This window comes from Myotis daubentonii, chromosome 1 (genome assembly GCF_963259705.1).
Source record: "Myotis daubentonii chromosome 1, mMyoDau2.1, whole genome shotgun sequence".
In the NCBI taxonomy this organism is placed as follows: Eukaryota; Metazoa; Chordata; class Mammalia; order Chiroptera; family Vespertilionidae; genus Myotis; species Myotis daubentonii.
In genome coordinates this window covers 98,657,147-98,801,325 of record NC_081840.1, presented here as the reverse complement: position 1 = coordinate 98,801,325, position 144,179 = coordinate 98,657,147, and the positions used below count along the sequence as shown (strand labels likewise).

At 42.3% G+C, this 144,179-nt stretch overlaps 1 protein-coding gene and 1 pseudogene across 5 annotated transcripts; one reads left to right on the top strand and one right to left on the bottom strand.

Annotated features, from left to right (window-relative positions):
* Nucleotides 1–38,826: 38,826 nt before the first annotated feature.
* On the top strand, nucleotides 38,827–39,321 carry LOC132226058 (60S ribosome subunit biogenesis protein NIP7 homolog; annotated as a pseudogene).
* Nucleotides 39,322–42,715: 3,394 nt separating this feature from the next.
* Nucleotides 42,716–95,046, bottom strand: JCAD (junctional cadherin 5 associated). Of its 5 annotated transcripts, XR_009454708.1 has the most exons (6): nucleotides 94,929–94,998; nucleotides 84,102–84,197; nucleotides 74,429–74,755; nucleotides 55,442–59,163; nucleotides 44,941–47,158; nucleotides 42,716–44,883 (listed from the first exon to the last, which is right to left on the bottom strand). XR_009454708.1 is itself a non-coding variant. In XM_059711893.1 (5 exons), exons 3-5 carry the CDS (start codon nucleotides 74,695–74,697, stop codon nucleotides 47,124–47,126), a joined length of 4,026 nt encoding a protein of 1,341 aa, XP_059567876.1. In that variant the 5' UTR covers nucleotides 74,698–74,755; nucleotides 84,102–84,197; nucleotides 94,929–94,998; the 3' UTR covers nucleotides 42,716–47,123. The 5 variants fall into 5 exon arrangements, 4 of the variants coding, with proteins under 4 accessions (XP_059567876.1, XP_059567899.1, XP_059567884.1 ...); XM_059711893.1 differs by having other exon boundaries at nucleotides 42,716–47,158; XM_059711916.1 differs by having other exon boundaries at nucleotides 42,716–47,158; nucleotides 55,454–59,163; nucleotides 94,929–94,997.
* Nucleotides 95,047–144,179: the final 49,133 nt, after the last annotated feature.

Sequence of the window (144,179 nt, the reverse complement as noted above, 5' to 3'; positions counted from 1 at the left end):
TCTCTAATGCAGTTACTTTTATGGTCGTCTTTGGGGAATGCCTTCAGTATTAGGTTACACTTTCCAATCCCCAAGATTTCCAGGAAATTCCAGCATTATAGGAGTAAATGCATTTTCAGGACAACACTTATTTGATTGTACTGGTTAATAATTTTATTTTTAAAATCAGTTTGCTCTTCTAGTGCAGTATTCAATCAATATTTTCCTGATTAGAGGTAGAAAGAAGTAAAAAAGAAATATTTGTTCTTTATGAGCAAAAAAATATTAGATAATGAAGTAAGTGTACAGAAAGGGAAAACACTGAAAAAATTTAATACTTTGAGATATTTCCCTAAAAAGTGCTTTCTAAGTAGAAATGTCATAAATTCCTACAATATATCCATATAAGTAAGAACTATTATCATTCCCACTAGGGTCTAGAGTTAAAACCACATCTCCAGATATCTCAGAGAGAATCAAGATAGAATCCAGGCCTCACTTCCAAATCCCACGGCTTTGGGATTTACAACCAGGAGTTTGATATATTAGCATAGATAGTTGGAACAGGCTCTGGTTGCAGTAGAGGACATAGCTCTAATGGAGAGGGGTGGAGGGGAACTACACATGGAAGCTTGTTTTATACCCTCATGAGAAAGAGACCCCCACTGCGGCTCTCTGCTGATCCACAATTACTGGGTCTTTTTTTGGGGAGTGGGGTTGAGGTTGGGGATAAATTTTCTCTTTTACTCATGAAAAAAGGTAAACAATCCTGGAGAACAAATATGCAACTTACCAGTTGTATAGAATTCAGTATGGGTGAGTGTTAGAAACTTACTGCAGGGGCTTCTTAGAGGGAAAGGAGAGGGAGTTCCTTGTGGAGGGCATGAGACAGAGGGAAAGACTGCAGGAAGAGGAGGCGAGGGAGGGAGGGGGCAGAGCTCCTACTTTGGAATTGTGCCAGCCCTTCACTCTGCACGGGTGACTCTGTACGGACTGTCCTACGCTTTTTCCTGATCACAGACCAGCTGGAATTGGGGCTCTGGCAGTGGAGCTGGGGTGCAGTGAAGAAGCCCGTGTCTACAGAAATGTAAGAGACCTTGTGGTCCAGGCGACTGTATCCCAGAGCCAGGCTGACCGCCCTGGAAGCTACGTTTTTACTTCATACTGCAGGGTGACTGCGAGAAAGAGGTCTTCTAAAACACACCATTGAAAATATTACATTAGTAACATATATATATATATATAATAAATATTATATAGCTTCCCTTTAAGTGTATCCACATGTATTTGTGGGGATACATATACATTTTCTATTATCTTGATTTTTTTGTAAGTGGGATCATTCTGTACTTATAGTACCAGCTAATATTTTGGGGTGTTTGTTCAGCACCAGTACTGCTGTAAATCCTTAACATGTAATAACTGGTTCTTGTATCACAGAAACATTATTAGGCACTATTTTTATCCCCATTATACAGATAGGAAACTAAGGAACACAGAAGTTAAAAGGCCTGCCCAAGGTCATATAACTGGGAAGTGGCAGAGATAAGGTTGAGCTCCAGTCCTCTGATTGTGGAACCCTTGCTCGTGACCAAGTCAGATGATCTCTCCCAGTGGTTCCTTAACTTCTTAATTTTTCATTTAAAGAATATCTTTTGTAGCTATATTTTCATGCCAGCTCACTTCATCCTTTCATCCTTTATAATGGCTGCATAATGCATAAAATTTCATTTGGTGCCTGCTCTGTATTTAATCACTCATCTCTTATTGACATTTAGATTGTTGCTTTTTTCCCTCTTATAATTTTCAATAAACATCATTGATTCTTATAAAGAACCTGTGTATGCACATGCATAGACCCCTAGGATTGTAATTGCTAGATCAAAAAGTATTCAACTTAAAAGCTGTGATAGGTAACCACTAAACTGCCCTCCAATTTATATTCTTACCAGCTGTGCATGAGAGTGTCAATTTTCCCCAGAAAATAACTCTGGATATGATCAATTGTAGAATTTTTGGTTAGCAGAACAGTTTTAAATCATCACCGGCCTTTTCCCCTTCTCTCAAGGAGGTAGTAGAGAGGGTGGTTGCATGTATAGTTTAAAAAAGACCAGACGCTTTAACTTCTAGATTCATACTATCACCCCCAACTTTACACCCCTGCACCCCACATACCACTTGCATAAAGAACAAATTGGTGGAGCTTTTTTTAACCCTATGAACTTACTTACTTAATAGAGGAATTCTTTACATTGAGGAACTACATGCTTATAGTTAAATATGTAAAATGTCTGTGCTTAAGAGCACAACTCGGCATGTTTACTTATGTAATTGCTCTGTAACCATTGCCAGATCTGGACACAGGACATTGCCAGCACCCTGAAGCCCTCCACATTGAACAGCCCTCTCCCCAAAGTAGCCACCATCTTGACTTCCATCACTATAGATTAACTTTTCCTTCTTGATTTTTATTAACCTGAATTAACTTTGCCTATTTTTTAACTTTATGTAAATGGAATTATAAAATATGCCCTCTTTGTGTTTGGTTTTTATTAGATAACTAGTGGCCCGGTGCATGAAATTCGTGCATGGGGGAGGGGGTGTTCCTCAGCCCAGCCTGCACCCTCTCCAATCTGGGACCCCTTGACGGATGTCCTACTGCTGGTTTACAGGGATCGGGCCTAAACCGGCAGTTGGACATCCCTCTCGCAATCCGGGACTGCTAGCTCCTAACCACTCACCTGCCTGCCTGCCTCCCTGATTGCTCCTAACCACTCTGCCTGCCGGCCTGCTTGCCCCCAAATGACCCCCCCCCCGCCAGCCTGATTATCCCCAACTGCCCCCCGTGCCAGTGTCTTCTCCCCTAACTGCCTCCCCCGCCAGCCTGCTCACCCCCAACTGCCCCCCTGCTGGCCTTCTCACCCCAAACTGCCCCCCCACTGTCCTGATCACCTTCAACTGACCCCCACTGATGGCCTGCTTGCCCCCAACTGGCCCCCCTGCTGGTCTGCTTACTCCCAACCAGCCTGATCACCCACAACTGCCCTCCCCTCTTGGCCTCTAACCACCTCTACCTCGGCCCCGCCACCATGGCTTTGTCCAGAAGAATGTCCAGAAGGTCTTCTGGAAGGTCTCCCAGTCTAATTAGCATATTACCCTTTTATTAGTATAGATATAGGCCTGGTGCACAGGTGAGGGCTGGCTGGTTTGCCCTGAAGGGTGTCCTGGATCAGGGTGGGGGTTCCCTTGGGGCGTGGGGCAGCCTGGGTGAGGGGCTGAGAGCTGTTTGCAGGCTGGCCACACCCCCTTCAGGGTGGGGGTCCCTCCTGGGGGGCATGGCCAGCCTTGGTAAGGGGCTTATGGCTCTTTGCAGGATGGCCATGGCCCCGGGCAACCCAGGCTCCCAGACCCTCCTTGAGCAGTGGCCACGCTGGCTGGAAGCAGGTATCTGGGATTTATTTTTCTTTTATAATTGAAACTTTGTAGCCTTGAGCAGAGCCCACAGCTGGCCAGGGCAGGCGGGGAGCTTGGCTTCCTCCATCGCCAGGGGCAACCCAAGTCTCCTGTTCACTCCAGCTTCGTGGCCACCGCCATCTTTGTTGGGTTTATTTGTATACTTGCTCCTGATTGGCTGGTGGGAGTGGCTGGTGGGTGTGGCTTGTGAGTGTAGTGGAGGTATGGTCAATTTGCATGTTTCTCTTTTATTAGGTAAGATATTGTTTGTGAAATTTTCTTGTGTTGTCGTAGGCCATAGATGCTTGATCATTTTCATTGCTGTGTATATTTCATTGCATGGATATACCATAATTTAATTATTCACTTGCATTTTTTCTAATTTGGGGCTATTCTTATGCATGTTTTTTGATGACTATATTGAATAAAGACTGAAGAATAGAATTCTTGACCATAAGTTCATGTATGCTCAGTTTTAATAGGTACTTGCAGCCAGTGTTCCAAAGTGATTTCACGAATTTCCATTACCACAAGAAGTGGAGGCAGTTCCATTGCTCCTCATCTTACCAATGCTTTATATTGTTAGTTTTCTAAAAAAAAAACCTTGAACCACTCTGGGGTGTGTGTACAGATACTTCATTGTGGTTTTAATTTCTATTTCCTTGATGACTGAGATTGAATATCTTTTCATATGTTGATGGCCATTTGAATATTTTTCTCTACTACATTTTCAAGACTTTTATAAGACTTCTGTGCTATATGCCTTTTTCTTATTGATCTGTAGGAGTTCTTAACATATTTTAGATCTGAGTCTTTTATTGGGATATGTGTATTGCAAATATCTTTTCCCATATTGTGGCTTGCCTTTTCATTTTCTTAGTGCTATCTCTTAATCAGCAGAAATTCTTGATTTTAATGTAGACCAATTTGTTTATTTTTAAGTCCGTTTTTATGTGTGCTTAAAAACACTTGGCTGACCAAAATCATGAAGATATTCTCCTATGTTAGCCAGTTGAACATTATAATTTACCTGTCACAGTTAAATCTAAAATCCAACTGAAACTGACTTTGTTAACAGTGCAGGGAGGGATAGGATTCACCTTTCTCTCACATGGATATCCAGTATCCCGGGCACCACTGATTGTAAAGAACATCTTTTCTCACTGCACTGTCACAAATCAAGTGACCATTTATGTGGTGATCAGTTTCTGTGCTTCCCATTTCTTTCCTGTTCTATTTTTACTTCTTGGCCCAATACCACATTTTAAAAATTGTGTAGCATTGCAATAAAGTTGCTATTTCATAGAGTGTATCTTCCAGCTTTGTTATTCCTCAAGACTATCTTTGCTATTATTGTCCCTTTGCACTTCCATATGGAATTTATTTATATAAAAATGGTTGATGTTTTAATGGAATTATATTGATTCTATAGATTTAATTTGGGGAGAATTTGGGAGATAATTAAAATCTTAATGATATTTAATCTTCAAAAACATGAACATGAGCTATGTTTCCGTTTATTTAGGTTTTCTTAAATTTCTGTAGATATTTTGTAGTTCTTGATATAGAATACTGAGTACCTTTAGTTCCTAGACATTTGACTTTTTAATGCTGTTGTAAATGACATTTTAATTTTAATCTTTGAATTATTTGTTGCTCTAAAAATATTACGTTTTAAAAAAATTGATCTTGAATCCAATGACCTTGAGAAATTCACTAATAGTTTAATCTCTAGGTTCAAAATCATAGCACCTGGCAATAATGACAGTATAATTCTTATATATTTTATTATTTATTTACCTATTACTTTTTCTTGCTTTATTGCACTAGCTAGGACCACTTCTACCAGAATGAATTGAAGTTTCTTTCCTTCCTAATCTCAGAGGGAAAGCCTTCAATATTTGATCATTGAGTGGGATGTTTACTAGAGGAATTTTAGAGTTACCCTTTAATATAATAAGAAAGTTCTCTCCTATTATTAATTTTTAATTATCACAAAAATTTTTATTTATCACAGGTGGGTGTTGAATTACAGTACTATATATTTTATTTATTTGGTTTGTCTATTTCCTTCACTAGAACACATCCCCTCTGAGAGCAGGGACTTTGACCTGCTTTGTTCCCTGTCCTTTCCCCAGTGCTTGGAATAGATAGATAGGGTAAGACTCATGAGGAGGTGGGGTTTAATGAGATAATGTAAATAAAGCAGCAGGCACAGTACCCTAAGCACAAGAGGATCTCAGGAATGGCAGCTGTTTTGCCATCATTGTTCTGACCGTGTAATGGTGGCAGGTGACTTGTCTGTGGCTCACATACTGTGCAGGGGTATGCCTGGAGTATTCCACTATCAAGACACCCACAGAACTGTAAAATGATGTGCCCATTTTAGCTTTTCAGGCACTAAAGTTCTCTGAAGCCTCACTTCTTGCACTTACATCTGCCGCTGCCCTTTACCCTCCAAGAACAGGTCCAGGAAAATGCCTCCAGATCAACCAGGCACTATCCATTCGCCTCTTTCCCAGGATGGTACAGGCTCACTGGAGGGGTCCAGAGAAGAACTTCAACTGAGAGGCCATGTCACAGGCGAGGCTGGAGGGAAGATCGTTGAGAGCAGAAGTTGCCACCGGGAGAGTAAGTTTAATGTGGTATCATAATGCTGGTGCAAGATGGCTATTTCTTAAAACACTCAAAGATAAAACTAAGAGAAGTTTTGAGGTTATTATAGAGTATCCTTGACAAAAAGCGACAGGCCAGCAGAACTTTTATTCAACACAAGAGTAGGAAACTATATCTCTTAGAAAGCAAAAAATTAGAGATGATAAAGCACTGTTGATTATTATTGATGAAAATTCCTAGCCCTTAATTGACCCAAATAGTACATCTTTGGTCTCTAGGACACCAGAATGTTGAGGAATTGCCAAGGATCCATGATCTTGCTGTCTTTATCCTGTTTGGTTCCAAGGAGCAACAAGAGTAGTATATGAAACTATCTCGAACTGAAATGAAAATAAACTTGTGCAAGTCAGGGAAAGAGCTGGGGAGAGTTCTGGAAGGTGCATGTACAACAGCTTGCCCTGCCATTCCTTTCAATAAGCCAATGCCTTAGTGCAGGGTTTTGCAACCTCAGAAGTATTCACATTTGGGGCCAGATAATTCTGTTAGGGCTGTCCTGTGCAATGCAGGATATTTAGTGGCTTTTCTGCCTCTACTCACCAGATGCTCATAACATAGTAACACCCGTCCCCAGTATTAACAGCCACAGAGTCTCCAGACATTTCCCATGTCACCCTGGTGGGCAGGGAACATTCATCTCTGGTTAAGAATCAGTACCCTAAAGTGAGCTGAGCATATGATAGTACTCTGCTCAATCCATCTCAAAACCCAAGCCTTTCTCATGTCATGAGCATCTTGCCAGGCTGAACATGATTCAAATGCATGTCTTAAGGAAACAGTGACTCTAAAGGGCACACTGTATCAGATGGATTTAATTGACATTCATAGACCATTTCACCCCAAAGCTGTAGAATATACATTCTTTCCAAGTGCACATGGGTCATTACAAAGATAGACTACATGTTAGGACACAAAACAAGTCTCTACAAGTTCAAGAAGATTGAAATCATATCAAGAATCCTCTCAGATCATGGTGGATTGAAAATAGAAATCAACTACAATAAAAGCACAACAAAACATTCAAACTCATGGAAGCTAAATAGCATATTATTAAACAATGAATTAGGTAATCAATGAGATCAAGAAAGAAATATAAAGCTTCCTGGAAATAAATAAAAATGAACACACAACAACCCAAATCTCTGAGACACAGCAAAAGCAGTTCTGAGAGGGAAGTTCATAGCACTACAGGCCTACCTCAGAAAAACAAGAAAAAATAATAATAAACTATTTAACTCTACAACTTAAATAATTAGAAAAAGAACAATAAGAAAGTAAGTAGAAGGATGGAAATAATAAAGATTAGAGCAGAAATAAATAAAATAGACTACAAAAACAATACCAAAAAAATCAATGAAACCAAGAACTTATTCTTTGAAAGGATAAACAAGATTGATGAACCATTAGCCAGACTCATCAAGAAACAAAGAGAGAGGACCCAAATAAATAAAATCAGAAATGAAGTTGGAGAAGTAACCACTAAAACCACAGAAATACAATGGATTGTAAGAAAATACTATGGACAACTATATGTCAACAAACTGGACAATGTGAATGAAATGGACAAATTCTTAAAAAAATATAATCTCCCAAAACTGAACCAGGAATAATCAGAAAACCTGAATAGTTCAATAAAAACTGATGAAATAGAAGCAGTAATAAAAAAAACTCCCAGCAAACAAAAGCCCAAGTCCAGATGGCTTCACAGAGGAGTTTTACCAAACATTCAAAGAAGAACTAACACCTATCCTCCTCAAACTATTAAAAAACATCCAAGGTGTAGGAATATTTCCAAGCTCCTTTTATGAGGCCAGCATTATCCTAATTCCAAAACCAGACAAGGAGACTACAAAGAAAGAGAATTACACACCAATATCTCTAATGAACATAGATGCTAAAATCCTCAACTAAATATTAGCAAATCAGATCTAGCAATATATTAAAAAGATCATACACCATGACCAACTGGGACTTATTCCAGGGATGCAAGGATGGTACAATATTCGCAAGTCAATAAATGTGATATATCACATAAACAATTGAAAGACAAAAATCAGGAGGAGAAACCAAGATGGCGGCATAGGTAAACACCGGAGTTTGCTGCCTCGAACAACCACTTCAAAAATACAACTAAAAGACGGAACAGACATCATCCAGAACCACAGGAAGGCTGGCTGAGTGGAAGTTCTACAACTAGGAGGAAAGAGAAAATCATACCGAGACTCAGAGGAGGCGCAGTGCTGAAGTAAAATACTAAGGTTCGGAGTGCATGCAGAGCGGGCTCGTGGCTGAGGGCGTGGTTGTCGTTTTCAATTGGGAGGGAGTCTCAGGCTCTGAGCTCCAGTTCCGGGTGAGTCTCTAGGGACCCAGACTCATATGGGAGAAGCGGGACTGTCTGGCATAGCTCAGAACCCTAGGGCAGCTTTCTCTCCATGGGGCTTGCACAGATTACTGGAACACTGAGAAGCAGAGCCTCTGAGGGCAAGACTGAGAGCAGCCATAATTGCTAACCCCGCCCTGTTGATCCCGTGGGACCCACCCTGCCCAAGCCCTGCAGGGAGACTTTTGCTGGATAGCCTCAGGCAAAGGCTAGATTAGCACCTCCCTAGAGATCCAGGAGCCAGGAAGCCCAGAAGTCAGAATGGGACCATCCAGTTTGCAGCTCCGTGGAACCATAAAAGACACACTGAGCACCAAAGCCCCATTGAAGCAAGTCTAGCCCCAGAGGGGTGTCTCCAGCACAGAAGTTCTCTCACTGCAGACACAGCTGATTCTCACAGCCAATTGGCCTGGAGGGCAATTCCTCACAGTGATAACTACAACAATCAAGGCTTAATTACAACAAGACTGTGCACAAAGCCCACAAGGGGGTGCACCAAGAGCGTCTACCTCAGGTAATTGGGACACTTAGCACAGAAAGGCACTCTATCGACACAGCGAAGCATAAAAAATGCCGAGACAAAGAAACAGGACACAAACAACAGAATTGGAGGAAAGCAAACTGCTGGATATAGAGTTCAAAACCACACTTTTAAGGTCTTTAAAGAACTGTCTAGAATACGCCGATAAATTTAATCAGACCCTCAAAAAGACTGGTGAGACCGCCGATAAATGTAGTGAGATCCTCAAGAAGACTGGTGAAACCCTCGATGTTGTGATAAAGAACCAACTAGAAATTAAGCATACATTGACTGAAATAAAAAATATTATACAGACTCCCAACAGCAGACCAAAGGATCACAAGAATCAAGTCAAAGATTTGAAATACGAAGAAGCAAAAAACACCCAACCGGAAAAGCAAAATGGAAAAAGAATCCAAAAATACGAAGATAGTGTAAGGAGCCTCTGGGACAGCTTCAAGAGTACCAACATCTGAATTATAGGGGTGCCAGAAGAAGAGAGAGAGAAAGATATTGAAAACCTATTTGAAGAAATAATGACAGAAAACTTCCCCTACCTGGTGAAAGAAATAGACTTACAAGTCCAGGAAGCGCAGAGAACCCCAAACAAAAGGCATCCAAAGAGGACCACACCAAGACACATCATAATTAAAATGCCAAGAGCAAAAGACAAAGAGAGAATCTTAAAAGCAGCAAGAGAAAGAAACTCAGTTACCTACAAGGGAGTACCCATAAGGCTGTCAGCTGATTTCTCATCAGAAACTTTGCAGGTCAGAAGGGAGTGGCAAGAAATATTCAAAGTGATGAGTGCCAAGAACCTACAACCAAGACTACTTTATTAAGCAAAGCTATCATTCAGAATTGAAGGCCAGATAAAGAGCTTCACAGATAAGAAAAAGCTAAAGGAGTTCATCACCACCAAACCAGTATTATATGAAATGCTGAAAGGTATCCTTTACGAAGAGGAAGAAGAAGAAAAAGGTAAAGATACAAATTATGAACAACAAATACACATCTATCAACAAGTGAATCTAAAAATCAAGTGAATAAATAATCTGATGAACAGTATGAACTGGTGATTGTAATAGAATCAGGGACATAGAAAGGGAATGGACTGATTATTCTTGGGGGGGGGGAAGGGGTGTAAGGGTGAGGGAAGAGATTGGACAATAATCGTGCACCTATGGATGAGGATAGTGGGTGGGGAGTTAGGGTGGAGGGTGGGGTGGGAACTGGGTGGGGGGGGAGTTATGGTGGGAAAAAAGAGTAACTAATGTAATAATCTGAACAATAAAGATTTAATTAAAAAAAAGACAAAAATCACATGATCATATCAATAGATGCAGAAAAAGCATTTCGCAAAACCAACACCTATTTTTGATAAAAACTCTTAGTAAAGTGGGAATGGAGAGAGCATATCTCAACATGATAAAGGCCATACATGACAAACCTACAGTGAACGTCATACTCAATGGGCAAAAACGAAAACCATTTCCCCTAAGAACAGGAACAAGATAAGGATGTCCACTTTCACCAATCTTATTTAAGACATATGAAAAGATCTGTGCACCAGTGGGGTCCCTTGGCTTGAACCCTCTCACAATCTGGGACCCCTCAGGGGACGTTGGAGGCCCGGTGCACAGTTTTGGCCTGATCCCCACAGGCCAGGTGGAGGGACCCCATGGGTGCATGAATCCATGCACTGGGCCTCTAGTATGCATATAATATCTTTGGTTAATCTCATCCCACCCTTCCCGCTACCCCCTTCCCTCTGAGATTCATCAGTCTGTTCCATATTTCCATGCCTGTGCATTGAGCACCTGCCCCCTGGTGGTCAGTGTGCATCATAGCTACCAGTTGAACAGTCAAAAGGTCAAACAGTTGAATGGTCAAATGGTTGCTTAGGTTTATATATATATATATATATATATATATATATATATATATATATATATATATATATATATATGGAGAGAGAGAGAGAGAGACCCGGTGCATGAAATTTTTGCAGGGGTGGGGGGTTTCCCTCAGCCCAGCCTGCACCTTCTTCAATCTGGGACTCCTTGAATGATGTCCGACTGCTAGACATCCCTCTCACAATCCAGGTTTGCTGGCTCCTAACCACTCGCCTGCCTGCCTGCCTGATTGCCCCCAACTGCCCTCCCCTGCTGGCCTGTTCGCCCACAACTGCCCTCCCCTGCTGGCCATCTTGTGGCAGCCATCTTGTGACAACATGAGGGTGACCATCTTGTGGCAGCCATCTGTGGTGGCCATCTTGTGACAACATCGCACGTATGCCATCTAGGCTTTTATTATATAGGATAGTACTGGAAGTCCTAGCCACACCAATTAGATAAGAAGAAGAAATAAAAGGCATCCAAATTAGAAAGGAGGAAGTAAAACTCTCATTATTCACAGGTGACATGATATTGTACATAGAAAATCCTGAAGACTCCACCAAAAAACTACTAGATTTAATAAATGAATTTGGCAATGTAGCAGGATACAAAACCAACACCCAAAAATTGATGGCTTTTTTATATACCAATAATGAATTCTCAGAAAGAGAAACTAAAAAAAAAATATTCTATTTAACATTGCAACAAAAAAGTTAAGATACTTAGGAATAAACTTAACCAAGGAGGTAAACAACTTGTACTTGGAAAACTACAGGACATTGAAAAAAGAGAGGAAGATATAAACAAGTGGAAGAATATACCATGTTCATGGGCTGGTAGAATTAACATTAAAATGTCCATAATACCTAAAGCAATCTACAGATTTAATGCAACCCCTATCAAAATACCAACAGCATATTTCACAGATCTAGAACAAATGCTCCAAAATTTTATCTGCAGCCAAAAAAGACCCTGAATAGCTGCAGCAATCTTGAGAAGGAAGAACAAAACTAGAGGAATCACAATACCAGATATCAAGTTATACTACAAAGCCACCATAATCAAAACAGCCTGGTACTGGCACAAGAACAGGCATATAGACCAATGGAACAGAACAGAGAACCCAGAAATAGACCCAAGCCATTACATTCAATTCATATTTGACAAAGGAGGCAAGAGCATACAATGGAGTCAAGACAGTCTCTTCAATAACCGGTGCTGGGGAAAATGGACAGATACATGCAAAAAAATGAAACTAGACCACCAATTTACACCATACACAAGAATAAACTCAAAATGGACAAAGGACTTAAATGTAAGGCGGGAAACCATAAAAATCCTAGAAGAAACCACAGGCAGCAAAATATCATACATCTCTGGTAGCAATATGTTTATGGATATATCTCTTAGGGCAAAGGAAACTAAGAAAAAAAATAAACAAATGGGACTATATCAAAATAAAAAGCTTCTGCACAGCAAAAGAAACTATCAACAAAATGAAAAGGGAGCCCACTATATGGGAGAACATAGTTGGCAATGATTCATCTGATAAAAGGTTAATATCCAAAATATATAAGGAACTTATACAACTTAACAAAAGGAAGACAAACAATCCAATTAAAAAATGGACAAAGGAACTAAATAGACACTTCTCCAAAGTGGACATACAGATAGCCAAGAGACATATGAAAGATGCTTGAAGTCACTGATCATCAGAGAGACACAAATTACAAGATGTACTGGTTAATAATGCAGATTTTGTAATCAAAGAAAACACGATAATTTCAAGAGAAACATCAAAAGAGCTTTATTCAAAGTAATGTCTATCGCTAGCTACACATTTCCCTCATCTTTCGGGTAATTTATGAATACCGTCCCAATAGAACTTTTCTTATTTTGAGGCAAACCATTCAGAGTCCCAATTTTCCACTTCTTCATACGTTTTGAAGTGCTGTTTAGAAAGTGTGTGTGCCATCGATCGAAACAAGTGGTAAACTGAAGGAGCAAAGTCTGGTGAATACAGCGGGTGGGTTAATTACTCCCAGGCAAGATCTTTTAACGTGTCTTTAACTGGTTTTGAAGTGTGTGTTGATGCGTATCATAACGCAAAATTACTTTGCTGCGTCTTCTGGCCCATTCTAGTCGTTTCACAGTCAAAGCGTGGTTTAAATTGATTATTTGTTGTCGGTAATTTTAGAAGCTCATAATACACCACACCTTCCGGATCCCACCAAATGCAGAGCATTGTCTTCGTTACGAAGCAATTTGGCCTTGTAGTCGATGTTGATGGTTGAAGTTAATTCAATACATTGGAACCCCCGTTCTTGAACTTAATTCATTCCGGAAGGCTGTTTGAAAACTAAATCATTTTTTCCCATTAGTTATAATGCAAATTGGCCCTAGCCAGTTTTGCTCCATGGGTAGAGCATCAGCCTGTGGACCAAAGGGTCCCAGGTTCGATTCCAATCAAGGACACGTACCTTGGTTGTAGGGTCCTCCCTGGACCAGGTCCTGGTCATAGCATGTGCAGGAGGCAACCAATCAATGTGTTTCTCTTACATGGATGTTTCTCTCTGTCTTTCCCTCTCTCTTCCACTCTCCCTAAAAAAAAATCAATGGGCCGAAACCGGTTTGGCTCAGTGGATAGAGCGTCGGCCTGCGGACTGAAAGGTCCCAGGTTCGATTCCAGTCAAGGGCATGTACCTGGGTTGCGGGCATATCCCCAGTAGGAGATGTGCAGGAGGCAGCTGATCGATGTTTCTCTCTCATCAATGTTTCTAACTCTCTATCTCTCTCCCTTCCTCTCTGTAAAAAATCAATAAAATATATTTAAAAAAAATCAATGGAAAAATATCCTCGGATGAGGATTAACAACAACAAAAAAGAAAGAATGCAAATTGAATTAATCCATTCCAGAACCTCAAAAGCAAACAAACATGAAAATATTGACAGCATAATTTCCTGAGATGTTAACAACTCAAGGTTTAGCAGTAAACTGACTCATACTTGTGCATTCTCTCTTTTGTCGCCTGAGAGTTGCATAACTGATCATGCAGCTATCAGCATAAAAGGGCTGTTGGGTTGAGAACCGAAGTTTATTTGAGATGGGAGATGTCTTTCAAAAACTGAGGTCTGACTGTAATGTGTATTATTTGCCCCAAAATATTAAAACAGTATTTCAATGTCTAATATAAAAATACAGAACCATTTTACATTCATTTTTTGTATGAAGTCTTCACATCTAGGGTGCATTCTACACTCACAGCAATTCTCAATTTGAACCAGCCACATTCCAGGGGATATTATTAGTGGTCACCACACTGGACATTAGAACTAGGCCTAAATGTGGAATTGTCTCAAAAAATTAGAACTACCATATGATCCACTTCTCATTTATCCAAATAAAACAAACAAACACAAAACCATTACTTCAAAAATATGCACCCCTTCTGTCATTGCAGCATTATTCCCATTAGCCAAGATATGGAAACAACCTAAATGTCTATCAGTAGATGAATGAATAAAGAAAATATTATTCAGCCATAAAAAAGAATGGAATTTGTGACAATATGGATTAATCTTGAGGGCATTGTGCTAAGTGAAATAAATAAGAGAAGGAAAGACAAATAGCATATGATCTCACATATCTGGAAAGGGTTCAAAGGGTATAAATTTGCAGTTATAAAATAAGTCCTAGGGATATAATGTACAGCATGGTGACTATTCTATCTAATAAAAGACAAAAAGGGTAATTAACTGTATCTCCGCTACACTTCCCATTGGCTAATCAGGGCGATATGCAAATTAATTGCTAACAAAGATGGCGGCCAGCAGTCACGCAGCTGAAGCGAACATGAGGCTTGCTTGCTCCAGTGATGGAGGAAGCCAAGGTTCCCCGCCTGCTGCAGCCTGGCTCTGAGCCCAAAGGCAACAATGTTCAATTATAGAAGCTAAACAAACCCCAGATACCTGCTTTCAGCCAGCCACAACCTCAGAGCTGGGAGCACCAGTGATGGCAACAATGTTTCAATTATAGAAGGTAAATAAATCCCAGAATTAAAAAAAAAAGAAAAAAAGGAGAGGCTGGGAGCTTCAGTCGCTGGCCAGCCTGAAAACAGCCCTCAGCTCCTCACCCAGACTGGCCAGGCACCCCAGTGGGGACCCCCACCCTGAAGGGGGTGTGACCAGCTGCAAACAGCCATCATCCCCTCACCCAGGCTGGCCAGGCACCCAAGTGGGACCCCAACCCTGATCCGGGACACCCTTCAAGGCAAACCAGCCGGCCCCCACCCAAACACCAGGCCTCTATCCTATATAGTAAAAGAGTAATATGCAAACTGACCCTAACAGCAGAAAGACTGGGAATGACTGGTCACTATGACACACACTGACCACCAGGGGGCAGACGCTCAATGCAGGAGCTGCCCTCTGGTGGTCAGTGCGCTCTCACATGGAGGAGCTCTGCTCAGCCACAAGCCAGGCTGATGGCTGCCAGTACAGTGGTGGTGGTGAGAGCCTCTCCTGCCTCCTCAGCAGTGCTAAGGATGTCTGACTGCAGTTTAGGTCTGCTCCCTGCTGGCAAGTGGACATCCCCTGAAGGCTGGCAGGCTGCCAGAGGAATGTCTGATTGCCATCTTAGGCCCAATCCCCCGGGGAGCAGGCTTAAGCCAGCAAGTGGTCATCCCCCGAGGGGTCCCAGACTGCTAGAGGGCACAGGCCGGGCTGAGGGACACCCACCCCCTGAGTGCGCAAATTTTTGTGCACCGGGCCTCTAGTATTTAATAATACAGTATTATATATTTGAAAATGACTAAAAAAGTAATTCTTTTAAAAGCTTTTAAATTCTCATCACAAGAAAAAAAATTAACTGTGTGTGGTGTTAGATGTTAACTTGTGGTAATCATTTCACAATATATACAAATAGCAAAACATTTATGCTGTACACCTGAAACCAAGATAATGTTATATGTCAATTATGCCTTAAACAAACAAACATGTAACTCCTAGCTGCCCATCCTGTTTGGGGAAGAGAAGAGAGGTTTGGAGGAAATATTGTCTTTAATCATGTACCACTTATTTTCTGGGTTTAAGGGTCTCTTCCCTGATATTATCTGACCTTGGAAACATCCCTAAACTTCCTCACCTGGAAAATAGGAATGAAAATGCTTGCCGTGCCTGGAGTGGCTTACAGGGTTGTTGTGAAAACTGAATAAGAGCACTTTGGCTGAATCTTGTTCAGAACAGTAAAGGGTCTGAGATTGTCGCCCTCCTTGTAAGCTAATGAGTGAACTGACCTCAGTTTTATAGATGATGGAATAAGACACAGACTCTTGGGTCGGAGATGAAGCACTGTATTACTCCCAGCAAGAGCAGGAGGCAGGGTAGCAGCAGCTACCCACAGAATGATGTGAAGAGGGCCAGCAACACCTGCACACAGGCAGGAGCCCTGTGCTTGGAAATCCAATTGCTTAGAATGGGTAGTAAGCCTGCCCAAGCTTTGCCCCAGTGGGACACATTCTCCCTATTTTACTGGGCACTCAACAGACCTGCCCTGTGCTCTGGAGACAGACACTGTTGCTGTCTTCTGAGGCTGTTCATTCTACAAACATCCTTGAAAAGCTGGTCCTGAACAAAGTCCAGAACAAAAGCAGTCTGTGCCTCTGTGGGCACAATGACATGCGGACACGGGACCCTTGGAGAATTGTCTCCCCACCAAAGCACTATGTAATGTGTAAGTGCTATACGTCCATCAAGTATTCCTGCTTCATCTATTCTGATAATTGTCCTGTGAGAAGGGAGGGGCAAAAAACATCATTATGCTGCTTATATGATCAGGGAGCCTGAGGCAATAAGAGGTTAAGTATTTGCTCAAGCCACCAAGCTACTTGGTGAATCAACACTGAGAAATCTAGACTCCAGGCCACTGGGAAAATGATCTCTAACGTCATTCAAGCCTCATTCATCCCCACTGCCATCTACAAATTGAAACCCAGGAGCACACAGCAGTCACTGACTCTAGAAACTTCTGAAGCTCCCATGGCCAAGCTCATTTGCAAACAGGTGGTGTGGTGTGTGCCCTAAACAACAGGGCTTTGTTCAGAGTTGTCATAGTGCTTCCAGGAGCTGCTCCCACCTGCCAACTTGGGCATCAGAGGGAGCTCACAGACACCCAGGAGTAATCGGGCCCCACAGCGGGTCTGCTGCTGCTGAAAGCTTCCTGAGCAGGGAGACCCAGAGTTGCCTAGGAGGAGGGGTGAGCAGGACTGCAGGCAGAGGGGTTGGTGGTCAGCCAGCAGCCCTCACACAGGATCTGTCTGTTGTTGCTCTGCCTTCCCCTGGATCCATACATGAGGCTTCTTTCTGTTCAATGAAGGTGTGTGGCCTGGGGACTGAGGGCTCTCTTGGTATTTCAACAAATGTCAGTGAGGGTCCCTCTCCCTGGAGGCACATCTGGGTCCTTGCGGGGAGGGTGGGTTGTACAAGAGCCCCAGTGCCTGCACTGTGTCCTCACCGGGCCTCTTTTCCAGTCCCCCGGTATGACTGAATTATCATGACTGCACAGGCACTTTGCTAAGCTCTTCACAGGCATTATCTTATTTAATTCTCACAAGAACCCTTTCTATGGTGACACACTTGTGTTCACAGTGACAAAACCTCAATTCATCAACAGCCCAACTGGCTCTAAGGCCCATATGTGCTTGTTAGTTATCTGCACATTTTCACAAATAAAATAAGGGTCCAGGAACTGAATCCCTTAAAAGTCTTTCTTTCGTGCCAGCGCTCTTGCTGCAAAGTACCTCAAACCAGATCTTTGGATAATGAGGACTGTGTGTTCTGTCTGCAGGAAAAACTGCATGCCATTGATTGCCACAGCCCAGAGGGACTGTGGTGCATTGGAGCGGCTCCTCCCTGGCATGAGCGTGCGCCGCCCTCTAGTGTTCAAACATCAGCAGGACACTCTACTCGGGATGAAAGGGTGTCTTCCCTGAGGGCTGAGCAGAGAGCCCTGACTTTGAATTTCACACTCTGAAGAATGGGCCATTTCCCGGCGCCCTCTCCCACTCAGACTGCAAGAGTCTCTGAGTGAAAATCCCTGTGTGGAGCTCCCGGTAAACTCGCAGGCTTCAACCTATGAGAGGGTTTGTGTGTTGTTTTTTTCTCTAACAGGGACATTTGTACATCATTAACTAGTCTTCATCCATGAGGGCATTTATTCCAATGGCCAGTGGCAAGTGCTGATTCAACTTGATTTTCAACTTGGATTCCAGAAATCTCAAATATATTTCCTGTTCTCTCCCATGTCACTATCCCTTTAGAAACCAATCATATTTCCAAAGAAACAAATCTATACACTAAGGAACACAGTCACTCCTCATGTCAGGATTTTAGAAAAATGTTCAAATGTACAAAAACAAAGGAGCCCTCCAATGATTTTTAGCTCTTGAAGAAGAAGCCTAAGAGGAAAAGTCCAAGTTCAACTTGACCCTCAGGCATAAATGGGGTTGGGTGAGCAGAGAGGCTTCCCAGGGCAAGGTCAAAGGGCAGGGACACTCTTGAGCACACACCTTCTTCAGGAGACTCGATCTTCCTGAAGGTTCTAACCTGAGGTATTTGCAAGTCAACAATTCGTAAATGTTTTGAGAGTGCACAATTCTCCTCCCAAGTGCAGTAGCAGATAAATAAAACTGTTAAGCCCATGTTGCAGTCAGCAGCTACTCTCACTGTGATACCCAGCAACCACAACATTTCAGGGACCTAGAACAATAGCATTTGTTAGGGTAACTGGAGTCGCTCACCTCTGTGTGTCTACTATTTTTCCGGAATAATGGGAATGCTTGGGCATAGCCTCATGGTATAGGAGAAGCACAAGAGGAAAAGTACAAGTGAGCACATTTCAAGCCTTTGCTCAGATCATATCTGCTAACATGTTATTATTAGCCATAGCTACCAAAATGAATCCTCCCAGGCCTTAGTCCTATATTTCTTCTTTTTCCAACAGAAATTACAAGATTCCCATTTGCTTTTTAGCTTCCTTTCTCAGTTCAAGGTCAAAAATACTTTTCTATTTCTGCAAAATAAATCACCTCCAAACATAGCAGTTTAGAAGTATAATAAACGTTTATCATTTCACATTGTTTCTGTCAGCATATAGGAGCAGTGAGCGTGACCTAAAAGGTTCACTTCCAAGATGGCTCACTCCAAAGGCTGGCAACCTGGTGCTGGCTGTTGGTGGGAGGCCTCAGCTCCCCACCACGTGGACCTCCACAGGGCTGCTTGAGTGTCCTTCTGACATGGAAGCTGGCTTCCCTCAAGTCAGCAAGTGAAAATCCAGTTTTTTTATGACCTAGTTTCAGAATTAACAAACCATAACTTTTGCAAAATGCTAATCTACTACAAAGCTCAGGCTTATTTAATGTGGGAGGAGACTCCACAAGGATATGAATATCTTAGAGCAAGGATTATGAGTTAATTTTGGAGGCTGGCTACCACACCTCCAGCTCACTTTCAGAGGCCTTTTTAAAATAACCCCCATTCTCCGATTAAAAAGGGAAATAACCTGATATCAAAAATTAGTGATTTCAGAGTAACTTTCAGTCAAGAGTCACATCAAACAGTATTGGATTTTATCTTTAGTTGTAATAAAAGGCATTGTCCCTTGTTGAAAGAATGGTAGGCATGAGCCAACAGGAATGGGGACCTCCAAAGTCACTTTGTGCTGATTTACATAAAGTCAGATTTGAGGGTATAACTGGAGTGGACCTTGTGAGCGTGAATGGGTTAGAAGAGGCTGTGTGTGTTCTGCCGGCTTTCTCCAGTGGTGGTGCCCTTTCTATGATGAGTCCACACAGCTCACGTGTCAAGCCTGTGAGGGCCCAGCTGAGGTTGTGTGAGGGACAAGAGTGTCTCCAGGCCAGAGAACCCCGAGGGTGCATCCTGTTCTCCTCCCTCCCACGCCTGCTCAGGCCCCCTGCCACCTTTCTTGAATGCCGGATGCTGGGCCCTCTCTGCTTTTGGCAACCCTGAGTCTCCCTCCCCATGTGTCCTTTGCCTAGTGGTTCTCAACCTTCCTAATGCCGCGACCCTTTAATACAGTTCCTCATGTTGTGGTGACCCCAATTTCATTGTTACAAATTGAACATAATTAAAGCATAGTGATTAATCACAAAAACAATATGTAATTATATATGTGTTTTCCGATGGTCTTAGGCAACCCCTGTGAAAGGGTTGTTCAACACCCAAAGGGGTCGCAACCCACAGGTTGAGAACCGCTGGCCTAGTAGAACCCCAACTACACCATCTTAACCAATGCAATTCCTACCCCATCCACCATCTCAGGATCCAGTTTAATTCACTGTCCATTTTTTTCCCTTCTCTTTCTCTTTTAACCTTTCTCCTTTTTTCCTGCAATAGCTATTCCTTATGGAAAAATCCAAATAAACAATACATACATACCCATAATCCCAATTCCAGAGAAAATGATTGTTAATACTTTGGTGTAAACACTTCCAGACTTGTAAATTTTTGTTTACTATGGTGTTCATTTCCTGCTCTACCAAAATAAAATAGAGGACCTGGTGGCTCCTACTTCCTTCTTTTGTTTAACATCTGAACGGCTGTGTTCTGGCTTTAAAAAAATGTTTGATAACCTATACTGTCTCTCTATGCCAGACTGTTAGGCCCTGTGGATTCAGGCGATACATAGAATCCAAACCCTCAGGGTGCTATTGCCTAGGAGGAGGGGACAGTGACACTCAACACTTTAAATACACTGCATTACAGTCATAGTGCTGTGCAGGCGAAGACCTTCTCAGAGCTAAAACTAAATGCCTTAGTCTGCTTGGGCTACTATAGCCTGGGTGCATTATAAATCACAGAAATTGATGTCTCAATCCTGGAGGCTCGAAGTCTGAGGTCAGTTGGCAGTATGGGGGGTGAGGGCCCTCTTCCTGGCCGCAGACTTCTCCTGTGTCTTCTGGTTGTGGTGGAAGGGCAACGGACCTCACTGGAGTCTCTCTCTCCCGCCCCCCCCCCCCCCCCCCGCCTTTCTCTTTCTCTTTCTCTCTGCCTAGGTAGTCAGTTTTATTGTTTTATTTATTTTTTCCTGTGTGCCCTCTTCCACCTGCACATATCCCTCTCTACCCCCACAATCACCATACCATTGTCCATGTTCATGAGTTCTCTCTCTCTCTTTTCCCCTTTTTTCTCAATCCCTCTACCCCCCAAACCTCCTCTCCAAGCTGTCTGCCAGCTCTCTGCCTATGAGTCAGTCTCTATTTTGCTTGTTAGTTCAAATTGTTCATTAAATTCCACATATGAGTAAAATCATATGGTTCTTGTCTTTCTCTGACTAGCTTATTTCAATTAGCATAATTTCCAGGTCCATCCATCCCAGGGATTGAGCCCACCACCTGAGCATATGCCCTGACCGGTTTTTGGGTAGCCGCTCAACCACTGAGTAACACTGGCCCGGCCAGTTCTAGTAGTATTTTTGGTGGAATCTTTGGGGTTTTCTTTATACAATATCATATCATCAGCAAATAATGACAGTTTACTTCTTCCTTTCCAATTTGGATGCCTTTTATTTCTTTCTGTCTGATTGCTATGGCTAGGACTTCCAGTACTGTGTTGAATAAGAGTGATAAAAGCAGACATACTGGTCTTATTCTCAATCTTAAAGGGAACACTGTAGATTTTGCCATTGAGTATGATGTTGGCTCTGGATTTGTTATATATGGCCTTTATTATGTTGAGGTATGTTGCCTCCATCCCCACTTTCCTGAATTTTTTTTTATCATAAATGGGTGCTGGATTTCATAAAATGTTTTTATTTTGCCCTAACCGGTTTGGCACAGTGAATAGAGCATCGGCCTGCGGACTCAAGGGTCCCAGGTTCGATTCCGGTAAAGGGCATGTACGTAGGGGGTGTGCAAGAGGCAGCTGATCGATGTTTCTCTCTCATTGATGTTTCTAACTCTCTATCCCTCTCCCTTCCTCTCTGTAAAAAACCAATAAAATATATTTTTAAAAAATGTTTTTATTTTGTTTGTTTGCATCTATTGATATGATCATGTGGTTTTTATCCTTCAATTTGTTTAGGTAGTGTCACATTTATTGTTTTGCAGATAATGTACCATCCTTGTATGCCTGGAATAAATCCCACTTGATCAAGTTTGATCTTTTAAATGCATTGCTGGATTCAGTTTGCCACTATTTTGTTGGGGATTCAAGCATCTATGTTCATCAGGAATATTGGCTTATAATTTTCTTTCTTTGTAATATCTTTAACTGGTTTTGGAATTAGGATAATGCTGGCCTCATAAAATGAGCTTGGAAGTCTTCCCTCCTCCTGAATTTTTTTTTTTTTTTTTTTTTTGGAATAGTTGAGAAAGATAGGCTAGTTCTTTTAATGTTTGATAAAATTTACCTATAAAGCCATCAAGCCCAGGGCTTTTGTTTGTTGGGAGATTTTTTTTATTATTATTATTACTGCTTTAATTTCACTAGTTGTAATCTGTCTATTCAGATTCTCTGATACTTTCTGATTTAGTTTTGGAAGGTTATATGTTTCTAGGAATTTAACCATTTCTCCCAGATTGTCCAATTTGTTGGCGTATAGTTGTTCATAATAGTTTCTTACAATCCTTTGTATTTCTTTGGTATCAGTTGTTATTTCTCCTCTCTCATTTCTGATATTTTTTAATGTGGGTCCTCTCATTTTATCTTGATGAGTCTGTTTAAAGGTTTGTCAATCTTGTTTATCTTTTAAATAATCAGCTCTTTGTTTCATTGATCTTTTGTATTTTTTTTTAGGCTCTATTTCATTTATTTCTGCTCTGATCTATATTATTTCCTTCTTTCTACTTACTCTGGGCTTTGTTTGTTGTTCTATTTCAAGTTCCTTTAAAGTAAAATTAGATTGTTTATTTGACCTTTTGCTTGTTTCTTGAGATGCTAGAATTTCCCTCTTAGGACTGCTTTCCCTGTGTCCCATAGATTTTGGGTTGTTGTGTTCTCATTTTCATTCATTTCAACGTCTCTGATTTCTTCTTTATCTCATTGTTAACCTAGTCATTGTTTAATAATGTTATTTTGCATCCATGTCGTTGTGTGTTTTTTCCGTTTTCTTCTTGTGAATGATTTCAAGTTTTTTAGCATTATGGTCAGAGAAGATGCTTGATATAATTTCAATCCTGTTAAATTTTTTGAGACGTTTTTTATGTCCTAATATGTGGTCTATCCTAAAAAAAAACACTCCAAGTGCACTTGAAAAGAATGTATATTCTGCTGCCTTGGGGTGGAATGCTCTGAATATATCAATTAAATCCATATGATGTAATGTGTCATTTAAGGCTGTCATCTTCTTTTTGGTTTTCTGTCTGGAAGATCTACCCATTGATGTCAATGGGTGTTAAAATCCCCTACTATTACTGTGTTATTGTCCACCTCTCCTCTTATGTCCATCAAGATTTCCTTTACATATTGAGGTACCCCTATGTTGGGTGCATACATGTGTACAAGGGTTATATTCTCTTGTTGGATTGATCCCTTTATCATTATGTAATACTAGAGGCCTGGTGCACAAAATTCATGCACAGGTAGGGTCCCTAGGTCTGGCCAGTGATCAGGGCTGATCTGTGGGGCGCCCGGCAGGGTGATCAGGGGGTTCCTGCTGGTACCTGCCTTGGAGGCAACTGGCAGGGTGATTGTGGGGGGTGGGGCTGGCCTGCTCACCAGCCAGCCCCACCCCTGACCACCACCACTGGTTGCCTCTCTCTGTGGGACGACTGGCGGGGTGATCGGGGGACCCCACTGGTACTCGCCTTGGATGGCCTGGGGCCTGCAGACTTGGGGTAGCTCCTGGATTGAGCGTCTGCCCCCTGGTGGTCAGTGCGCATCATAGCAAATGGTCGTTCCACTGGTCATTCTGCCACTATTTGCATATTAGGCTTTTATTATATAGGTCCTTCTTTGTCTCTTACTATATCCTTGGTTTTAAAGTCTATTTTGTTAGATAAAACTATCGCTGCCCCAGCTTTTTATTTCCTTTCCAGTTGTATAAATATCTTTTCCATCCCTTTGCTTTTAGTCTGTGTGTATCTTTAATCTGAGGTGGGTCTCTCGAAGACAGCATATACATGAGTCCTGTTTTCTTACCCATTCATTTACCTTGTGTCTTTTGATTGGAGTATTAAGCTATTTACATTAAAAGTGATTATTTATAGGTACATATTTATTGCCATTTTATTTTTTTTAACAATGTTTATGTGTGTTGTTTTTCTTTTACTTCTTCTGCTTCTTAAAGCAAGCCCTTTAACATTTCTTTTAATGCTGGTTTGGTGGTAACATACTCCTTTAGCTATTTCTTGTCTGGGAAGCTCTTTATTTCTCCTTCAATTTTAAATGATAGTCTTGCTGGGTAATGTAGCCTTGGTTGTAGGTCCTTGTTTTCATCATTTTGAATATTTCATGCCAATCCCTTCTGGCCTTAATTGTTTCTGTTGAGAAATTAGCTGACAATCTTATGGAAGCTTCCTTGTAGGTAACTGCCTGCCTTTTCTCTTGTGGCTTTTATGATTCTCTCTTTTTCTTTAACTTTTGGCATTTTTTTCTTTTTTCTTTTTAAATCTTTATTGTTGAGAGTATTACAGATATCTCCCCCCATTGTCCCCCTCCACCTGGTTCCCACCCCACCCCAGGCCTTCACCACCCTATTGTCTGTGTCAATAGGTAATGCATATATGCATGTAATATCTTTGTTTAATCTCTTCTTACCCTTTACACCCTTTCCTCTGAGAATCATCAGTCTGTTCCATGTTTCCATGCCTCTGGTTCTATTTTATTCATCAGTTTATTTTGTTCATTAGATTGCTTATTTGTTTACTTTGATTTTTAGATTTAAATGTTTATAGATATGTATTTATTGCCTTCTTCTTCTTCTTCTTCTTCTTCTTCTTCTTCTTCTTCTTCTTCTTCTTCTTCTTCTTCTTCTTCTTCTTCTAATTCTTCTTCTTCTATTTCTTCTTCTTCTTCTTCTTCGTCTTCTTCAAAAATACCCTTCAACATTTCATGTAATAGCTATCTGGTAGTGATAAACTCCTTCAATTTTTTGTTGTCTATGAAGCTTTTTATCTGACCTTCAATTCTAAATGATAGTTTTGATGAGTAAACTTGCTTGTAGGTCCTTGATATTCATCAGTTTGAATATTTCTTGCCACTCCCTTCTATCTTGCAAAGTTTCTGTTGAGAAATCAGCTGATAGTCATATGGGCACTCCCTTGTAGGTAACTAACTGCTTTTCTCTCACTGCTTTTAAGATTCTCTCTTTGTCTTTAACCCTTAGCATTTTAATTATGATGTGTCTTGGTGTGGGATTCTTTGGGTTCCTCTTGTTTGGGGCTCTCTGCACTTCCTAGACTTGTAAGTCTATTTCTTTCACCAAGTAGGGGAAGTTTTCTGTCATTTTTTCAAATAGGTTTTAATCCCTTGCTCTCTCTTTTCTCCTTCTACCTCTATCACATGGATGTTGACACTCATGTTGTCCCAAAGGTCCTTTAAACTGTCCTCATTTCTTTGTACCCTTTGGCTGTTCTGACTGGGTGTTTTTTTCTACTTTATCTTCCAAATCACCGATTCGATCCTCTGCTTTATTGAGCCTATTGTTTATTTCTTTCATTTCATTCTTTATTTTTTAGTGGTCCTTTTTTATGGTTTCTATATCCTTTCTCATGCTGTTGAGCATCCTTATAATCATTATTCTGAACTCTATATCTGATAAATTGATTATCTCCACTTCATTTAATTCTTCTTCTGGAGAATTCCCTTGTTCCTTCATTTGGGGCCTGTTTCTTTGTCTCCCTATCTTGGCTGCCTGTTTGATTTTGTTTCTATATATTAGATAGATTTACTAAACTCCCTGTCTTTGTAGGGTAGCCTTATATAGTAGGTTGCCTGTGGTATCCAGTGGTACAGTCTCCATGATCACCAAAACCGGGTTCTCTAAGAATGACTCTTTTTACATTGTGTGGGCCCTCCTTTTGTAACTGAGTTTTGATTGCTATTGGCCCACTTGTGTGTGGGCTCAACCTTCAGGCTGGCTGATGGTGAGGCTTAACCCCCAGTACAGCATGCAGGCTGCTGTGCAGGTGCTGATCACATGAAACAGAATTCACCTCAGTAGGATGTGGTGCCTGCCAATATCTCCCTGTGGATATGCTGCTTATGAAGCTTATTGGATCCTTCTCTGTTGTTGTCTGAAGCTAGCCACTGGGTTTACTGGTTCTGGGCCTCTTGGAGGGACTCTGGTGCAGGCCATTGTCAGACACTGTCTTTGATTGGCCTTGAGCACCTGTTTGGAGCTATCAGTGATCCACAGCTTGTGGCTTCCTCTGCTGGGCCTGGGTGCATGTGGAAAGAAACAAGCTGTGCACCAAGATCTGATTTTACTAACCCCAGGCCCAGGAGCAGGTCAGGCAAAGACTAAAAACACCCAGGGACCTGCCTCTGCCTGCAAGCTGTCTATTAGCCTCAGCCACTTAATGAACCTCTGGCTATAGTCAGGGCTAAGCTCCACAGGGTTGGGCAAGAAAGAATCCAAAGAGTAAGGCTTTTTGTTTCTCCCAGGCTAATGCTGCATATATGGGAAAGGTCTGCCTGAGAAAGATGGCTTCTGCTGTATGGGAGAATGACTCAGCACAGGGATCCAGGTGACTGTCCTCACAGCTCTTTCCCAAGAGACACCAACCCTATATTCTCCTCACACAGCTCTAGTCTACTCTGCCCTTCCTCTGCTGGGGCCCTAGGTGAGTGGCTGCAAATGAAATTTTATGTGTTGGTCCTTTAAGAGGGTGCCTGCATTTCTAGCCATCTATCCCTAATAGACAAAAACCCTGCTACATTTTGTTATGCCCAGATTTCAGGATCCCCAAAAGACCACACCAGGGAGCCAACTGAGTCCGATGCAAAAGCAGAGAGTCTTTATTCGAACTAGTTTGGCTCCCCGACCACACTCACCGACCCAACTGTAAGCCAAGTGGCAGAGAGGGGGCTAGCCCGGTGGGAAGGAGTTTTATAGGGGGGTGGAGTAAGGGGAGGAGAGGTGACCGTGGGCCCTGCCGATTGGCCAGGCGCAAGTCGGGTCCCGCCACACAGGATGTGGTCATATCCATGGCTCGCACCTCCGTTGACCGTCACTGGCTAGTTCAAAGAAATCCTGGGCGTGGCTAGCAGAGGCCTGGGCTTCCAGGAAGAAGCCCTGCTGAGCACATGGCTATTAGGGTAAGATGGAGGGCGTAGCCCTCGCCCTTTCACTTTTCATAGCCAGATGTTATGTGGGCACCTTTCCCAGTTATAGAGTTGTGGGCTGGGGTTCCAGGTTTGGGGTTTAAACTCCAGACTTTTCAGGGGGACCCCCCCAGATGAGATATCTTTCTGGAATTTCTGCTGCTGCCTGTGGGAGTCTAGCCAGCTCTTTCACATCTCCACACTTTCTTCCAGTCTTGATTTGGCCTCCTCTCTATGTCCTTGGTTATAAGGCTTCTCTCCAACTAGTCTTCAGTTGGTTATTCAGGATGATTTTTCTATATTTTAGTTGGAATTCCAGTTTGGTACCAGAAGAAGGTCAGTGTAGCTTCCACCTAATCTGTCACCATCTTAGACGCTCTGGAGTCTCTTTTATAAGGGTACTAATCCCATTCATTAGGGTTTTACCTTCCTGACCTACTCACCACCCAAAGGCCTACCTCCCAACACTTTCACCTTGGGTGTTACATTTCAACATATAAATTTGGGGGGATCACATTTAGACCTAAGTACCAAGCTCACCTGGTTGGTCAGGGAAGCTGCTGCAAAACCTGAGACTTAAGTGAGCCCTGAAGGATGAATGGATGTTGTCAAAAGAAGAGAAGGCTAAGGCCAGCCAGTGAGAGGCATGAGCATGCAGGGGCACGCTGAGCCAGGAAGGACTGACAGAAGCTCTGGTTTCTGGTCTATTGAGACACTTCTGAAGGCTCCAGAGAATTTCCCTAAGTGTCTATGGGACTGAGTGCATTGAAATCATGTGATGTCCTAGTTAAAAAATAAGTGTTTTAGTTCCCTTGCCAGACATACTAAATCAGCCTCTTTTTCTCTTTTAACAAGTTCCAGGCATTGGAATACACACCCAAGTTTCAAAGCCACAGCCCAAACGTCTCTGCTGCCTGTGCAGATGGTCAGGAACTCCTGGATCACAGGTCATTCCAGAACCAGCCGAGCAGTGCCCCCAAGGGGAGGTGTGCTTGTGGAACCCCAGAGAGTGAGGAATGAAGGTTAGTTACTGTACTTCGCCAGCTGTATGGGCACTTCTCTTTTTCACATCTTAACAGCTCTGAACCCAAGGCAAGAAATAATATAATTAATAGCATTTTCTTCCTTTTAAATAATAAAACAAATAATGACATGTCTTCAAGGTTTGTTGAAATTTAGTAGTTGTCTTTCCCCACTTTCCCAACATCCCCTCCGACTTAGCTTAGCACACCCACCCTTTCAGAAGTGAACTCTTTTGCTCCCTCTCAGAGAGAGATCCACCAGGGGCATAGTATTTTATGCCATGCTAATTTATGGTGCATGAACATGCCCTCCGTGGCAACATTTTCCCCCCTGACATCTTTAAATGTTTTCTTGTGGTTTCTGTTTCATTTTTTACTTTAGTCACAAAGTCTGACAAAAAATTAAAAAGTGTTTCTGGGTTGTATTTTCTTCAACAAAAAATAACTCTACAAATAAAAATCTCAACAAACCAGGAAAGTGAGTTCAGAACTCTTCCACTGCGACTGACATGAAAGAAAATAATTAGAAATGCAAAATATTCAGTGGTAATACCTGCTATCTGAACTGCTCAGAGTTAGTTCTGGTTCTCTTGTGGTAAACTGCAGGGTGGCCAAGGTGAAAAGGGTCTAATCTTAGGCAGGAAGGCAGTGGCACAGCCTTTCCAGTGAGGATGCAGGTACTAGTGCTGCTCCCTCCATTTCTGCAGTTGCTGGTCCTAACACCCTGAGGTTTTCTCCTGAAGATTATTGGGACCCCTGATGTAGACAACCCAGAATCCACATCTCTGCCTCTGAAGAAGGTGCGATGAGTGTCCATAGGAGAACAGACAGGGGTGAACAAAGTCTGCTGTTCCCAGAACCTAGAAACCAGAAACTTGGCATCTACACTTCCGTTTGCCATTCCCCTCACACTGTTTTTGTTTACCATGGCCACCAATGTAGTAAAATCATTTTTTCTGCTGAAGGTGATTCACCCAGGAAAACAAGGGTTTGCAATTGATAGACCCTAAGATTGGTCTGCTGAGGTGGCTCTTCACAGCTGGCCCTTTTGGCCTCGTGGCTGCTCCCTCTTGGGAAAGGAGGCACTGTTAAAAACTCCCCCTATGGAACAACATCCTTAGTCTTTGGTGAGACAAATTCTTCATTGTTACCTGTGAGGCTCCCATCACAAAGCCTTCCACAGAGACATAGGAGGCATTCCTGGTTGGTGAGCATCCATCCCCTCTGAGGCTAATGCCTTGAGGTAGTTTAAGTGTGGCATTGACTGCTGGTTGCCAGTCAATAATGCCGGGGTCCAACCCCAGCAGGTCCAGGGGTTCCCAAAGGCGTAGACGGAGTCGGCGAAGAAGGAAGGACACGGAGACAGTGTTCAGTTGATCAGCAGCCTAGCCAGGATCTCTAGCCCGGATCTCCAGCCAAGTTCTGGTCTGGATCTCCAGAGAGGTTCTGCTGTTTATTGTCTTGTTACATCCGTATTTATACCAGTTGATTTTAATCCTGTCAATTTCTATTACAAAGGTTAGGGCGTTTCTTATCTCCATTCCAGGGAGTAAAGATTATGTAGCTTAAGCATGATTGTTTGTAGTGATTAACTACCCGCCTGGCACTTAGTTAAGGAGTTTCATCCCCTCCCTGACTTCAGGGAAAAATTCCTACCTGGGGAAACAACCTTTCTAGGAGAGGCATCCCCTCCCTGACTTCAGGGAAAAATTCCTACCTGGGGAAACAACCTTTCTCAGAGAGGTGACCTTGGTTAAAACACACAGCGCTAAGGGGAGCAAACATATTAAGAACAGTATGCTATATACGCCAGGTCCCTTGAAACATATGCTGTGCAGATGTTTCTTTCCTGCAGCGACTGTGTCAAGCAGCAAGGATGGACCGGCTTCCGGCAAATTCCCCCTTTTTTATTTTTTAAATGCTCACGCATGCAAATCAGTGGCCACCTCTCAGATTGGGCCATTTAAGTCTCGGAAGAAGAATGGCAAGCAATGATAGTGAGCATAGCTATAAACATAGTGGATGGAGCGCAGAAGGAGCCCCATTCCTGTAGAAGGTTGCCAGCCTCTTCAGTCAAGGGATTTCAGCTGTCCTCAAGTTATTGGTTTGATTGTCTTTGTTGGTCTGGCTAGCGGGCGGCATCACTGGCGACAGGCTTCCCGAAGCATCTGCAAGTTGAAGGACTGCATCAAAGGGTCCATCAGGGCCGTGGTTGATGGTGGTGTCGATGTCCGAGAAGGAGTAAGCTGTGCCTTCTGGATCCAGCTGATATGGAAAATGGAGGGTAGTAGAAAAAGAGAAAGCAAAAGAACTACAAGGCATGGAAGTGTTTAGAAAAAAGAGGGAGAAGAAAGGGAAGAAGGCAGCATCCTGACACAGCCCTTTCCTTCAGCTTCCCCTTTCCCTGTGGTCCCAGGTAGAAATGGGAAACAAGTCCTGTTACAGTGAGAGGGCAGCTGCTGTCAGCCAGTCTCTGTCTTTACCTGGGTCCCGATCTGAGCTGGGCATGGGAAGCAGGAAGCAGCCATGGGGACAGGAGACCTTCCTCAGAAGGGGTGAGTGTTCAAGCCCCTGCACCATTGGGGAGGGGGGTCTGTGCCCCACCTTTGTTGCACCCCAAGTTTTCTCCTACTGGCCCCCGACTGTGCCTGTCTTAGGTTGCCCCACCCTGTGGAGTCTTACCCGTCGTTGACTACCAGCCATCTCTGGGCCAAGTAGGGTGATGTGAGGTTCAGTTTTGTCTCCTAGATAGCCTATGTCCCTCTGGCCTCCATGCCCAGCAACTGCCTTTGGATTCCCTCGCCTGCTGGCGGGGCTCTGGCATTGATCATAGGGAACTCAGGTTTCTTCTCTAGAGAGGGCCCAGCTTACGCCATTGGGCCAGAGACATATCCATGGTACCAGCCACCATGAGGCTTCAACCTCAGCATGAACAGAGAGCTCAGGCAACAGCTATGGGCAATTGGATTGTAAGAAGAGGGTCCCTCTTGGCACAAGGGTAAGAGGCACCAATACAGGACAAAGGAGAGTCCTGGAACAGGGCTTTCTCAGCCCAGGATGTCAGGCTCTTGGCACAAGACAACTCCATGTATGGGGCATATACCAGACACCCCCTAGTCATGGCAGAAAAGGGAGGTGCCCTTCCTGGAACAGTAGGGTAGGGAGATTCTAGAAAAGGCTGTGTTCAGGAAAGAAGGAGAAAGGCCAAAGAACCAGCAAACAAGTAGTTAGATTTTTAAAGGAAAAAGGAAAGGAGATGTGGGGCAAAGCTGAGACATGTGGAAAGACAAAAAGGAGGCACATGTGATCCTCCCAATGGACAGATAGTTCCAGCTCAGGGCTGCACATCTGCTGCAGACGGGCACTGGTCAGGTGTGCTATGATGAGGCAGAGATGGCGGGCGGTGAGACATAAGGTCGGACTAGACGGTCTGGAATCCACACAGGTGAGTCTGCGTCCTGTGGAAATATACAAGCATATCCTCTCCCCTGGGTTAAAAGTACATCAGGTCCCTTCCAGGCTCCTGTAAGCAAGTCTCTCCATTTGACGAGGGCTTTAGGTTTAGATAGATCAGGGTTCCAATGCCTGTACATCGGGGAATTTCCCTCAGAATCTACATTTAGTATATTAATTACAAATTGAGCATGTTGTAGAACATGATGAGGAGAGGAATATTTAAACTCATTTTCTTGTAATTTTTTAATTTGTGTTTTTAAAGTTTGGTGAGCCCTTTCTACTATTGCTTGGCCTTGAGGATTGTAGGGTATTCCTGTAGTATGTGCGATGCCGAATGTAGAGCATAAGTTTTTAAAAGCTCTAGAGGTATAGGCAGGCCCATTGTCAGTTTTAAGTGCCCTTGGTATTCCTAGGTAGGAAAAGCATTGGAATAGATGTTGACTTACATCTTTAAAGGCTTCTCCTGTACGTGCAGAAGCAAGGATAACATGAGAAAAGGTATCAATACAAACATGCACATAGCAAAGTTTGCCAAAAGATGGGACATGAGTAATATCCATCTGCCATAAGTCACAGGGTCTAAGTCCTCTTGGATTAACTCCAGTAGCAGGGCTAGGAAAATGAGTAGGACAATGGCCGCAGTCACGCACAATACTTCGAGCAGCTTCTCTAGATATGCGATAATATAGACGGAGAGCAGAAGCATTTTGATGGTGAATGGCATGAGACCGCCGGGCTTCTTCTAGAGCTGTACAAACTACTGGGCGAGTTAGTAAATCCGCCTGATAATTTCCTTCGCTTAAGGGTCCTGGTAGGCAGGAATGAGCTCTAATATGTCCAATATAGAAAGCCTTTTCTCGTTTGTGAATGCAAGTTTGTAGCTGAGTTAACAAAGAGAAAATGGCTGTTCTTCCTTGTGGGAGAGAGGCGGTCTCAATATGAGGAAATAATTTAACTATATATTGAGAGTCAGTGTACAAGTTAAAGGGAACCTGTTGCAATTGTTCAAAAGCATAAATGACTGCCAAAAGCTCTGTTCTCTGAGCTGACGTCTCTAGAGTTTGTTGAACATGGGTTATTGAGTCAATGATTGTTACTGCCCTACCATTAGAGGAACCATCTGTGAATACTAAGGAGGCAGGAGGTGATAATGGTTCTTTTGAACATTTAATAGGAAATATAAACGGATGTAGGGAGAGAAATTGCAATATAGGTGATCTTGGCAAATGATGTAAAATTTGCCCTGGGAAGTTACCTATAGCTATTTGCCACTCTTCTTCAAATTGTAATAGTGTGTCTAATTGTTCTCTTTTATAAGGTATTATTATCTCAGTAACTTCTCTTCCAAAGAGTTCGATACTGCGTCGTCTACCTTTGATAATGAGAGTGGCCACTAGGGAGGGATAGGGTGGTACAATCTTCCTAGGAGTGACAGGTAAATGTATCCATTCTAATGGTCCTTCCTGCCACAAGCATCCTGTAGGAGTATATTTAGTGGCTAGAATAATTAAGTCCCAAGATTTGGAATAATCTAGATACTGTAGTTGCTGTTTATTGATGGCCTGTTCTATTTTTGCTATAGCCTTTTCTCCTTCTACAGTTAATTGTCGGGGAGACTTAGGGTTAGAATCTCCCTTTAAAATGTCAAATAGAGGTTTTAAGTCAAGAGTGGTTATCTTTAGATATGGCCTGACCCAGTTGATATCACCTAATAGTTTCTGATAATCATTCAATGTGTTTAAATGATCTTTTCTTAATTGTAGAGGCTGATGGGTGATAGTAGAGGTATGTAATATTCTGCCTAAGTATGAAAAAGAAGGTTCAGTCTGAATATTTTCTGGGGCTATTTTTAGACCATGTTCTTCTAAAGCAAGGATGGTCTGAGTAAGAATTTCCTGTAAAGTAGCCCGATCTTTATGAGCTAGTAAAATATCATCCATATAATGAATAAGATATAGATCTGAAAATTTCTTTCTAATAACTTGCAATGCCTGATCTACAAACTTTTGACATAATGTAGGACTATTTTTCATCCCTTGTGGGAGAACCTTCCATTGGTATCTCTGATAAGGCTGTTTAAAGTTTTCTGATGGTATGCTGAATGCGAATCTTTGACAATCAGCTGGGTGAAGAGGTATAGTGAAAAAACAATCCTGTAAGTCAATAACAACAACACAATACTCCTGTGGAATTGCCACAGGGGAGGGCAATTCAGGTTGTAAGGAGCCCATATCTTCCATGGTGGCATTTATGGCTCTTAGATCTTGCAAAAGTCTCCACTTGCCTGATTTCTTTCTTATTACAAATATGGGTGTGTTCCAGGGACTATTTGATGGCTCTATATGTCCCTCTGCTAATTGCTGATCAATTAATTGTCGGGCTGCTGATATTTTCTCAGATGTTAAGGGCCATTGCTCAACCCATACTGGTTGTGACGATTTCCAGACTATGGGATCAGCAGTCCTAAGGGCAATGGCCCCAATTACAGATCCTGTCGAGGAGTGTGAGGTATTACTTTCCTTTCCTAATCCCTTTCCTGGATTAAATCTCGTGTCTAGCATCTGTGATGTTACTCTATCACTGGGGCTATATAATACAACTCCCATTTGAGACAAGATATCTCTTCCCCATAATGTAAAGGGGATAGTCGTAATTACATAGGGACAGAATGTTCCTGAATGTTGATCTTCATCAGCCCAAGTTAGACTCTGAGAACTCTTTTTTACATTAGATGCCTTGCCTAGTCCTACTAGGGAAGTGGAGGTGGTGTGCGTGGGCCATGAAGAGGGCCAATCCTTCCCTGCTATGCAGGAAACATCTGCTCCTGTGTCCAATAGACCTTCAATTGGTTTTCCCTGAATTTGTAAAATTTTTGTAGGTCTAGTAGCATGGATTTCTTGTATCCAAAATGCTGCATCGCTAGATCCAAAGCCTCCGGCCCCTCTAGCTTCCTGGGTAACAGCTGTCCCTATTTTATGTATTGGTAACAGGATTAATTGGGCAATTCTCTGGTTGGGCTGAATCTGTATAGTTGTGGTGGGTGGGGAAAGTAAAATCTGTATTTCTCCTGTGTAGTCTGCATCAACAACTCCTGGGATGACTAAGATCCCCTGTAAGGAGGTGGAGCTCCGCCCTAATATTAAACCTACAGTTCCCTCAGGCAGCGGCCCAGACACTCCTGTAGGAATGGCTGCTACTGGGGAGTCTGGGGTTAGTATTGCGTGGGTGGTTGAGTGGAGGTCCAATCCTGCACTGCCTGGGGTTGCCCTGAAGAGGTCACTGATTGATCGAAATTTGCAAAGGGGTTGAAGGTTGATGCCCCTATTATTGCAGGGGCCTGGGGCTGGCCCCTTCTCAAGTTTCCCAATTGAGGTGATGGGATATAACCTCCTTGGGAGCTATTTGTAGAGTTTAAAGGCTGACCATTTTTATGGTATTTTGATCTACATTCCTTTGCCCAATGGAATCCTTTCTGACATCGGGGACAAACGGTTTTTGGAGGATTAATATTATTCCCTAATCTATTTCCAGGCTGTCGAGGAGCTTGCCATCTGGCCTGAGTATTATTATTATTTTTATTTGGGCATTCTCTGCTAAAGTGCCCAGATAAGCCACAAGAGTAGCAGTTCATATTTCTTTTATTACCTGTATTATTGCTGGCTTGTCCTATAGCCTGTACATATTGAGGGTATGTCTCCCCTTTGAGAGCTGCAGCTATAGCTACACCCTGTATAAATGCTGGACTTACATCAGCACACTGTTTTATAAAATCATTTATAGTTCCTGTTCTGCGAATCGGCCTTAATAAAGCCTGACAGGTATTATTAGCATTTTCAAAAGCCAGTTGTTTGATTAGGATATCGGCTGCCTCTTTGTTATTGATTACTCTCTTGACTGCCTGCATGAGGCGAGAAAGGAAATCCTGATATGGTTCCTCGACCTTCTGTTTAACCTCTGTAAGGGTGGTTGTTTTTCCTGCTGTACAAGGTAGGGATTTCCAGGCACTTACTGCACAACTGGTTACTTTGGTAAGTGCCTCTGTGGGCATATTCATTTGCTCCTCAGCCGTGTTAAAATCACCTTCTCCTAATATCATGTCTAGGGTTATTCCTTTTCTGGTTTTTTCGCTAGTGGCTACAGCTTTCTTAGCAAGATCATCATATTCAGTTTTCCATAATAAGTAATCGCCTCCTGAGAGACAGGATTTACAAACCTGTGACCAATCATAAGGAGTCATCCATTTACTGGCTAGGGTTTCTACCAAGGTTTGTGTGTAAGGAGCTAGAGGTCCATATTCAGAGCAGGCCAATTTTAATTCTTTAAGTACTTTGTAAGGTATAGGCTCCAAGGTGGGGTTTCTATTCCCACCAGACTCATTCTCATATGTAACTGGGAAGCAGAGTGAGAATTCAAGATCTCCATTAGCTTCAGCTTCTCTTATCGCCCTTTGAAATTTAGACATGGAGCTCCTAGGAGCCACAGGACCTGGTTTAGGCTTCCTTTCTAATTTGGGGAGCCTGTTTTGAATGGGAGGGCCACTCTCCTCTCTACTGACTGGAAAGGACCAATGGTCATGTTTATGATATTTATTCTCCTCCCAATCAGTAGGCATAGCTAAATTGCTTTTAGATTGAGCTGAAGACAATGATGATGTATCCTCTCTGGGTGGAGCCGAGGGACTATTTAAATTTTGAGAAAGTTCAACCGTTTTTGCCTCTGGTGCCAAGGTGTCACAGATTGATTCCCAGAGGGAAAAGAAACATGGCAGGACCTCGTCAGATTCATGGTGTTTCTTTAATTGCTTTCCTACTTCAACCCAAGTTTTTAAATTAACAGTTCCATCCTCTGGAAGCCATTGACATACTTCTTCTATAAAACTTTCTGTCTCACTGGGAGTAACCTTAACTCCAATTCTGCTAGTAAGCATATGCGTTAAAAGATTAATACAAAGTCTTTTTTCTTTAGACTCAGTATGACCCATCCTGTCAATCTAAGTTTTGTACTAACTACCCGCTTACCCTACTTATCCTCTATAGGGGGGGTCTGAAGCACCCTACGGTGCAGTCCTATCCGTCCCAAGTACGGGGGGACTTACCTAAGGGAACCCTGTTCGGGCGCCAGATGCTGGGGTCCAACCCCAGCAGGTCCAGGGGTTCCCAAAGGCGTAGACGGAGTCGGCAAAGAAGGAAGGACACGGAGACAGCGTTCAGTTGATCAGCAGCCTAGCCAGGATCTCCAGCCAAGTTCTGGTCTTGATCTCCAGAGAGGTTCTGCTGTTTATTGTCTTGTTACATCCGTATTTATACCAGTTGATTTTAATCCTGTCAATTTCTATTACAAAGGTTAGGGCGTTTCTTATCTCCATTCCAGGGAGTAAAGATTATGTAGCTTAAGCATGATTGTTTGTAGTGATTAACTACCCGCCTGGCACTTAGTTAAGGAGTTTCATCCCCTCCCTGACTTCAGGGAAAAATTCCTACCTGGGGAAACAACCTTTCTAGGAGAGGCATCCCCTCCCTGACTTCAGGGAAAAATTCCTACCTGGGGAAACAACCTTTCTCGGAGAGGTGACCTTGGTTAAAACACACAGCGCTAAGGGGAGCAAACATATTAAGAACAGTATGCTATATACGCCAGGTCCCTTGAAACATATGCTGTGCAGATGTTTCTTTCCTGCAGCGACTGTGTCAAGCAGCAAGGATGGACCGGCTTCCGGCACAATAACTCTCATCACTCTCTTTATTAGTCATAGAATTTTGATTTTTATTCAGACCCACAATGGTGCCCACTTTAAATGACTACATTTTCCAGCCTCCCTTGCAGCTAGTTTGACCATGGGTCAAGTTCCAGCAAATGGAACATAAGCAGAAAAGTATAGAATAGTCCTGGAAGTCTCTTTAAAGGAAGCTAAGGAGAATTCTTCCTCCTTTCTGCTACCTGGAAAGTGTCTAAGATGGTTGGCACTCTAGAAGCTATCTTGGACCATGAGGTTTCCTTGAGGATGGAAGGCACTATGTGAGAATGCTGGAACAGAAAGATACAAGGAGGCCGGCTCCCCAATTGCTATGGCGCTAACACGCTGGACTGCCTGCCTCTGGATTCCTTTGAAGTGTAAGGGAAATAGCTTTCATCATGTTTAAGTCATGATTGTTTCCAATTTTCTGACATAAACAGCTGAACCCAATCTTAACAAATTCATTTAATATTACAGTGGGGCCTTGACTACAAGTTTAATTCGTTCTGAGACCGAGCTCTTTAAGGAGCTCGTTAACTCAAATTACTCTGTCAACTCAATGCAAAAAATCGGTGGAGAGACAGCTGGTATCTCAAAAAACTCGTTAGTTGGGACACTTGTAAGTCAAGGCCCCACTGTATAAGCTGTTACCTTTGACTTTTCTGACTCACTGGAGGATCATTCTCTCATTCTCCTGGGGTACAGTAAGCTAAGATAAATAGCATGGACTTTGGGGCATTGAAATAGGTTTGAATCCCTGCTTTGCTGCTTGTTGCCTCTGTAAGGAATTATTCTTCTCTGTACCCGTTGTCTTTTGTGAAATGATGTGTATTAAATAAATCAATGCATACAACATACCTGGCACATAGGAGGGACCCAACAATATTAATGTCCTTGTTTTCCCCTCATCCCTATGTTTATAACTGGTTTTAAATACCCCAAAGAAACTCTAGATAAATGCACATTTGGGTTTATTTCTCCAGAAGCTGACCCTGCTATCATAATCTTGGAAATGCAGCAGTGTGGTTGAGGAAGGTAAAAACATCCAGTTAATGCAGCAGGAAGCACAGAAGACAGAAAGGCAGCCAGGAGAAGAAACAGTAAATGGAGCCTCTGTGATCAGGTACAAACCTCCCATAGCTCAGAGAAGAGCTGGGTTCTCCAGCTGAATCCACACCAGTGGCTAGTTGGGACTGAAAGGGCTGGTACTTAGCATTCCATGGGGCCGTTGTCCCCAAAATTCTAAGCAGTGGAGTGACCGACAGCATTTCCAGCCTGTGAAATAAATACAAGTTGACAGCCTGGGGGAAGATTTATGTGTGAGGTAGAAGCTTACCTGATGAGACTCAAACATCTCTGAAACTAAGTGCATTTAAAAGGATCCTAAGCAGGATCTGGTTTTCCAACAGTGGGAAAATGGGGCCCATGTCATGTTTGAGAAGATAGCAAAATACATCCAGGAGAATCTTGAGCTGCTGGACAATAGGCCTGATGGCACCTACTGTTTCATGCTGCACTCCTACTGGGTATACTGTGTGAGTGAAAAGATCTTGAAGTTGGCTGCCAACATCTCTTGGTGACAAGCTGATGTTGCTGGGGACCTGCTTGGGAAAGACTCACAAATTCCAGTTGCACATCACAGCTCTGGATTACCTCACACCCTATGCCAAGTACAAAGTGTGGATAAAGCTGAAGCAGAGCAGTCCTTCCGGTATGCGAACCATGTGTTAAAATCTAGATTGAAACACTGAAAATACTTCTCAGTATGGGAAGTGGTGGTGTACTCCATTGCAGACCGCCCTTTGGGTTTTGGGGTGGCAGTAAAGTCTACACAAGACTGCAGGAAAGTAGACCCCATGGTGATTGTGGTATTTCATCAAGCAGACATTGGGGAATATGTGTGACTTGAAGAAACATTAACTTAAAATGAAATCATCCCAAGGACTTATGGCTGTGTGGAAGGGCCAAGCTCTGTTTCCTGTGTCTTTGAAGACTCCACCATCATGTTGAATTTTGTCAACACTGTGATCTCTCCAGGAACTTGTTAGTTTAATATTCTTCCTATTATGGAAAAAATGCAGGCTGGATTCAGAAATGGGTAAAAAAAATGGTGTTTTGGGTATTTGTTACTAAATAGAATATTGTGTTTTATATTTCAATCAGAGAGCTTCTTATTTTCAGTAAAAAGTACTAATTGAGGATAAGAATAGCTTATTATTGTTATTTGTGATAACACTGCTTTCCAAACTCATGGTAAGAATACAACCGGTTTTCCTATTTATTTATTAACTGGAGGTCTAGTGCACGAATTCGTGCATGGGTGGGGTCCCTCGGGCTGGCTTGTGGAGATTGGGCCCCCACTTGCGTCCCCAGCCTCACAGCCCCAGCTCGTGCCCCCAGCCTCGGAGCCCCGCACCACCGCCTGGCACCCCGCCTTGGTCTGGTGCCGCCCCTTCACCTGTTCCACCATCCCGCCCACAGGGCCCCCTGCCCAGCTCTCTCAGTGCCTGGGATCCAAGCAGCAGCCCCGCCCCCCGCGGCTGCCCCTGGTCACCATCTGCAGAGCAATCGGCAGGGCAATTGGGCCCCTGCTCGCACCCACCTTGGCCTGGTGCCACCCACTCACCTGCTCTACCATCCTGCCGTGGTCCCACTCTCGTCAATGCCCATGGGGGCTGGCGGTGCCTCCACTCCTTCCCCCTGCCAGCCCCACGTGGCCAACCCCTGCCATGTTCTGCACCACCCCCTGGTGGTCAGCGCACGTCATAGCGAGTGGTCAAACTCCCAGTCTCCTGGTCGAACTCCTAGTCAAATGACTGCCTGAGGGGGCAATTTGCATATTAGGCTTTTATTATATAGGATATTATGAAAGATAGATATTGCTATATGAGAATACTAGGCCATGAAATGAAAGGTGGATAAAATACTAAGAGCAATTTATTCTGCTACTTTTCCTTATAGTAAGTGTTGTGTGGTGTGGAAGAAAATCTGTCTTCTAAACCTAGTTCAAATACCTACCATCTCTGTGATGCTTTAAATCAGTGGTTCTCAACCTTCTGGTCCTTTAAATACAGTTCCTCATGTTGTGACCCCAACCATAAAATTATTTTTGTTGCTACTTCATAACTGTAATTTTGCTGTTATGAATCGTAATGTAAATATCTGATATGCAGGATGGTCTTAGGCGACCCCTGTGAAAGGGTCCTTCAGCAGCCAAAGGGGTCGCGACCCACAGGTTGAGAACCGCTGCTGTAGATGAATCATTAAACATTATTGAGCTGCATTTTCTTCTGTTTAAAAAAACAGCTTTAACCATCTATTTAAGAACAGTTTTTAGAATTAGGATTCATGATTGTAAAGTATCTAACAGTACCTGGCAAATGACAGGTGTTGAATAAATGGTAAGCATTTTTTAAAAAGGACCCCAAGCAGCCAAAATTGTGAGCCTTGGGCTGATGTCCAGGCTCATAAACACCTCAGTGCCCTGCTCTAACCTAAGAGTAATATGTTGGGAGAATTCAGGATTGTCAGACTCTTGGCTGCTCCATAGCTGTGGCGTGGAGGAGAGAGCATGATAAATTAGTGGAATGGGGAAGTAGAACGCCCTGGTAAAAAAAAAAAAAAAAAAAAGTAATGGCAGGGCTTCCTGCCCTGGCCATGACCCGGTCTGCAGTCATGTGCAGCTGTAGTTTTGAAATCATTTTAGTTCTGGAGTTTTCAGGCAGGGCAAAAGACCCTATGGGACTTCCAATTTTTCCAAGAAATAGTTATATAATCTTTTAAAAAATACATATTTATTGATTTCAGAGAGGAAGGAAGAGGGAAAGATAGAGAAATCAATGATGAGAGAATAATTGATCAACTGCCTTTTGCATGCCCCACACTGGGGATCAAGACAGCAACCTAAGCATGTGCCCTGACCAGGAATCGAACTGTGACCTCCTGGTTCATAGGTTGACACTCAACCACTGAGCTATGCCAGCCAGGGCAGTTATATAATCTCAAAGTTGGAAAAAACCAGTTAGCTCAATCTCTCTTCTCTACTTCCAAAGAGTAGGAGAGGTGGTGGGTCATAGCTAGTTAACACAGAGCCAGGCCCAGGATTGGGTTCTCTGATGCGTAGGTTTGGTCAAGATCTTTTTCAGTTAAATTTTAATATATGGATTCCATTATCAACCAACTTGGAATAGCTCTTATTTTAAAACCCACATCTCAACATGATCTGAAATTTCAGACTACTGCGAGGGCCCTGGTACACTCAAGTGTTGAGACCCACAGACTCAGAGCCAAGGAAGGAACAAGGACAACAGTCTACAAACCTAATGGGACAGACAAGGAGCTTAAATTCGAAAGAAGGACCAAACTCAGAAACAACAGCTTATATGTTTATTGAGCTACTAGAAACCAATCTAAAGCATGTGCTTCTGCTTCTAGAATCCCAATACTAGAAATGAGATGGATCTTTGAACGAAGACCAAGGCCGGCCTGGATTTAAAACCTACAAGCTGCCAGACACACATTTATTTACTCTGTTCCCCATAAAGTACATGTCTGCATTCACTTTCCATGCATGGAATGCCACAGTGTGCCAGGGGCTTTTCTGCTGGAAGCAAATTCCAGCAGGTGATAATTATGCAAGAAGTTCATCAGAAGGCTGATGAACCTTGGGGCTTCAGCAGGGCTGAAGATCTGCATATATTATTGCCTGCTGCCAGACAGTTGAGGGCAGTTCCCCCAACGTGATAATACTTTAACTTTGATATGTATATCTGCTTTGCTATAGGGCAAAATGTGGGAATAAAAAGCCAGGGGTCTGGAGATTCAGAGAGCTTAGTCACTAGAACTAAGTTTCCCTCTGGCACCCCAAAATGCCTTCCAAATTCATATTTCTTCTCTAGTCTTGCCATTCATTTATGCACAGCCCTTCTCCAGATTCCTGAACCCTTGTAGATGCGGAAAAGACCCCGGCACTTTTCTATGTATTTTATTCTTATAGTCAAGGAGTAAGAGAGGTTAGATTGGAAAACAGAATTTGGGGTAGAGAAGGGTGCAAGGCCACATGGTTAGTGATGGACTCGAAATGAAAACCAAGTCCCCACATCAGCAAGCCTTTGTGAAAAACGTGAAGAGGAGCTTCAACACCCAGGAAATACTAGTATTTGGTGGAGACTAAAGGTGCTCGGACATCTTGGGCCACCTGTCCCTTTGCTACCTACACCATCTGAGCCATGCTCGGTGCACCTTGCTGCCCTCTGGGGACCAGGCTTTAAGGCTTACAGGGCAGCTCTGGCACCCACAGCCAAAGACAATGAACATAGGTACTTTCATGCAAAATCTTTATTTGGAACATGTGTGTCACTGAGCAGGTCAGTCATCCTGAAATAACAAGTCTTTACATTATGCAGAGAAATACAAGAGCTCCTTGAAGACATTCAGCTGCCCCTCTGGCTTCCACAGGGGAAAGGGACTAGTTGGGGGAGCGCTCCTCCTCACCCCAAACGAAGGCATTGGGACAAATAGCCAGACTTGCCTTTGGGTTAAAGTTTCAGTCAGAGGCCACAGCACAAGGTCCTTCTTGTCCCCTGTACTAAACACAGCTTTGACAGGGGCTCTCAAAAGTCAAAGCCAGGAATGTGCGCACACGCGCACTCTGCCCACCTCGCTGCACTGCCCATCTCGTGGCACTGCTGATGAACTTAAGGATTGTTTCCACGGGCAGTTTGCTAGACCATACAGATCTTTCCAAAGGACTTTAATCTGAGTTGCAGTCTTAATCACTCCTTAATATGCAGGCTGGGGACCATTCTTTCTTTAATGTTATTTTATCATCTTCCCTGGGTGAGTCCCACAGTGGACCAACCCAGAGTTTGGGAAAAGGACCTCCCACCATGCAGATTCTTAAAGGTCACTTGGACTGTGTCTCTTAAATCCTGTCCCGAGTAGCAGCTCTCCTCCCACAAACAGATGTACAGAATCTGCAATGAAAAGCATAACAGAAAATGCATCTCCCCCCTAAGCCTACTCTAACAGCTTCAGTTCAAGAAACATACTCCCATCCCTCACACTTCATGCCTCCCGCAGATGATCTAGCAGAACAATGGCCCAAACACAAAAGTAACTGCCTACAAAAACTTAGAAAACTGGAAATGTTTCTCTAAGCTCAGATATTTAGAGAGAATTCTGCTGCACTGGTCACTTTGCAAGATGCTAACCTGATACTTAACTGTGTATTATTTAACCATTTTAAACAAAACAAAACAACAAAATAGCCAAAACACATAAATATAATCCTTGGGGACCAGATGAAATGTGGGTTAATCTTATCTTCCATTGGTCTCTTCTGCTCAGAGCTGGGAAGTAGTTGTGTCAGTCGTGGATAGGGCTCAGCATTTCCGCTCAGAAGCCCTTAAACCAAACTTCTATCAGAGTAAGTCCTTTAACTGTCACAAAAAATGGTCAGGGTCTAGTTTTACAATCATTGGAGTTTATGCACTTGAACTTTCATTAACACCAACCCTTCACCAACAGTCAGAACTTTTGAGTAGCAAAAGTTCTACTTAGATTTTCCAAATGAATCAAAACCTCAACCTATGTTTCTAGTATGGACACCAGGATCTCAGAGTAGACACATTTTAAAGTGACTTTTAAAAAAGAAACCCAAATAGTTAGAAACAACACGGAAAAGGATTCTGAACCTGCAGTCAGGGGCTGCACTTCTTCTAAGAAATTTTCTGGGGTTTGCAGAAACAAAAGATTGAAAATGTTAATAAAGATATTTTGTTTTCAATCATTCAGAAATTTTCTTTAAAGAAGTAATTAGAGCTATATACCAATATTTCCCCTACTTTTACCATTAAGAAATACAAATACATTTCATACATAATTCCTCATATAATTTTTAGTTCAAATGGTCAAAATTAGAACTTTTAATTTAATTTTATAAGCCCTAAATTATTAAACACCAAAAGTTAGTCAAACATATGAGAAAAACAATGACAAACTCAAAATACATTAGTTATTCAGCCACAACTAATAACAAAGAGGTATATAGGTATGAGCAATAGAAGTAATAAAGAATAACTATCATTAAATTCAAAACCTCTGGGAAAGCTATTTCTGATTAGACTGTATTATTTATCTTAGAATACACAAGTTTAAAAGTCAAATTTTCGAAGTTACTATATTCAAGCTGGAATCCAGAAATTAAAGTTAGAAGTATAAATATTGATAATTTCAACTAAATTCAGAATGGTTTCAGAAAACTATAATAATTTAGAAAACAAAATAAAAGTATCAAACATAAGGTACATTAATTTTTTTTCTCTTTAGTATTCTTCTCTTTCTTGTGAGGAATAAACTAAAATTTAATTATTTTCATTAAAAGAAGTCTTTATATGGGATCAACAAAATTTAGAAGGAAGTCAGAACACAGTTCAAATATATGTATGTATATATGTATGTGTCTATATGTATATGTACATATATATCTGCATATGTTTATATATATGTATATATATAAACATATGCAGATATATGCATTTCACTTGCATTTAAAGAGGGAAACATGTAACCGCCCTCATTTAGTTCTACCAGATTACTTAAGTGATTCACTGACCATGACAGAGTAATAAACCTCTTACTCACTAAATTTTTCCTGGGAAAAACAATCTAAGCTATGCCTAGCAGACACTCGGCCCTTCTCTTTGTGTTGTGAAAACAAGAGCCTACTACAACTTTTCACAAAAGCCAAAAATCAGGAAAGAAGTGGCTATGAGTAATAGGTAGGAACCAAGACTACAGATAAGTGTATTCGAAATGATTTTTCAGAATTATTTAGATCCTGTATTGTTTATTACAGTCCAAATACATGAAGGTCTTACGAAATAAAATCATATGTTACAGATAAAAACAGGCCAGGAAAGCCCAGTCAGAATTGTTTTAGGGCCAAATTGCAGACCACCCAACAATTCACATTTTAGGAATCTGAAATGTCTAAAAATAGATCAGGTGGTTTCTCAAAAAAAAAAAAAAAGAGGGGGGGGGGAAGGAAAGAAGGAAAAAAAGCCCCATGCCCCTGACTGGTATGGCTTAACGGTTGAGCATCAAACCAGGAACTAAGAGACTGCTGGGTCACCAGTTCCATTCAGGTCAGGGCACATTCCCAGGTTGTGGCCTTGATCCCCAGTAGGGGGTGTGCAGGAGGCAGCTGATTGATGATGTTTCTCTCTCATTGATGTTTCTCCATCTCTCTCTCTCTCTCTCTCTCTCTCTCTCTCGATATTTAAAAAGAAAAAGAAAAAGAAGGAAGGGAAGAAAAGGGAGGGAGGGAGAAAGGGAAGAAGAGAGGAGACAAGAACCCATTCAGGAAATGTTAGCTAACAAGAATACCTTACTTAGAAAGAAGGGACAAATGCATAAAAATGCATAAACTTTGTGCAGGATAATGCAATAGTAAACACAGTAGAATACATAGGCCTCATAATACTTTTGTAATGGCATATATATGTCTCTAGCACATTTTTAAAATATGCAGAGATTAAGTAAGGATCATTCTAGATAAAAATACATATTTTTAAAGGGTGGGGGGAGAAAAGCATGGTATCAGGGCAGACCCCCATAGATATACAAAAATGAAACTACACTTTTTGGTAATTCTAGTGGATATGGCAGCAAAAATTGTGGACATTGGCTGGTTTTGAGAGGATTATTTTCACATATAACCTTATAGTTATATTTGTAAAAAGAAAACTTCTGTGAAAAGTTTATTTAATCCTGTAAAATGTCTATATTGAGATCTCTTTCTAAGATAAAATAAAAATAGCCAAGTTGTGAGTGGGTAAGGGATATGTGCTTTAAAGCAGATGTGAACCCTCTGTGGGTCTCTCTTACACAAAGGGATACAGATTCTTAAATAAAATAAAACTCCCTTAAAAATCTGCCACCTAACAACTGTTTACATCATAGAAAAATAGCATTTTTGTAAAAAGAAATATAGTTTCTTTGTTAAAATGGTCTATTTTAAACCAGCAATTTTTTTTTTCATATAAAGAATTTCTAAACGTCCATACAGAAAATAAAAATAGATAATACTGAGTGCAAAGCAGACATGGCATGTTTGCAAACGAGCAAAATATTTCATTACAAGATAAATAATATTCTTAGTACGTTATAGTAAGTTTTAATCTTTTAGGAACTTAAAAAGATATTGCTTTTAGTCTCTGATGGCAAGTTACTTATAAGTGTAGTTACTTCCAGCAGCAGAAGGCCAAATTGATTAGAAATGGATCAGATATAGTCATTCACATTTCCCCTAAACTCAAAGTGCAGAAACGCTGTCCCAAATTCCTTTACATGAGCATGGACCATAGGCCCTGGAGATGTGAAAGGGAATTTATGACATTCACAGTCATTTCAAAAATCATTCACTCTATTGTCCATGTTCAAATTGTCACAGAAGCAGATTAACACCAAACATTTTACCAGTTTGGCTAAATCCATCATGCAGGAGAGTCCATGTTACTCTTCTAAACACAGGTATTAACTCTTCATTTGTAAAAACAGAGTTTCAATGGACTACTTCTTTACTTCCACAAAGAGATTCTGAAGGCATGACGAGTCTCCTGGTAGCAGGGGTAGTGATACCACAGAGCACTAGCAGCCAGCAGTTTCCAGCTGATACAGAACACTCAATTCGCAACTATGGTGGATGCACTTCACTGGCATCTCGTCACACCCGCTCCACTCTGCTAGGGTCATACGAATCTGTAAAAAAAAAAAAAAAAAAAAAAAAGATAGAAAAGAAAATTAGTGGAATATTCAACTGGTCTGTTTCCTGTTTGATCCTCAGACCACAGATAAATATGTTTAGGGAGCAAAATCTATTTCAACAATCTTGTTTTCACTGAGTGAAAAACTATCATCATAAAGCTGTTTTAAAAGGACATGTATGATCACCAAAGGAAAAATGTGAGTTGCTTAATATTTTGATGGTCTCTTCCTGCTGTTCATAATGAAATATAACTAACCTTAAATGTGATGCCTGTTAACCAGCAGTGGTGTGCTTGGCTGATACCAAGGATTATATAAATTTTTTGGTAAATTACAATTCTAATGAAAGTTTGCTTTGCTGTGTGCATCTTCATGACCGAATGCTGTCACCAGAAAGGTTGAGGACCCTGAAATCCTGACTGTTTGGCCTCCTGCCTCTGACTGCCACCAGCCAGCCCAGGGCTGGACACAGGCCTGTTAGCACAAATCTTCTGGGCCTTTCCACACATAGGTATGAATCTGGGCCACCCACGGACCCATTCTGTAGCCCACACTGGAAAATCCCAAACTGGGCCCAGATGTCCTAGATTTCCCAGATGGGACACCACAAAAAAAGAAACAAAACAGCAAGCAGCAGCCCTAACCTGTCCTTAGTGCTGCAGCCGATGATGCTGACTGTGACGACCTGGGAGTCACAGATCTCTGGGTCCAGGCAAACCTGAAGCTCACACATCTGCCTCCTATGGTCAGAAATTCCTGCCACAGCAGCTCAAAGGTTTTCTAACTTTTTAGGAGAGAATACATAAGAAATCTGGAAGGATGGTACAATTTGATAGTTATAAGAAATATTACAATCACTTCTCAAGTCATCTGGAGAACTGTATTATGAGCCCACACAGATTCCAGTGTCTCCAGCAGCACCTCTTCCTCACACCTGCTCAACTACAACATATTTACTGCAAGAAGCCAACACTGTGACAACCGAGACAGCATCCAGAGCGCTCCGACTCTGACACTGTAAACCAATAGGGCAGTCTTTGCATCTGGGAAGGAGTTTGCTGTTCCTCAAACGTGATTCACTGCACTGAGTGCCCATCAGACTAAAGCCAGCAGAGTCCCAAGAGCCAGTGCCTTCTGATTTCTTACCCAGAACACCGTCCAGTGGGACGAGAGGATGTCAACAGCTGAGCGCCACTATTGCGCTGCACCAGCCTCACCGGGAACTGACTCTGATAGGGACCGCCTGTGAGCAAAGAGGTCTTCTTCCCCACTGAGAATGAGGTGGATGGTCACATATGGTGACTCTGGAAAGGGTGCTCTGCAGCTGGTGAGAGGTGGGGAAGAGGCTGAGCATCTGGGAGGCCTCAAATCACATAGGCCTGGGCACTGGCCAGCCCCTCAGGGCCAGGTACTTAGGGACACGTCCACAGAACGTGCCTGCACTCCAGAGCCCCACTGCTGAAGTTAGGGGCCAAAAGACAGAGTGGAAGAGAATTCTGAAGAACATGAGCCCCTTCCTCAGGTCATGAAGCATCTGGGTCCATTAAAAATGAGCCACATAATATTATTTTACATTTTCCAGTAGCCACGTTAAACCAAATAAAAAGAAACAGGGGAAATTAATTTTAATGCTATATTTTATTTCACCAAATAGACCCAAAATATCATTTAAACAGGTAATTGATATAAAAATTGAGAAATTTTAGATTGTTTTTGTACTACGCCTTGAGCTCTGGTGTGTGTTTTGCACATATGGCCCATCCCAGTTGGGATGAGCCACATTCAAGTGCTCAGGACCACATGCGACAGGGCTACCACACTGCCAGCCAGGTCTAGAGAACAGAGAGGTTCTCTGAGGAGCTGGAATCCTGGTTCCTGTGGGCAATGTTTAGCTGAAAAGAAGTCACTAAGCCTGCCCCAGGGGATATTTCACATGTGACCACCCCCTTAAAGATGTGCTAATGTCTAGCCTTCTAATATCATTATGTGGCATCACCAAACCTTCCCAGATTTTCCTTACTGCAGCCCTGAGGCAGTCTTTCCTCCACACGCACATTAAGAGGATATATGGAAGTTAATGGAACACTATCGGTGCCTGGGATTACATTGTGAATTGGAACATAATCCATCTAGTGGACATAGCATTCTGTTCCCTGACTTAGTTCTGAGCTGCTGATTTCTTAGCCAGTGCCCCAAAAGCTCACTGAAAAGATGTTAGCTGAAATGCCCATCTTTAAACTGAGATAAAGACACTTCATGATGATAGGTACTATAATACCACATAGATAAACAGATAATAAAATTCTGGAAGGTTGTGTGGGGGGGAAGCACTTATAGATAAACATGGTATATTCTCATTTTGAAATTCCATAACAAAATCTAAATTTGAGTGGGCTGTGCATTTAGGAGCAGTGAAGTAGTTCTGATACATTGGGGTGATGGAGGCAGGGGTGGGGTGGGGATAGAGATGAGGAGTCTTGCATTCAAAATAAAACTTAGCAAGCCCTGGCCAATGTGGTTCAGTTGGTTGGAGCGTTGACCGATGCACTGAGAGTTTTTGCGTTCAATTCCCAGTCAGGGCACATACCTAGGTTTCAGGTTCAGTCCCAGGCAGGGTATATACCAGAGGCAGCCAATTGATGTTTCTCTCTCACAATGATGTTTCTCTCTTGGTCTTTCTCTCCCCTTCCCTTTCTCTAGAATCAATTAATGAGCATGTCCTCCATTGAGGATTAAAATAAATGAATAATAAAATAAAATTTAGCGAAAGTAAAACAAAGTCCAAGTTTACCAGCAACAAAGCTTTATTCTAATTTGTAAAGCAACACTGAAGAGAAATTTAACATTTGTGAAAAATTTCACTACCTCAGTGATATGATCTCTCCAAAGAACTAATTTGAATACTGAGGCCTGATGGCCATCACATGAAAGGCCGATGGAGTTTCACCTGGGCCACTGCACATGTAAGAAATCTTCCCTAGTAGTGTCCTGCTATGCAATTACTTAAGAATGCCTGGGGTAGCTGTCTGTCATCATAAGTTGCTCTCTGCCTTCAGATTTTTGGTCATTTTATTATACATTAACAAATACATCAGAAGAGAAGAAAAAAATACTTCTACTTGTTAGTAACTATGGTTAAAAAAAAAAAAGAGGCCACAGGGGAGGTGTTTTTAATGGCTGAAATTGGCATTATCTACGTGTTTTCAGATACCTATCCCATCCCATTCACATGTCAAATGGTAAGCTAAAATTGAGGGCGTGCTTTATTGAACTAGAAATGTTATCTTATAAAATACTACCTGTAATATGTGGCCATAGACTGGGACATAGAAATCTTTACAAACAGGTGTTTTACTTTAATAGGATTTGTCTTATTTTAAAGTCCTTATAATTCTCAGGATGAGGTAGGACTGATAAAATCATCCTAATTTTATAGGTAAAGAAACTCACCTTAAAAGCTACAATGTCTTCTTAACTAGCACTTACACATGAGTGGGCATATTTTGGGGGAAACAGGAGAGGAGGAATTATGCTGAAGCCTAATAAATCCCCACACCCCCCAAAATGGGTCATGTAACATTTTCCCACTATAATGGCAAAGGTTCTTGTCCTCAGCAAAGACCAAATTTGTCAAATGAGATGGTCAAAGAAGGCCATGACAAATCAGTTATTTCAATCATGTAGCATTTTGCATAAGGCACAGAGCAACATTGGCTAACACTCCTAAGAATCATACTGCATTTCTGGGAAAATTTAAAAAGTGCCAAGTAGATGTTTTTGTTTGACAAAAATATTTGGATTCTTCTAACTGAAACAAGTGATCTTTTCCATCTACTTTTAAATTCTTGGATTTCATCCTTGCTTATATGGTTAATTATGACAAAGAAGGCAAGGATATACAAGGGGGTAAGGATAGTCTTTTCAATAAGTCATGTTGAGAAAACTGGACAGAGACATGCAAAAATAAGGCTGTATCATTTTCTTACACCATATTAAAAAAGTAAAAATGATTTAAATACTTAAATATAAGATTTGAAATCATAAAACTCTTATAAGAAAACTGGCAGTAAACTATGTGACATTTATCTTAGTAATATTATTTTCTGATTTATCTCCTTGGGCAAGAATAACAAAAGAAAGAGTAAACACATTAAACTATATTAAACTAAAAAGTTTTTGCACAGCAAAGGAAACCATCACCAAGAGGAAAAGGCAACCTACTGAATGGGAGAACATATTCACAAATGATACACTTGACAGGGGGTTAGTATCCAAAATATATAAGGAACTCAGACAACTTAACTAAAAAAAAATAAAAAAATCTAATTAAATAATGTGTAGAGGACCTAACTAGACACTTTTCCAATGAGGACATACAGATAGCCAACAGACATATGAAAAGATGCTCAACATCACTAATCATTAAGGAAATGCAAAATAAAATCACAACAAGATATCATTTCACACCTGTTAGAATGGTTGCCATTAAAAAAAAGATCAACAAACAACAAGTGTTGGCAAGGATGTGGAGAAAGGGGAATGCTTGTGCACTGTTGGTGGAATTGTAAATTGGTGTAGCCACTGTGGAAAACAGTATGGAGGTTCTTAAAAAAATTAAAATTAGAGCTGCCATATCACCCAACAATTCCACTTCTGAGTATTTATCTGAAGAAAACAAAAACACTAATTCAAAAAGATATGTGCAACCCTATGTTTACTGCAGTATTATTTATGGTAGCCAAGATATGGAAGCAACCAATTGATAGATAAATGGATAAAAAAGTTGTGGTACATATATACAATGGAATATTACTCAGCAATAGAAAAGAATAAAATATTGCCATTGTGACAGCATGCATGGACCTAGATGGTATTATGTTAAATGAAATAAATCAGATAGAGAAAGACAAATAACATATTATTTCATTTACATGTGAAATCTAAAAATAACAACAACAAAAACAAATGAATACGCCTCATTTGGGCACCTCCAAACCCCAAACAAGGAAGGGGAATCTGCAGATCTCTTCATAGCTCCTGCTGGGTAGCCTCAGGCAGAGGATAAATTAGCACCTCCTGAGATCCAAGAGCCAGTGTACCCAGTGGTCAGAGTGGGACCATACAATTACAACTCCTCAGATCCCTAAGGGATACACTGAGGGGGCAGACTAGGTGAGCACCAAAGCCCCACTGAAGCAAGTCTTCCTTCAAAAGGGTGTCTTCAGCACAGAAGTTCTCCCACCGTAGACACAGCTGATTCTCACAGCCAATTGGCCTGGAGGTCAATTCCTCACAGTGATACCAACAACAATCAAGGCTTAACTACAAGACTGTGCACAAAGCCCACAAAGGGGTGCACCAAGAGTGTCCACCTCAGGTAATTGGGGAGGCTGAGCCACTGGGCCCTATAGGACACCTATCACACAAAGCCACTCTACCAACACAGGGAAGCATAAAAAATGCAGAGACAAAGAAACAGGTCACAAATGACAGAAATGGAGGAAAGCAAATGACTGCATATAGAGTTAAAAAACACACTTTTAAGGTTTTTCAAGAACTTTCTAGAAACCGCCGATAAATGTAGTGAGACCCTTAAGAAATCTAGTGAGACCCTCGAAGTTATGATAAGGACCAACTAGAAATTAAGCATACACTGACTGAAATAAAGGATATTATGCAGAGTTTCAACAGCAGACTAGAGGATCGCAAGAATCAAGTCAAATATTTGAAATATGAAGAAGCAAAAAGCACCCAACTGGAAAAGCAAAATGAAAAAAGAATCCAAAAATACGAAGATAGTGTAAGGAGCCTCTGGGACAGCTTCAAGCATACCAACATCAGAATTATAGGGGTGCCAGAAGAAGAGAGAGAGAAAGATATTGAAAACCTATTTGAAGAAATAATGACAGAAAACTTCCCCTACCTGGTGAAAGAAATAGACTTACAAGTCCAGGAAGTGCAGAGAACCCCAAACAAAAGGCATCCAAAGAGGACCACACCAAGACACATCATAATTAAAATGCCAAGAGCAAAAGACAAAGAGAGAATCTTAAAAGCAGCAAGAGAAAGAAAGTCAGTTACCTACAAGGGAGTACCCATAGGACTGTCAGCTGATTTCTCAACAGAAACTTTGCAGGCCAGAAGGGAGTGGCAAGAAATATTCAAAGTGATGAATGCCAAGAACCTACAACCAAGATTACTTTATCCAGCAAAGCTATCATTCAGAATTGAAGGTCAGATAAAGAGCTTCACAGATAAGAAAAAGCTAAAGGAGTTCATCACCACCAAACCAGTATTATATGAAATGCTGAAAGGTATCCTTTAAGAAGAGGAAGAAGAAGAAAAAGGCAAAGACACAAATTATGAACAACAAATACACATCTATCAACAAGTGAATCTAAAAATCAAGTGAATAAATAATCTGATGAACAGAATAAACTGGTGAATATAATAGAATCAGGGGCATAGAAAGGGAATGGACTGACTATTCTTGCGGGGGCGGGGGAAGGGGTGTGGGGGATGCGGGAAGAGACTGGACAAAAATTGTGCACCTATGGATGAGGACAGTGGGGGGTGGGGGTGAGGGCGGAGGGTGAGGTGGGAACCGAGTGGAGGAGAGCTATGGGGGGGAAAAAGAGGAACAACTGTAATAATCTGAACAATAAAGATTTAATTAAAAAAAAAAGAAAAATAATACCATAAAAAAACACACACAAAAAACCAAATGAATACCGAAAATAAAACAGAGACAGTCCTACAGATATAGAAAACAAGCTGATGGCTGACAAAGGGGATGGGAGAGTGGGAAAATGGGTAAATTAAACAAATAAGAATCACCACAAGGTTCAAACCTATTTCAAAACAAGAAGAAGCTGAAAGAAATACTGACATTTTGAACTCTGAAAAGGGAGATGTTTAGATGACATCTCTCCTTATGGAAAAGTAAATAAATAAATACACCCTTGGATTTCAAAATAAAAAACAGAGAAGCAGGGTGGGGAACCACCCTGCTGGGGCAAACTGGAAGGAGGAGGGGCCTGGCTCAGGAGGTCAGATTGGGGTCCTAGGGCAGTGGGGTAACACTCATCTCAGGGGGCACAGTTTCAGCTTACTGTGAAAAGGTCTGAATTAATGAGTTAAGGTTCCCCAAGTCTGTGGTTTATGATGCAGACCTTTGGATAACTACCTCAACTCATCTGATCATTTTTAAATACATAATTGATAATCCCCAGGTCCTGAAGAAAGTGTCTGAAACAGAGATGCCAAGGGTTCTCCTGTCCTGTGTGTGTCATAGTTGAGATGATGAAATTGTGTTTGAGGAAAATCACTGTTGCTGTCATTGGGGACCTGCCCTGGCTTTATGAAACAGAGAATGCTCTCAAGATACCTTAAGGTGAAAGGATGGAGAGGCACAAACGCCTGCAGAATGCTGTTGCCCAAACTGAGTCGCCTGGGATTTCAAAATCAGAACTTAGGGGCCTTTAAAGAAACAGAGTTAATGAATGGACTTTTAGGGTGGGTGTTGAGAAAGTGAAAACTGTGAATTTTACTAAAGTTTCATAAATGGTGTGGTAGTGAAAACAGATAAAAATGGGAAGAAGGGCAAGGAATTTGGAAGGTGAAATGTGGGGCAGTAGTTTATTTAATCAACTTGCATATCTTTTCTTTCAAGGTTAATAAAGAGCAATGAGGATTATTTGGGTGAATGCCTATTATATTAGGAGAGAGTATAGAGCACAAATGCTATGGTCTCTTATAAGATTTTTCAAGGTGTCTGCACCAACTTTAGAATAATTTATTGGCTCACCTCATCACAGTAAGGGGCCCAGTATGTTGTTTATATGGATAATTTGATATAGTAGTTTATGTAATTTATATAAAGACAGTCATTTAAAATATACTACAAGATCTTGATTTTTCAGGAAACTTCTAGATAATATTTTGTAAAATCTTCTGGTATAATATTTTGCAGGGTCAATTTGATCTTTTCTGAATATGCAAATTTTCATTATCCATCAACCTAGTATTTTTTCATGCTCCGAGGATTCCAAGTTAACACTGAATGCCTGCCCTGCCTGGGTGGCTCAGTTGGGTGGAACATCAGCCCGTACACCAAAAGGGTTGCGGGTTCCATCTCTGGTCAGGGCATGTGTAGGAGGCAACCAAGTGACACTTCCATCGGTGTTTCTCTCCCACATCAATGTTTCTCTCTCCCTTCCTCTCTCTAAACATATCCTCCTGTGAGAATTAAAAAACAAACAAACACCTGCCACTTGCCTGACTCCTCACCTGGGCACCAGAAGTCCCGATCCAAGTTCTTCTCCCTTCCTGGTTCCAGATGCCCATTTTCTTCCAGTGAGAGTGCGCTCTTGGAGATAGAGAATGTATTTCCCACCTTCCGGGCCAGGTCCCCAGTGGTCAGAGAGACCAGGCCTCTTGGCTGAGCTCCTGGGCCCCTCTCAGCCTTCAGTTCCTCAGCATCCTCCACGGAGTCAGTGCTCCGGGAGCTCAGGAGCCTCATCCGAGACATGGAGCTCACCTCTTTCATCCTCATCAAGCGGTCAGTGTCGGCTCGCCTGGGGGGGGAAGCCAGTTTCTCTTGTAAACTTTCAATCACTCTGGAAGTACTTCTGAGCCTCTTTTCTGAGCCTGCCACACTTGGAGCCCTTTCTATAAAATGGAACAAAGTGGACCTGAAAGGTGGTTCTGTCCCCATGCCCTTGTGATTGAAGGACTCCAAGTCACTGGGCTGAGACTCTGGGTCAGTGGCCTTGCTGGGGACGACCCTGTCCACACCAGATAGTTCAGAAGTCCTTGGAGCCTGCAGGGCACTGTCCCTTTCCCCTACGAACAGAGGGCTTTTGGTCCAGCCACACTTTCTCCTGCCATAAAAGGCATCATTGGAAACTGTGGGCTCATCCGGCTGTGCTGGACTAGACACTGGTTCCTCCCTAGGGGACACCAACCTTCGGGCACTGCCATCAGGCTCAGAGGGCTGGTTATGTCCTGTTCTCCTGGCGCCCGGCAACAGGGACTCCATGGCCACCTCGATGCCCAGTATCCTCGCAGCCCTCATTTGAAGGGACTCATTTGGGGGGATTTCTATTGCACTCTTGTCACCTGAAGACCCATCTAACTTACTGGCACTCCACTCTTGTGCTGGAGTCAGCCCCACGGACCTCAAGTCTGGTACCGAGAGTCCAAAAGGTTTGCTGGCAAGAGAGAGGGGGCCCACCATGCTCCTCTCCTCCCCATCACCAGGTGTGGGAGGGGCTGCTTGGCTGGGCTCCACAGACTTTACAGCACTGAGGAGCTCCTGCCCTTCCTGGGGCTCTCTCAGTTCAGCTGAAGCAGATGAGGACACAGTATCACGTGACCTAGAAGATGTTATTCTTTTCACAGGTCTTGGGCTGACTGCTAGCTCTTTTATTCTTGTCCCAACATCTTGGTTTCTCCTCTGTGTAATCAAGCTTCCCCGTGTTGACAGCAACACTTCACCTCTGCTGTCCTCCACCTGCAAGGGGCCCAGGCACTGAGGACGAGCACCCTGGTGGCAGGTGGCAGGCTTCTGCTCCTCACTCCAACTCTCAGACTTACTCTTAACTCTTCCCGACCTAAACACAGGCTCCTCTGGCACCACCCCCCTTGGCGGTTCCTTCCCTCTTCTTTCCTGGCTCTCCCCAGTGAAGCCCAGATTCCTGAGTGTGCAGCCAGCATGGCCTTCTGGCTGCCATCCTGTCTCACTGCTCTCATTACTACTGCTGCTCTGACTGCTCTCTTCCTCTTCCTGAAGCTCCTTATTAAAACTTTCTAACTGACTTATCAAATCCCATGGACGACGGCTAACTGGCTTTAAAAGAAATTGACCAAACAGCTGTTGACTATTGCATGGACCGGTGGTTGCCCCCTTCACCACCTCGCCTCTGGGCACAGGACTGGGTCCACGTCCACGGTCATCCATGCAGGGCTGACTCTGGCCCACTGTTGGCATAGGTGCCTGGTTTCTGAGTAAGGAAGTCCTTGAAAAAGCACTGTAGCTAGAAGGGTTGAGGGACACTTGACCTTTTAGATGATGAACATTTGGCTTCTGGTTCTGGTCACTGGAAGCTAATGTTGTGTGCATCTGAGCTTCGGAGGCAGGAGGGTCCAGAAAATTTGGAGTCAGCACTGCATTAGGTGACCCTCCTGACTTAGCAGGGAGGGGCTGCGGGCTTTTGGATTCTTCCGTGAAAGTGGTTTGTGTTTGCTGATCTTTGTACTGGTGCCCTGGCCACGAGCCAGAATACTGGAGTACTCTGTGTTTCATGGGGTGAATGAATCTGAGGTCATCTGTTTGTTTGTCTTCTTCTGGTCCCCCCAGATCTTGTTTTTGAAACTCTGTTCTCCCAGCCATGCTTCCTGTGAGAGCTTGCAGCTCCAGGTCGGTGGAAGACATGCTCAGCAGACTTTGTTCTTGCAGAGCTGGGCTCTTATCAAGCCCATGCTTCTTATCAGCACTCTGTTTTAAGTCATTGTTGTTCCTATCTATATCTGACAGATGTGATTCTGATTTCACTGGGATAGAAACCAAACAAAATATCGTCTCGTTCATTTTTTTCTTTGAACTTTTCTTGGTCTTAATCCCAGTTTCAAACTTTTTGAGCTTGGTTTGGGTTTCACAGGTACTCTCGCCCTGTGGGTTTGGGGAGGAGACTTGGCTTTCTGCTTGTCCATGTTGGCTGCCTCTCATGTCAGGCCACTGTCCTCTCATAACACAGTGGTCTCTCTGGTCAGGAAAGCCACCATTTTCTCCATCCCTGGGGAGCTGGCCCCACAGCCACGGGGGACTGGGATCGCCAAGGACAGAGCCTCTCTCTCTCTCTGATGCGGGCATGATGCTCTGTGGGTTTAAAACGGCACCATCATGATGCATGCTTCCATGAGCTGGCTCTGGGGCAGAGACTGGACCAGAGCTATACAATTTCTCATCTACCTTTGTTTTGTCACAGAAACCCTGGGGTTGGGCCACTTTAATATGTCGGATCCGTGGATCGTCAAAGGGAATATACTGAACAGAGCCATCGTAAGCAGTGATGGGATGGGGCTGTTTCAGGAACTCATTTCCAGTCCCAGGGGAACCAGAAGGAAGCTGAAAGCTGGCAGCAGCCTCCTCAATTGGATGACGGCGACCATCATACACATGCCTGAGGGCCACATCCTCCGCATAGGGGTTTGTGATGTGCTGGGGTGGTGACCTATACGATGGCGGAGGCACGTACACTGGAGGCTCCAAACCAGAGTCGGGCAGGCAGACCTCCTGCCTGTAGGAAACACTCAGGTCTGCCTGTTGGCTGTCCAGATGGTTGCTGTTTTCCACTCCCGCCCTGGAGTGTTGGTGGGAGTCATAGGAGGGAGGCTTGAGGGGCCTCCCAAATTTTGGCCATGGTAAGGGGATAGAGGAGCCACCCTTCTCAGGGTTCCTTGTGGATTCCAAATTCGGTGCAAAATCTGGAGGGTAAAATGGCATTCTAGAAACATCTGGTAAATACCCATCACTTAACGGAATTTCCATGCAACTCAGGCTCTTAGGGGAGAGAACTCTAGGCAATGACTGGGATTTCCCTTTGCTTTGAGAATTCAACACCTGTTCTCCTCGCATGAATGGGTACAGATCTTGAAACAGTTTCTCCCCATCACCATCAGACATCTGTCTTCCTAATTTCCTTGTCTGGTTCCAGCTTTCCAGGCTTACATTCTGCCACTTGTCAGGGCCCCCCATTCTCAGCTCTTCTTCCCAAACCACCTTCTTCATCACATTCTCTGTCCTTCCTCCAACTTCCCATGAACCCTCTCTCATGTGGATGGGCAGACTGTGGGCTTGGGCCACTTCTCTGACCTCCAGGTCTTCTCGGTCTCTCGGAGCCAGCAAGCCACCGACCTCCTGTCCTCTTCTCCAATAGGCATGGTTGTGACCACTTTGGTGCTGAGAGGACCACGCCAGCCTGGGTTGATGATAAAACCTATAAAATAAGAGGCACGGAAGTTACACCAAGGGAGGAAGCACACACTGCTTCTGTGACTGGTGATCCAAGTCAAATGTGGAACAGTACTTTTGAAAAATAGATTCCCAGCTAGAGTACTTGTCAACTTGAAAGAAAACACATCCCACTAATTATGGCTGGAAGGCAGTCACATGTTTTGCCATCCAAGGGCGTAGGAATGACAGCAACAGACTGCCCACAGACATCAGGACACTGGTTATACTTGAAAGATGTCAAGGCCCTTATAACTTTGAATGTCCAAGGGAATAAGGATAAACCTGAGGGCATTGATTCTCAAGTGTGGTCTTGGGCCACTGGGAGTCCATTCCCAGCTCAGTCCAAACCACTGAGTTCTGGGTGAACAAGTCTGAGAACCTGCTTTTCACAGCCCCACCCTGTTGCAGTGGTTCTTAAACTTCAATGTGTAACAGGAATCCAAGAGGGTTACTAAGACACAAGCTTCTGAGTCCCATCCTCAGTTTCTGATTTAGCAGGCCTGATGAGGTGCCACAAGGTACATTTTTAATTATTATTTAAGTTTCAGGTGTATAACATTATAATTTGACACCTATATACACTACAAAGCTATCACTTCCAAAAGTTTAATCACTATCCATCGCCATATAATTGATTGATCCCCTTCCCACCTTTGGCTCACCCCCAACCCTCTTCTCTTCTGGTAACCACAGACCTGTTCTCTGTATCTATCAGTTGGTTTTTGTTTTCTCTTGTTTGTATATAGAAACATTGGAATACTACTGAGCCATAAAAGAAAAATAAAATGTTTCATTTGGGACAACATGAATGAATCTTGAGCGTATAATGCTAAGTGAAATTAGTTAGAAAAAGGCAGACACCACATGCTCTCCCTCATATGTGGACCATAGTGATCATTTCTAACGGGCCCCAGGTGATGCTGGCACTGTTGGTCCCAGCAGCCCACTCTGAGAATCATCACTGCTTGTGGTTGTCAACCATGACTGTGTGTTAGATTCTGGAGGGACTTCATAGCTTCTGAGGCAGTATCCCAGCTCCACCACGTTAGAATGGTGGAGGCCTGAGGGGGACTAGGCATCAGCTTTTTTCCAGGTCCCCCAGGGATTCCCAGTGCGTGGCTGAGACAGAACCACGGCTCTAGATCAGTTCCCACACTTCCCTCATGTGGGCTCAGTCAGCAAAGACACACATTACCAAGTCTCTCCCCCTGGAAGTCAACAGGTTAGGATTCAGGCGGCGGTGTGTATTTTAAAATCCTTATTGGAGGATATGTTTTCATTGACTTTTAGAGAGAGAAAACAAGGGAGAGCAAAGCATCAATATGAAAAAGAAATATCTATCAGTTGTCTCCTATATGCGCCCTGACCAGGGATTAAATCTGCAACCTAGGCATGTGACCTGAACTGGAATTGAACCCACAACCTTCTGGTGTACAGGATGATGCTTCAACCAAATATTTTTAACAAGCACTCCAGGAGAGCCTTTCCTTCAGACATGTGAGAAATACTTCCAGGGCTGACTCTGAGACTAAGAGGGGGCTCTGTTCATGGGCAGAACTATCTACCAGGCAGGAAATGGTAGCACAGTCTGGCATAAATGCCAGCCTAGCTCCAGGTTGCTGTTCACCACCTGGCTGTACATTAGAATTTCCTTGTGAACCTTTGAAAACTGTCAATGCCCAGGGCCCACTCCCTTATATTTGGATCGAATCAGTTTAGTGAGGAGTCCAAGACTAGTATATTTTACTATCTCCTCAAATGAGTCTACCATGCATCCAAAGTTTAAAAACACTGTTCAGCCCTAGCTGGTTTGGCTCAGTGAATAGAGTGTTGGCCTGCAGACCAAAGGGTCCCGAGTTGGATTCCGGTCAAGGGCACATACCTAGGTTGTAGGCTCCTCTCTGGCCCTGGCCCTTGTCAGGACTTATGCAGGAGGCAACCAATCGATGTGTTTCTCTCACATCGATATTTCTCTCTGTCTTTCCCTCTCTCTTCCATTCTCCCTAAAAATCAATGGGAAAATATCCTTGGGTGAGGATTAAAAAATAAATAAAATAAAATAAGATCACTGTTCAAATGCAGCTGAAGAAAAAATCTGAACACAATTATACTGTACAGAAATATTAAGTGACTGCTTACAAACCACCAGAAATTAGGAATTTAATACAGAAAAACCATTAACTGAAAGGAATTTTGGGGCATTCAATTATTTTGATTAACCATAGGTCAAGCAGAAAAAGTTTCAACTCTAAAACTGTTGTTTGCTTTTTAAATTATAAAAGTAATATGTATTCATTGTTGAAATTTTGGAAAAATATGGGAAAGTAAATTACCAAACACTACTTACAACCTTTCTACCAAGAGACAGTTATTTTGATATCTTCTAGTCTGTGTGTGTGCAAGGCTGTGGATTTTCAAATACCTTAGCATTCTACTAGGCCAGTGGTTGGCAAACTGCAGCTTGCAAGCCACATGCGGCTCTTTGGCCCCTTGAGTGTGGCTCTTCCACAAAATACCACGTGTGGGCACGCACGTACAGTGCAATTGAAACTTCGTGGCCCATGTGCAGAAGTCGGTATTTTGTGAAAGAGCCACACTCAAGGGGCCAAAGAGCCGCATGTGGCTCGCAAGCCTCAGTTTGCCAACCACTGTCTTAGGCATCTGTTTTATGAGAACATTTCTTACCACTTGTAGTACAAACAACTAAACATAGCTGCTACTATGTGCTAGGTTCATACTAAGTGTGTTGTAGACATAAACTCACTTAAGCTTCACCAGCACTCCTCTGAGGTAGGGCTGCCCTCATTCCTATTTTACAAAGGAGGAAACTGTGGCACAAAAGTTAATTTGTCTAACATCGATTGGGCATTCATGCTGTGTCAAGCACTCTGCAAAATATGCCAAATGAATTCTTTCATTAACTCTATAACCACCATTATTTCTCCCTTTTACATATATAAGGAAACTGAGGCACAGAGAGATTAAACAACTCTCCCAAATCACACAGCTTGTAAGTAGAGGGGGGAAAGAATTCAAACCCAAGAAGTGTGATCATAAAGCCCATTCAGTTAGCCACTCTGTTTTACTTCTTCCAATATAATGAAAAATTCCTTAAGATCATAATTTTAATGGATTTGTATTCTATCATATGTCCATGATTTACTTAACCACTGTTGGACATCTATGTAGATTACATTCTAAAGCACTTTGGGAAAATTATTGTTCACAAACACTAAGCATGTGTCAGATTATTACTTAGAATGAATCCTTAGGAAAGGAATGAGTGGCAGAGCAGGGGCATTATGTTATTTCCATTGTCAAATCTGACCTTAGATTAGCCCCTCCCCTTTACCTTCCCTCAGGTGGTGCGGAGGACAGCTGGCCTTGCTGAGCCTTTCCCATCTCTGGTTATTACAATCTTTTCTTTTTTACTATTAAGTACGTGAAAATAACTTCTCATTGGTGTTAATTTGCATTTCTTTGATCATTAGTAAGGCTCATTTTTTGTCATGTGTCTACATGTAATTTGTAGTTTCAAACAATTTCTACAACACAGTCCACTTTTCAGCTGATAGCACGGTAGGTGAAGCTGACAGGGAGTAGGGAGAGACTCCTAGGCCACGAGTTCTGTGCAACAGCAGCACATAGAGGCCCAGGAACGGGGCAGCTGAGGGGAGTGGGCTGGAGTAGGTCTATTCCCAGCATATAAACAGAAGGCTGCTGTTCTGCAGGAGCCTAAATGGTAAATGACTAGTAAAAATCTACTATTGCCCTGACCGGTTTGGCTCAGTGGATAGAGCGTGGACTACCGACTGCAGGGTCCCAGGTTCAATTCTGGTCAAGGACATGTACCTTGGTTGTGGGCACATCCCCAGTAGGGGGCGTGCAGGAGGCAGCTGATTGATGTCTCTCTCTTCAATGTTTCTAATTCTCCATCCCTCTCCTTTCCTCTCTGTAAAAAATCAATAAAATATATTTTAAAAAATCTATTATTATGTATTATTATTATTATTATTATTATTATTATTATTATTTTGGAATTACTTCTTTGCCTTAAAAAGTGAGGGAGTTCTTCAAATCCTATCTCCATTCCCACCCCCGATAATTTGCTAAGCATCCACTTAAAGCAAGGCTGAATTATGGGTTGAAAAAGTAGAAAATATTTAAAATCAACTTGAAAGAAAGCATTTGCCACTGAGCAACCTAAATGCTTCTGCATTTACTGGCATACACAGTGCAAGCTGTCTTAACGCTGGGCCTGGCTAAAGGTCAATTTCTTTGTTGCTTTTGTTGTCATCAAAATCAGGTTTTGAACATTTAGGTTTTGGGGTACTTAGCAGAACACTTAATGGGTCGGGTTCTATAAGGATTAGTCATTGCATCGCAGCAGGGAGAGGGGCTTGCACATTTCTCCCCCCCCCCACACACCCCTCCCCACTCAGGTGAGCCAGCAATCACAGTCCAAAGCTCTGGAAGCCACGGTCCCTTCCCTTAGGAAATCCTCTGTGACTCTCACCCATAGCCTGAGAAACACTGTAGAAGATGAACTATTTAAAAGTCCTCAGCACTTACTGGCTATAGGTTCTTAGACTCCATGCAAGTCCAAAGGCAAGACAAAAACTAGAACTTAGTAAGTTCAATTGTCACAGATCCAAAAAAGAGAGAGTGAAATAAATCATTAGGGAGCATGTGGTTGACGCCCTCCCTCAGAGTCTCCTTTCTGCCTCTGTCCTTCAGCTGGTGGTGAGTGGGCTCTGTGCACCACACAGCTTCAATGAGCACCATTCGTGCTCCTTACGCTCTCACAAACATTTTCCTGTGTTGCACGACTTTATAGAAAAAACCACATTGCGTGGCTTCTGCTCATTTTCTCAGTGGGTATTCTGGTTTCTCAGTAAACACGTGGTGGACCTAAATGCCAAGAGGTGGCTGAAATCCCAAGGTGGTGCTTGTCTATCTATGTGCCGTGAGCATAATCAGAAGACGAAGAGACATAAATAGGACAAGAATATAAACAGACTGAAACTACCAACACAGGTAATGTGACAGTTTTCTTCCCCTCCCCCAATCTTACACTGTCACCTTAACTTTGTCAAAACTATCACATACAACTCATCAAAATGGCTAAGCATCTGGGTTAAACTTTTTCTATTTGCACAATGCACCTAAATCCCAATGTAAGGAAAACATAGGTTATCTGGGAAGTTTTAAATAATCTATTTAAAAAATAGTCCACATGACAAAACTATAAAGCATTTATTTAATAAATATCTATTTTGTACCTAGTATGACCCTGGCTTGGACAGGCACACGAGAATCCCACATGGGGACAGTTCTGATAAATTTCTCCTTCAGACAAGTTACCAAGGGTAGATATTTATTGGCTTTGATATATAATGTCTATTACCAGCTAAAATGTGTGCTACCTCAGATGGCTTCAAAACCAAGAATATTTTTTTCTAATACCTTTGAGGAAATATGATCAAATAAAACTTTTCTTTTTAAAAAAATTAGACTAATAATTTACATTTAAAAATATTAACAATGGCACATTTTACAAAAACACAGTAATACAGGGTGGGAAAAAGATAAGGAAAGCAGAGTGGAATGCGATAGCCCAAATAAATTGTGTTGACAAGTTCAATGAGACAAACAAGGTCTTTATACAGAATTCCTGGGAGAACAGGACAGAGAGAGACAGAAGTTACACTTGCAAACAACTCCGTGCTTTATCACAGAAAAGAGGCATGATACCAACAAAACAACAGATAAAAACGGTTTGGAAAATATGTGAAATATAAACATGTGAAAAACAACATGTCTAAAGGAAAAAAGGTAAACTTAGTCACCTAACATATAAAAGCTAATGATGAAAAAATTAGGAAACATTTCCGTTGGTTTACGTGACTCATTTCCAACCACAATATTGCCTTTCTTTTAAAAGTAAAAGCCTACTTAGAATGGCAATATTTGAATGACTTTAACCATAGTTTCACACACTCCGGGATTACCTTCTCAGTGGACTCCAAGATCCTTAGTTGCTGTACCAACTTGCTACATCTAGTTCTGTGCCCAATTGCCGGTGGGCATGGGATAGATGCCCTCCCTCCTCCATGAACAAAATCCTGAATCCAGTCCCCTTGGGCAGCCCCCAGAGTCTAATCAGCTGTGCTTCCCTGTGAGGTCTGGGTGGAGGGTGGGAGGCCCCACTAAAATGGTCCCAGGCCCAGTGACTTCTTCCAGCTGCAGGTCTGCCACCTAGCAGATGCTGGCGCTGCCATTGCCTTCAAACGCTGGCATCATGTTCTGGACCAGGGTGGGCTGCAGCACTTCATTGCAGTCGTTCCTTCAGAAGGCGCTCCCCTCCAATGGGTCAGTCAGTATTACCCAGATGCACAATCTGAGCAGAAAGGTAGCACGTGCCACCTAAAGAACCTCACACTCAAAGAAGCTCTCTCCCTCTAGACAGGCAGAGGTGTTGAGGCATCTCTTTAGAGTGACTCATATTCACCAGCCCCAGTGTTAAATGTCTGACATGTTTCTGTGATAGGCTCAGCTACCTGTTGCTACAGAACTTGCTCTTAATGCTCTTTGTGCCGGAAGCCTGCTATCTGATTTGTCAGCACGCCTTGGTATATTCAATATACTATAGTGTGTAAATAACCCTCTATATAAAACATCATCTGTGTACCATCATGATGTAAAGGCCTCCTCGAGCCTGTGGAGAGCCTGTGTCAGACCAAGGGCACCGATCAGTGGAGACTACTGGACTTGCATTTCACTGCAGGTAAAACCCAGGTGAAAGTTGGGGCAAATGCCTTTCTTCCCTCCTTCAAGATGTGGGCCTCCTCTTTGAGTGCTTGGTGGCTGCACCTGCATTTACCACAGGCTACTAATCATCTTCTGACAAATCTCCAAGCTTTAGGGAGAAAGGGCTTATAGATAAGAGTGGAATGCAAAGAAGATGCCTGCAGTCAGGCCTGGGAGGTGGGAGGGGGAAACCCAGTGAGCATGTAGCCAATCCTCAAAGCCAGTCAAAGCTTGTGGCACTTGCACAAGGCTATGAGACAATAGGTGACCTCAAGCTTTCAATGCACCAGCAGGGAGCAGTGTGGCAATACTGCCGGGAAAGAGTGGGCATCTGCCCTGGGCGCTGGCCAGACGTCGTGGGCTCAAATGCCAACACACCACGTTCTAACTGTATGCCTTCTGCAACATACTTCACCTCTCTCTGCCTCTGATTCTTCATTTATATTAAAGAGATGTTAATAATTCCTTTCTTTTGAAGTTTGTTGAGATTAATGAAATAATACATTTAAACTGTTTAATAAAGTGTCTAATATAATAAATTCTTGTTTTTAGTTATTATTACTATTGTTAATCCAATGAAAATAAATTCTCAGTGGAGTACATAATTCTGAAACTCTTTTTCTCACATCATCCAAGGAAGAGGGTGAGGGGCACAGAGGAGAGAAGAGAACTGTTTGTCTCAACATGGTGATTATTTTAGATCTGTATTGTCTTTCACTAAGTCGTAATCTATAGGCCTTCACAATCACAGGAAACAATGATATAGCTGACTGTCATAACAGACTCTGTCCCTCCGGTGCTGCCTGGTCTCTAAGGAAGAGCTACACCCGTTTCCATAATGATGATGTAGAACAAACCAATATTTAGTTTATGAAAACAAAGCAGGAAGAGCAAACTACATACGATTCACTGTCTCTCACATATATCCAATAGGTAAGGCAGATTATTTCAGTATTTTCCTATTTTCTCTTTAATAAGGATATATTATATTTTACGAAGTTAAAATATCTTCACTAGTATAGTCCATACACTGTCACCATAGACAATGAAAAAAAATCACATCCTAGTTTCTCACTTCCCTTTCATGTTTCTATCACCACCCCTCCCTTTTATATATTCATTCATTTATTCAATGGACATTTATGGAGTGTTCTCTGTGCCTCTGACCCTCTATTCTTTGGAAGGTAAGCTTAGAGCACTGAAGAGCAGGGGAGGCAGCCGCCAGAGAGGAGTAAACCAGAAAGCCTGAGGGTCTGTAAAGAACCAGTCCACATCCTCTCCCTAGACAGACAAGGACCCTGCACCGCGGGGGCGCTAACCAAAGTCCTGAGGTCCCACAGCTGGTGCATGTCAGTGTGTCAGCTAGACTCGCGTCTAGGCTCTTTGTACTTTGTTAAGAACTCAGAGGGATGCAGTTGACCCTTGAACAACCCAGAGGCTGGGGGTGTCAATCCCTCAGTGCTCAAAAGCCTGAGTATACTTTTGACCTCCAGTCATCCCTTGGTGTCTGCTGGGAATCACTTCCAGGACCCACGTGCATACCAAAATGGTCAAATCCCTTCTATACAATGGAGTAGAATAAGGCATACATTCAAACCTCTGCATCCACAGATCCCCAACTGCTAATCAAAAATACTGTTTTCCATCCACAGTTGGTTGAGCCCGCATTCACATCCATGTTGTTCAATAGTCAGCTGCAGTCGTCTTTGAAAGAAAGTGACTGGAACTGAAGGCCCTCTCGGTTCGTTTTTAGAGCCATGTTTCATATTTTTACTATTCAGTGTCTCTCATTTGGGTATTTCCCAGCTGGCTAACCAATCCAATGTCCCAGCTAAAGAATAAACTCCACACTAATAATTCTCCTCTTGGTGAGGCCACGGCTACCAACAATACAAATGAAGCTCTCGGCTGCACTGCTGAAGTCTTCCCCTTCTAGAAATGCTTCCTCATCAAGGATCTCCCAGGAGTCTCATGTTCCAAGGGCCCGACCTGCTTCCTGCTGGGAAAAACTGATGACTGTAAAGCAACATAAGAGTGTGTGCAGGAGAGAGAACGAGGGTCCCGGCACTTCCGGGGGTTTACACTGCTTATGAACCAAAACAAAGCACCTCAGAAGAGGGCCTACAAAGAGACAATGGGAAAAACAGGAGATCCGAACCTTCATGTGTGCTCATGAGCACAACAGCTCAAACAATTCTGACTTTTCTCTGTGAAGAGGTCAAAATAACAACACCTAACACTTAGGATATGAAGCAAGCAGCTAAAAGACAAGTAATGCTTGTGGAAGTATGGTTTTATAAAGAGAAAGACCTACATAGAAACAGATGTTAAACTTGCAGCATTCCTTTTTTGGAAAACCATTATAAGCAGGATATGATTTGAGAGCAGCTTAAAAAGCCTCTGAAAGTTAACTGTTTACTATATCCAGTAGCACTGGCTAGAATGGATGTTTACTGATCAAATATAAACCTCCCAAGAGGAGACCCCAGGTCACCACCACATCAGAGACTCTCCTAGATTGCTCTGTCTCTAATTAGTTACAACTGCTGCTGATGGCAAGAGATAATTACAAGTCATTCTCATGGTTAACTAACAAAATTTTTTACCAGAATTCCTGGGGCTAAGCAGAGAAGAACCTATTATGGTGTCACTTTTAGATTCAAATCTCTGCTTTGTTACTTTATTTTACAGTTTCCTCTAATTATAATATTTCAAAGGAAACATGACGGAAACCGTGAATGCCTGATAACAGTCTTTTATATAGTTTAATGGTAGTTACAGCTACTTGGATTTTAAGCAGCAGTTTCCTCCACATATAGATAACAGCCAGCTTTTCTCCTTTGTCTCCTCTTTTCCTCCTTAATCTGTGTGTGTGGGGGTGTGTGTGTGTTGGCAAGCAAGCTTTGGAACAAGACAGCATGTGCATAAATAGTTAAACTTAGTGCAAACTGATGGACTAAAAGAATACTTCTCATTATAATCTTTGAACACAGATGTAAAAAGAAGCTTTCAGGAGCATCCTTTTTGTATTGCTGGAGAGAGGACAGAGATGCCACTTATGCACTCAATAAGTATCTGTTGTTGATTGTATGGCAAAAATAGGACATAATAAAACTCTGGCATTAAATGATTTGATCTGTAGAATGCTGACTGGGTGCTGTTTTACAGACACTCCTGGTTTCCCAGCTATGCACGTAGGATTACCATAGTGACCTCCAACATGGCTGTGAGGGTTTTCTGTAGCATGTGAGGGACTTTCTTGCAAAGCCTTCAGGCAGTTTCAGCATCACAACCTGTTCATTGAGAAAACTTAGGAGTGGTTTAGCCTTTAGATGAGCTCTGTGGAGTCAATGATGCAAAGGGGAAATGCCAAGTCTTTAGAGCTCCTAAAAGAATGGTCTGTGAAGAGGGCAGGGTTGAGGGTACATAGTTAGCACCCCCACCCAGCCTGAAAACTGCCCTCATCTATAGCCCCTTCACCCACAACGGATAAAGCTCAGACTCCCCTGCCCAACCTCCTGTCCCCTATCAGTCCCTCCCCTGCTCCCAATGGCTGGCCGCAGCGTCCCCGGGCTGCCCCAAACTACCGATTGTTTCTCTCAAAATTCTAAGAGAAATGGGCAGTGGTCATCAGGGGCTCTGGAGTTAAACCATGATGTAGAAGCAAGAGGAGAACAAAAGTCACTGACTGTGAGCCCAAATTCCTGGGAAGAGTAACTGTCTGTGAAGGGAAGAGGCTGATCAGCAGAGGAGGGAGAATGCAGGGAGGCAGACACAGCAACATTGTGGGACAGAGACCCAAACAGTCCCCCAGGGGACAATTCCAACCCAGAGAGACATCAATGGACCAACCGTGGCTCCCAGCTTCCTCATCCCCACGTGGCATGAGGCCTGTGAGTCTGTTTCCTCCCTGTGGATGGTCCATGAGAGTCCCTACTACATTCTCACAACAACTGCCCCCTGTCCACTCAGGTGGGCTCAGCTTCCTGCACCTGCACATGCCACCAACAAGGGAAACTTTACCACCAGGACTAGTGGGCCTACGGGAGTTTTTCTGAGTCTGTTATTTCCTCATCCCTACTTCCCTGCTCATCTCCCAAGAGTTAGTGGGTCCAAACGAGGCCAGCAGCACTGCTACCTCAACTGTCCAGCACAGGAAGCTGGCATGCCTCCTTTCACAATGGAACCCCCCCAAACTAGCCTCACACAGCTCCTCTCCCTGGCAAAACCTTCTTCACCTCCCATCTCACGTAGCCAGTGGCCTGAAACACTCCGCACTTACACAACTGCCTTGCCATAAAAGGACTAGGTTTCATCCAATGTATTTCTGATAGATGTTTGAGTGTTTGATAAATGCGAAAGTCTTTAACAGGAATTAGCAAAATCAGAGATGAATGAGAATGGTGTCAGCCCTCAGGAAGCTGACAATCCTGTGGACTAGGAGAAAGTGTTGGAAGAACACAGGGGAGGGTAACTTCAACTGGAAGAAGCTGAAAAAGTCAAACTGGTAAGGTGGGTTTCCGGGGAAGATGGGGAGGAGAGGGTTCTGGGGGCTTCTGGGCAGGGCTTAGAGAGTGGGGAGCACATGGTGCCCGTGTGGCTGACACCCTGGAAATGGAAAAGGACATAAGAAAGACACATGTGGCTCAGAGGAGGAGGCCCACAAGGTCTATGAAAGAGCCGGGGGTTGGCAACGCAGGCAATGGGGCCAGGAAGGCGCCTGGGCTGGGAGTTGCACAATCAGGGTCAGAGTCCATCATTTGTGCTTTACATGCTTGTAAAGTTACCAGCCCTGAGACGGCCAGTGCAACACACTGAATGTAGCTTTGGAAAACAATAGTTCTCTAGACTTCAGTTTGGATAAACAACTGTGTAAAATAAGAATAGACTCTTGGTCCTGGCTCCACTGCTTGAGCATAAGAGCTTTTTAGCAAGTTCAGTCAGTCCTTAACCTCTCCTCACAACAGAACTGTCATTCTCGGCCCATGTTGGGTGATCGGCATCACTTGATCTAATGATTGTGGAAGCTCGAAGCACAGCCTCTTCAGCAAGTTAGGAAATACATATTCCGAATGTTTGGAAATCTGGGTAAGGCTCCATGTCTGTCCTCTTTTTTTTTTTAAGTTTTACTTGATATAACCAGCCCTTACATACTTCTGTTCTAAGATGATGTTAAATATCAGGGAGGGGGAACTAAATCCTGACCATTCTCACCGCACCCCAGATTATGGGCAATCCCAACTTCATTTATGTAGTCCTGAGCACCGTACACAGAGAAGCAGGGTGACGTACATGTTTCTAATTGAGGGGTGACAGGACGTATTCCTTACACAGCTCCACACAGGAAAGGGACATAGCTGGGCTCTGAGAGCAGTTTCACATCCATTTGAGCTGTTGGGAGGGCAGAGGACAAGGAAGTGTGAAAGGACAGTCCAGCACTGAGCAACTGTGAAAGGCACGCAGAGGACTGAGTACCCCTTCCAAACAGGGCAGGCCTCACACGGCCCCGTGCTGCTGTAGAGCGGCAGCAAGCAGCCGGCCTGACAGCTCCCCTCCACTGCTCCCAGTGGCCCGTGCCAAGTCACCAACATTCTCTGGGCTTCACGTTCTTTGGCTATAAAATAACAACATTGTCAGCATGCCTACATCACCATCCTGCCAGAATAAAACAAACCGACTCTGTCCAGCCCCTGGGTCTTCCAAATGACTATGATGGCCATCTTCCCCGGGAAGTCAGTGGAGTGCTAAGGAAAGTCAGTGGAGTGCTAAGGACAGCCGCAGTGTGGGGACACACACTAAGGTGGACCTCAACCCACTAGAGAAACTACAGGAAGGAGAGCCCTTGTGACACTTCCTAGTCACCTTGACGGCTTGGAGTTGCACAGGGCCATTCTGGACCTCACCTTCCCCCCACAGACCCAGAGGCCAGCCCAGCAGGGTCCTATGGGACAGGCCAGGCTGCAGGGCCACTGCTGTATTCATCCAGTGACTCAAGGCTGGGACCTGGCCTGCTATCATTTATTTACCCAGATACAGAATTTATGGAAGCCAAAGTATTATTGGTTTAATTTTCCCTTTCCTTGTTTTTAATTTTTAAGCTGTTAACTATTAGCACCTATTTATTTTCTCCCAAAGAACATTTTTTTCTGATGAGAAAACCTTCTGCCCACCTTCCTGTTCATCTCCTGTTTTCAGTTCTCTATTGACTACTTAAAAACAAGCCAACAAACAAAAGACATCATTTCATTACAACCCAACTCAGCTGGTCTCTGAGGCTTTAGGCACCGGCACAGATATCTGTAAGCATGTATTATGCATTTTCTCTTCTCTCTCTCTCTCTCTCTCTCTCTCTCTCTCTCTCTCTCTCTAAATTTATCTTTATTGTTGAAAGTATTACAGACGTCTCCTTTGCTTTTTTCCCATTGACCCCTTCCACCCTGCACCCCCTCCTCCCAGGCCTTCACCACACTATTGTCTGTGTTCATGGACTATGCATATATATGCATATAAGTTCTTCAGTTAATCTCTCCCTATGCATTTTCTCTTTCAACCCTATCAGGCAACCTTCAATCCCAAAGCTAGTATACACCTCCGAAGTTAATCAGTCAACCTCAAGAATAGGGGGAAGAGGCTAGAACTGTCAAGATCTCTGTCATCTGTATGAAGACATCCCAGAGTAATATGAGCCACTCATCTGAGCACTTCACTCATGTCAGAAGGAAAGACTTCTAGCAGATCAGGTGATGCCCAGACACCTAGAGATCCCCAGGAGCCTGCTATCACATAGGGGCTAGAAAGTCCTGAGCAATCTGTGGACAAGTTTGGGAGCCACACTGCCCACACAAAAGTCTAAAGGGGATTCTATCACCTCCCACTCAGGGACCCAACTCTCATCTCTGATCTAGACCTTCAAGACTGGGGGAGACCGCACACAGCCTACATGGCGCATGCATTTCACAGCCATGCATTCCACGGATTCCACAGCCACTGTCAGTACCTCATTAGAAACTGAGCTGTCTGCTTCTCAACGGTTGTTACAATGGTGGGAAGAATGAACTGAATCCATGAGCATACAATAAATGCCTTGTATGCCCAACACTGTAATAAGCTCTTTGGACCCTGAAATACAAGGTAGAACATACATATATGCAAATCTGTGTCGTAGTAACTAAGCTGGCCTAATTCTCAGACAACTCATCCATAAGCACCCTCTTCCTAAGTTCAGGGAACATGGATCAAAAGAGACTTAAGCTCAAGAGAGCAATGGACACAAGTGTGATTTGTGAAGGGCAAGGTTATATGAAAGTAGTTTCAAGTTCTTTTCCATTCTGGGTCCCCCCTGACCTGGTTCCATCAATGATAACTCTTCCCTTCAACCAGAGAAATGGCCTGACTTGTCCACACAAACCTACTTTTACTACCCTGGGCATGAAGAGTGGTGATCACCTTCACTTTTACTTAATGACCAAGGTGTCAGATGCTCTGAATTATAAGAACAAAATTCCTCCCACTTTTTGCCTGAAAGCTATCAACAAACAAAAAAGATCCTTTCTGTAAAAAGGTGGCTTCTAACCATTAAAGGCTACTTCACTCCCCTTTCTGGGTACTTGTTTGTTTCCCTTAAAGACAGGTCCATTTCTTGCCAGTTGCATACAATTTCATAAGATGCTCAATACAGGCAGAGCCCTCCTTCCCTGGTCTGAGCCTGGTCTCAACACAGCGTTAAAGACAAACAGTTTTATGAAGTGATGACAAAGGTTTCCTCTAGGTCCAAATGGCTTGGATGAGATTGCAGGGCTCCTCTCCCATGCTGGCTCTGTGGCAAGCTGCCGAAATTCCCTCTTTTTTAACCCTCTTATTCCCGCAGCCAACCCGGCCTTTCTGCTGGTGTAAGCAAACACCCATAGATGCAGCTATATTGAGATGGGACCCACACTGGGGCCAGTATGTGTGCAAGGGAAACATGGGTCGGGAGCCAGTGGAATTATATGGATACATAAGGAGAAAGGTGTTCTTCTTCACAAACGGAGGGAAACACAAACCTCTTTCAACTCTGTATACCAAATACCGAAACATATTAGTAAGAAAGCCTAAAGTACTAGGAATGTGTGCCTGACATAAACTAGCTTTTACAGAGTTTTTAAGTGATTCCTAGCTGAGGCAATATCAGGAAATTACAAGAGAACAGAGAAGTCGAGTACTGAAATGCAGTGTTTAGTAGGACAGAATTTGTTTCCTCACCACTGCCTATTGAAGGCTTACTATGGCCCAGCCGTGTGCTCAGTGCTCCTGGAACATCCCAGTACCTCAACACACAGCAGTGTTCTTGTCCCTCAGCCCATTCCCCTTGACACCAGCCAATTATAAGGAGTGGAGGATTTTATTACATACCTACTGCCAAACCCCAAGTCGGAAGAACATGGTGGGTGCACACTTACCCCTCCTCAGACATCCTGGCAGCAGAGGCGCTCTGGGGCTCTCCTCGGGCTCTCAGTGCATGGTGCTCATTTTCAGAATCATTCACATGTCTTGTCCCCAGGGACGCCTTACTGTGTGGGAAGGCAGTAGGGGCATCCTCACATCCATTCAGCAAGCCATGACCCACTCTCTCTCTTGCCCTTGCTGGCTGGCGACCCTCATGTGGTGCCGGAAGATCTCTTGACAGCTTGTATCCATGAGAAATCAGGAGGTCTTCTACACTGTACATAATGTACTGGCCTCATCCAAGCTCAGCGACAGGAACAGTCATCATGGCAGAACCCACGCTGAGGGGACAATAGAAAGTGTTCGTGAGGACTCACTAATTCTCCCTGCAGCCGCATCTGATACCACCTCCTCCTTCACCCTGAACTAGACCCTGGTTATGAACGCAGCACAGTTCCTGCACAGAAGGTGTAGGGATGGGGATTGCTGCCTGAAATGATTCTCTGTCTTATTCAAGTGGAGAACGTGGATGAGCAGGGGCTCTGTAGGGTGTGGCGCTTATTCTGGGGACCCGTCGGATGACTGCCTCTTGTAGAGGAGTCCAGAATGGTGTTTGAGCAATGAAATGATTAACAGTGTCCACCATCCCTTGACCCAGTCATCTGAAAACAACAGGCATAACGAGAGAGGACAAAATAAATACAGACTCAGAAGCTGCAATTACTACTTGGTATTTCTAAAAACAGAAACTACTAGTGTCCAGCTCAATCTTATTATACTTCCCTGCTTTCATTCTTTAGACATACCTTTCACTCTAAAAGGGCAGAATGGGACCTTTAATCAACATGGAGCCATGACATACTTGAGCATGATACACTGAGCAAGCGCAGCTGCCCTGGGGAGGTCAACCAGCTGCTGAAAACAGGTCTTAAGTTTTGAGGCTCATAATAAGAAAACACATGACACCCTTATCAAGCATACACACCCAACCCACTGTACCATCCCAAACTTCTCCCCACATTAAACCTTTAAGAATCAAATTTCTCCCCAATAAATCGTGGGGAAACATTCAACATCTCTGGGCCAGTGGTGTCCACATCTGAGTTCTGCCATGGTACACGAATTCACGGCAGCTACTTCCCAGAATAAACTGTCCTCAGGCCACAGTACAAAAAAAAAAATATATGGGCAGGAACCTGCTTGAAAGCATGTGTTTTTTGAAAGCAGATGGGGCTGCCATGTTTCTTTTTACACAAAAGAATCTTCTTTCCTAAGTCTTCTTGTTGTTAATAGGGTGGAAGGTAGTTTGATCACATGAATCTGAATCTGGCTCCGCAGATGTTGTGATGCTGGCCTGGGCAAGAAGCACACCCAGGCCAGGCCTGTAAGAGCTGGCCAGCTCCAGCCCCGCTTCACTGGTGGGCGGAAATAGCACCACAGCAGCCCCTCGAACAATGGCCAGGAAATGCCTGCTGCCCGTGTGCAGGTGAAAGGAGATGCGTGTGCTTCCTGTCGGTGGGGATTCTTAGCGAGCCATGTGATTCTTCTGACTGCGCATGTCCTTCCTCCTCACCACATGCTGGATTCCAGCAGCAGCAAAGGCTCGGTTATCAGCATGGAGCCTATGAGACTTTGGAAAGCTATACTTTCCTATGAGGTTCCTATATGTTATGTGAGGTTGACAAGCTCTGGCAGTTGCTGCACTAGTAGAAAAATCTCCATAGCAATTCTGCCATCCCTGACACTACTGCTGCATGTATTTTAGGGAGTTGTACTACTTGGGTCATTCACTTAGACAGAAATGGAAGAACTGGAGAGGCAAGCACTTGTCCTTTCATTCAATCAAATAAGTCACTGGACTACAGGCTGCAAAGGAAAGAGATTCCATTACAGACAGGACTTATGGGGACATAGAGGCAAGGTTAGAAAGGTCGGGTCTTGGTTTGTTTGATGCTACACCCTCAGAATCTGGCACATAATATGCTCTCAATAAATAATTGTTGAGTGAATTCCCAAATGAGAGATAGGGACATTTGAGGTAGATTTTGAAGAATGATTAGGAGTTCACTAGATAAACGGCATGTGCATGAGTACAAGAGGGTGAACTGATATTTAAACTAGATTTGGGGTACAATTATTTCAATAGTAAAGAACTAACATAACAGAATCCCGGTAGCCTAGACCAAGGTCCCCAGACTCATTGGCTCAATGTCACGATCAAATCAGCACCACAGTTAAAGTTAGAGTTTACTAGTAGGTCTTGTGACACTCACCGTTTCTCTCTCTTGCTATGTCAGGCTCTTTAAAAGCAAACTGCACTACACTTTAACTAACCATCACATAGATTGAGGGACAGGCCAGTATCCACCACAGAGTTGGTTGTTAAGTCCATTGTTGGAGTGGTAAGAAGTGAGTCTCACAAACATGTATGTGACTTATTTTCCTTCTGGGGTTAGGTAAGTTGGGCCATTATGGCTATGTCTGTATGACAATTATATTTAGCAAACCCTTAAATGACAAGACAACCCAGGTCAAGCCATAAACATCTTTTACAGATTCAAACCCTTAAGAGCCATAACTTGACCAATAGGTCTGATAACAAAAGCATATTGATTACTGGAAAGTCCTAACTTTTTCATCTCACAGTGGCCAGAGCTTGTGGGGAGCAGGAGTACAAAGTGTGCCAGCTTCAGCATGCAGGACTTGGAGCCCCCGGGAGAGGAAAAGAGATGAGGGGATGACCCATAGGCCCCATAACCCAAGTAAGTGTTCCCAGTCACCATCCAACCCTTTGCCTCACATTCTTCACTTTCTCAATCCCAACTCAGAGCCTGGGATTCTATCTCATCTTCATGCCTAAACAGCAGACACAGACTGCTGAACAGTCACACTGTCCCTCTAATCCGGCGGTTCGCAACCTGTGGGTCGAAACCCCTTTGGGGATTGAACGACCATTTCATAGGGGTCGCCTAAGATCATCGGAAAACACAAATATAATTACATATTGTTTTTGTGATTAATCACTATGCTTTAATTATGTCCAATTTGTAACAATGAAAATACATCCTGCATATTAGATATTTACATTAAGATTCATAACAGTAACAAAATTACAGTTACGAAGTAGCAATGAAAATAATTTTATGGTTGGGGGTCACCACAACATGAGGAACTATATTAAAGGGTCACGGCATTAGGAAGGTTGAGATCCACTCCTCTAATCTCTGCCATATTCAGCTTACTTTCTTCAGCATCCTTACCTACTTAAGATGAAATGAGCCACCTCACTAACATGTCAATTATAGCGGCCACCAGGAGGGGACATTGGGTGGCTAAGGAAAAGCCAGGTATCCAATGAGTTGCTGGACTAAAAGATGGCCCCTTCTAAAGTTTTTTTTGCCAATCCTGAAATACCAGCACTCTACATCAACAGCATTTAATTTGATCACCCATCCACCACCTCAAAGGGTTCCTGGAAAGACACACTAAAAAGGATAAATATTAGTTATTATAACAGCAGATTTCACAACTTGGCAGGAATATGTACAGCTCAAACAGTACTGTTTTAGGTGTGATCCTTTTGATGCCAGCACCAGCTATGATCCCTTAGCAAGCAAGTCATTAACCACACCAAACCTCAGTTTTCTGGTCTGCAAAATGGTGATGCCACTATCTTCCTGTCTCACCAGATTGTTTTGGGGGCCAAATAAGAATATGTAAAAGTGGAAATCAGCACACAAATATAAGATTGTGGGTTTATTATGTTACAATAGCTCTAGTTTGTCTCTCAAGGATTACTTGCCTTATGGAAATCTTATACATTAGTTATTAACTTTAATCATGTAGTTTGGACCGTCTCCTGATTCCTTTGGTATCCTTTGGATGTCACTCTTGATTTGCAAAGTCATGACTGCTTTCTAGCACCCATCCCTTGTCTTTTATGAACAGACTTCAATTTCCATCCAAGTCACTTAAAACAGTAAAAGCTATTCCATATTGTCCAAAACATTAGCACATAATTCCTGAGTGCCTACAATGCACCAAGCACTAAAAGTATAATAATGAATAAGACATGCTTTTTGCCCTTGAGAATCTTATTGTTTTGCTGTAGAGACCGTTGAAAAATAGGCAAACAAAACATGGCATATGCATTTATTAGTGGCAGAAGCTAGCCACCTCTCCAGTGTCATAGCACTGTGACAGAGATAAGAACAGGATGATGTAGAAGGGACCCTTACCCAGTCTCAAGGGGTCAGGAAGGCTTCTGGAAGATTGCTTCTAGGCTCAAAAAAATCCTCCACCTCAGGGTAGATCTGCACAGTAAGATCACCTGTAAGGGTGATTTTCCAGCCACTTAGTTTAAGACATTTTTCCTTTGCTACTTTTTTGTTGTTGCCTTGTACCAAATACTCATTGTGGAACATCTAGTAAGAGTGGTTAGGGCAGTGAATGCGCCTAGTTACAGTCTCAAGTAAGGAAGGGACTTCTAGCCTTGGCAGGGCCCGGACACAAGGACAGGAGACAATGAGCACACTGTAAATGTCATGTTCATGCTGTGAACATCTGGAGACATTTGATGCAAGAGAAACATTTACCACAAGAACAAGCATGAAGGCACCGCTACCTCTCAAAGTGGGGAGTTCTCAGCTGGGAGGTTCTTAAGCAGAGGTGGAGGGAATGGATTTGGAACCTGTTTTCTTTCAACAACCACCCATTGAAAGCATGTGGCTGCACAGCAATCAAAACATTAAAGAAGTATGCACCCTCACATCTTAACATGTTCTATAACACTTTCTATTCCATTACACTTTTAAAAATTATGGTCACCACCCACAAAATTTCATGGTGCTCTAGTCTGTCATAACCTACAGTGTGAAAAAAACTATTATGAAAATCATTCCTATGTCAGTTGGGGGCTAGAGTAGATGACCTCTGAAATTTCAGCAAGTTCAAAGACCTTATCAACCTATGAGAAATTCCTCTATCTAATAAGTTCATTGCTCTGTTCTCAACAGCAAATACAGCTGTTCTATCATATCAGAAATGTTCTTCCCAAGAAAAAGCATAGCTACTAATTGTAACTACTTTCCTATCCTTAAGAACAGAAAAAGAAAAAGAAATGAATCTCCCTAAGGCAGAGGTTCTCAACCATCCTAATGCCACGACCCTTTAATACAGTTCCTCATGTTGTGGTGACCCCCAATTTCATTGTTTCAAATTGAACATAATTAAAGCATAGTGATTAATCACAAAAACAATATGTAATTATATGTGTGTTTTCCGATGGTCTTAGGCGACCCCTATGAAAGGGTTGTTCGACCCCCAAAGGGGTCGCGACCCACAGGTTGAGAACCGCTGCCCTAAGGGAAAGTACTGTCCTCTGCTGACTCCACCTATGACCTACCAGTAGCTGGACACCTGAGGCCAGGGAACACCTCGTCACTGGCAGAAGAGCAACCAGAACTGCAAAAGCAGAGGGAAGTCACAGGTCCCCGGAAACAAATGGTTATGCAATGCTGCCACCTTTATTCTTCTTTCTTTGGTTTAAAAAAGTCAAGACACAGTTTTTTGTTTCTTTTGATTTCACTTTTGTCCTTTTCATGTTTCCCTACTATAATCTTGTTTATATCCCTAAACTCCATCATTTCAAAGACAAAACTTATAAAGCCGTTTAAAAACTCTAGCACCACAAGAAGAGCTGACAGCCTACTAAAAGGGACACTTATGCTAATGGATCTAGTTCTCTGGGTAGCGTGTGTTCAGCTGTTTCTTCTCATCTCAGTGGAAGGTGATTGCAGACTTTCTCCTACATCAGTGATTTTCAATCTTTTTATGTCATGAAACACATAAACTGATTACTAAAATTCTGCAGCACACCAAAAAATAAATTCTATTTTTTGCCGATCGGATAATAAAAAAGTAGGTATAATTTTGATTCATTCATACCAGATGGCTATTGTTGTGTTGGCTGTTGTCATTTTTTAATTTGACAATCTAAGGGAAAAGAGCCAGGTACTGCATGTTTGAAAATTCCTTGTGGCAGGCACATCAGTGTGCCTGCCATGGTGCATCGGTTAAAAACTGCTGTCCTACACAAATGTAGAGAGGGTGGCAGAGCACAGTAAGAAGAAAAAGCAAGCACTTTGATGTCAAAATGACTTAGGTTTCCATCCTGGCTTTCATTTCATAAGTGGCCTTTGTCAATTTACTTAACTTCCAAGCCTCAGTTTTCTCATGTGTAAAATAGATGGGCTGCCACTTATTCCAAGGAAACCTATGGGGCTTCTAGGAGTTTTAGGATATTAGGATAGTAATCTCTAATGGAATTTGTGGTATTACTTGATTTAACTAGAAATAAATCAGAGTTAGGCCCAGCCAACCACTCAGAAAATGTCTTGCTTGGTTGTACAACTTGGGTTGAGCAAAACAAACATTTGAGTGAAACAAACTTTTTAGGATCATACAGTTGACCCTTGAACAACATGGGTTTGAACTTTGCAGGTCCACTTATATGTGTATTTTTTTCCAATAAGTACTGTAAATATATTTTTATCTTCCTTATGACTTTCTTAATAACATTGTCTTTTTTCTAGATTACTTTATTGTAAGAATACAATATATAATACATACTAGAGGCCCAATGCACGAAATTCATGTAAGGCGCTTGGCCCTCACAGGCCCAACTGCTGCCACCCTCTGTGGGGTGATCAATTGCAGAGCCCCCCCCACCCCCATTGATCGTCCTGCAAAGGGTGGAGGCCCCAGTTGCCTTGCAGCCCTGCCCCCCACCCACTGGTCGTTCCAGAAGGTCGTTCTGCTGTCTGGCCTAATTAGCATATTAGCTCTTTATTATATAGGATAACATACCAACTATGTCTTAATTGACTGTTTATGTTATCAGTAAAGCTTCCAGTAAACAGTAGGCTATTAGTAAAATCTTTGGGGGATACAAAGTTATACCTGGATTTTCTTTTTTTTTCTTTCTTTCTTTCTTTTTTTCTTTTTTTAAAAATATATTTTTATTGATTTCAGAGAGAAAGGGTGAGGGAGAGAGAGATAGAAACATCAATGATGACAGAGAATCATTGATAGGCTGCCTCCTGCACGCCCCCTACTGGGGATCGAGCCTGCAACAGGGCATGTGCCTTTGACCGGAATTGAACCTGGAACCCTTCAGTCCGCAAGCTGATGCTCTATCCACTAAGCCAAACCAGCTAGGGCTTATACCTGGATTTTCAACACCCCTAACACTCCTAACCTCCATAGTTTCAAGGGTCAACTGCTACATAAAGAAGAAACACTGGATTTATAAAAATTCTCTTTTTATGGAAGAAAGATTCTGTGCTGAGTATACAATGCACACACAAAAGGATAAGATAAAAGCAAATACTTTTTTTTCTATTTTGTTATTAAAATGCTACTTACAAGCTTGGAAACTTATAGCATAATTGAAGAAACAGTGAATGAAACAAAAAACAAGTAACACTGAGCTGGCTGGGAAGACAGAGCTCAACCCACAATTCTCTTGTTTAACTCTATGAGACTGGTTTAATTAAATTAAATTCATGAGGTGACACCCAAAGAGAAATGCTTATTACATGCAGCCTCTAATTCTGGTGGTTTGAAGGAGATGTGATGGAGGAATAACAGTGCTAAACAGCCAAGTTTGCCTCCGGTAGATTTTCTGATTGATTTATAACATCAGTAGGTTTATATTCTATTACTTTTGCCCCCCTGAAGATACTTGTGATAGGTGGTAAAATGCTCAAAATACTCTCTGGTCAATGCATAACAAATTCATCAAGAATATCTTCCAATTCATGGTCAATTTATCCTCCCCTGTACCAATAAACTCTCTACATACAAAGCAGAAAGTGACTGCTCTATAAGCTCAAAATAGCAGCACATATGGAAGACAATAACATCAACCATCCATTGAACATCTGCAATGTGCTAGATGCTCTGTTAGTTGCTTGGAACACTTTATTTCATCTTCTACTCCAGCATACTTCTGGATATACCTATGAAAGTCCCATATGTGAGTCCAAGGTTACACCGCTTATAAGTACAAATATAAGATCAAGTAAGGGTCAGCTAGTTTCAGAACCCATGCTACTATTTTAGGCTCATCCTTCTATATAGCAACAAAAGTTCCCACTTTACCAAATAATGCATAAACAAGAAAAGATAGAAAGCATGGTGACATTAAATTGAAAAACTGTATATTTAAAAAGAAAAAAAATCTCCTTTATTCTTTGGGATTAGAATGGCTCTTCTAGATACTTCTTTCCTTATACACCACACACACACACACACACACACACACACACACACACACACACACACGTGTGTGCGCACACATGCACAGGGTCGATGCCTCACTTGACTGTAATGCCTTAATGGCAATACTAGTATTAATTTCTGAATACACGTAATTCACAAATATGCCATGCAATTGCTTCAGGACCTTCAGCAGACCTCTCCCATCATTTGAATTTTCAGGGTCCTTGTCAGTAACATGGAGCCATCATAAAACCTATTATGTGATTCTGAAAAGCCAGACAAATGATATCTCTGCTAAATGGAAGAGGAGTAACTTTCAGAAAATAATGAATTCTAAAAGAAAAAATTATCTATATAGAAATAGCCACTCTTATTTACATCATTAATAGAATTTGGACTTTATTTGAGCAGATAATGGAAAACCACAAAGGGTTTGGGCAAGCAAGGGTAAGGCTGCTCCACAAAGAATGTAGCAAGAAAGTGGACTGAAGTGGCAAGACCAAGAACAGATGTGTAGACAAGAAGTTACAAATCCCTTCTATTGTAATGTGTAGGAGTGGTAGGAGATGGTTAAGGAATAAAGAAATAAGAGTAATTATTAAGGGAAGAAGTAAAATGAATTTGAGTCTTGGTGACTAAGATAACGGTCTTTTCATTAGGAGAAATATAGAAGTTGGAAATAATTATTGGCTGGAGAAGATGACAAGTAATTTGATTTTCATTTAACCAACCAATTCCCAAAAAATTTTCTTTCCCAAAATCATTTTCAAATGGATCTTCATCAAATTACTTGTCCCTTCCAAAGACCTGAATGAGACTATTTAAAGTAATCTTATTGTGATAGATTTCTAAGTTCTTTAAATATTAGCCGTATCATTTATATTCACATAGAAGGGATTTAGGAAAGTGTTAACAATCCATCAGCATTTAAGCATAGAGTTCAGTTGCCCACACACTCACTGTAGGGATAAATTTCTATGTCTCCATGTTGCTCAATACATATCTGTTATTTTGAATTGACCCTGAGACACTTCACAAGAGAAAAGGGAAGGACCTGTTTGAACTTCAGTCTCTTCCCCTGGGGGTGGGGGAGTGGGGGAGGAATAAGAAGGTTGAATGAAAGGTTTTTCAGGGTCCTTCTAGCTCTAGAAATCTGCCCCCTTCTAGCCTGTTCTCCCTTGTGATGAACAGCATGCATTTTTATGTCAGCTGGCCACAGTGAAATGAATACAGATTGTGGCCATGACACAAACAAAGCTAAATAGATCATATGAAGATAGAACCTCTGACCTTGGCCTCGTTAGCTCCCATACAGAGGCCAACCAAGAGAGCAGAGCTAAATGGCCACACACTGAGAACAGGAGATGGGTACTGGGGGATGGAAGGAGGCCAGGGAGTACGCACACCATCTAGCAATTCTCCATCCCAGAAGTTCCAGAGTGCAGTTGTTGCACGCTTATTCTTGTTCCACACTGGGCGTGCCAGTCACTGGGCTCTATACTGGAGAACATAAAAATACATAAGACCCGTCAACACCCTTCCTTGTGGATGTCATGGTCTAGGTTGTGTTATTTCAATTATGGGCATTCTCATCATTAGAGGTTGAGACTTGCAAATGGTACCATTTCTTCCTCCCTTTCCATTTACAAAAGTTAAAATATTTTACTCTCATATTTACAGTTATAAGTCATCCCTGGACAGTGGAATGAAACAAAATACGAATAACCTTATTAAATCAACCAGAATTTGTCTTCCTTTTAAAAATTTGCCTAGATCACGAAATGAAAATTAATAAAGAAACAAATACCCCATTAAAAATATGAAACAAATGTTCATCCTCACCTATAACCAAAGATATGTAAATTAAACAAGAATGTCATTATTCACTAACCAATTATTATTTTTTAAAAAATATATTTCATTGATTTTTTACAGAGAGGAAGGGAGAGGATAGAGAGAAACATCAATGAGAGAGAAACGTCGATCAGCTTCCTCTTGCACACCCCCTCCTGGGGATATGCCCACAACCAAGGTACATGCCCTTGACCGGAATCGAACCCGGGACCCTTCAGTCCACAGGCCGACACTCTATCCACTGAGCCAAACAGGTTAGGGCCAATTATTATTTTTTAAAAACAGTATTGGTTGTTGGTGAGGGCATAGTGAGCTATGAGGTTTCTCCTTCTGTGGGTATATAAATGTGGAGGGTCATATGTAAATGGGAATTTCTTTTCTTAAAAGTGATTAATATGACCAACAGCATATTTCACAGACCTAAAACAAACTCTCCAAAAATTTATATGGAATAAAAAAAGACCCTGAATAGCTGCAGCAATCCTAAGAAAGAAGAAAAAAGTTGGAAGGATCACAATACCAGAGATCATGCTGTATCACAAAGCCACTGTTCTCAAAACTGCCTGGTACTGGCTGGCACAAGAACAGACTTATAGACCAATGGAACAGAACAGAGAACCCAGAAATCAACCAAAGCCATAATGCTCAATTAATATTTGACAAAGGAAGCAAGAGCATAGAATGGAGGCAATACACTCTCTTCAATAAATGGTGTTGGGAAAACCAGACAGCTACTTGCAAAAAAAAAAAAAAAAAATGAAACTACATCACCAACTTACACCATACACAAAAATAAACTCAAAACGGATCAAGGACTTAAATGGTAAGACGGGAAACCATAAAAAATCCTATAAGATTCCATAGGCAGCAAAATAGCAGACATATGTCATAGCAATATCTTTACAGACACAGCTCCTAGGATAAGGGAGACTAAGGAGAAAATAAACAAATGGGATTACATTAAAATAAAAGGCTTCTGCACAGCAAAAGAAACCATCAACAAAACAACAAGAAAGTCCACTACCTGTGAGAACATATTTGCCAATGCTATTTCAGATAAGGGTTTAATCTCCAAAATTTACAGAGAATTCATACAACTTAACAAAAGGAACATAAATGATACAATCAAAAAATGGGCAAAGGATCTAAATAGACACTTTTCGAAAGAGGACTTAGAGAAGGCCCAGAGACATATGAAAACATGCTCAAAGTCACTAATCATCCAAGAGATGCAAATCAAAACAACAATGAGATACCATCTCACACCTGTTAGAAGGGCTATCATCAACAAATCAACAAAAGACAAGTGCTGGTGAGGATGTGGAGGAAAAGGAACCCTCCTGCACTGCTGGTGGGAATGCAGACTGGTATAGCCACTGTGGAAGACAGTATGGAGTTTCCTCAAAAAGTTGAGAATGGAACTCCCACTTGACCCAGTAATCCCACTTCTAGGAATATATCCCAAGAAACCAAAAACACCTATCAGAAAGGACATATGCACCCCTATGTTCATAGTGGCACAATTTACAATAGCTAAGATTTGGAAACAGCCTAAGTGCCCATCAGCAGACGAGTGGGTTAAAAAACTGTGGTACAACTACACAATGGAATACTATGCCACTATAAAAAAGAGAGAACTCTTACCATTTGCAACAGCATGGATGAACCTGGAGAGCATTATACTAACCAAATAAGCCAATAAGAGAAAGATAAATATCACATGATCTCACTCATTTGTGGAATATAATGAACAACATAAACTGATGAACTAAAATAGATCCAGAGACATAAAAGCATCGAACACACTGTTGAGTCTCAGAGGAAAGGCAGGAGAGGGTGGAAGTGGGAGGTGGTTAAGAGATCAACCAAAGGATTTGTATGCATCCATATAAGCATAACCAAAGGACACAGACAGTACAAGGTGGGGACACGTGCTGGGGTGGGGAGCTGCCGGGGAGAGGTCAATGGGGGCGGGGGGGTAGGAGACATATGTAATACTTTCAACAATAAAGAATTTAAGTTTTTTTAAAAGTAATTAATATGTTATAAAATCTTTAAAAATTAGAAACACTATGGATGAATCTCACTACTTAGGATCCATCCTAATGAAATAATCAGAGATATACACAAAGTTTTATAAGGATATTTATCCAAATGTTAATTATGACAGTAAAATATTACATTAAATGTCTATTTAAGGGATGGATCAAAATTCTGGTATATCCACATTATAGACTATAATATGTATACACACATATAAAATTATGTTTTCAGATACATAATGGCACGGGGAAATGTCTATGGTAGAGAAACCAAGATGGTGGCATAGGTAAACACTGGAGATTGCTGCCTCGCACAACCACTTCAAGAATATAACTAAAAGACAGAACAGGCATCTTCCAGAACCACAGGAAGGCTGGCTGAGTGGAAATACTACAACTAGAAGGAAAGAGAAAAGCATACCGAGACTCAGAGGAGCTGCAGTGCGGAAGTTAAGTACACAGGTACGGAGGCGGACAAGGAAAGGGCTGGCGGCTGAGGACACGGTTGGCTTTTTCAATTGGGAGGGAGTCTCAAGCTCCCGACTGCTCTGAACTCCAGTTCCGGGTAAGTCTCTGGGGACCCTGACTGATACGGGGAGAGGCTAGACCAGCCATGGGCAAACTATGGCCCGTGGGCCAGATCCGGCCCGTTTGAAATGAATAAAACTAAAAAAAAAAAAGACTATACCCTTTTATGTAATGATGCTTACTTTGAATTTATATTAGTTCACACAAACACTCCATCCATGCTTTTGTTCCGGCCCTCCAGTCCAGTTTAAGAACCCATTGTGGCCCTCGAGTCAAAAAGTTTGCCCACCCCTGGGCTAGACTGTCTGGCATCATTCGCATCTTGAGGGCCACTTTCTCTCAGAGGTGCTTGCAGTGATTACCCAGACACTGAGACTCGGGGCCTCTTAAGGAAGGACTGAGGATCAGCCATAGCTGTTTGCTCCACCCTATTGATCCCCTGGGACCCTGCCCCGCCCAAGCTGTGCATGGAGGCTTTTGCAATCTGAAAATTACCTAAACAAACTTGCAGCTGGCCCAAGGCCCCAGGGCAACTTGCATTCCTTCACAGCTGAGCTCCTGCTGAGTAGCCTCAGGCAAAGGCTAGATTAGCACCTCCTGAAAGATCCAGGAGCCAGTATACCCGGTGGTCAGAGTGGGACCATCCAGATTGCAGCCCCTCGGACCCATAAGGGACACACTCAGGGGGCAGACTCAGTGAGCACCAAAGCCCCACTGAAGCAAGCCTTGCCCCGGAGGGGTGTCTCCAGCACAGAAGTTCTCCCACTGCAGACACAGCTGATTCTCACAGCCAATTGTCCTGGAGGTCAACTCCTCCCAGTGATACCTACAACAACCAAGGCTTAACTACAACAAGACTGTGCACAAAGCTCACAAGGGGGTGCACCAAGAGTGTCCACCTCAAGTAATTGAGGAGGCTGAGCCACTGGGCCCTATAGGACACCTAGCACAGAAAGCCACTCCATCAACACAGGGAAGCACAAAAAATGTGGAGACAAAGAAATAGGACACAAATGACAGAAATGGAAGAAAGCAACCGACTGGATATAGAGTTCAAAACCACACTTTTAAGGTTTTTCAAGAACTTTCTAGAAGCCACCGATAAATTTAGTAAGACCCTCGAAAAGACTGGTGAGACTGCCGATAAATGTAGTGAGATCTTCAAGAAATCTAGTCAGACCCTCAAGGTTATGATAAAGGACCAACTGGAAATTAAGCATACACTGACTGAAATGGAGGATATTATACAGACTCCCAACAGCAGACTAGAGGATCGTAAGAATCAAGTCAAAGATTTGAAATATGAAGAAGCAAAAAACACCCAACCAGAAAAGCAAAATGAAAAAAGAATCCAAAAATACAAAGATAGTGTAAGGAGCCTCTGGGACAGCTTCAAGCGTACCAACATCAGAATTATAGGGGTGCCAGAAGAAGAGAGAGAGAAAGATATTGAAAATCTATTTGAAGAAATAATGACAGAAAACTTCCCCTACCTGGTGAAAGAAATAAACTTACAAGTCCAGGAAGCGCAGAGAACCCCAAACAAAAGGCATCCAAAGAGGACCACACCAAGACACATCATAATTAAAATGCCAAGAGCAAAAAACAAAGAGAGAATCTTAAAAGCAGCAAGAGAAAGAAAGTCAGTTACCTACAAGGGAGTACCCATAGGACTGTCAGCTGATTTCTCAACAGAAACTTTGCAGGCCAGAAGGGAGTGGCAAGAAATATTCAAAGTGATGAATGCCAAAAACCTACAACCAAGATTACTTTACCCAGCAAAGCTATCATTCAGAATTGAAGGTCAGATAAAGAGCTTCACAGATAAGGAAAAGCTAAAGGAGTTCATCACCACCAAACCAGTATTATATGAAATGCTGAAAGGTATCCTTTAAGAAGAGGAAGAAGAAGAAAAAGGTAAAGATACAAATTATGAACAACAAATACACATCTATCAACAAGTGAATCTAAAAATCAAGTGAATAAATAATCTGATGAACAGAATGAACTGGTGATTATAATAGAATCAGGGGCATAGAAAGGGAGTAGACTGACTATTCTGGCGGGGTGGAAGAGGTGAGGGGGATGCGGGAAGAGACTGGACAAAAATCGTGCACCTGTGGATGACAGTGGGTGGGGAATGAGGGTGTAGGGTGGGGTGGGAACTGGGTGGAGGGGAGTTATGGGGGAAAAAAGAGGAACAAATGTAATAATCTGAACAATAAAGATCTAATTTAAAAAAAATGAATTAAAAAAATAAATAAAAAGGAAAAGAAATGTCTATGGTATCAAGTTAAATAATAAAGACAGGATACAAACCCCTAGGTTCAGTGTAATACAAATTTCATTTATATACATATGTAAAGGGGAGAAAAACACTGAAATGAAAAATACCAAAAATACCAACAGTGGTATTGGATGGTGGTGGTTTTTTTTTTTAATGTCCTTATTTATATTTTATTGTATTTTATAAGTTTTTTAATAATGTTCTGTCATAAAATGTACTTTATGAGGTTCTGCCATGAAATCAACCTTATGAAATACCATTTTGCAGGAGAAAATGGTCAAATGTTGGCACTTTCATATACTTTAACTTAATATTATGTCATCAACAGAAAATTAAAACAAGGTGTTGCTTAGGTAGGATTAAGAAACTATCTTTGAAAGTATATTACATGTTTGGATGACTCAATGAGAATGAAACAAGAAAAGAATAAATGGTTAAATCACATAAGGTTCTAAGGGCCTAGTATATGGTGCATGTGTCTTATCTGCTACAAAGATTCTTAACCGCTTTCCAGCAAGCCTAAAATTACATGTTTTGCTGATAAAATCTAATACAAAATTACAAATAGCACTCTAAAGTTCTTGATTAGACATTGTTGCTCCTCTAGAGAACCTAAAACTTTACTGTATTCATTGACATTCCATACTTAAGATGTAATTAGTCACTCAAATTGTTGACAGTTCACTGAAAATATTTCTTCAACTGACAACTTTTTGGTCTAGGGATTGGGCCTGCCCTCTGCCACCCGGGAGCAGGCCTAAGCCAGCAGGGCGTTATCTCCCGAGGGGTCCCAGACTGGGAGAGGGCACAGGCCGGGCTGAGGGACCCCCCCCTTCACCACCACCCCCGTCCCCCCCCCCTCCCCCCGCCGAGTGCACAAATTTTTGTGCACCGGACTCTAGTGTACTTTATAATGAGCGATAGGATTGTCGTTTCCCACTTCAGTCTTAAGAGATAAAGAATTCAATAGTTCCAGTTTAAGTTCTGGGAGAGTAAGTTCTCACACAATGTCGTTACCAAACCACATAGTGTGATGGCCAGCTTTGCTAGGGCCCTCAAGTTGTTAAAAATCTCCTAAAACAAAAAAGCATATTTAATCTGTGAAGTAATAATTATAATAAGGCAACCATCACTGACCTGTTTCTATATGGTGACAAAAAAACAAGAGAAAGAAAAATCTTTGGTCTAAGATAAAAAAAATACCCTGGGACCCAATCTTGCTGGGTTGGGTCGGTGTTAAGGCATTGATAAATAAAGAGAAGAAAATAGTATTCACTTATTATTCACTTCATTTTTTTCACAAATATGGTCTCCTCTGACTTTTCTGTCTTTTCCCCCACAACTTGCGTGAACGCACACACACACACACACACACACACACACACACTCCTACACTCCTGTCTTCTCTTTTACCTTTAAATTCTGTCACACTATTATGCTTTGGGGACCTCATCACATTTTCTTGAGACCCCAAGTTCCTCCATTAACATTTCTGAAAGATTAGCAGTCATTAAGAACCGAATGGAAATTATATAAGATTTTTAAATCTTCTAAAATGTTTGGCTACTTGAAAAAATAACTGTGAAACTTAATAATAGGTTAGAATTTAATTCCATTATCATCAAATATGTCACACTCCACATATAAAGATTCCTAAAACAGTCTATTAAACTTATAATAACACACTAGTTTTGTTTTCAAATATCTTTAGAGTAAAAGAGCCAAGGTTTTATAAAAATCTTAAAGTTTAAATGATTTTATATAACTCTTATATTTTTGTTGATTTTATAATTACAAGAGTCATTTAAAGTTATTCTAAAAGTAAACACTACATAATTTAGAGTTTAAGCAAAAGTAAGTTTCCAATAACCCCACTGAGATAACCAGCAATAACTCATTTCTACTTCTCCAAGTCTTCTACGTATACATAGTTTCTTGCATGCTCTCTGTCTCTGTCTTCTTTTCTTTTCTTTTTTAAAGTATATTTGTATTGATTTCAGAGAGGAAGGAAGAGGGAGAGAGAGAAACATCAATGATGAGAGAGAATCATTGATCGGCTGCCTCCTACATGCCCCCCTACTGGGGATCAAGCCCACAGCCCGGGCATGTGCCCTTGACCGAAATTGAACATGGGACCCTTTTGTCCACAGGCAGATGTTCTATCCACTAAGCCAAACCAGCTAGGGCTCTGTCTTTCTTTTTCTTCCCCTCTTTGAAATACATCTTGGTGTCTCTTTATAATAGTATCTAAATTCTTTCATTTACATAGATAAGAAACTAGCTTAAGAGGTGAGCTATCGCGAGATACCCAATAAGCAGCAAACTACAAAGATATTTAGTGGTCATCTTTGCCAGTGTGGACAGGCTGTTTCCAACTCTGTTATCTATATAAAATTTTTGGAAAATATATTTAAAGGAAGTAAGGGTAGTAATCCAAATTTTAAATAAAATACCACAAAATCAAACTAAGATAATGAGGTTTTAGTACCAGAGCAGTTCCCATATTTTTTAAATGACAGTGTTTAAAGCATTGGAGACTGATCTAGCTTCCCTGGGCTGCTGTCCTTGGCAAGTGGGTGTCCCTTAGCATTCCTCAAGTCAGCAGGCCCTTGAAATGAAGCACAATAACAAGGTTTTAATGAGTGATATAACCCTTCCCCATTCAAAAGGTAAAAGACATCTGCTTAAAAAAGCAAATAAACCACAGGAATGGGTTCAGCAATAGGCCTGGAGGATTTCAGAGATACACCCCTTGCTTATCAAAATAAAAATCACAACAGAACAATTGTTTCGACTTTACACTATGTGTTCTGAACTGTTCTACAGTCTCCAGATTAACTGGCGTGGAATCCCACCAAGCTCGCGAAGAGAGAAACTCGGGACTCCGGCAACACGGTTGGTGTTTGCTGCCCTCCCAAACTAGAGGGCTCTCCCAGCAAGGACAAGGAGAGCTTGGCAGAACCACACACTCCTGGGCTTCCTTTACTGGTAGTATTTCTCGGACTTATTTTTAAATTTTAAATTGCATTTAAAAAATCAGACTCCAAGGATCTTTTCCTATTTGCTTTTGCTGTTGTTGTTTTACTGAAAAATTGGTCTTTACTTATTCTCTTTATGGTATCACCCCTGCCCAGTTACATTTTATAGCTACCATCTTCCCCTGGAATCTGTGACCACTCACTTGGGTTATTAGATTACTCTGATTAGATTGTCAAACTAATCATGTGAACACTCAGGCATTTTAAGTTATGTTCCAAGGAGGTGGAAAGACAAAATTCTTTCTTTTCTGGCACAGGCTTCTTCCACCCACTGAATCCCCCTAAATCTCTTGGGCTTGCCAAGGTCCTAACCTTCCAGTCTCCACAACAGAGGGTGATGTTTGGTGGGAGAAAGACCCAGCAGATTAAGGCCTCTGTTCAACAAATATTTGCTCACCCACTCCAACCAGAGTGAAACAGTTTGCTACCTGCTGCCTGCCCAGAGTAACATTTAGGGACCTCTGGAAAGCTTGTTCAGTGATGGCTAAGAATTAGATACCTCATATCAAGGTAAATAGAAAGTCCAAATGCATTGTACATCAGGGAAAACTAAATGAATTTACTGAACTCCCAATTTCACATGAAAACCAGCACAAGTCCCATGAAATAGAATCTGAGTGTGATTTGCCAAACAAACAAAAAAAACAAAAACAAGTTTACTCACACCCTAGACAGTTTTGCTCAGTGGTTAGAACATGGGCCCTCAGGGTTCAATTACAGTCAAGGGCACATACCTCAGTTGCAGGCTGGATCCCCCGCCAGGATTGTGGCCAGTGGGGGAGGCAATCAATCAATGTGTCTCTCTCACATCCTCACATCCATGTTTCTCTTTCTCTCCCCCTCCCTTTCCACTCTCTCTAAAAATCAATGAAAAAAAATATACTTGGATGAGGATTAACAAAACAAACAAATAAAAACCTTTACTTAACCTTGTGTTGTTGGGTGTTCTTAATCTAGTCTCTTAAATTCAAAAACTCTCTGGCATAAGGCATCATTTTCTTGTTTTACTTGCACAGCCTGTGACCATTGAGTTTAGAAGTTTAGACTATTGAGTCTGCCCTTTCTGTCAAGAAAATTTCTGGCTGTCTTTTCCCATTTCCCACTCCCTTTCCCTATCAAGAATCATCTTCCAACCCTCACCCCTAACCCTTGGGATATCTGCAAATCTGAAAAGACAAAAAGAAAAAAGAAAACATGAAGCTGCGGGGGAAATGTCCGAATTATGTGGTCCACACTCCTTCATCTTCCTCTCCAAGACCAGAGGAAGGAAATGCGGGCCTGGGGGTGAAGGGGAGGGGATGAAGGGGGTGGGAGCGTGGGTGACTGGGTGTGTGTGTGTGTGTGTGTGTGTGTGGTGGGGAAGGGGGGAGGCGATCTGTCTAAGCTAATTCCCCAAAGTCCTCTTCTCCTGGAGAGGTTGATGAGCAAGACCAGGGCATGTGCAGGTTGCGCTAGCATAAAGTTCCCGTTTTTATTTATTTATTTTTTTTCAGTAGTAAAATCAGCTTCTTTTTCAAACCCCCAGAAGAATCCGAGGCGCCCGGCTGCTATTGCCAGTGACAAGGAGCAGGAGCGGCGCTTTCAGCTGCACGTGCCCAGCCTCACTACAGTCCAGTCGCCTAGGGAAACCCTGGCATTCCGGGGTGACTTGACAGCGATCTGGGGTGGGGAGCTGACGGTGCGGGGGAGACCCGAGCGCGGCGGCCCGGGAGGGCGGGCGGCTCCAGATCCCGCAGCCCAGCGGATGGCGAGATTTACAGCACTCTCAGGCGGAGCTCTCGCCTTTCTCCCCTTTCCCCCACCCCTTTTTTTCTTTTCTTTTTCGCTTGACTACCCGCGGCTGGGGCCGGGCCACCCGGGCACTTGCTGGAAGCAGCGGGGAGCAGCGGCGATTAGCGCCCTAATCCCTAGTCCTGATCCGAGGAGCGGGGGTCCCCAGGCCGGGCGGGGACCCGAGCAGGGAGTGGGGGACGCGGAGGCCAGCTCCCACCGTCCCGCGGGCAGGTCCCCCACAGCGGGTATCGTGGGAACCCGGGACCTCGGGACTCTGAGCAGCGGCTGTCAGTTCCCGGGTGGAGACTCCGCCAAACCGTGGCGCGCGGGAGAGGAAGGGGTGGGGTGGCTGGACTAGGGCTGTCGCGAGGACGCCGCCGAGAGTGGAACAGCGACCCCCGCCCTCCCGGGCCCTCCCAGCGACGAGGGGCGATGCGAACCCCCTAACGCCAGGCGCGGCCTTCGGCGATGCCGGGGAGCCCCGTGCCCCGCGCCCGAGCTGGGCACCTGAGGGGCCGGAACCAGCCCTCCTGGCGAAGCGGAGGGATGCGGCTGTCCCCCAAGGCTAGGAGCGGTTCGGACCCGAGCAACGTCCGGCTGGAGAAGTTGGGGGGCGAGCGCTGGACGCTGGGGGCGAGGCCCGGAAAGCGCCGTGGGAACGGGCCAAAGGCACGGTGGGAGTCAGGAATGAGGAGTCGCCTGGACTTACCGAGTGTCTCCCTCATGCTGCCCGCGCCGTCGCCGCTCCCGCTGGCTGGCGGAACCGCGGGACCAGCCGCCTGCCGCCTCCGCGGCCCAGCACTCCGGAGCCGCCGCCCGCCCCGCCCACCGCCCGCCCCGCCCACCGCCCGCCCCGCCCACCGCCCGCCCCGCCCACCGCCGGGCCGGTCACCTCCAGGCTCTGGCTCTTTGGGTGGGAGAGCTGCACCCAGACACAGAACCCAGCATGGGCCTCTGTCCTGCCTGGGTGGGTCGTGCTGAAGGCACAGGTGGGCTGGCCACCCTTTCCTGCCTTTTCCTGACACTTGGGTTTAGGCTTCTTCAACCCTGTAAGAATGTACACATGCACACACACAGTTATACACAAAACACAAACATTCTCATGTACAGTCACACACAAACTCACACATACACAAAGACATGAAGTAGACACACGAACACCTCTGTATACAGCACACACAGAAACACATTGAAGGCATGAAGAGCAAAAACAGTGATGGTGACAATAGCTTAGTGCTTGCTTGTGGTTTCCTTCTTAAAAAAAAAAAAAAAGGAAAATCTTAGCTGAAGGCTGGAAGAGACCTTAGAGGTCAGCTGTGACAGATGAGGAAACTGACGCCAGGAGTAGGATTTACCTAAAGCCAAGAGTAAGAGAAGGTCAGTGAGGCACTCTGACCAGAATGAGCATTTACAGTCTCCCAACCACTTCAAGTTTCTCCTGCAGCAAAAATTAGACTGGTGCCAGGTCTGTTAAGAGGCAAAAGTCCTTGCACTTTGGAGAGCAGAAAAAAAGACATAATATGTGCAACTTTGCTGACAAGTTGGGGGTAAGGACAGGATGTTGGCTAAGTCAAGTCCATGGCGGCAAAAATGGATAGCAAAGCAGACTGGAGTCCCTACAGAGCAAACTTTTAGAAAAACATTTAACCACACCATGGATTTAGGGCTGTGCTTGCTGCCATAATAGCAATAAAGCAATAATACCTAAAGTTGTTTTCACGGTCATCCTTGTCTTAACCCCTCATATGTGTTATTTTCTTTTAATCTTCACACATTTCTCTGTGGTGGGTGGAAACTGGGACTCAGGGGAGCACATAATTACCATGTTGTAGAATCTGGCCCAAGACCCTTGTTCTGAACCCTAACTATGAAGAGTGTACAGTCTAAGAGGGCAAACAAACCAAACACACTAGAGCTGGGGAGAAAAAAAAGTATAATCAGGTGCCATGCTGTGAATTAGCTACAGTGCATCTGAGGAGCCCAGGCGGGAAGATGGTAGTGGACAGCATGCTCCCGATTTGAGGGCTTCTTCCAGGCGTGTTGCTTTCCTTGTGGTAGCCTCAGATTCCTATGGAATAAAATGGGGATAATGGTGAGGCTAACTTCCTAGGAAAGCCATGAGAATTAAATGAAATAATGTCTTTCAAGCCCTCAGCACAGTATGGCAATTGTAGGAATGAAGGAAATGTTAGCTGCTACCACTAATACTTGTACTAATAGTGCCCTGTCGGCTGGAGCCACCCGGGAAGGCTTGATGGGAAGCACCTTAAAGAGTTGTGGTTAGGCAGAGACAAAGGGTATCATCTCCAGGCTGGAGGATTACAATGAGGAAAAAAAAAAAAGGTGTGTGGGGGAGGATTCTACAGCTTTTCCAGGAAATCGCAGTTATTAACAATGGTGACATTACTTCTTTTCATAAAACATCTTTTGGGGATAAATTGTTTCAATGTCATACAATTCCCGTTTGTCCTCGATGAAATAGCATTTTGTGGAGCACCTATATGTTCCCAGCACAACGCAGACACATATGGAGCCAAATGTTTCCGCAAGATCATTAATCAGCCAGCAAATTGTGATTAGGATGCGTGTTTTCCCCATAGAACAATGTTATATTGTTGGCTTTCTGGGTCACCTCACAGAGGTTTTATAATGTAACTGAAATGCTATATAGTTGCAGTAGAAAACAACATTGAAGCAATGCTAGGAACAAGTGAAAGCACCCGAAATAAAGCTTAAGAAGAAACTGTGTTTTAGCAGAATGGCTGGTAAGGAAGGTTAAGAGATTGAAATACCAGATTCTGAAAAAGACAACTTCACAATTTTAAAGATTTATGTGGTTTCCTGACACTGGCTCTTTATCATGAAGCCCTCATCTCAAAATGTTTAGTTTCTTTCTTTCTTCAGTTCTGATATATCACTAGCCCTGCTCTAAGGCTCTCCAGCCACGATGAAGGCCATTTCAAGCGAACAGCAGAATGGGAAAAAATGAGGATAGAAGGAGGTGGTGGTGCTGGGCAACAAGTAGAAAGGTGGGAGATTTTCTGAAGATTTGGGAGTAGAATTATGAAGAAGAAGGGGGACAAGGTTGAAAAGATACATGAGTAAGAGTGGGTGACTGCATTCTAATGGAAGAAGACAGAGGTGAAGGGGAGTGTGATGCTTCCCCAAAGGAAGGTAAAAGTTGGTGAGGAAATCCATGGGGCCATTTCCCACACAAATCACCAGTTCATAGACATGAGATGGTGGACATGAGACGTGTGTGTGTGTGTGTGTGTGTGTGTGTGTGTGTGTGTGTGTGTAAAATCTTACGTCTTTTATGTGTACACACATATACAAATATACATATGTATATTCTTATTATGTGCTGTTGTTGGTTTGTTAATCCTCACCTGAGGATATTTTTCCCATTGCTTTTTTTAGAGAGCATGGATGAAAAGGAGAGAGGGGGAAAGAGAGGGAGAGAGAGAGAGAGAGAGAGAGAGAGAGAGAGAGAGAGAGAAAGGGAGAGAGAGAGAAACATCGATATAAAAGAGAAACATCAATTGGTTGCCTCCCGAACGCACTAGGCTATAGTGGGGGATCGAACCTGCAACCCAGGTACTTGCCCTTGACCAGGAATTGAACCCTGTACCCTTCGTTGCAAGGACCGACACTCCAACCACTGAGTCACACCGACCAGGGCTCTTATTATGTTTTCAGATAAAAGGACATTTCTTCCTAAGTCAGGTCTTTGTAACTGAGAAAGCACATGGGTAAGTTTTATCTTGACCATTGGAAGATCACATTCCTTCTAATCACCACCCACTCCTGCTTCCATGCAACTGCAGGCCCTTTTCCCACCTACTTGACTGTGGGAGATTTAAACACAGGAAAACATATTGACTGTCTATGTGGTTTAAAATAGAAAATACGATTTAAAACAACTTTTTGTGTGATGCTGCTAGAAATCCAGTGTTGCCTGGGAGCATGTGCTAGTATCCAGCCCAGCTGGAGAGCCTAAATGTTGCCGCCTTTCTCAGAGTCCTGGAGAAGGGATTTCACAGACTCAGGAAGGAACTTGGACTATTGAGTCATGGTGCAGATGTGCAATGACCAGAGAAAGAATGCTTAATCGCCTTCTTTTTAAAAAAAGACAAAACCCTTGTTTCTTTAACTTGCTGTCTTTTCAAAGACCTGAGAATGACCCTCCTTCCTGCTACAGGGCCCTTCCCTGATGGCCTACTAGGAGGTTTCCTTTAGCTGACTTGGATACTCTTTGATATTTTTCTTAGTCTGAAAAACACTACCAGTTCTCATTTTTTTAAAAAAAGATTAAAATTCTTGATAAAACCTTGAAGTCTCTCTGGTTGGCTTATTCTAGAAAGTCTAACAATAAGGATTATAGAAAAAACATAGAGAGTTTTATGTTAACAGTTGATAATAAAACTTGTTTTTAGATATGGACCTGTTGTATATTAATTCAGAGGTGCTACTGCATAATTATTTTTAGCCATGAAATCTGTTTATCAAAGTGTGTCCCATGGACCACCTACTTCAGGGCTAACTCAGTGGTGGTGGGGGGCGGGGCGGGGGGAGCAGGAGAGCCGGGTGGGGGCCCCTGGGACTCATCAACAATGAACACAAGCAGAATTTAATTTCTAATTCCTAAAGCCTACAGTTGAGACCTTAAACTCTGGACTTGGAAGTACATGCCCATATGAGAAGCAGGGATACAGCTCAAGAAATAGAAATATTATGTCAAGAGTCTAACAAAATGATTGGTATATAATAAACATTTAAAAAAAACAACAGTAGCCATGGACATCATTGTGTGATGATGAAGAGTAACATAGCAATGTCCCTCTGGAATAAGTTCATGAGGTGTTTCTTAACTGTTGCTTAGAAGATTTGACACTTCCCAAACAGAAAACTTTATACCCCTGGGGGTTAAGAAAAGAATAATAAAGATTTTTCAATCATATACTTTCACTCTAAGGAGAATGAATCTGTAAGTATTTGCTGTCTCTTCGTCAGCTTTTTCCTCCATAAGCTATACATTAATGGAAACCAGCCTCGCCTAAGCCCTATCTCAACTCATCCGAGGAAAGGGCTGCTGTTTACTTGTGGTTGACAGAACATTCCCAATATCCCCCTGCTTGCAATCTACAATTCTTTGCCAAATTCATAAGGAAAACCCTGTTTTCCTGTCCTCCAGGGAATGACAGTGGCTGGCTGGAATCCGACTGGTACAAAGGTGATGCAAATGTGGCTTCCAGAAGGCAGTGGGATGGCCAGATCTGGCCACCCAGGGCTGCTGTCTGCCAGCCATCACACATCAGCTAATCAAGAACCAACCAAAATTAACTGGAGTATTTTCTTTAACCCTATGTGAGGTTTTTTTTTTGTTTTGTTTTTTGTTTTGTTTTTTGTTTTTTGTTTTGTTTTTTTTTTTACAAAGAGGAAGGGAGAGGGAGAGGGATAGCGAGTTAGAAACATCAATGAGAGAGAAACATCGATTCAGCTGCCTCTTGCACGCCCCCTACTGGGGATGTGCACGCAACCCAGGTAAATGCCCTTGACTGGAATCGAACCCGGGACCCTTGAGTCCACAGGCCGACGCTCTATCCGCTGAGCCAAACCAGCCAGGGCGCTATGTGAGTTTTTATTTAAAAACTGGGAAATATGTGAATAGCCACAAAACAAAGTTAGTCACCAACATTAATTGAAGAAAAAAAAAAAGCTTTCATTTTGGGAGAAAGGGCATATCAGTGTGTTATTACATCAGTGATAACAAAATACAGCAACACAAAAATGACACCAGTTTGGGAGGAAGAGGTGAAAATTACCTTTCATTTAACATTTCTTATATGTTGGATACTTGGGTAGGCCTTGACTCTTCCATGTTCTTCCATGTATTTATTGCCAGGGTTGCATGATTTTGAAGTTATGATTCTAGTTGAGCACTGAAGAGAATGTAAATCTGCCATATGAGAAATTCACTTTCCATATCTTTGCTTTTTTGCCTCCATATAAGTCCCACAGCATTTTGTTTAAGCTGCTAACATAGCATTGATCATGGTATACCTTGAATCTGCTTTATTGGCAAACATATTTAGTTCAGGTAACAGATTCTGAGTTCCGGGTGGAACTGTTCACCCCAGCCCTAACTTTGTTTTGTTAGGTTCTGTATTTGTCTACTTGCAACCCATTAATTACAGGACCAGACTAAAGGCCACAGTTGTTTACAGCGCCCCAGCAATCAAGAGCCATACTCTGAACCACCTCCTCATCTACTCTCTCACACTAAGCCACTATTTTCCCTACCCTAACTCAGGCCCCTACGCCTCAAAGCCCACCAGAGTTATTCAAACCAGCCAATCCTAAACTGTTTTCCCAGCCCCACTTCGCCTTTTCCACAGAGACCCCTAATAGAGGCTAAGGTCTATGTTTTCCCCATGTGCCTTCCTGACACTGGTGCTTCCCTCTGTGTCCTGCATGGCACTCCATGCCTCTTGTTTCTAAGGGGACCGTGAGTTGAAACTTTTCTTTCAATAGCATTGACCCCTCCATGTTGTCACTTAGTCACCTTTATAAAGCAAGACCCAGAAACAAATCAATTCCTCTGTTTTTCACAACCCAGCACCATACCTGTATTCGGCTATAAACCGAACTGTTGAACTGCATTGTTGAATGTCTTCAAAGTAAAAAGTGGTCATTTAAACTCACATTGTGCAAATCCTGAATTATAAATCCTCACTATATGAATACAGTCAAAACGTTAGCTGAGGGATGAGGGTTACCAAAGGACAAAATGGCCAGAACTTTTAGAAAATGTTTAGGTTTTCTTGAATTTTTGGTTCATTTCTTTTAAAACTGTTTTTGAGTTTCACTTTTGCTTTTTTCCATGTTCTGTCTTAAACTCAGATTACTGTCCTCAAACTCTGTTTATGAGCCTTGTAAGTACTTGGGTGATACATATACATGGAACAGATTGGGTGCTATTTATTTGTTTGGTTTAATCCAACAAAAATTAAACTTCCTAAAGCAAATAACATTTTTTAAAAATCCATATAAGAGATGCCAAAGAGAATTATTAGTGGTTTATAGTAAGGCATAAGTCTGAGAGAAGAAACCATTCATGAAAGTCAGCTTTTCATCAGCAATAGTTAAAAAGTAACAGTAAATTGCCCTAACTGGTTTGGCTCAGTGCATAGTCAGCCTGCGGGCTGAAGGGTCCCAGGTTCGATTCTGGTCAAGGGCATGTACCTTGGTTGTGGGCACATCCCCAGCAGGGGGTGTGCAGGAGGCAGCTGATTGATGTTTCTCTCTCATTGATGTTTCTAGCTCTCTATCCCACTCCCTTCCTCTCTGTAAAAAATCAATAAAATATATTTTAAAAAAAGAAAAGAAAAAAAAAGTAACAGTAAATTCCAAGCCAGTATCATTTGGCCGGAACAATTGGTTAGTAAGGCCCTGACAACTGCTGCAATGTTTCTTTGTCACCCACCTCCCCTGATAACTTAGCCCATTTCTCCCAGCCGTCACTGATAAGGCCCCAGAGGGCTCCCCGTTTCTGCACGTGTCATCACTACAACCTCTGTGCCTGCATGAGAACCCATGGTGCACTTCCATCCTGAGACGACGAACTGAGGAGCAGTTTTCAAGCCAGCAGGAAACTGAATGTACTTTCTAGTCTTCTCAAGCCAGTGAGTATATTAGTTATTTGTCTAAATATTTTTACAGCCTTCCTATGGTTCTTGATGCCTGGAATGTGTATTAGAACGTTTGCTGAAACCACCAAATACCTGAAAGTTGCCATACCTAACTAGTCACAGCTGTAGTATTAAATCCATCCCAATTTTTCCCCTTCTATATACAGCATTCACTGGAGCCATAATATTATACATTCTTGGAACAGATGCTACTCATAAATGGAATGAATATCTTTTCCAGAGAACCTTGCCTTATTTGTGGTCATGGGCCACCAGTTTATTTTATCAGGGACCACCTGTTTATCAGAAGGTAAATCTACATATGAGATTATGATGAATTTTGTATGCTGAAGGATTAATTTAAAATATAGAACATTTTCTAGCTACTAATTCTTTACTGCTTCTTATAATAAACTCTTCCAATATTATTATCATTATTATCATTGCTTTTACTTTTCCCAGAATTTCTATGAACTGGGCACTAACACAGGCAGAACAGAGAGGGTTGCAGACTGAGGGATGTGAGGACAAAATATTCTAATGTTGAAGCAATTTCAGAACTGTAAATCTGATTTTCAGCCATTGATGTAACAAGTTAAGGTTTTAATAACTATGTTTAAGGGAATATACTTAAAATTTAAAAGACAGATAGATTATATTAGATGTAGACTTGAAACAGTAATATAAAAACAATAAGAAAGAACACTACAGAAACCAATATATCAGTGCTTTGGTAAAACAAAATATTCTCCTCTTCCTCATAAAGATGACGACCAGAGTTTAGTATCATAAAAACCTACCTGGCATTTAAATTAAAGGCCATGAAACATCTTTAGTTCACAGTTAACTCCCACTGCTACTCAGTAAAGTATATTTATTTACCATTCCCGTTTTTCAGGTTATGTGCTATATTTTGTGTTTTATGCTATAGTAGACACTATTCCTACTAATATCTCAAAATCAGTGTGGGCCTTCCTGCAGCATTCCTATAAGCACAAAGGCCTCAGTCATCATTCCAAATTGTACATATCTCAATGCCAGGCTACATGATGACAACTGCCATTCACAGCATCAACCATGCAGACTAGAAATGCCATTGTCTGATCTGTTAAAGTATAAGTGGTAAATTTATGGACCATTTGAAAAAAAATAATGGTTAACTGTTATTGGCTAGGAAGCTGGAGGTGGGGCTCAGAAATCTGCGTTTTAAACAAGTTTCCTGAATCTAATGAGCAACAAAGTTTGAGAGCCACCTTTCCTAATATTAACTTGCTACTGACAGGCTCTCTTAGAAATACCCTTTCTGGGTCCGCATATCTCATTAACTACAAAGCAATTAGCTGCCCCCTTAGGGGAAGCTAAATGCATTCATTCACAGTAAAGTGCTTCCCAATTCCCCTGCTTGTCAAAAGGAACATAACCTGAAGGAAGAAGCACTTAGGCTCTGAAGTCAGGCAGATTTGGGTGGCTCTCCATGCTGCCATTTATCAATAGCATATCTCTAGGCAAATCTCTTCAATTCTCTGAGCCTGTTTCTTTATATGATAACAAGCCACAATCTGGTTATGAGGATTAAAGGAGATATTTTGTGAAGGCGTTTAGCATAGAGTCAACATTCCATAGAGGTTAGCTGTTCTGATGCTGCACCCTTTGTGGGGCTCCTGTGAGAATGCAAGAAAGAAATGCAAAGCACTTGGCACAGCATCACACTCTGCAAACCACAGCCATTAGTAGCCTCAATTTCGGGGACTAAATATAACCGATGAGCACAGTTCCCTCGTTTGTCGAGAACCAAAGGAGGAAACTATTTCTATATTCGTTTGCTTTTCATAGGAAAAATGTTACAGAGATTCTAGATGATTACCAAATTTTAAGAAAGACTATTCCACTTAGCTTTTTAATCAGAAAACAAGATTGTGGTTTTCTCCTTCCCTCCCTTCCTTCTCTCCCTCCCTTCTCTCCCTCCCTCCTCCCTCCCTTCTCTCCCTCCCTTCTCTCCCTCCCTCCCTCCCTCCCTCCCTCCCTCCCTCCCTCCCTCCCTCCTTCCTTCCTTCCTTCCTTCCTTCCTTCCTTCCTTCCTTCCTTCCTTCCTTCCTTCCTTCCTTCCTTCCTTCCTTCCTTTCCTTTTTCCTTCCATACAAGAAAATGGAATTACAAAGAACATATGCATTTTCAGGTTAAAAGAAATTGCTAGAGCTCCTTAAAGCTGTTAAAATATCATAAAGAGTTATTATTTAAGGCAGGATATTTAAAGATACCTTCATTTTCCCATGGAGCCCAGATATCACAAAATTCTAAGAGAACACTTTAATGAGAAAACTCTTATTTAATGTGAGATGTGAAGTCTCAGAGCTTAATGTGAGCATATGGCTCTCTCTCTCTCTCTCTCTCTCTCTCTCTCTCTCTCTCTCTCTCTGTCTCTCGTGTGTGTGTGTGTGTGTGTGTGTGTGTGTGTGTGTGTGTGTGTGTGTTTGTGTGTGAGAGAGATAGAGATAGAGATGAGAGAGAGAGAGAGGCAGTAATCCACCTTTCAGGATTTGGAAGAGTAGTTTTGGTCCAGCAACAAGAAGGTAAATAAGTGTGTTAGAAATCTTGACAAAAATACTCTGGACAAAATAGCCATCTGATACTAAATCAAAGATATTTTTAAAACATACATGAGCAGGATAAATTTGCAGGACTCTTTCTTTGGGTACTTGCAAATATTCAACCTGTGACTATGACATTACTTCACTGCCTTTCACCTTTACCTTCCAAAGTTAATGGAAGGGCACAAAGCTAGGCAACTGGCCAAAGTAAAAGTAATGCGACCATATTAGAAAATTACTGAAAGTTTCAGTGATTTCACATTATCTTGGGCCAGACTGGCCTGAACATTCAGACGAGCCAGGCTGGCCATTGGGGCCTGGCTTCCACGAGTTCCCAGGAAGATAATGTCTCACCAAACATACAAGCGGTCAGAGCTGGACAGTGCTGGTGTGCACAGCTCTGCATCTACCCAAACACAAAATGATTTCCAGAGAAAGACAGCAGGCTCTGCAGTTGTGCTCACCTCCTGCTGCCAGCAGTCCCCACATGGAAGAGGAATCTAAGAGGGCAGAGGAGGAGGAGAAAATGGCAGCTGAATAGGCAGACCTGTCGGGCACCTCATCCCAGGGCCAGGCTGGAAATACAACTAAATTGGAGAACATTCACCTGGAATTTCCAACTGTGGTCCAGCTGAGGAGGTGACTTACAAGGAAGGACAACACCTGGACACTGGTAGGAAGGGCAAGATCTTGGGAGGTGGAGAGCCCAGAGAGGAGGGACCTGAGCTATGGGGAGAACTGTTCCAGGAGCAGAGGCAGGGCTCCACACACTGGCAGGAGGGGGTGGAGGTGAGCTGACCAGCAGCACTTCCTGACTCACAGGGCATGACCTGCAGTGCCCTTATCATGCAAGCAGCTGCAAAAGGTAGCAGGATTTCTGGCGGCAGCGGAGTCTAGACCCAGCAGACTAGAGCTGGTGGAGGAGAGAGCCCTAGTTTCCATTGCCTTTTATTTTTATCTCTAAGCCCAGAGCACAGGAGTTTTCATTTGCAACTACTCACCCGAGGTTTTGGCACAGGGAGGGACGTATACTTGAGGTGCCTGAGGACAGGCGGGGGTGGGAAGCATGGCAGGGAGAGTTGGAAAAGCAGTAACCAGGCGTCCTGCATTGGGTCGTTCATACCCTTCCAAACTGAAGCGGCCATTTTCCCTGGGAGGAGCTACCTCCTCCCAACAGCTAGAGGACGGGTAAAGGGAAAACAAAAACAAAACCAAAAACACCCTAGGTGATACAGCCTGACACACCCTGCATTTTGAGCTTTACTGAGGAAACAAGGGCAGAGGCCAAGCTTATGGGTCTGAACAGTCTCAGGGAACCCTCAGTGACCGGAGTGGAGGAGAGGCCATTAGCCCCACTATTCTAGGAACCAGACTGATAAACAGTACAGGGTCCCAGCTGACCTCATTGGTCTCCATACAAGGATCTCTGTCCAGCCAAAGGCAGAGTAATATTTTGGGCCACTCGAGGTGGAATAGCTCTGGGACAGGAAAAAACACCCATTATATTCCCTGAACGTGAAATAGCACTAACCCCACCTAAAACCCTGTTAGAAACAGACACTTTAGTGATTAAGATTGACTGCTGGCAGACAGGCAAAGAGGGCAGATTGGCCCATCATGCTTGCAGCCAAGGCCTGTGGAGACAGACACAAGCAGTGGACCAGTGGATCGCTTGGAGCTTCAAGCAGGTGCTAAAAGCCAAAAGACAGTGCCTGACAGTGATTAGCACCTGAGTACCCAACAGGAAGCCCAGAATTGGCAGAAAGAACAGAAGAGTGGGGTCCTAAGCCAGTTGCCATGGTGCATTAAAACTCAGCTGAAGTGAACAACACTTCGCTTTCTTTTTTTAAAAAATTTTTACTTTTTGTACCTTTTTCTTCCTCTCTTTTTTCCCCCTCTTGCTTTTCTTCTCCTTTCTCCTTTTTAGTTTTTCTCTTTCCTTTATTTTCCCCTCTTTTTAAAAATTGATCATCTTTACCTATCTGCTTTATTGATTTCCTATTATTCTAGTAGCTACTGTTTTGTTCATATATATAATTTCCTTTTCCCTGCTCCTACTAAAATTCCTTTTCTGTTTTCTTTTTTTCCATGACTCATTTTTAAATTTTTTCTTTCTTCTCTTTCTCTTTTCTTCTTCTCTTAATTTCTTAACTTGTTTCCCTTCCCAAATTTAGGTTTATCTGTCCTCTCCTCTATTCTCCTTTTCAATTTTTTTCTTGTCCTCTCATTTATTTTCTACCTCCTTTATTCTAAACATGGTCCTTCCCCTACTCCTCTAATTCTTTAATCTTATTTTCTCTATTTAGGCTCTGTATCTATAAATTCTGCCCTCCCCCCCTTTTTGGGTGTTTTTTATTTGTGCCTTTTTGCTTATTTGTTTGTTTATTGTGTTGTGTTTTCTCCCCATACTTTTTATTTCATTTTTCTATCATTCTTGCTCTCTTTTCTCTTTCCTAATTCTATTTCTCTGGTGATCATTTTTGTTGGGACTATAGGGGTCTTGTGTACATTCCTGTTCTGTTCTTTCTGTGTTACGTCTTCTCTTGTATTTTGTGTTCTTTGGTCAGCACCTCCACAATGGTTGGTACAACGTGGTAAGTAGTGAGCCACACAATCAGGCACCCTGAGAGGAGATATTCCATCCATTAATAGGACAATAACATTCAAGACCAAACTACAACAGGAGAACCCAAATATCTCAAGTAGGGGGCCTTCCTAGAACACCCAGCCCAAGAGACCTGAGAGACTGCACCACTGGGTTCCACAAAATATCTACTACAAAAGATCAACCCAAAAAATCTGCCTGGCATAGCAGTTTGATCTAATACATAGAAACAAATATAAAGGAACAGAAAAAATAGAGAGACAAAGAAACAACCCCCAAATGAAAGAAAAGGAGGAATCACCAGGAAAGGAACTAAATGAAATGGAGGCAAGTAATTTGTCAGATAAAGAATTCAGAGTAATGGTTATATGCATGCTCAAACATCTGAATGAGCATTGCAAGCAACTCAAGGAGAATTATAAGGAGCTGAATGAGAAATACACCAACATGAGTAAGAATGAAAGGGAATGAAGAATGACATAGCTGCAATAAAGAACACTATGGAAGGTTTCAACAGTAGACTAGAAGAAACTTAGGACTGAATCAGCGAGTTAGAAGACAAGGTAGAAAAAACACACCAAGCAGAGCATCAAATGGAAAAAAAAAAATTAAAGGTAGGAGGAGAGTTTAAGGGAACTTTGGGACAACATGAAACAAAATAGCATCCACATAATAGGGGTGCCAGAAGAAAAGGAAGCTGATCAAGGAATAGAAAACATGTTTCAAGAAATAATGACAGAAAACTTGCCTAACCTTAGGAAGAAAAAAAGTCACACAAGTCCAGGAAGCACAGAGAATCCCAATCAAGATGAACTCAAAAAGACTTACACCAAGACACATAATTAAATTAGAAACATAAAAGACAAAAAAGAATCTTAAAGGCTGCAAGAAAGGTATACAGGGATTTCCCATTGGAATGTCAATTGATTTCTCAACAGAAACACATCAGGCCAGAAGGAAATGGCATGAAGTATACAAAGTGATAAAAGCAAGGGATTAAATCGAAGAATACTCTATCCAGCAAGGCTATCATTTAAAATTGAAGGTGAAATCAGGAGCTTTGCAGACAAAAAAAAAAAAGAAAGAAAGAAAGGGAGTTTTTACCATTGAAGCAGCAATGCAAGAAATGCTAATGGGACTGTTGTAAAAAGAATAAATGAAAAGGGAAGAAGGAACACAGGCATAAAGAATAAAAATGGCAACAAACAAGTATCTATCAATAATAACCTTAAACATAAATGCATTAAAGGTTCCAATCAAAAGACACAGGGTAGATGAATGGATAAAAAAACATGACCCATATATATGCTATCTAGAAGAGACCCACCTCAGAACAAGGGACTCACACAGACTGAAAGTGAAGAAATAGAAAAAAAAATGTTTCAGGCAAATGGATATGAAAAAGAAAAAAAAGTGGGATAGCAATACTTATATCTGACAAAATAGACCTCAAAGTGAAGGCCATAACAAGAGATAATGAAGGCCACTTCATAATACTAAAGGGATTGATACAACAAGAGGCTGTAACTCTGGTAAACATATACGCACCAATACAGGAGCATCCAAATACATGAAAAACTATGGAGGATAACAAGGGAGAGATTGACAGCAATACATAGTATGGGACTTTAATACTGGACATATCTTCTAGACAAAAAATCAATAAGGAAACAGCGATCCTAAATGACACACTAGATGAGATGGAACTAACTGACAACTTCAGAACATTTCACCCCAAAACTAGGAAATATAGATTCTTCTCAAGTGCACATGGGACATTTTCAAAGATAGACCACGTGTTAGGACATAAGCTAAGTCTCTACAAATTTAAGAAGATTGAAATCATATCAAGCATCTTCTCAGACCACAATGGAATGAAATTAGAAATCAGCTATAATAAAAACACTCGAAAATAAAAACATGGAGTCTAAATAGCATGCTATTAAATAATGAATGGGTTACCAAAGAGATCAAAGAAGAAATAAAAATTATCCTGGAAACAAATGAAAATGAGCACACAATAATCTCAAATCTACTGGGCACAGTGAAAGTAGTCCTGAGAGGGAAGCTCATAGCACTACAGGCTTACCTCAAAAAACAAGAAAAACTTGTAATAAGTTATTTAACACTACAACTTAAAGAATTAAAAAGAGAATAACAAGAAAAGCACAGAGTAAGTAGAAAGGGAGAAAAATAAACATCAGAGTGGAAATAAATGACATAGAGACCAAAAAATAAAAAAAATACAAAAGATCAATAAAACCAAGAGCTGGTTCTTTGAAAGGATAAACAACATTAATGAACCACTAGTCAGACTCACCAAAAAAAAGAAAGAGGACCCAAATAAACAAAATAATAAACTAAAGAGGTGAAATAACAACTGACTCCACAGAAGTACAAAGGATCTTTAAAAAAATATATTATGAATGACTTTATTCCAACAAATGGGACAATGTAGACAAAATGAAAAAATTCCTAGAAAAATACAAGCTTCCAAAACTCAATCAGAAGAATCAGAAAACCTGAATAGGCCAACAACTACTGATAAAATTGCAACAGTAATTTTAAAACAAACAAACAAACAAAAACAACAACAAAAAAAAAAACCTCCCAGCAAATAGAAGCCCTATTCTGAACAGTTTTACTGAATATTCAAGGAAGAACTAACACCAATCCTCCTCAAACTATTCCAACAAATTCAAGAGGAAGGAACACTTTCTATGAGGCTAGAATTACCCTAATTCCAAAATAAAGACACGACAAAGAAAGAGAACTACAGTCACTATCCCTGATGAACATAGACACTAAACTCCTTCATAAAATTTTAGCAAATCAAATCCAGTAATTCATTAAAAAGATCATAAACCATTACCAAGTGGGATTCATTCCAGCGATGGAAGGCTGGTACAATATCTGCAAATCAATAAATGTGATACATCTCATAAACAGACTTCAAGACAAAAATCACATGATCATATCAATTGATGCAGAAAAAGCAATCAACAAAATCCAACACCCTTTTTTTGATAAAAACTCTCAGCAAAGTGGGAATAGAGGGAACATACCTCAACATAATAAAAGCCATATATGATAAACCTACACCTAACATCGTATTCAATGGGCCAAAACTAAAACCATTTCCCCTAAGAACGGGAACAAGACAGGAATGACCTCTTTCACCACTCTTGTTCAACATAGGACTTAAAGTCCTAGCCATAGAGAACAGACAAGAATAAGAAATAAAAGGCAGCCAAATTGGAAAGGAGGAAGTAAAACTCTCATTATTCACAGTTCACATGATACTATACATAGAAAATCCTAAAGACTCCATCAAAAAGCGCTAGCTTTAATAAATGAATTTGGTGACATAGAAGGACACAAAATTAACACTCCCAAATCCATGGCATTTTTATACACCAATAATAAACTCTCAGAAAGAGAAACAATCCCATTTACCATTGCAACAAAAAAGTTAAGATACTTAGGAATCAACTTAACCAAGGAGATAAAATACCTGTACTCAGAAAACTATAGGACGTTAAAAAAAAGAGATAGAAGAAGATATAAACAAGTGGAAGAATATACTGTGTTCATGGATTGGTAGAATCAGTATCATTAAAATATTTATAGTGCCCAAAGCAATCTACAGATTCAATGTAATCCCTATTAAAATACTAATGACATATTTCACAGACGTAGAACAAACACTCAAAAAGTTTATATGGAACCAAAAAAGACCCAAATAGTGGCAACAGTCTTGAGAAGGAGGAATAAATTTGGAGGAATCACAAGACCAGATATCAAGTTATACTACAAAGCCACCATAATCAAAACAGCCTGGTACTGGCACAAGAACAGGCATATTGATCAATGGAACAGAACAGAAGCCCCAGAAATCCACCCAAGCCATTACATGCAATTAATATTTGACAATGGAGCAGAGACAGTCTCTTCAGTAAATGGTGTTGGGAAAATTGGATAGATATATGCAAAAATATGAAACTAGACCACCATCTTACACCATACAAAAGAATAAACTCAAAATGGAAAAACACTTAAATGTACCAGTAAGTCAGGAAACCATAAAAATCCTAGAAGAAACCCTAGGCAGCAAAATCTCAGACATCTCTCATAGCAATATCTTTACTGATACATCTCGACAATGGAAACTAAGGAGAAAATAAACAAATGGATAACATCCAAATAAAAATCTTCTGCACGGCAAAAGAAACCATCAACAAAATACAAGAGAGCTCACTGCATGGGAGAACATATTTGCCAATGATACATCCAATAAGGTGTTAATCTCCAAAATATATAGGGAACTCATACAACTTAACAAAAGGAAGACAAATAGACACTTCTCCAAAGTGGACATACAGAAAGCCAAGGGACATATGAAAACATGTTCAAAGTCACTAATTATTTAAGAGATGCAAATAAAAATGACAATTAGATATCACCTCATATCTGTCAGAATGGCTATCATCAACAAATCAACAAATGGCAAGTGTTGGCGAGGTTGTGGAGAAAAGGGAATCTTAGTACACTGCTGGTAGGAATGCAGACTGGTACAGCCATTACAGAAAACAGTAAGGAGTTTCCTCAAAAAATTAAAAATGGAACTGCCATTTGACTCAGTGATCCTACTTCTAGGAATATATCATAAGAAACCCAAAACACTCATCAGAAAGAATATATGCACCCCTATGTTTATAACACCACATTTACAGTAGCTAAGATTTGCAAACAGCCTAAGTGTCCATCAGCAGAGAAGTGGATAAAAATACTGTGGTACATTTACACAATGGAATACTTCGAGGCAATAAAAAAGAAAGAACTCTTACCATTTGCAACAGCATGGATGGACCTGGAGAGTATTATGCTAAGCTAAATAAGCCAGTCAGAGAAAGGCAAGTATCACATGATCTCACTCATGTGGAATCTAATGAACAACATAAACTGATGAACAAAAATAGACCCAGAGACATAGAAGCATGAACAGACTTTTGAATCTCAAAGGGAAGGCTGGGAAGAGAGGGTGGAGAGAGATCAACCAATGAACTTGTATGCATATATGCGTGACCCATTGACGCAGACAATATAGTGGTGAGGGGCCTTGGCGGGCACAGATGGGAGTGGGCTGGAAGAGGTTAATGAGGGAAAAAGGGGAACCTATTTAATACTTTCAACAATAAAGATTAAAAATATTAAAAAATGAATAAAAATAAGTAAGTAAATAAATAAAAAGGTGAAGTCATGAGCACAGTTCTCAGAGCTGGGTGGTGGTGGGAAGAGATAAGCAAGTAGAAATCACCTGTGGCAAATTCTCCGTTCCCCTTACTATACCCATTGCATCCAACATAGGATCCTTTCTCATGGAAGGAGCAATACCTGCTTTGTCTTAAATGCCAGTCCTCAGCTTCCCATTTACCACATCAAACTCATTTTTAAAGGCTTTAATTATTTACTTAAATTCTGATTTCACAAACAGGAAATTGATATGGACTTGTAGGAAGCATCTTTTTCTCCCATGGGGAAAATACCTTGGAAGCCAAGTGCAATGGGCCGGGGTTGTTCTAATCTGTGAAGGGAATAACCTGTTTGGGTAACAGAGGACGTGATGGGTTCATAGCTCCTCTCCGATACCAAGAAAACGCTCACATAGCAGGTTCTGTTACACGTTGCTTTCAGTATGTATCTGATAGAATTCTTTAGAGCAGTGGTTCTCAACCTTGGCTGCACATTAGAATCACCTGGGAATCTTTTCAAAATCCTGATTTCTGGGCCTCATCCTCCGGAAATTGTTTCTTTGTTACTAATGTTGTGGCCCCACCCCATAACAAAGAAACAGAATTTCCGGAGAATGAGGCCCAGAAATCAGGATTTTAAAAAGATTCCCAGGTGATTCTAATGTGCAGCCAAGGTTGAGAACCACTGCTTTAGAAACAACATGCTCTTCTCATTAAAACTGTTAGTCTGGTGACATTTCACACAGCGTTAGACCAACTCTATGGAATGGCCTGATTGATTTAACATTCTGTCAGCACCACTGGCACTGGGTGATTGTTACATAAGTGAGCCAATGGCCGGCTGAGGATACAGAACGCCCAGGATTTGCTCTGTCTTTGCTGCATTTTGAGGTACTCTAAACCCACTCTGGGAACTTATGCTCATTCTGGATAAAAATCTTGCAGAAAATGAAGCTGATGTCACTTCAAAAATGGCAAACTCTGGCAATGCCAATCTGTCAGAATTATGCCACCAGATTACGAAGCAGCACAGTGGAAAAGTCTGGAAAGGGGAAAATGCATTCAAAATTAGGGCAGTTTGGTTTTGTTTTACTAATTTATCTGCTAAAGCAAGAAATCCCTCAAAAGAATTAGGGTAAAAATCAAAGGATCTGCCATGCCTCTGTATGTGCAGTTTTCCACAGCCCACCACGACTGCAGCCTCATTATTACAACACTTTTATTTCCAAGCATTGTCATTTGTTCTGAATCTTCATGACTGAGATGACAAAAGGAGTTAGCCTGATGCTTCCTGAGACATTTTCACTTCTAATTTATATGGTTTAAACAGGGACTTTTTGAGCATTTGGTATCTACCCAGAAACCTAACAGAGCTATTTCTTTCTAGAGTTAGCCAGCCAATGTTTTTATTTTATCAAAATAGCTACACTGTACAGGTGTTTGTTGATTGTAGAAACCACAGCTGGAACTGAGCTTCAAAGTCCTAGTCTTCCAAGACTGTATGTGTCGCTCGGCTAGATTTAGAAGTAGGACTGCCTGTTTCAGCTCCCAGCACTATCCCATTACCTCTGTAATTTTGTGGTGAAATTGTGAAGGCCCATCTATGTGGGATTCAGACAACATAAGAATACACATACAATCCTGGGTAGCATGGCATTGCCAGTCATTAGAGTCTAAATCAAACTCTGGTGTGATGAGACCAACGTACAGCCCTTTATCCTCAATGTTATAGGAATAAAAGTTCGCATGAGATCAAAGCCGTCAGGTTGGTCAAGAATAGAAGCAAACAAAAGACACACCATAAGCTGTGTCTCTGAGAACCCGCTGTGAAGGCTGAATTGCTCAGACCCATGTTTTATTCGCCTAAACTTTTAAAGGGTTTCTCAGGGAGAAGATAAGGCACGTTCCCCAGCAGAACTCACTTGCCCAGAATGTCAGGCAGAAAAATAGACATGCATTTGATTGAACTTGGAAAAATATAAGAAGACATTTTGAATTGCAGAGAATATTAACAATACCGCTGCAAGCCTTATGGAATGGCCCATTGAAACCTGCCCCCCAGAGTCAGAGCTTCCAGTGTCCTCTGAGGCCAGTAACACACCAGATGTGGACTTCTTTTACCAATCCTGGGCAGAAGATGGTACATGGAATTGAACTGCCTATGCCTTTGGCAAGGAATTGAACAAAAGAAAAATACATAAAAAAACATTTTAATCTTTTTAAGTGTGTAATTCAGTAACATTAAGTACATTTACAATGTTGTGCAACCATCACTATCCATTTCCAGAACATTTTCATCATCCCTAATAGAAACTCTATTCCCATTAAACAATAACTCCCCATTCCCCTCTCTCTTCAGCCTCTTGTCACCTTTATTCTATTTTATGTCTATAAATTTACCTACGTATTTCATAGAAGTGGAATTGTATATTTTGTTACTGACTAATTTCACTTAGCATAATTTCTTAAAGGTTCATCCATGTTTCAGCATGTATCAGAATGTCATTCCTCTTTAAGGCTGAATAATATCCCATTATATGTACACGCCACATCTTGCTTATGCACTTGTCTATCAATGGACACTTAGGGGTTATTTCCACCTTTTGGTATTTGTGAATAATGCAGCTATGAACATTGGTGCAGAAATATGTTTGAGTTCCTGCTTTCAACTCTTTGGAGTATATAACTATGAGTGGAATTGAAGATCATATGGTAATTGTATGTTTCAATCTTTCAGGAACTGAAAAAATGTTTTCCACAGTTGCTGCATCATTTTATATTCCCACCAGCAATAAAGGGGGTTTCTAATTTTTCCACATCATCACCAACACTTGTTATTTTCAATTTTCTTTTTCAAAACAGCCATGCTAATATGTGTGTAGTGGTATCTCATTGTGGTTTTGATTTACATCCATATTTTTAATTTAAAAAATCTTTATCATTGAAAGTATTACAAGTGTTCCTCTTTCTCCCCCAATGCCCCCTCCACCCAGTTCCTGCCACACCCCAGGTGTTTGCCACCCTATTGCTTGTGCCCATAGGTAATGCATATATGCATATACTAGTAGGTTCCTTGGTTAATCAATTCCAGCCCCCCCTCCCCGCTTCCCTCTGAGATTCATCTGTCTGATCCATGTTGCCATGCCTCTTTTTCTATTTTATTTATCAGTTTATTTTGTTCATTAGATTCCTTGTTTATTTATTTTGATTTTTAGATTCAATTATTGATAGATATGTATTCATTGCCAATTTATTGTTCATATTTTTATCCTCCTTTTTCTCCTCCTCCTTTTCTTTGTCCCCCTCCCCACCTCTTCTTCCTCCCTCTTCCACTCCCCCTCCTCTTCTCCTTTCCTTTTCTTCTTCTTCTCCTTCTTCTTCTTTGTTTTCCTCTTCTTAAAAAATACCCTTCAACATTTCATGTAATGCTGGTTTGATGTTGATCAACTCGTTTAGCTTTTTTTTGTCTGTTAAACTCTATCTGACCTTCAATTCTAAATGATAGCTTTGCTGGGTGGAGTAAACTTGCTTTTAGGTCCTTCCTATTCATTGGTTTAAATATTTCTTGCCACTCCCTTCTAGCCTGCAAAGTTCCTGTTGAGAAATCAGCTGATCAGTCATATGGGCACTCCCTTGTAATTAGTTATCTACAAGGGAGCTTTTCTCTCTCTTTTTTTAAAAAATATATTTTATTGATTTTTTTTACAGAGAGGAAGGGAGAGGGATAGAGAGTTAGAAACATCGATGAGAGAGAAACATTGATCAGCTGTCTCCTGCACACCTCCTACTGGGGATGTGCCCACAACCAAGGTACATGCCCTTGACCGGAATCAAACCTGGGACCCTTGAGTCCGCAGGCCGACGCTCTATCCACTGAGCCAAACCAGTTAGAGCAGGGAGCTTTTCTCTTGCTGCTTTTAAGATTCTCTCTTTGTCTTTAACCCTTGACATTTTAATTATTATGTGTCTTGGTGTGGTCCTCTTTGGGTTCCTCTTGTTTGGGACTTTCTGTGCTTTCTAGACTTGTAAGTCTATTTCTTTCACCAGGTAGGGGAAGTTTTCTGTCATTATTTCTTCAAACAGGTTTTCAATATCTTGATCTCTCTCTTCTCCTTTTGGCACCCCTATAATATAAATGTTGGTATGCCTGAAATTGTCCAAGAGGCTCCTTATACTATCTTCATATTTTTGGATTCTTTTTTCTTTTTGCTCTTCTGATTAAATTTTTTGCTTCCTCATATTCCAAATCACTGATTTGATTCATGGCATCCTCTACTCTACATTGATTCCCTACAAATTATTCTTTATTTCAGTTAGTATATGCTTAATTTCTGACTGGTTCTTTTTCATGTCTTTGAAATTCTCACTAAGATCCTTGAAATTCCCATTAAGTCCCTTGAAGCTTTCATTAAGATTAGTGAGCATCCTTATACCCATTGTTTTGAACTCTGTATCTAATAGTTTTCTTGCTTCCATTTCATTTAGTTCTTTCTGGAGATTTCTTCTGTTCTTTCACTTCTGACATGTTTCTTTGTCTCTGCATTCTGGCTGTTTCCCTGTGTTTGTTTCTATGTATTAGGTAGAGTTGCTATGTCTCCTAGAATTGGTAGAGTGGACTTATGTAGTAGATGTCCTGTAGGGCCCAGTGGTTTAACCTCCCTAGTCAACTGAGCTGGGCATTCTAGATATGCCCCTGTGTGAGCTGTGTGCACAGTCTTATTGTAGTTGAGCCTTGTTTGCTGTTGGTGTCACTGGGAGGAATTGACCCCCAAGGCCAATTGGCTGTGAGGATCAGCTGTGACTACTGTGGAAGAGTTGCTATGTAGGAGACATCCCTATGGAGCAGGACTTGTTTCAGTGGGGTTTTGGTGCTCACTGAGTCTGCCCCTTGAGTGTGTTGCTCATGGATGTATAAAGTTGCAATCTTGTATGGTCTGAAGCTGTCCACCTTGTGTACTGGCTCTGTGGCCCTACTGGAGTTGCAAAGTCAGCCACTGCCTGTGCCCTGTCTGGGGCCACCTGTCAGGAGCTACAGAGTGACCTGAAGATGGCTGATACTTGTGTTGGGCTTGGAAGTGCCCAGGAGAGGCCAAGCTGTAATGCAAGGAAGGCTGCTGCCAGTACTATCCTTGGGCTTCTTATTGAGAGATATAGGGCATGCTGACACCAGCTGCTGCTTGATTGAGAGATTTTAGGAAAGTCTCAAGCCTGAACCAGAACAGGTCATTCATATGGAAAAGCCACTGCAAACAGCTTGGGTGGGGCTGCAAATTAGGTGGGGCAGGATCTCAGGGAATCACCATGGTGGAGTGAACAGTGTGAGACAGGTTGATGGAGCCTGCCAGTCAGCTCTGTGATGAGGGAGGTCTTAGCATAGGAACACTGACCCTTGTGAGCACTTTTGTCTTGGAGAAAGCCACCCCCAAGTTCTTGCTCTGATGCCAGGCAATCCAGTTCCTCCTATTAAGTCCCGGACTCCTCCCAACATACTGCCCCATTGCTGGAGGCAACAAGTCAGTAAGTCCATTTGCCATCCCTTTAAGGGAAACTTAATGAGGTTCTTCAGCAGCCTCCATGTCACTCAGCCACAATCCCTGCTCATTCTGATAGCCCAAAGTTATGGGGACTTCTCTTCACAGCACTGGACCTTGTGCTAAGGGTCTGGTGTAGGGCAGAGACCCCTTGCTCCTCACAGGAAGCCTCCACAGCCTAGATATCCCTCCTGATTAAAAAAATGGCACATGTGGGTGTTGGCCCCTCCTAACGCTCTCCATGTGCTTTCTTCTTTACTTCTCTAGTTGTAGGACCTCCATCCAGCCAGATTTCAGGCGATTTTGAATGATGGTTGTTCTGTATTTTTGTTGTAATTTTGATGTGGTTGTGGGAGGCAGCAAGTACCAGAGGACTGCGTTTATCTATGCCTCTGTCTTGGTTAAGAACCCATATTTTTAACAATTTAGTCACCAAAACCAGATAAGTCTCCTTTTTGAAATTTCAGCAGCTCTGCCTGGTCAACCAAACAGTGTGTGTCACTGTGTAGCCTGTTTCCCGACAATTCTCAGAGTCACTCCACAGGGACCCACCTTGTAACTGTCACAACCACACAGCACAAAGAGGCTGACAGTTGTTGTAGAAAGACACATATATGAATCAAGGTCACTTTCTACTCCCAGTGAGCTAGATGAAGAGTTTTTCTTTTCTCCCCCCCCCCCCCCCCGTGTAATATAGCAGCATCAAAGCATTGTCTTTTAGTGTAAATTGAGCAATTCACCCACTAAGCCTGTGAAGATGGTTGAAATAGATGCTCTAATGGCTGAAGGCTGGACAAAGGCAACCATTGCAGGGCTTTCTGTTTTGATGGAAAAGCTGATTGCTCTGACCTGACAGCAGGACTAGTAAGTTATACCTGTGATAATTGGAAAGAGCTGGATCTGGAATGATCTGTGAGAAAAGTCGCTTCTCCAATGACTGGCCTATGGCAGCAGGCCCTCCTACATAGAAAGCCACAAGACAATAGTGTGTTCCCTTTAGAACTAGATATAGCAGAGTGGCCACAGGCATTTCTCCTTGATGACAGTTAGGAGGAGGCTATCCCTGATGTAGGCATTGATACTGGCAACATTGAGGACAGAAGGGGTGTGGCCAGAGCTCATAAATACATCTTGGTAATGGGTGATCAAATGTCATTGTCACCTTTTTTTGCATTCCCTTAAAATAGAAAACTCAATTTGATGTCCTGGAGAGGAAGGTTAGGGCCCCACAAATCTGGGTGTAGGTAGGCTCTAGTGGTCAGACTCCAATGAGATTCTTTCAGTCAATATCAGTGGGACTCGCCTCTGCTGGTGATGCAGGTCTAGGAACATGCCTTACTTTGTTAATGGGTCAAGAAGAGTAGTAATTATAGGAATTTATGGCTAACTGGTACAGGGCACAGAAAGTTACAATTGAACTTCAGAGTTATATAGAGATTATTGTTTTAGATGGGTTCTTTGCATTTCTAAGGTGCAAAATTTCCAAGAGAAAGAATCTAATTAGTGTACTTTATCATCATTATCTCCAGGGGAAGCTCTCTTGACAAACTTCCTCCTGATTTATGGCCATGGATTGGCTAATCTTGGGTCAGCTTATTAACCAGGAGCCAATCAGCTGTGGCTGGAAGCTAGGTCACATGATACACAACATGGCTGGTCCTATTCCAAGACCACAGAGCAGAGGGCAAAAGAGTTTCTGGAGTCAGAGACCAGGAATCACACTTATGGTTGATGGGTTTCAAACATTCATTCTCAATTCTGCACTTACAAAAATCAGATACTAAAACTTCATGGTTGTGTCCCCTGCTTAAAACTTTAACAGTTTCTGCAGATTATGAGAATAGGTTATAAAAAGGATTTAGCTCAGGCCTTACTTGCACAGTGATTCCTAATCAGTATTCATCATTTACTTAATTTTTCAAACAAGCCCTCCCAAATAAAAAACAAGAATGTAAAAGAATACCCATACAAATCTCTTGGCAAGAAAAACATCTATAGGAGGGTTTCTTTATTGAGTTACCTGAGTTGAATAGTTTAGATGTTACCTAAAATAAGCACAGATATAATTGCTTTTCTCACTGTCCAGTGGTTTGATCTAATATTCGAGTAAAAAATATATTTTCTCTTTTTAGAATTCTCATCTTAGAAAAAGAACCACCAGATTTTCCTCCTTCCCTTTTCCCATCTTCCCTCCTTCCCACCTTCAAATAGCTGCATTAATGGCACTCTCCTTTTAGTTCCTGGTGTTACTGGAAAGGAGACCTGGCCCTGAACTGGTCTGCCTAGGGCCAGCTGATAGTTTATGGGTTCTTGATTTTGTGCAGGAAAAATTTCACAACACAAGTCCAGGTGAATTTTATAGGACATTTATTAAAGCTGGGGACAGTGAAACAAGGAAGAGCTGGGTAAATGAGTGTAGGCTGGTCTGCTTTGGCTCACTAAGAAGTCAGAGAAAAGGGGCCTTGGGAAGAGTCTTAGGGAGTTTGCCCGGGATGAACTGCCATTGCCCATTGCTGCCCTGGTTGCAAGCTTTGTGGGGTCTCTTTGAGTTTAGGAGATGCATGCCTATGAGGAAAGAAGGGTGGAAGGCAAGAGGGTGCTCCTGAGAAGGAAGGAGGGAGGGGAGGAGCGAGAGAGGGAGAGAGCTGGGACCTTTGTTTTGAGGATTTTAAAGGTTGGGTGTTTAAGGGAGGATTTCAATAGAGTATTCATCAGCTTTATGCTGATTAACCAAAATGGGATTTATTTTCTTAACTTCATCTGTCCTTGGGTATGGTTGGCAAATGGTATTAATTGTATTTCTGTTATCTGTCTCCCTGAATAGGATGATTTAAGCTATTTACTCTTAAGTGTCCCTGGTTTAGGGAAGATAGGATTTACTAGATGACTGAAAACTGCTGTTTAACTATTTGTCTCAGTTTTCCTATTCTGGTTTTCCTGGCTTACTGGTCTATCTCACGGGGGTTGCACAGCTTTTAGTCAATTTATGTCCCTCTCTCCTGTTCTCTTTCTCCAACAGTAAGTCATCACTGAATCCTGTCTTTGAGTCCTTTCAACCCACTCCTTCCAATATATTCCTGCAATTTTAGCAACAGTCTCCCATCTGGGACTCTGCCACTGGCCTTCTAGCCCTCAGATTTCCAGCACAAAGCCTAAAGAACAATCTGACATGAATCTCATTGGGATCACCCCACTCCTGTTTTTGCAAAACTATAATAAAGCCTCTGTCAAATTAAAATCTTACATCACACGCTTCCTACCTTAAAGTTCCTAATCACATGTTAACCACACACACACACACACACACACACACGCACACATGCACACATGCACACATGTGTGCACGCACACACACACACTCCTGCCCCACCCTCACCCTATGTCTTTTTATCCAAACCTGCTGTCCAAAAGGCTGACTCCCTATGCTCCTCTCACATGTAAGACCAGGAGTTCACCAAGACTTGTCCTCAGTTTACAGAAAGAGGAGAACAAAGTCTCTTTTCATCATGGAAGTCCTACCTTGGAGTTGTACTAGATTTGGTTGTATACCAAATTCCCCGAAGAACGGTGGTCTCCTACTGCTGACCACTACCGGTCCCCTAGGTGAAGGCAAATGTTGAGTTCAACAGGCATCTATGTTACCTAAGAATGATAAGACATTATTGGCCTCGAGTGAACTCATATCATGGGCTAGTTTACCAGACTAGCTAGAATCTATCTAGCTACACTAATAAAAGAGAAACATGCAAATTGGTGTCACTTCACTACGCCTACCAGCCAATCAGGATTATATGCAAATTAACCCAACAAAGATGGCAGTTAATTTGCATATGCAGGCATGGAGCGAAGACTGAAGGCTCCAGCCTGAAGACTGAAGGCTCCGGCTGGAGCAGCAAAGACTGAAGGCTGAAGAGGCTTGGCTTCTCCGCTGCGGCTGGAGTGAGTGGCTGTAGCAAAGGCCTGGGTCCCGGGTGCTGGAGGAAAACCGGTGCCGGCAGACTGGGGAAAGGAAGGCCTATTGCACGAATCTATTCGTGCAACGGGCCTCCAGTATATATATAAAAGCCCAGCAACCATTATGGTGAAATGACCAGAACAACCAGTTGCTATGACATGCACTGACCACCAGCAGGCAGACACTCAACACAGGAGCTGCCCCCAGGTGGTCAGTACACTCCCACAGTGGGATCGCCGCTCAGCCAGAAGCCGGACTCATGGCTGGTGAGTGCAGTGGTGGTGGCGGGAGCTTCTCCCACCTCTGCGGCAGCACTAATGAGTGGCAAGCCAAGTGGTAAGGAGAAAGCAAGCAAGTGGTAAGGAGCGAGCAGGTGGGGAGCAGGCCTAAGCCAGCAGGCAGACATCCCCAAAGGGGTTCTAGACTGCAAGAGGGTGCAGGCTGGGCTGAGGGACCCCTCCCCCTCCAGTGCACAAATGTTGTACTCCAGGCCTCTAGTAAATATCTAATCTAATAATAGAGGAATATGCAAATTTGTCCATTACAGCATCACGTCATGACCGGATCAGCAGGCTACCTCCCCATCCTCTGCTCAGGCAGCTGCAAGGCCTGGGGTAGGATAAGATACAATAGGTGCAGGAGTGGAAAAGGGAAGGAAACTGCACACGGAAGGGGGTGGTGACTGCAGGGGGGTGGAGCAGGTGTGCCCGGCAAGGGGCGGGGCGTAGGTGGTGGGGAGACCCATCCAGATGCGGGAGGAGTTCGGTGGGGAGGCACCTACGGGTCCAGGACGAGTGGAGGAAGATCAAAAGCCTTCTGGGTGGAGGCGCTCCTGCTTTGTGGCAGCAGCACCCGGGCCACACAGGCCTCAGCCACCCTCGCTGGGCTGGGCTTCCCAGGCAGAGAATGGGAGCAGGACAGTAGCAGGGAGGCCGGGGAAGGGAGGGGGGTGGTGAACACCTGGCCGGGGCTGAGTCCTGGGCTGGGGGTTAATGCCCCCTGCCCCCAACAGAAGCTTTAAGAAGGGAAGAAGGGAGAGAAGAACTATCTAAAGGAGTCAGTAGAGAGCAGCATTAAAGAAGAAAAGAGGATGTATGAGTGAACTACAGGAGCTATAATGAAAATCAAGTATAGTTGTGTACTGGGGACAGATTTTAAAAGTAGGAGTCAGAAAAGAAAAAAGATAAATTATAGTGAATAATTTGGCAGGTAGATAGATATTAAAACAGTGGGAGTAAGTAGAGAAGGATGTGGATGAGAGAGAAAGAGGGAGGGAAGAAACGTTTTAAAGGCAAGCTGGTAGAGCTTAAAAGGAGAATGGGAAGAAGGAAGACATGGGGGAGGGAGCAAAGCAGGTCTGAGGGAGGAAGTGAAGAAAAAAATTAAGGTTGGAAGGAAGGAAAAGGGGAGGGAGTGCAAGGGTAAAGAGAAAGGAAAGAAGGAATGTGGGGAGGGATGGAGGGCAGGAGAAAGATGGGAAGAAGGATAATGGAACAGAAGTAGGAAATAAGGAGGAAAGAAAAGTTTATAAATGAAGAGTCCGGAGGAAAAACTGTTACATAAAGGAGAGAGAAAAATTGTGCGACAGGGAGAAGCCAATAAGGAAGTCAAATACAATTGTTTATGAAGGGGATAAGATTTAAAAAAAAGTTAATAGGGGCAACCAGGCTGGCAGGGCAGGGCAGTTAGGGGGATCAGGAAGGCAGGCAGGTAGAGTGGTTAGGGAAGACAGGCAGGTGAGCGGTTAGGAGCCAGAGGTCCTGGATTGCGAGAGGGATGTCCAACTGCCCTAGGGCTCCCAGATTGGAGAGGGTGCAGGTTGGGCTGAGGGACCCGCCCACTCCACCCCATGCACAAATTTTGTGCACTGGGACTCAAGTATATTTATACATTTCACACACAACGGTGATGATTGAAACCTTTAAAAGTGCCTATAACAGATGGTAGTTTTAGAACAAAACACACCCATTAGCTGTCAAATCCAGTTTTCCATAGGATAAAAATTATAGTCATTCTCAGTGCTAAGAAAAGCTCTCACTTATTCTAATACCTTAGGATATGAATTCTTTTTTTTTTTTAAATATATTTTATTGATTTTTTACAGAGAGGAAGGGAGAGAGATAGACAGTTAGAAACATCGATGAGAGAGAAACATCGATCAGCCGCCTCCTGCACATCCCCTACCAGGGATGTGTCCGCAACCCAGGTACATGCCCTTGACCGGAATCGAACCTGGGACCTTTCAGTCCGCAGGCCGACACTCTATCCACTGAGCCAAACCGGTTCCGGCGGATATGAATTCTTTTATATAATTTTTTCCATGGGAACACTGTGACAACTCACAATTAAGGAATGTCACTATAAATATAAATAAATAAATAAATAAATAATTAAATAAACAAACAAACAAACAAACAAACAAAGGCTTCTCTAATCAAATAATATGAAACCTAATTCAAAATGTATTTTTTTCCTGTTTTTAAAATATATTTTTATTAATTTCAGAGAGGAAGGAAGAGAGAGAGAGAGAGACATCAATGATGAGAGAGAATCATTGATTGGCTGCTTCCTGCATGCCCCACACAGGGGATGGAGCCCACCCAGACCAGGAATTGAATCATGACCTCCTTGTTCATAGGTCGATGCTCAACCACTGAGCCACTGTGGCCAGGCTTAAAATGTATTTTAAAAGACAGTGCAAATTTTCAGGGTTTTCAGATATGCATACTTTTCCTCTCTCCATTTGTAGAAATGTTTTATCTCTTCTATTAACCACAAGAAGGAGGAAAAAATATCCTATTTTATAAAAACCAGATTTTTCTAGAATGGGAGAAACCCTTAGAAGTCATTACAGATGAAGCAAATGACTTGCCCAAGATCAGACAATGGTTTATAGCCAGAGCAGACACTGGAAATCAAATCTCTTGGGTGTCCTTGTTACCACCTCCATTGAATGCTAAGCAGTCATTTCTAAAACACTATTTCAGTAAATAGTCACTCATACTGGTTCTTCTGTATATGTATATTCATGTGAATCTAAATGATTTGATTTTAAAAATATTTTACTCCACCTCAGGTTTCAACATAAATGTATTTATGCATGTCTTGCTCACTCAATAGAAAGAGCAGAGTTCTTTGTACTCCCAGAATACAGTGTTTACAGAAACCTTACAGAACTTTAGTAGTTAAAGCTTAAATGCCTATTTACTAAGCCATCCAATCTGTGTTTAAATCACTCAATCCATAATTTTACATAGGAATAAAAATGAAACTTCTGCTATCAGCCCTAACACAGTCAGTCATGAATCAGAACTGAAATGTAGGCATTTAAGTCATAAGAAAAAAAAACATGCAAATGAGCAAAACAGTTTTAAAGAACCTGAAAATGTCTCTTTTTGGTTATGTAGGAGAGTAAATTAAATTAATATAAAATATAGCAATTATTTGCACCCTGGAAATCATCACAGTCACCCAATCCATGGTCATTCTGTTTTCTACTTTCATATAGTTGTCAAATTGGTTTGCCCTGAACAAAATAAAACAGCAGTCCTGATATTAGACCTAGCTGTATGTTAGAATTCTGATTCTAGAATACTAGTAGAGATGCTACTACTCACTGGTATCTTTTTTTCCAGTTATTTAACCTTTTTTGTCTAAATCTTTTGGTTTCTATGAACTCAAATTCAGTTTTAACATTTTCACTATTTCAGAGGAGTAATTTGATTATTTTTTTCATATAACCTAAATACTTGATGTTGAAGAGTCAGACCCTCAAATTGTGAAATCAGTCACACACAAAACGGCTTAAAAAATTATCTGCTATAGCCTGGCCACTGTGGCTCAGTGGTTGAGCATCAACCTATGAACCAGAAGGTCGCTGTTCAATTCCTGGTCAGGACACATGCTCAGGTTGTGGGCTTGATCCCCAGTGGAAGGCATGCAGGAGACAACCAATCAATGATTCTCTCTCATCATCGATGTTTCTCTCTCTCCCTCTCCCCTCTTCTCTGAAATCAAGAAAAATATTTTTAAAATTTTTAAAAAAATGATCTGCCATAAAATTAGCACATATTGAGATCCTACTCCACGTGTGCCATCTGCTCCGTTTGCCACAATTTTTATGTGACTTTGTATTGGTCTTTACATTTCAATAGTATTTCCATCTTTGTCCATGAGTCTCTGCAATAATATTTTTCTAGCTTAAGAATTTTGTAATGAATAAAAGTCATGGTTCTTGCTTTCAATAAATTTACTATCAAGTTAAAGAGAAGATGTGCTGGATTATAATACAAGACACAGGTTTTGCAAAACTGAGAAGACAGAGTCTTGTGCAATCACAAAAGGCTATTTGAAGGGAATGAAATGGCCTTGCAAAATGGGGTGAAGAAAGGGCTTCCAAGTGAGAGACAATGTGAGTTATAAGCCACAGACGTGAGAACTAGTTTTAGGAACCAAAGATCTATGTTAGAAACTGTATGTGTGTATGGGAAGTGATGGCCTGACCTTGAAGGTGCTCCCTAGTCACTTGGCAATTAGAACAAGAGCTCTGATCTCTAGCATCACCAATGACTTGGGTACCTGTTCTATTTAAAAGTACCCATGGATGTTGGACAATTGGATGTTGTCTAATCTGTGGGACTCTGACTGCATACCCTGCTCATCTGCACAGCAGAATTCTATGGCATCAGAGAGAATCTTGTTTAGTCAAATTCTAACACTAATATAATCTTCCCTCTAGAACAGTGGTTCTCAACCTTCCTAATGCCACGACCCTTTAATACAGTTCCTCATGTTGTGGTGACCCCCAATTTCATTGTTACAAATTGAACATAATTAAAGCATAGTGATTAATCACAAAACAATATGTAATTATATATGTGTTTTCTGATGGTATTAGGCGACCCCTGTGAAAGGGTCGTTTGACCCCAAAAGGGGTCGAGACCCACAGGTTGAGAATCGCTGCTCTACAAATTCCATTTATTTGAATGAACTCTTTTGAAATGTTAAAAATTTGAAATTAAATGGCAAATTGGATGAGATTTTATAGACAAAAGTCATAAAACTGTATCTGTACTGACTCTTTTTAAAAATGAAAAAATTAGAATTTTCAACATTAAACTGTTACAAAAAAACTTTCAGTAAATTATACATTCCAATTAAATTGTTTTTAAGAAATAATTTTTTCCTCGAGGAAAAAAGAATATGTATCAAGTGCACTAAAGTCTGACTGCTTAGAAAAACAATGAGAAACAAAGTATATGTCTTATTTGTCTCTTTTTGGACACTGAACTTTTCCCCTCCTCCTCAAAGGGCTGCTTTGTCCTTTGGCAGACAAATTGGTGTAAACTGTGTGTCAGTTGTGTAGGACATTAACTCAAATGTTGCATATTACTGACAGGGCAGAAAATGGAGTCTGCTACTGAGTTTGAAATGAGCTACATTTGACAATTTGATTAAGAGCTCACTTCTTTTTGTTTGCCTGTGAGATGGTGTGAGTAGGCCCAAGGTAGAAAATTCTGTCTGTGTTTGGAATTTCCCAGTTATCTTAGCTTCGGACTTTCAATAGTGAATTCTGCATGCTGAGAACCATGTTCCAAATTCAAATCATTAAATTGCTGCCTAGCCTGGGTAGAAATCCAATCCCACTATTGAAAAGAGTTGTTCAATGCTTTGCTCCGACTGACAAAAGACAACCTCAGTTTTATAACCATTGTATTTCCTGTGGCTCCTACACTGGGGGGATGTCCACAGGAGGGATGTCCATCTAGCTTTTTCCAACCACTAGAGCTTAACTCTTTCTAATCTGAGGCATATGATTTGAAAACGTTCATATACTTCTTATAACCAAAGAAATTAAATGGACCCAAGAAGTCAGAAATACTTTTTGAAAGGTATACTGATATATTTCTTTTTTAAAAATATAGAGCAAATTTCTTAGTTTTAGAAGATTTTTATTTCTTTTTAAAAAATATTTTTTACTAATTTCAGAGAGAAAGGGAGAGGGAGAGAGAGAGAGATAGAAACATCAGTGATAAGAGAAAATCATTGATTGACTGCCCTCTGCACACCCCACATTGGGGATTGAGTCTGCAACCCAGGCATGTGTCCTGACTGGGAATTGAACCATGACCTCCTGGTTTATAGATTGATGCTCAACCACTGAGCCACGTCGATCCAGACAGATTTTTATTTCTTGCTAAAGAATTCCTGCTCAGTAGTTGACTCAATGATGTTTAAAAACAGCTTTTGAAGGCTTTGACAGTCTGTTCTGTCATCTTTTGGGAGGTCTTTGATGTGCCTCTTGAGGTTTGGGAAATAACTAAATCTCTCACCATCTACATCCCTCTTAAAGACTTCCAGTTTCTTTTCAAAAGCCTTTATGTAACAAACATAACATCAAGTGTCTTGCCAGTTCCTTGTAATTTAACATTTAAGTCATTCAAATGTTCACAAAAATTGTAAATGGGATTATAAGAGGGTTTCGCGTGCCAGCAAAAGTTACTGGCGTTCCATATTTGGCACGCATACCAGGGGTTGCCCAACCCTGGTCTAGAACATTTGTATGCTGAAGGAAGCCTTATTCCTCATTGGTGGGTGGTGATATAGAGTCACCCCCCAGGCTCTCACTCCTTCACACCCTCTACCTGGGGCAGGAGGCAAACTTGTATCTCATTGTTGAGTTTGGAAGGAGCTGAACACACTCAGATCATCACCTTCTCCCTTCCTCCCTTTGAATCTATCAGTGAGCACACTCAGTTCTCAGGGGGTGTAGGGGTGCGTGTAGGCTGTGTTTGTTCAGCAGTGACACTGTCCATGACTAAGAAAGCATATCTAATTTAGGGGCATGGTGTTAAGCCCACTTGGGTATTAAACCAAACAGATCGAAACCACATTCTCCAATAGCATTTTATCTGTAACAGTTACTCAACTGGTTATGAATGTGGGAAATGAAAAAGTGGTGTGTGAGTGTGTGTGTGTGTGTGTGTGTGTTATTTATTCATCGTTATGCAAAAACACCTGGTGTGGTACCCAGAACCTCACTGGACTTTAGTAAATTTTTGTTTACTGGTAAAATTAATGAAGATGGAGAGAGTGGATCTGATGGAAAAAAGCAAAGTAGGCTGAGTGTGAAAATTATAAATAGAAAGCAGTTTGAAGCAGTTGATCCAGCTTCAAATTCCCAAAGATGTTTCATTAGCATTAGAATAGAAAACAGCAGTATTTCTCCCCAGGGGAAATTCAGGATAAAATGGTCAGCCTTGGGAGTCCCAGAACATGCCACTTTCCTCAGTCTGCTGATCTCCACTGAATCAGGAGGGATCCTCATTGCAGGCCTCCTGGTTCATTTGTTTGCTTAGAGCAGTGGTTCTCAACCTTCCTAATGCTGAGACCCTTTAATACAGTTCCTCATGTTGTGGTGACCCCCAATTTCATTGTTACAAATTGAACATAATTAAAGCATAGTGATTAATCACAAAAACAATATGTAATTATATATGTGTTTTCTGATGGTATTAGGCGACCCCTGTGAAAGGGTCATTCAACCCCAAAAGGGGTCACAACCCCCAGGTTGAGAATCGCTGGCTTAAAGCAAGTTGAGGATCTGTCAGCTCCTAGTTCAGGTTTTAAAGAGTTTGGGAGATAGCAAGATAAAGATCCTGATTCAATTTTAGTTTCTTTCTCTTTTAAAAATAATAAGGTTCAGAAACACAATCATTCAAAAGCAGGAATTGGATGAAGTCCATTTTGTTTCCAGGCCCTGCTGTGGGAAGAGAAGAAGTCATACATAGTACAATTGATGTCTACCCCAAGGAGGGAGGCGCTGTACAGAAACAATGCTCATTAACCAAAATGGAGAAGGTGTTTTTTTGTTTTTTTCCCTCTTCAGGGGAAATTTTAGAAGCCATTGGTGACAGAAGGACCTATGGTCGGTCCCTAACCCCCCTATGATGAGGTATCCTAGATTGACCACTGGGCTAAGATTCAAGAGACTACATTCCATGTCATTGTAAGTCACTTTCCCACCTGTAAAATGAAGGGCTGGTGCTTTCTTCCGTGGTGGAGAAGGTGGGCCTCTGGCTCCAACTGCCTCTATCTGGCCAGAGGAGCTGAATGCGATGGCTGCCTGGAGGGTCAGGGCTTGCAACATCTTGAACAGCCTCTTCTCTCCCTGCTTCCTCTGGCTGCCCTATTTGGCACCACTTACGGAATCACTCCTGTGCTTCCATCTGTCGAATCTCAGTGGAACATCAGGGACGAGGGTATGAAATATGGATGCTGCTTCCATATATTTTTTTTTTTAGTTGCTGCTAATGGCTATCTAGGGAAGCCCTTTTTGGAAGTGTCTTCTTAAATGTTAAAATACCCAGAGTTCACTGGATAATTGTTTCATAGGAGATAGGATGGCCAACCCATCTTTGTGGCCAGTGGTGCTATCTCATTTATCCAAAGGGGTGAGAAGTCACTGTAGATGAGTTAATCACTTGGAATAGAGGAGCAGATGCCATTTGTCTAGAAAACAGCAAGGCTTTCTGTATTTTGAGGCTTTTAAAGCACACACACACACATACACACACACACACAGACAGCTCTATTGTATAAAAATTATTCACAGTACATGAAAACACAATTGTTTCAAATTAAATTCAAAATGGTTGGTTTGTTTTGTTCCCAGTTATGTTTATGAAATGGTCAAAAGAATGACTGAGTCCCAGTGGTTAACATCTGCGATCTATACCTGGTTACCTTTCACCAACAGCAAGAGGCTGTGTTGGCTTTGTGCTTCTCAACCTAATGGGTGCTTATTTAATTTAGAAGTTATCACCAAAGAAAGCTGCTGAGCCCAGCAATGTGACAAATGGTGTTCTCTAAATTTCTTTGTTTCCAAAGCTAATGACACTAAAAATACCCTGAAAGTACATCAGGGCCAACACTCACTCATCGGGGACATTATCTGCTTACTTGCTGATTGCTTGAGAAACTTTGTAGGAGAAACATTTGCACAAGTGATAGGCAGCCAGAGAAGAAAAATGTGGCCATTCTGGGCCTTATTCTTGTTTACTCCTAACCCCCTCCTATCCAGGCAAAGGTCCTCTCAGACCACGAGAAGCAGGACCCTAGATAGAGATTGTGCATCCGGGCATCTGGGACACTGCTGTCCTCATGGCAGAAGGATGGCTGCCATTAGCTCACTGTCTGTGTGTTAGCTTCTGCTCTAACTCAGATGCCATTGATAAGTGAGATCAGGGTGTGAGAGAAGAACTGAAACCAGCCCCCATGACAGGATTGGAAATGGCAGCCTGAGGCAGATGCAGCCTTAGATAACCAGGCACAGAATTGCTCACATAGCCAGCAGGGGCCACACTCCCTAATCTCCTTGTGGGCCACCGACTTATTCAGGCCACAAGTGCAGAGGCCTGTCTCCACCTTCATGGCTATATGAGACTGTGAAAACTCTGGAGAAGGAACAGCAAGGTGACTTAAAGACAAGTAACCAGTACATCTGTGAGAAGCTCTGCAATATAATTTCTGACAGTTATTTGGCATAATGAAAAGATCACTAAGCCGAGCTAAGAAAAAACTTTTCAGAAATAGATACGATTCTGGATGAGATTCTAATAGCATGATGGGATTTCTCTCTAAATTTATCTTTGAAGGAAGTTCCTGACAGAAGCAGGGCTGAGACCGTTAAAGAAGTCAGTTTGAACATATGGTGACTGACGTCAGATTTTCTCAGATGGGTGCAGGAGTCAAGAAGGTGGAAAGATGTGAAAAGATGATTTTATCAACTATTTGAATTTCCTCATGATGTCAATAGCTATATTTTAAACACTATTCATGTTCTTTAACGTCAATCTAATTTAGGTCTAAAATAAAAAGTACATTTTCTATAACACACAGGGATCCTCTGACATGAGAAAGTAAAGTGGAGAACAGAAATGAAAGCTTTGGAGGATTCTTCAGGGGGATCCAACTAGGGCCAGAGCAGCAGAGAGGGCCAAAGCCATGTGTTTGCATGGTAGCGCCGAGCCAGATCCTGGCATATGGTGGCAGACAAAAGAGAGCATCACTCCGCCATCCATCCCCAGGCCCAGCGAACAGGAGCTAGCAGGCCAGGGTGTTCTTAGCTTACCAGACCTGGGGAAGAAACACCTGAGAGCTCTCCACAGAGACACCTGCCCGGTGGACAACATGCTGGGCAAGAGCTTTACCTCTGAGCACAAAGCTCAGCGCTGTGCATCGAACTACCCCCTCAGTGAGTGGCTTCAAGGCTTCAAGAAAGATGTGTTTTCTTTCCCCAGCAAAGGGTTAGTCGCAGCACTCACACCAGAATGTTGGGTGCTGGGCATTTATAGCTTGAATGTTCCTGGTTCTGACTATTTGTCAATAAGCCCCAAAGCCTGTGACATGTAATAATTTTTTCTGCTGATGCAAAGACTCAAATGGTGGGAGCAATGTTGGGAATGACAGTGAGCCGTTCAGCTAGTGAATGATCTTGGTTTATTGCTTAGCAGCTGCATTTCAACTCAGGTTTTGCCATTTTTTGCTCAGCAACTCTTGGGAGGCGCTATCATCTATCTATCTATCTATCTATCTATCTATCTATCTATCTATCATTTATCGCTAATATGCAAAGTGTCCCCTCGGGAGTTCAACCAGGAGACCAGGAGTTCAATCGTTTGTATGATGTGTGTTGACCACCAGGGGCTGGCGCAGAATGAAGGAAGGCCCCAGCCAATAGCCGGAAGGTTCCGATTGGCCCTGATCACTGGCGAGACCTAGGGACCCAACCCATACATGAATTTCGTGCACCAGGCCTTTAGTTTATACTATCTAATAAAAGAGAAACATGGTAATTAGTGTACGACCGCTACATTTCCCATTGGCTAATCAGGGAGATATGCAAATTAATTGCCAGCCAAGATGGCGGCTGGCAGCCAGGCAGCTTGCAACTAACATGAGGCTTGCTTGCTTCAGTGATGGAGAACTCCAACGTTCCCCGCCTACCTTGCCAGCCTCTGAGCTTGCAGTTTAAGAAACATTGTAACAAATATAGAAGCTAAACAAAACCCCAGAAACCTGCTTTCAGGGAGCCCGGGATCTCAGAGCTGGAGTTATACATTGTTTCGATTATAGAACCCAAACAAACCAGATACCTTCTTTCAGCAGCAGAGACCTCAGAGCTGGTGCCAGAGCTAAAGCTGGCCCAGAATAAAAAAAAGAAAAAAGAAAAAAAGAAGCAGTTGGGAGCTTCAGTCGGCCTGAAAACAGCCCTCAGCCCCTCACCCAGACTGGCCAGGCATCCCAGTGGGGACCCCCACCCTGAAGGGTGTGTGACCAGCTGCAAACAGCCATCATCCCCTCACCCAGGCTGGCCAGGCACCCCAGTGGGGACCCCCACCCTGATCCAGGACACCCTTCAGGGCAAACCAGCCAGCCCCACCCATGCACCAGGCCTCTATCCTGTATAGTAAAAGGGTAATATGCCTCCCAGCACCGGGATCAGCGGAGCCCAGAGGCCTCCGGGCACCAGGATCAGCACGACAGGGGGCAGTACCCAAACCCCCTGATTGCCCTGCGGCTCTGTGTGTGACAGGGGGCGGGGTCACAACCTCCCTATCCGCCCTGCTCTGTTCGTGACAGGGGAAGGCGCCCCAACCACCTGATCAGCCCTGCTCTGTGCCTGATAGGAGGGAGCTCCCCAACCCCCTGATCGGCCCTGTTCTGTGTGTGACAGGGTGCAGCACCCCAACCCCCCCATCCCCCATGGGCCCTGCTCTGTGTGTGATGAAGTAGAGCCATAACCTCCCCATCGGCCCTGCCCTGAGTGTGACAGTGGCAGCGCCCCAACCCCCTGATTGGCCCTGCTCTGTGGGTGATAGAGGGCGGTGCCCCAACCCCCTGATCCGCCCTGCCCTGAGTGTGACAGTGGCAGCGCCCCAACCCCCTGATCGGCCCTGCTCTGTGGGTGATAGAGGGCGGTGCCCCAACCCCCTGATCCGCCCTGCCCTGAGTGTGACAGGGGGGAGCTCCCCAACCCCCTGATTGACCCTACTCTGTGCGTGACAGGATACGGAGCCCCAACCCCCCTGATGGGCCCTGCTCTGTGCGTGACAGGGGGTGGCACTGCAACCTCCCCATCAACCCTGCCTTGAGTGTGACAGGGGGTGGTGCCTCAACCCCCCCAATCGGCCCTACCCCAAGCGTGACTGAGGGTGGCATCGCAACCTCCCAATCTGCCCTGCTCTGTGCATGACAGGGGAAGGCACCCCAACTCCCCAATCGGCCCTGCTCTGAGCCCGACCAGGGGCTGCACCTAGGGATTGGGCCTGCCCTCTGCCACCTGGGAGCAGGCCTAAGGCAGCAGGTCGTTATCTCCCGAGGGGTCCTCAGACTGCGAGAGGGCACAGGCCGGGCTGAGGGACCCCCTTCCCCCCCAAGTGCACAAATTTTTGTTCACCGGGCCTCTAGTATATATATAAAAGCCTAAGTGATCATTATGACTGGATGATCAGATGACCAGCCGACCAGCCAGTAGCTATGATGCATACTGACCACCAGGGGGCAGATGCTCAACATTGGAGCTTCCCCCTGGTGGACAGTGCGCTCCCACAGACAACCTCCCGTGTCCAGACAACCTCCTGTGTCCCCCCCCGCCCCCCCCCCCCCGCCGGCCAGGTGGTCAGTGTGCTCCCACAACTAACCTCCTGTGGCTGACCAACCTCCCGCAGTCCCTCCCTGAAGCTGGCCCCAATTGGGACTGGGCGATTGCCCAGGAAGGACCCTACCCATGGATGATTTCGTGCACTGGGCCTCTAGTTAAAAAATAAAATGTTTTGTTGTGAAAAAAGTCCATAGATCCAAGATGGCTGCTGACAGGACAGCAAGCTGCAAGATAGTATGTGAGTGAGAGAATGAAAGAAGAGTGTGTGGATGTGTGGGGAGTGTATATTTGTGAGTGAGGAACAGCTATATTCCAAGGGATTGTTGGGGACTGCCAGACCAGGCTCCCCTGACCAGGGAGCCTCTACTGCTGCTGAAATCTCTCCCAGAGAGGCTGGCTCTGCTGCAGAGACCATGCCATCTTGAAGGGGAGAGTGGCTGTTATTGGAAGCCCAGCCTTACCTTCAACCGGGAAGACCTGGGCTACCTCCCAGGACTCTACAACCACAACACCCAGGGACCAGCTGCCTCAACTGCAAACCCACAAACACTGGGTCTCCAGCCACCCTGCCTCGGATGCTTAAATAGTCTGTCTAAGTGGAGACAAAACGGCGTGAATATGCTGATGTGGATGAGCCCTGCACCTTCTCACAGAGGAGACAGAAGGAACAGCTAATTTGAGGAACACCCAACTGCAATTGGCTAATTAAACACAGCTGATGAGCCAATTCTTGGATGGAAAGGTCAGATATTGCCTAGCAGCGGTTCTCAACCTGTTGGTCGTGAACAATAAAAATACATCCTGCATATCAGATATTTACATTACGATTCATAACAGTAGCAAAATTACAGTTATGAAGTAGCAATGAAAATAATTTCATGGTTGGGGGTCACCACAACATGAAGAACTGTATTCAAGGGTCGCGGCATTAGGAAGGTTGAGAACCACTGGAAAGATGAGGTTTGGGAGCCAGGCTGGAGGGAGAAATGCGTGCAGCAGGTTCTATCTAGAGTTTCAGAGGAAGACTGTGCCCCACAAAATCTGCGCTGTTGGGGGTCAGTGTAGCCTGCAAATGTGGAAGGGGGTCCACAGAGCTGCTGGCAGAAGGGAACTCTAGAAATCAACCCACAGCTGGGCTGGGCACTGACAGGCATCCTAAAGTTCTACCAGTATACCAGCTGCGCAAAGCCAGGGGAAAAAGACGCGAGTCTGCGCACCTCCTCTGGCTTTTTTTTTCTTTTTTCTTTTTATTTATTTATTTATTTATTGATTGATTGATTGATTGATTGATTGATTTTTTTATTGCTTAAAGTAATACAAAGGGTATTACATATGTGTCCATTTTCCCCCCCACACTAGACAGTCCCCTAACCTCCCCTATCCCCCAGTGTCTTATGTCCATTGGTTATGCTTATATGCATGCATACAAATCCTTTGGTTGATCTCTTACCCCCTACCTCCTGTCCCCCAACCCTCCCTGGCCTTCCCACTGCAGATTGACAATCTGTTTGAGGCAGCTCTGCCTCTGTATCTATTATTGTTCAAAAGTTTATAATGGTCTCTATTGTCCATGAATGAGTGAGATCATGTGGTATTTTTCCTTAATTGACTGGCTCATTTCACTTAGCATAATGCTCTCCAGTTCCATCCATGCCATTGCATATGGGAAGAGTTCCTTCCTTTTTAGAGCAGCATAGTATTCCATCGTGTAGATGTACCACAGTTTTCTAATCCATTCATCTACTGATGGGCACTTAGGCTGTTTCCAGATCTTAGCTATGGTGAATTGTGCTGCTATGAACATAGGGGTGCATATATCCTTTCTGATTGGTGTTTCTGGTTTCTTGGGATATATGCCTAGAAGTGGGATCACTGGGTCAAATGGGAGTTCCATTTTCAGTTTTTTGAGGAAACTCCATACTATCTTCCATAGTGGCTGCACCAGTCTGCATTCCCACCAGCAGTGCACAAGTGTTCCTTTTTCTCCACATCCTCTCCAACACTTGTCGTTTGTTGATTTGTTGATGATAGCCAGTCTGACAGGTGTGAGATGGTACCTGATAGTTGTTTTGATTTGCATCTCTCTGATGATTAATGACTTTGAGCATGTTTTCATATGTTTCTTGGCTTTCTGAATGTCCTCTTTTGAAAGGTGTCTATTTGGGTCCTTTGCCCATTTTTTGATTGGATTGTTTATCTTCCTTTTGTTAAGTTGTATGAGTTCCCTATAAATTTTGGAGATTAGGCCCTTATCAGATATGACATTGGCAAATATGTTTTCCCACACAGTGGGTTTTCTCATTGTTTTGTTGATGGTTTCTTTTGCTGTGCAGAAGCTTGTTATTTTGATGTAGTCCCATTTGTTCATTTTCTCTTTAGTTTCAAGTGCCCTAGGAGCTGTATCAGTGAAGAAATTGCTTCGGCATATGTCTGAGATTTTGTGGCCTTTGGATTCTTCTAGAATTTTTATGGTTTCCTGTCGTACATTTAAGTCCTTTATCCATTTTGAGTTTATTTTTGTGTATGGTGTAAGTTGGTGGTCTAGTTTCATTTTCTTGCATATATCTGTCCAATTTTCCCAACACCATTTATTGAAGAGACTATCTTGGCTCCATTGAATGTTCTTGCCTCCTTTGTCAAATATTAATTGAGCATATTGGTTCGGGCCGATTTCTAGGTTCTCTATTTTATTCCATTGATCTATATGCCTATTCTTGTGCCAGTACCAGGCAGTTTTGAGAACAGTGGCTTTGTAATACATCTTGATATCTGGTATTGAGATCCCACCTACTTTGTTCTTTTTCATGATTGCTGCAGATATTCGGGGTCTTTTTTTATTCCAGATGAATTTTTGGAGAGTTCGTTCTAGATCTATGAAGTATGCTGTTGGTATTTTAATGGGAAGTGTGTTGAATTTATAAATTGTTTTGGGTAGTATGGACATTTTAATGATGTTGATTCTACCAATCCAGGAACACGGTATGTTCTTCCATCTGTGTATGTCTTCCTCTATCTCTTTTTTCAACGTCCTGTAGTTTTCTGACTAGAGGTCTTTTACCTCTTTAGTTAAATTTATTCCTAGGTAGCTTAATTTTTTTGGTGCGATGATAAATGGGATTGTTTTTATAATCTCTCTTTCTGAAAGTTCACTATTGGTGTATAGAAATGCCTCAGATTTCTTGGGGTTAATTTTGTATCCTGCTACATTGCCAAATTCATGTATTAAGTCTAGTAGGTTTTTGATGGAGTCTCTAGGGTTTTGTGTGTATAATATCATGTCGTCTGCAAATAAGAACAGTTTTACTTCCTCTTTTCCAATTTGGATGCCTTTTATTTCTTCTTCTTGCCTAATTGCAATGGCTAACACTTCCAGTACTATGTTGAACAGGAGCGGTGAGAGGGGGCATCCCTGTCTTGTTCCTGTTCTTAGGGGAAATGGTGTTAGTTTTTGTCCATTGAGTATGATGTTGGCTGTGGGCCTGTCATATATGGCTTTTATTATGTTGAGGTATGATCCTTCTACTCCCGCCTTACTGAGAGTTTTTATCAAAAATGGGTGTTGAATTTTGTCAAATGCTTTTTCTGCATCAATTGATATGACCATGTGGTTTTTTTCTTTCAATTTGTTTATGTGATGTATCACGTTTATTGATTTGCGGATATTGTACCATCCTTGCATTCCTGGGATAAATCCTACTTGGTCATGGTGTATGATCTTTCTGATGTACTGCTGAATCCGATTTGCTAAGATTTTGTTGAGGATTTTGGCATCTATGTTCATGAGGGATATTGGCCTGTAATTCTCTTTCATTGTGTTGTCTTTATCTGGTTTTGGTATTAGGGTGATGCTGGCTTCATAGAATGAGTTTGGAAGTGTTCCTTCCTCTTGGATTTTTTGTAGTAGTCTGAGGAGGATAGGTTTTAGCTCTTCCTTGAATGTTTGGTAAAACTCCCCTGTGAAGCCGTCTGGTCCTGGGCTTTTGTTTGATGGAAGCTTTTTGATGACTGCTTCAATTTCTTCCATAGTTATTGGCCTGTTGAAATTTTTAGATTCTTCCTGATTGAGTTTTGGAATGTTGTATTTTTCTAAGAATTTGTCCATTTCCTCCATGTTGTCTAGTTTGTTGGAGTAGAGCTGTCCATAGTATTTTTTAACAACCATTTGTATTTCTGTGGGGTCTGTTGTTATTTCGCCTCTATCATTTCTGATTTTGTTTATTTGGGTCCTCTCTCTTTGCTTCTTGGTGAGTCTGGCTAGAGGTTTGTCAATCTTGTTTATCCTTTCAAAGAACCAGCTCTTGGTTTCATTGATTTTCTGTATTGTTTTTTTGGTCTCTATGTCATTTATTTCTGCTCTAATCTTTTTTTTTTTTTTTTTTTTTTTTTAATTTTTATTTTTTATTGCTTAAAGTATTACAAAGGGTATTACATATGTATCCATTTTATCCCCCCGCCCTAGACAGTCCCCTAGCCTCCCCTATCACCCAGTGTCTTATGTCCATTGGTTATGCTTATATGCATGCATACAAGTCCTTTAGTTGATCTCTTACCCCACTACCTCCTGCCCCCCAACCCTCCCCGGCCTTCCCGCTGCAGTTTGACAATCTGTTTGAGGCAGCTCTGCCTCTGTATCTATTATTGTTCAAAAGTTTATAATGGTCTCTATTGTCCATGAATGAGTGAGGTCATGTGGTATTTTTCCTTCATTGACTGGCTTATTTCACTTAGCATAATGCTCTCCAGTTCCATCCATGACGTTGCAAATGGTAAGAGTTCCTTCCTTTTTACAGCAGCATAGTATTCCATCGTGTAGATGTACCACAGTTTTCTAATCCATTCATCTACTGATGGGCACTTAGGCTGTTTCCAGATCTTAGCTATGGTGAATTGTGCTGCTATGAACATAGGAGTGCATATATCCTTTCTGATTGGTGTTTCTGGTTTCTTGGGATATATTCCTAGAAGTGGGATCACAGGGTCAAATGGGAGTTCCATTTTCAGTTTTTTAAGGAAACTCCATACTGTCTTCCATAGTGGCTGCACCAGTCTGCATTCCCACCAGCAGTGCACAAGTGTTCCTTTTTCTCCACAACCTCTCCAGCACTTGTCGTTTGTTGATTTGTTGATGATAGCCAGTCTGACAGGTGTGAGATGGTACCTCATTGCTGTTTTGATTTGCATCTCTCGGATGATTAGTGACTTTGAGCATGTTTTCATATGTCTCTTGGCTTTCTGAATGTCCTCTTTTGAAAGGTGTCTATTTAGGTCCTTTGCCCATTTTTTGATTGGATTGTTTATCTTCCTTTTGTTAAGTTGTATGAGTTCCCTATAAATTTTGGAGATTAGGCCCTTATCAGATATGTCATTGGCAAATATGTTTTCCCACACAGTGGGTTTTCTCGTTGTTTTGTTGATGGTTTCTTTTGCTGTGCAGAAGCTTTTTATTTTGATGTAGTCCCATTTGTTCATTTTTTCTTTAGTTTCAAGTGCCCTAGGAGCTGTATCAGTGAAGAAATTGCTTCGGCATATGTCTGAAATTTTCTTGCCTTTGGATTCTTCCAGAATTTTTATGGTATCCTGTCGTACATTTAAGTCCTTTATCCATTTTGAGTTTATTTTTGTATATGGTGTAAGTTGGTGGTCTAGTTTCATTTTCTTGCATATATCTGTCCAATTTTCCCAACACCATTTATTGAAGAGACTATCTTGGCTCCATTGTATGTTCTTGCCTCCTTTGTCAAATATTAATTGAGCATATTGGTTCGGGCCGATTTCTGGGCTCTCTATTCTATTCCATTGATCTATATGCCTATTCTTGTGCCAGTACCAGGCAGTTTTGAGAACAGTGGCTTTGTAATACAACTTGATATCTGGTATTGAGATCCCACCTACTTTGTTCTTTTTCAGGATTGCTGCAGCTATTCGGGGTCTTCTTTTATTCCAGATGAATTTTTGGAAAGTTCGTTCTAGATCTCTGAAGTATGCTGTTGGTATTTTAATGGGAAGTGCGTTGAATTTATAGATTGCTTTGGGTAGTATGGACATTTTAATGATGTTGATTCTACCAATCCATGAACACGGTATGTTCTTCCATCTGTTTATGTCTTCCTCTATGTCTTTTTTCAACGTCCTGTAGTTTTCTGAGTAGAGGTCTTTTACCTCTTTAGTTAAGTTTATTCCTAGGTAGCTTAATTTTTTTGGTGCAATGGTAAACGGGATTGTTTTTATAATCTCTCTTTCTGAAAGTTCACTATTGGTGTATAGAAATGCCTCAGATTTCTTGGGGTTAATTTTGTATCCTGCTACATTGCCAAATTCATGTATTAAGTCTAGTAGCTTTTTGATGGAATCTCTAGGGTTTTGTATGTATAATATCATGTCGTCTGCAAATAAGGACAGTTTTACTTCCTCTTTTCCAATTTGGATGCCTTTTATTTCTTCTTCTTGCCGAATTGCAATGGCTAACACTTCCAGTACTATGTTGAACAGGAGTGGTGAGAGGGGGCATCCCTGTCTTGTTCCTGTTCTTAGGGGAAATGGTGTTAGTTTTTGTCCATTGAGTATGATGTTGGCTGTGGGCCTGTCATATATGGCTTTTATTATGTTGAGGTATGATCCTTCTACTCCCGCCTTACTGAGAGTTTTTATCAAAAATGGGTGTTGAATTTTGTCAAATGCTTTTTCTGCATCAATTGATATGACCATGTGGTTTTTTTCTTTCAATTTGTTTATGTGATGTATCACGTTTATTGATTTGCGGATATTGTACCATCCTTGCATCCCTGGGATAAATCCTACTTGGTCATGGTGTATGATCTTTCTGATGTACTGCTGGATCCGATTTGCTAAGATTTTGTTGAGGATTTTGGCATCTATGTTCATGAGGGATATTGGCCTGTAATTCTCTTTCATTGTGTTGTCTTTACCTGGTTTTGGTATTAGGGTGATGCTGGCTTCATAGAATGAGCTTGGAAGTGTTCCTTCCTCTTGAATTTTTTGTAGTAGTCTGAGGAGGATAGGTTTTAGTTCTTCCTTGAATGTTTGGTAAAACTCCCCTGTGAAGCCATCTGGTCCTGGGCTTTTGTTTGATGGAAGCTTTTTGATGACTGCTTCAATTTCTTCCATAGTTATTGGCCTGTTGAGATTTTTAGATTCTTCCTGATTGAGTTTTGGAATGTTGTATTTTTCTATGAATTTGTCCATTTCCTCCAGGTTGTCTAGTTTGTTGGAGTAAAGCTGTCCATAGTATTTTTTAACAATCATTTGTATTTCTGTGGGGTCTGTTGTTATTTCGCCTCTATCGTTTCTGATTTTATTTATTTGGGTCCTCTCTCTCTGCTTCTTGGTGAGTCTGGCTAGAGGTTTATCAATCTTGTTTATCCTTTCAAAGAACCAGCTCTTGGTTTCATTGATTTTCTGTATTGTTTTTTTGGTCTCTATGTCATTTATTTCTGCTCTAATCTTTATTATCTCCTTCCTTCTGCTCACTCTGGGGTTTTCTTGTTGCTCTCTTTCTAATTCTTTGAGTTGTAGAGTTAGATGATTTACTACCATTTTTTCTTGTTTTTTGAGATAGGCCTGTAGAGCTATAAACTTCCCTCTCAGGACTGCTTTCAATGTGTCCCATAGGTTTTGGATTGTTGTGTTTTCATTGTCATTAGTTTCCAGGATGTTTTTAATTTCTTCTTTGATCTCATTGGTAACCCAATCAATATTTAATAGCATGCTATTCAGCTTCCAGGTGTTTGAGTATTTTGGGTTGTTTTTATTGTAGTTTATTTCTAATATTATGCCATCGTGGTCTGCGAAGACGCTTTTTATGATTTCAATCTTCTTGAATTTGGGGATACTTTGCTTGTGACCCAGTATGTGGTCTATTTTTGAATATGTCCCATGAGCACCTGAGAAGAATGTATATTCTCTGGCTTTGGGGTGAAGTGTTCTGAAGATGTCTATTAAGTCCATCTGATCTAGTGAATCATTTAGGATTGCTATATCTTTGCTGGTTGTTTGTCTATAGGACTTATCCAGTGCTGTCAATGGTGTATTAAAGTCCCCTACTATGATTGTATTGTTGTCGATCTCTCCTTTGATATTTTCCAGGAGTTTTTTTATGAATTTGGGTGCTCCTACATTGGGTGCATATATGTTTACCAGGGTTATATCTTCTTGTTGTATTGATCCCTTTAGTATTATGAAGTGGCCTTCCTTATCTCTTGTTAAGGCCTTCACTTTGAGGTCTATTTTGTCCGATATAAGTATTGCTACCCCAGCTTTCTTTTCCTTTCCATTTGCCTGAAAGATATTTTTCCATCCTTTCACTTTCAGTCTGTGTGAGTCCCTTCTAATGAGGTGGGTTTCTTGTAGACAGCAGATGTATGGGTCATGTTTTTTTATCCATTCAGCCACTCGATGTCTTTTGGTTGGAGCATTTAGTCCGTTTACGTTTAAAGTTATTATTGAAAGGTACTTGTTTGTAGCCATTTCTTTTTTTGTGTGGCTGTTTTCTTTCTGAGCTTTTTATTTCTTATTTTTATATCAGTCCCTTTAGCATTCCTTGCAATGCTGGCTTGGTGGTGACAAACTCCCTTAGCCTTTTTTTGTCTGTGAAGCTTCTTATTTCCCCTTCAAGTTTGAATGATAGCCTTGCTGGATAGAGTATTCTTGGATTCAGTCCTTTACTTTGCATCACTTTGTAAATTTCAGTCCATTCTTTTCTTGCCTGATGTGTTTCTGTTGAGAAGTCATTTGACAATCTAATGGGAGATCCCTTGTATGTAACTTTCCGTCTCTCTCTTGCAGCCTGTAAGATTCTCTCTTTGTCCTGAACATTTGCCATGGTGATTATGATGTGTCTTGGTGTGGGTCTTTTCGGGTTCACCTTGTTTGGGACTCTCTGGGCTTGTGTGACTTTTTTCTTCCCCACCTCAGGAAAGTTTTCTGATATTATTTCTTCGAGTAGGTTTTCTAATCCTTGTTCATCCTTCTGTTGTTCTGGTACTCCTATTATTCGTATGTTGTTTCGTTTCATGTTGTCCCAAAGTTCCCTTAGGCTCTCCTCCTGTCTTTTAATTTTTTTCTCCAATTGCAGTATATTTTGGGTATGTTTTGCTTCCTTGTCTTCTAATTCACTTATTCGGTCCTCCGCTTCTCCTAGTCTACTGTTGATACTTTCAATGGAGTTTTTCATTGCAGCTATATCACTCTTCATTTCCTCTTGGGTCTTACTTAGGTTGTTGATTTTTTCATCTGTTTCTTCTAGCTTCTTCCATATGTTATCGATTTTTTCATCTGTTTCTTCTAGCTTCTTCCATATGTTATCGATTTTTTCATCTGTTTCTTCTTGCTTCTTGGAGAGGTTGTCGATTTTTTCCTCCATCCGGTTTATGCACTCTAGGATCCTTATTCTGAATTCTTTATCTGTCATGTTGCATGCCTCTGTATTACTTAGCTGCTTTTCTGGAGAGTCCTCCTTCTCTTTCCTTTGGGGGTTTCTTTGTCTACCCATGTTTGATCTCAATGACATATCTAGACGTTGAGTTGTTCAGTGGTTGCTCCCTTGGTGGCAGTGACTCCTTGGTCTGTGGTTGCTCTTCGGGCGGTTGCGGTAGCAGTTGCTCTTCAGTTGTCAGCAGCTCCTCTGGTGGGTGCTGTTCACAGCTGTGGTGGCTCTT

What these genes read in the sequence shown, in the direction of transcription:
- JCAD (XM_059711901.1), bottom strand. Translation starts at nt 74,697, where the DNA reads ATGTACAGTGTAGAAGACCTCCTGATTTCTCATGGATACAAGCTGTCA. An exon ending in GCCAGGATGTCTGAGGAGGG is followed by an intron (nt 59,164 to 74,428) that starts GTAAGTGTGCAC and finishes CTTATTTTATAG; the next exon opens with GTTTTATCATCAACCCAGGC. An exon ending in GTGCCCAGGTGAGGAGTCAG is followed by an intron (nt 47,159 to 55,441) that starts GCAAGTGGCAGG and finishes TTTTTTTTACAG; the next exon opens with ATTCGTATGACCCTAGCAGA.